The sequence below is a fragment of the Rattus norvegicus genome, chromosome 3 (genome assembly GCF_021556685.1).
Source record: "Rattus norvegicus strain SHRSP/BbbUtx chromosome 3, alternate assembly SHRSP_T2T, whole genome shotgun sequence".
Classification (NCBI taxonomy): Eukaryota; Metazoa; Chordata; class Mammalia; order Rodentia; family Muridae; genus Rattus; species Rattus norvegicus.
Window position 1 is genome coordinate 58,610,797 of NC_141536.1, and position 144,179 is coordinate 58,754,975.

At 39.6% G+C, this 144,179-nt stretch overlaps 1 protein-coding gene, 1 non-coding gene and 4 pseudogenes across 24 annotated transcripts; 4 read left to right on the plus strand and 2 right to left on the minus strand.

Moving 5' to 3' along the window:
- The first annotated feature begins 10,855 nt into the window (after positions 1 to 10,855).
- LOC120102032 (small nucleolar RNA SNORA48) lies at positions 10,856 to 10,999 on the plus strand. The gene has a single exon (XR_015685144.1). It is a non-coding gene; the product is annotated as a small nucleolar RNA SNORA48 (small nucleolar RNA).
- An 8,878-nt stretch (positions 11,000 to 19,877) lies between these two features.
- Positions 19,878 to 21,568, plus strand: Rps7-ps11 (ribosomal protein S7, pseudogene 11; annotated as a pseudogene).
- Positions 21,569 to 21,701: 133 nt separating this feature from the next.
- Positions 21,702 to 89,796, minus strand: Lnpk (lunapark, ER junction formation factor). Of its 23 annotated transcripts, NM_001434308.1 has the most exon segments (16): positions 21,702 to 26,875; positions 26,910 to 29,103; positions 35,172 to 35,254; positions 36,708 to 36,878; positions 37,591 to 37,661; positions 38,997 to 39,102; positions 44,379 to 44,576; positions 59,122 to 59,173; positions 59,260 to 59,343; positions 62,209 to 62,249; positions 64,738 to 64,796; positions 79,556 to 79,743; positions 81,249 to 81,290; positions 83,806 to 83,894; positions 86,304 to 86,324; positions 89,166 to 89,292. In NM_001434308.1, coding segments are annotated over 13 exon segments (1,131 nt in total). In that variant the 5' UTR covers positions 83,833 to 83,894; positions 86,304 to 86,324; positions 89,166 to 89,292; the 3' UTR covers positions 21,702 to 26,875; positions 26,910 to 29,094.
- A 3,918-nt stretch (positions 89,797 to 93,714) lies between these two features.
- On the minus strand, positions 93,715 to 93,815 carry LOC120101944 (U6 spliceosomal RNA; annotated as a pseudogene).
- Positions 93,816 to 124,640: 30,825 nt separating this feature from the next.
- Positions 124,641 to 124,741, plus strand: LOC120101965 (U6 spliceosomal RNA; annotated as a pseudogene).
- A 16,070-nt stretch (positions 124,742 to 140,811) lies between these two features.
- LOC148006486 (small ribosomal subunit protein eS26 pseudogene) lies at positions 140,812 to 141,157 on the plus strand (annotated as a pseudogene).
- Positions 141,158 to 144,179: the final 3,022 nt, after the last annotated feature.

Here is a 144,179-nt window from a genome sequence, read left to right on the forward strand (position 1 = left end):
CAGCAGAGTATGACATCCAAGCAGGCACCCAAGCTTATGCAACAGCACGACATTTTCCCCTGTAGACCTTATTCTTATAATTATGTAATTACCAAAAGAATGAGAAAAGTGTAAGTAAAGTCCTTAGCTTTTCATCAGGTAATAATGTTGGCCTCTCATCAAATCTCCAGATTTCCCCCGAAGTAGGAATTATATCCACGTAATACGGGATGGAAATGAGGCACAATGGGTTAGGCACTTGCCCAAGATGACACAGAGGACAGATTTCAACTCTGGAAGGCTGGATCTATTCACATGTTGTTAACTGAAACATCACCACAGATATTTTAGTGGATGAGATGAAGGAAATGTGGAGGACGAACTCCACCAATATTACAGTTTGGAGAACATTTGGATTACATTTGGAGGACCCTTCAAAGTCATCAGGAAGGTAGTCATTCTCAAATATATGTTGTTGTGTACAGTGCAGCCTCTGGGACACTACTGGTTATACCAGGGAAGCTGAATTTCTGTTTGGAAATTGTAGTGTTGTTGTGTTTTCCGCTCAAAATTTCCATTCTCTTGAGAACACTACCCCTAAGTTCCTTCTGAGTTATGTGTTCAGTATAGGGACAGCCAGGTTTATACAAGACCCCCTCGGTATCTGGCATTTGGGTACTAGAACTGAAGTGGTAATCAATGAATTTCACTGTGTTGTAGGTTGGCTTGGTTGACATTATTGACTGTTTCCTCCACCACGTAGACAGCACTGCCTATAACTGTTGGTATAACTCTTGTTGAGAGTTGAGAGAAATACAGCTGGAAACTGAAGAGAGCAGTTCTGAGGGCATTTGGATGCCTAGATACTATTGGCCCCGAGTTCTAGTCACATGCCTCTTCTGCTTGAATTAAGGCAAATGAGGCAACGCTGGACTTCAGAAATAGCCTTGTTTACCTTGAACTAATTTAACTTCTGCCACTTAGAGTAAAAACAAATGCTCTAACATGAACATAAAACAGTCATACATAAAAAAATACTCAAACTTTATTAAAAAGTTGCTGTGTCATTGGATGATTGGGTAGATAGGTAGATAGGTAGATAGGTAGATAGGTAGGTAGGTAGGTAGGTATACAGACAGACCAATGGATGGACAAATGCCAGATTGATAGACAGATGACATATATATATATATATATGACATATATATATATATATGAGAGAGAGAGAGAGAGAGAGAGAGAGAGAGAGAGAGATGCAGATAACTAACTGATTAGGAAACTCTTTTATGAAAGTGATTAGCCACTGAAAATTCAATTATTTTTGTCAAACTTCATCTGAAACTCTTAAGGTTTCTTTGCTGCCAGGACTTTTGAGTCAGGAAATTCTATGAACTAAAAACCATAGCCACTTCCTCAATAGCCTGAGTTCTTAAGAATCTGGGAAAGATACATTCCGAATCCAAATGGTATATGAGCTCCAATTCCACAGTAAAGAAACTGACTTTTAACTAATCATGGCCGAGTATAAACCCCACGTGTGTATTCTTTCCCTTCAGAGTTATTAGTCTACAGCAGTGCCCTTAGTCTTCAGAGGCTATGATTTCTCAAAGCAATACGAGAACTCTATTTCGAGGTAGTCTTCCTGGATTACTACCTATTTCCCTGAGCATTCATGATGGCACCCAGTTTTTACCACGGAAGCGAGTCTGGAATGAGCCAAGCGCTGGGAGCCAGCATTGCTGATGAAGCCGAGTGATTGAGCTTAAAAACCATTTGGCATTAAAACGGTTTTGGATATAAAAATGAAGATAGGTTTTTCTTTCATTATTTATGAAACTGCCTTTGACAGGTACTTTTACTAAGTTATATGCTGTTTAAATTTTATATATAATTTACCTACAAAGTAAAACTTCAAAATATGGGGGCTGGAGAGATGGTTCAGTGGTTAAGAGTACTGGCTGCTCTTCCCACATGGCAGCTCACGACAGCCCATAACTCTTGATCTAGAGGATCTAACGCCCTTACATCAACATACATGTAACCAAAGCACCAATGTACATAAAATAAAAATAAATATTTTTAAAACTTCCAAATATTATTTGTGTGATTTGGCTAATTTGACTAATAGATTCATAAATGTAAGTATAAAAGACCACTTTCCTAAGTCTAAGGTCTGATAATAACACCAGTATCACATGCTTTTGTATATATTATGAACCTGATTTTTTAAATCAAAATTTTAACCTAAAAAACAACCATCACTTAGCCAGGTAGCATTTTATTAGGAAGAAGAGGGAACAATATGCAGAGATTCTTTAAACTAAATGCAATTATTTCTTCTTTGAAAAATAGAGCGGGGTTGGGGATTTAGCTCAGTGGTAGAGCGCTTGCCTAGCAAGCGCAAGGCCCTGGGTTCGGTCCCCAGCTCCGAAAAAAAGAAAAAAGAAAAAAAAATAGAGCTGTTGTGGCGTTAATAATGTTGGAGGGTTGTCTTTTAAAACATTTGCTCCCTTTTCAAGACACTCACTGGAGGACTGTACATGGCAGGAGTTCAGGCGCTCCTCATGCCTTCAGAAAGGCTGTCGTGACGGAGCGCTTCCAAAACTCCTTTCCTTGTGTTCTGTGAAGTCATCCACACAAAGGTTTCAAAGCAATCTCCCAGGTTCCCCAGAAAATACATAGATCAGATTTGAAATTTCTCCTATCGACAAAACTGTACCAGTATTATCTTTACTAGTGATTTCATAAATTAATAAGTAAATAATAAACAAATAATCCCAAATCTTTTTAAAGCACCACTTCCAGCCCCCCCAGACAGAAATGTCACATGCGTGGCCCAGATGGCTGTGGCGTTTGTACTGTTTCCCTGTCTCACATTCTGAGCAAACACACAGGCTATTTTCCCCAAAGGGTTCAGAGGGCATACGATTTCATTTCTTCAGAAAATTGTTTCTCAGAATTTCAATCTTCTTAGCTGAGGATGAGAAAACATAATATCAGAAACACTTATTCCTCTTATCTACCATATTTTCAAGCATAAATAAAAGCTCAGTGTACATTGAAGACAGGTGGACTCCAACTCGGGGGCAAAAACAGATATGCTGCAAAAAGAAGTTTGATAATGGGTGAACATTTAATTGCGAAAGGTTTAAGGGAAGATCGATGCGAAAGCCAAACCCTTTAAAAGTATTTTTTGAATTGTCAGTCTCATTTTATTCAAATGGCATTTGATTTCTCTAAATCTGGGGTTAATGAGACAAGCGACAAAAAAATTAAATTGGATTTTTTTAGCAATGGGGATTCAAATGAACGCCGTTTGGCCGAAGCGTCTTCTTTTTCTAGTTCTGAGCACAGTGGTGAGCTCTCCTTTGGTCTCCAGCCTCATTACACTCTTATTCATAAGACATGGTATAAAAACGTTAAACCTCAAATGTTTTTAGAATAAAACAAACCATGCATCTATGAAAAGATGAACGTAATGGCTTTCTGTAACACGCCTGCTGCACTTCGCAACTGGCCTTGCACGGCCCTGGCTGAGCAATCCCCATTAACATTGATATGTTCTTAAGCTTCTACTGTTCTATCATTTAGGCAATAATTTGAGGATCAATTTAATTTCATGGGAATGTCACTATTCCAGGCTGACTTTGTGACTCTGTCATATAGAAAAAAAAAATTTAGTTCAGATCACCTAAGATTTCCTGGTGACTCTTTTCCAGAGTAAGGGACCACGGCCACACTCGCGCATCCATTGCGTGTCCGTCACCCCTCACGTCATCGTGGACGAAAGTAGATGTAAAATAGGATTGCTTCTGGGGTATCGATACCATCTGTCTTGTCTCTGCCTCCAGCTGATTTGCAAAAATCAAAACAAACTCAGCCATCTAGAATAGTGCAGCTGGTCCCTGAAGGAGCTCCAAGGTACTTAAGAGCTACAGCTACACTGTTCCATTATGGCTGCCATCCTGGGTTAAGGCACTGCCCTAGTAGGTCTCTTACAATGCATTGATTTTTAAAATCAGGAATGTTAGCAAAGTGTGTCCCACGTGGGGTTACCTTTAGATATCAGGCATTTCATCTGTATTGAGGTAAGATCACACTCATAGGATCACGTGAGTACAATCGCTCCAGGCTCTTAATTATGAAAGCAGCAGCAGCCAGAGGGAGAGTCTTGAGTGCTAGGACAGCAGCCTGTGGAGAAGGAACAAAACTAAGATTCGATTTCAGAATTATATTTCATAGGTCTGGGCAACTAACTATATTCTTAGCACCAAGAAGTGCTTGTAATGGTTGCAAGAAAATTCTACTCCTACACTTTACACATTCTCATTCACGGGCAAGGGGAAGGCGAAGTAGGAGCATTATACTAAGACTCAAGCTTCGTGAAACTTCTCGACTTTGATGAGATGCATGGGGAGGGTATAACACATGCACCAAACAGACACAAATGCACATGAAACTCAGCTAGGATCTGATATAATGACAGTGGGTGGTGCTCTCAACTCTAGACAGGTCCTCTAAAATAAAAGCCAAGGAAGTCTCCGAGTTAAACCACACCACAGAGGAAATCCCTTAATGGAAACGTAAAGGATATTACATGGAAATGCTACAGAAAACACCCTCTTCTCAATAGCCCATGCACTGTCTCTAAAATAGACCACATTTTAAATCACAGATCACCAGAAATTGAATTTTATCAGATTATACTGCAATAAAACTAGGCTTCAATAGCATAAAAAACTACATGCAGGTTGAACAATATACTCTTGAAACAGCCAGTAGATTGTTGAAGAAACCGTGGAAGTGTAACTTGCCACAGCCTGTGAGACACAGCCAAGAACAGCTAAAGCAGCGGTAAGAGTGTGTAACTGGGGGTGCCTGCATTAAGAAGGCAGAGGGATCACAGATAAACAGATTCACGTTGGGCCCAGGAGTCTGAGAAAAACAAAGCAGTAAGTGTCAAGAAATACAGAGCAGAAGCTACCATCACAAAGACACACACACACACACACACACACACACACACACACACACACACACACAGAATCCATAGAATTATCCATTTTATCCCCTTCCCCCACCTCATTCTCTTCCCCTTCTCCCTGCTTCTATGAAGATGCTTCCATTCCCACCCACCCGTTCCCACCTCAATGCCCTGGCATTCCTCTACAGTGGGGAAACGAGCCTTCACAGGACCAAAGGATTCCTTATTACAAATGCTTAAGCTTTGGAAGTTTTATGTTTTCAAGTCTCCCCACCCCCCAGATTAATTTATTTATTTAATTTACATCTGGATCACAGCTCCCCATCTCCTCCCAGTCCCCCTTCTCACACAGCCCCTCCACCTTCCCCTTCTATGCCTCCTCTGAGAGGGGGAGGAGCCCCCCACCGGGTACCAACCCACTCTGGAACCTCAAATCACTGTGACACTGTGTACATCTCCCAATGAGGCTAGACAAGGCAGTCCAGTTAGGGGAACAGAATTCAGAGGCAGGCAGCAGACTCAGGCAGTCCCTGCTCTAATTATGGATAAATAAAATTATCCATAGAATCCAAGAGTTCATTCTGCAACAATAAATTCAGAGACAGAAATGAGGGGTTATCACAGATTTTCGTGAAATGCAAATGACCTTTGGATTTTGAAATTTTGAAAGTTTTTTTGCAATAGCAAGGAAACGTCACTGTCCTAAATGCCCACCCACAGAGGAGTGGATAAGGAAAATGTTGTGCTTATATACAGTCCTAATTTACATAGCTATAAAGAAAAATGAAACCATGACATCTGTAGGACTATAGCTAGACTGTACCAAGTGAAGTAAGCCCCAGGCAAGAACCCGTTCCTGGCACTATTAATGATACTCTATTATGCTTGCAGACAGGAGCCAAGCATAAACTGTCCTCTGGGAGGCTTCACCCAACAGCTGACTGAAACAGATGCAGAGACCCCAGCCATTAGACAGAGCTCAGGGAGTCTTATGGAAGAGTTGGGGAAGGATTGAGGGGCCTGAATAGGATAGGGACTCCACAGGAAGACCAACAGAGTTAACTAACCTGGACCCTTGCGGGCGCTCAGAGACTGAACCACCAACCAAAGAACATTCACAGGCTGGACCTAGGCTCACCCACACATGTATAGCAGATGTACAGGTTCTTCATGAGGATCCCCCAACTACAGCAGGGCTGCCCTGAGTCTGTTGCCTGCCTCTGGATTCCGTTCCCCTAACTGGGCTGCCTTGTCTAGCCTCATTGGGAGATGTACACAGTGCCACAGTGATTTGAGGTTCCAGAGTGGGTTGGTACCCAAGGGGGTTCTCCCCCTTCTCAGACGTGTAGTAGAAGGGGAAGGATGTAGTGGAGAGGCTGTGTGAGAAGGGGACTGGGAGGAGATGGGGAGTTGTGATCCAGATATAAACTGAATAAATAAATTAACCGGGGGAAAAAGGGAAGAAACTTGAAAACATAAAACTTCCAAAGCTTAAGCATTTGTGGTAAGGAATCCCTTGGTCCTGTGAAGGCTCGTTTCCCCAGTATAGAGGAATGCCAGGGTTTTGAGGTGGGAGTGGGTGGGTGGCAGTGGGAGCATCTTCCTAGAAGCAGGGAGAGGGAGAGGAGGATGAGAGGGAGGGAAGGGAATAACATTTGAAATGTAAATACAGAAAATATTCAACTAAAATAAAATTAAGAAAAAAGAAATGGGAAGGGAGAAGCAATGTAATTATATTTCAATTAAAAAGTATAAAAAATTTTAAAAAGAAAAATAAAAGAATGTAACTGAACTAGAAAAAAAAGAAATCGACAAAAAGTAGACCTATTAATCTATTCTCACAAAAGTCAGCATCCTGATTTAAAAGGTACTATAAAAATAATAATTTTTACTCTGAGGAAAAAGCAAGTACAGTACCACAGTAAGACAATAGGTAGGAGTAGGCAGTTTGAATGAAGGGCTAAAAAGGGAGAATTGGGACTGATTTGTAGAAACAAGAGGACGTGCCTAAAGGGTACAAAGAACCACAGAGCAAGTCCGTCTGAGAGTAAGCACAGGGCTGCTATTCTCTTAATCGTTAGCTAGAAGACCTAAACTCTGTGTTCTTGTGAAACCCGCTACAGGAGATATCTAAGCGTCCTATGTGCATTAGTTTTTTTGACAATCTAAAAATGAAAGAACCCTAAACAAAATAGCCTCCAATATTAACTAGCTTTTCTATTTTAGAAATGCTTCATTCTAGATACTCCAATGCAGCTGAATATTTTTTACACGTCTTTGTGTGTGCACACGCATTCATGTACACACCACTGCACACATGTGGAGGTCGGAGGTTAACTCTTCATAACTGGTTCTGTCCTTCTAGCATCTGAGTCCCAAGGATCAAACTCAGGCTTTCAGGCTTGGTAGGAAATGCCTTTACCCACTGAGCCAACGTGCCAGATTTAATTTAACTTTTGAATGATGAGTTAGTTGAAATAACTATAGATAGTATAGAAGACAGTAAATTTAAATAGTAATATGTGAGCGAATATTGCCCGTTGTCTCAATAAAAGAAGCATTCCCTGTTTTAAGATTCCATTATAAACCATAAAAACTTCCGAACAACCTGGGTTATTGCCGAGGCCACTGGTTGCTCTCCACAGACTGATGGTAAAGCCCCATTACTGAAGACAGCGCCTGTATGTCTCAATGAACACATCGAAATCTAGCTGGTGCTCATGAAGAGCCTTCACCCCTGCTGACCGGAGTTCATGTATTGGAAGGTACTTTGCACTCTAGCAGAGAAGAAAGAAAGACACCAGCCCTGCTACAAAGTTTCCAGTCTACAATGCCACAGAGACTGTGGCAGAATGCACCGGCACCGGGCCTGCGGGCCTGCACAGGTCTAAACCGGATCAGGTCCCAGCACTGATGGGGAAGTAGACACAAGCTCCGATTCCTGATTCTAAATCTATCTCCAATTAACAACAGCTCACAGAGGAAAACTTCGTTTCTCCAAGGAGTTTCACACGACAAATAAACCACGTAGAAGGGCAGGCCCATGCCCAGAAGTAAATGGCCAACACAAAATGAACTCAAAAGTATTTTTGAAGATTATTTCTTGTCTCATATTGCTGTCTGGACATTTTTTTAAACCTTACTGCTATTTTGCTTGTATATTGTGGTTTCTAATTCTGGATTTTATGGTGTGTGTGTGTGTGTGTGTGTGTGTGTGTGTGTGTGTGTGTGTGTGTGTGTGTTTATCATATTTTCTTTCTGTCTTTAGTTTGTTCTTTGCATTTTTATCCTGCTTTGCTTGTCTTTTTATTTGCCTTAAGAGAATGTGAGAGAAAGTGTGAAGTTGGAAGGGTGAAGAGGTGGGGAGGAGATGAGAAAGAAAAAAACTGTATTCAGAATATAGGGTATAAAAATAACTATTTTCAATTAAAAATTAAATTAAAAAAAAGAAACTCTAGCATAAGGCAAGGCATGGGAAACATGAAACTGTAATCAAGACATCTATTAGGGGATGACCATAATGTGGAGAAACGCACGCAAGAGGATGTCTTCATTTATAGCCCTTTAAAGATACATTCGTGAGCGTCAACCTTTCTACCTTTTTGAAATTGTTCAGTTAATGCATGAACAACAAACAGTCCATGTTCTAATCCATTGCTTTGAAGAAAGAAACTCTCCCCAGACCTCGTCTCGATTTAAGTAGCTGCCCTGATAATCTATTTTACTCAACACAAAATAAAAGCGGTGGTTGACTTCCATAACTGCCTTTGTTCTGCCTTGTTGGCCCCCTTTTGCCCTATTTGAACAGCACTGTATCTCCTTCAGAGTCCATCCTTAATGAGGTTATTTACCTTGCATACCCAATGAGATTGTACCTTATGTAATAAATTCTCTGCTTTCAGGTATGTCTGAGGGGCAGCCTATTCAGCTATTAAAAGGTATAACCTTTTAGGGGAGATTGGTCTTACAGCTGGACACAACTTCTATACTGAACTTCCAATTTTTTAAAGATGTCACCATAGCACGCAGAGGTGTTTACATTTACATACACTGGTGGATGGGCCTTGCAAACACCCACTAACTACAAAATGACTTTTAAAAGCTCATTTGCTACCACATGTATAAATGTTCTTACTTATGTATGTTAATGAAATACACGTGTGCTAATAATGCAAGCTGGGCATTAAAGAATAATCATTTTAGAACATTAGCATTGCTATCAATTATGTGTGCTAATGAAATGCATGCAGCTACAATCCATTTGGACTGTAAATTTCCTTTCTGTCAGTAATGGTCTTTCCCCCTCCACCCAGCTGTTTACCAAAAGTTGTAACATTGACGACTTTAATTTCAACTCCTATTATTACCACGGTGAGATATAGCAAGGTGAGAAAGATCTGAAAGTCTAGAAGCAAACAAAGGATAACACACCATTCTGACAATAAATTTAGCCTACCATCACTGATGGGGTGGTGATCAAGACTGTTAGTAGTTGAAGAGAAATGGGGGAGGGGTTCGGGTACTTCTTTGAGTCTATGTACCATTTGAATCATGTACCATGAGCCATACCATTTGAAGATATTATTTTAACATATTTTAAATAAATATATTAAAAAATTATTTTAATTAAAAATTGTAATACAAATTTTCCTCAAAATTCTGACTTTCTCACCTTTTGTCCTATTTTATTCTCTCTCTCTCTCTCTCTCTCTCTCTCTCTCTCTCTCTCTCTCTCTCTTCTGAAACAAGTTCTCACCCTATAGACCAGGCTGGTTTATAACTCATAATGAAGTCCAGGTTGGCCTCAAAACAATGCAAAACAACCTTAATTCAGCCTTAGACAATGAGACTATAGGTGTAATCCACCATATCCCTGGACTTTTGTACATCTTTCCCTCACACCCCCGGGGGGGGGGGGTGTGTGTGGATGCAATGCCCCTACTACTGTAAATTATGCAGTTGAATTTCCCACATTTGGGAAAACTGAAGAAGTCAGCACATCTTGGGTGCAATGGATAAATCGTGGCCTGGGTAAACCACCTTCCTGATTATGGTTTCTCCCCTGCCCTTCCAGAGAACCTGGGTTTCATTCCCAAGACCCACATGGCAACACTCTGTAGCTTCGGTTCTAGAGGAGTCAACAGCTTCTCCTTGCCTCTGCCAGCAATAGGCACCAGGCACGCACATGGTACACATGCAGTCACAATACCAGCATACATAAATAAAAAATTTAAAAGACCAACAATCAATAAATAGGACCTCATAAAACTAAAACAAAGGACACCATCACTCAAGTGAAGAGGCAGCTTACAGAATGTGGGGGGAGGGGGAATCGTTATCTCTGACAGAATAGCTAAAATATACAAACTCAAAAAATTAAAATCAAGAAACAACTCAGTTTTAAAACCAGTTGCATGGAACTAAGCAGCGAGTTATCAAAAGATGAAATACCAGTGGCTGAGAAACTTTTTTTCTTTAATGTTCAACATCCCAAGCCATCAGTAAAATGCAAATTAAAATTACTTTGAGATTATCCCAGCTTGGATAGATAAGATTTTTAAAAATAAATAAAAATTTTAAAAAGCCAGTATGGATGAGAGGCAGAGGAGCATTCATTTGTGGTTAATGGGAGTGCAAGCTGGTGCAGCCACTATGGAAATCAGTATAGAGATTCCCAAAGAAACTAAAATAGATCTACCACATGATCCAGCCATCCCACTCTTGGGCATACACCCCCAAAGACTAACATGTCTATCCATGTGCCTTGTTTCTCTAGACACAATAACCAGGAAATGCAAACAGCCCAGATGTCCATCAGTTAATGAATGAACAATGAAATTGGTATATTTACATAGTGGAATATTCTTCAGCAGTTAAGAAAAATAAAACTTGTCCCCGTGGCAATGAGCAAAGAGACACCTTGTTGGTGGTGTTATTCTTACGTCTGGCAAGGGCAGCACAAATGACTGTCCTTTGTTCATCCTAACTTGATGTCTGGCTTGGTGGCCGCAGCAGTCTTATGCCTAGGATTCATAAAAATCAAGTCAAATCAAATCCAAGCAGCACAGCACAGGAGGAGGAAGACAGACTAAGATATGCCCTGCAATGCCTAGCACATTCAGGCCATAGACAACCATTTGCCACCATGCCACACACACAGATGGAGGATGTCACCCAGGGACCCACTCGTGTGAGGCCAGCCTACAGTGGGAACCCCCACAATGTGCAAGTATGTGGTGGTCAGGTGGGAGAGACAGAAGCGGAACAACTTGAACATTACGAAGAGACATGGAACTGGAGACTCGAGGGTAGAGAATAGCTTGTTGTGAATGACCATTCCTGCCACACGCATGGTGAGGTCCCAGCCCGAGCTGCCACTGAAGGCCATGTCTGAGACCAAGGCAACAGAGCAGCAGGGGTCAGTGTCTATGTCCTTGGCTCATATTACCACTAGAGAACATGGGGATGTCCCTTATTAGGGTAGCCACCAGGGACCACATGGGCTGTACATAACTGGTCTTCCTTTTCCATGAGTGCAGTGCTCTGGAGAGCTAGCCCCATCTCTCACCAGCAGCAGAACTTGGAAAGCAGGTCCTGTGCTCCCCCAGGCAGGACACTGGGGTGTGGGAGAGCAGACCCTGCCACTCATCTGCTATGCGGTGGCACAGGCTCAGAGTGCCCCCACCACCACTCCCTCCAGCAGTCAAGAAAGCGGCTCACTGGGTCATGAGCTTGGGAGAGCTAGCCCTGCCCTTCACCAGCTGGCTCTGGTTGAGCAGGAATGAGTGAGCCAGCCTGGAGGACTGAGCATGGGAGAGTTGGCCCTGCCACTTGCAGGCTGCAGCAGATCAGAGACCTTGACTGGGCAGCACAGTGGAGCTGCCTCAGGAGGCACAGGTGCAGGTAAACTGGCCCTGAGGATATAAGAGCAGGAGAGGTGAGCCTGCCTCTTCCTGAGGGCTTCATTGGGTGGTCTAGCCAGAGCAGTGCTGAAGAGCTCACCTCGGTGGTGTGGGTGAAGGAGAGCGGGCAGACTGACCAGCTCAGATCCAGGGCTCTGAATTGGCCCACTCCAAAATCTGTATCATTTGTGAACAGGTTGGGACCAATGAAAGGAAAGGGCCAGTCCTGCTGATCCAAAGTTACAGGATCTCCACTACACCCGGCAAGAACGGGGTAACCAGGAGAAGTCCCGATGAGGATCCCATACTGAAGCCAGAGATCTTGAAACAGACTCTGACTCATTGCAATGAACCTTTGCAAGTGAGTATGAGTGGAAAGCCGGAATAATGTCTGCCCTGGCAAAACAAGAACCCTAGTGTAAAAGTGGTGTCACAGGAGTGACCAACCGCCTTCTAATTGGATTTAAATTCCACTCCCCAAGACAAAACCCATACCTAGGCACCACTGTCAAGTCAGTAATGTGCGGTTAGACAGGTCATAGGCTCTGGGGGAAGAACATACTATTATTCTAAGTGGACATAGCATCAAACCAACTCCTAATTACTCACCATTGTACCCATAGACTAATGTATGTCTCACCATTATAGAAATTGATTTGCCTCTGTTTTCACAAAAAGTACACAAAGTCGATAGGTTGGGAAGGGGGCATGGAGCTGAAAGAAGCTGGAGGAGGACTTTTTATTTCTGCAAGAAGTTTATATCAAGCACTGTTAATAAGTGAGCCGTCTCTCTAGCTTTACAGAATTTAAATAGGGTGAACAAGCACCTCTAAACAAAGGCAGAATGATTGTTGTGAGTCGACACTCAAGAACTGAGGTCCGAAAGGAGTCATAATCTTATAAAAGTCAAAAGTTAAGGTACAAATTTGGTCTTTGTTCACTCACATTTGTGGTATTAGGGATGGAATCCAGAGCTCCACACATGCTGGCAAGAGCTCTTTGCTCTGAGCTACATCTTGTGCTGTATCTTTTTAATAGTGTGAATGGTTGACACAAAACACAAGAAAGTTCTCAATATAGGTTTACTGGAAGGTGTTTTTAAGCATTTGTAATTTTAGCTTTCGATTAGGAGTCTCTTTAGCTTTATTTTACATTATAATTCTTATGTAATAGCTACCCTTAAACTATGAAAGATACAGTCCTCTTTGGGGGAAAAAATGGGCCAAATGTTTGAGAAATAATATATATCGAACCTGGTGATCCTATGAAGCCCAGCGTAAAATTAAAATAAGTTAAAAAAAAGTCCCTGACTTTTGGAAGAGATGCCATTCCCTGCAAAGACTGTCTGTCAGGTCCTAGGACTGCTCATGAGAATGTCAGTAGAGGTGGTTGGAAAAGGGTTATTCACTCCTCCTTGCTCTCCTGAAGTTCTTGGCAGAGCTAGAGTCTCATGCTTACCCATCTATCAAACATCTGGCAACAATCTGGTAAATACGAATTTGTACAAAGTATGTGCTTTGCAACTACCACAGTACAAGAACTACATTTAAATAGGAATTATGAAAAACACATGTAAGTGCATAAAGAACTAAAGGGAAGGTTGATCCTTGACCCCAATTCAACAGAACACACCAAGCACTGCAGATGAAAGTGGTGGTGACCACAATCTAGTAACCTGCAGATGGCATCCAAGAAAGTAAGGTGCAAGCGCCAGGCACTCAGACTATACAGATTCACAGATGACACCGAGAAGGCAACTGGCCATCACCTGTTCCTCTAAGTGAAGCTCTGGGGTTGAGGTTGGCAGCCATCTACACTCTTCCCTCCCTACTGTACCAAAGCAAAGGCCCGGTGGCACAAGAAAATCTAAAACTAAAATTTTACTGTTCTAGCAAAAAGTTTAAACTCTCAATGTGGTGAATATTGATATTGGGGCATGGTGTCATATCAAAAAAACAAAATTCACTTCAACCACAAAATGTGGAGAACCACATTTTGCTATGCACTGTGCTAAACAGACAGTTGAAACTACCTAAGGAACACTGGTTCCCTAGTGAACATCCAGACAGTATAGAAGTCTGCAGTTTTTGTAAAAAACAAAAAAGCAAACAAACCACACACACACACACACACACACACACACACACACACACACCAACAAAAAAATCAACAGTGTGGACTGAGAACATACATTTTGATGAGATAATGAGTGCATAATTCTTTTTATGCTTTCAGGGAATATCTTATTGAAAAGGTGTTCCCTTGTGACTGGTCAGTTGTTTGGTAGTTTGGTTGTTTGGTTGTTTGGTTGGTTGGTTGGCTGGTCAGTTGGTCAGTTGATTTGTTGGTTGGTTGGTTGGTTGGTCAGTTGGTTGGTTGGTTGGCTGGTTGGTCAGTTGGTTGGTTGGTCAGTTGGTTGGTTGGTTGGTTGGTCAGTTGATCGGTTGGTTGGTTGATTGGTTGGTTGGTCAGTCAGTTGATTGGTTGGTTGGTTGGTTGGTCAGTCGGTTGATTGGTTGGTCAGTTGGTTGGTTGGTTGGTTGGTTGGTCAGTTGGTTGGTTGGTTGGTCAGTTAGTTGGTTGGTTTGTTGGTCGGTTGGTTGGTCAGTTGGTCAGTTGGTTGGTTGGTTTGTTGGTCAGTTGGTTGGTTGGTCGGTCGGTCGGTCGGTCGGTCGGTCAGTCGGTCGGTTGGTTGGTTGGTCGGTCAGTTGATCGGTTGGTTGGTTGATTGGTTGGTTGGTCAGTCAGTTGATTGGTTGGTCAGTTGGTTGGCTGGTTGGTTGGTCAGTCGGTTGGTTGGTCAGTCAGTTGATTGGTTGGTCAGTTGGTTGGTTGGTTGGTTGGTTGGTCAGTTGGTTGGTTGGTTGGTCAGTCGGTTGGTTGGTTGGTTGGTTGGTTGGTTGGTTGGTTGGTCAGTCGGTTGGTTGGTTGGTCAGTTGGTTGGTTGGTTGGTTGATTGGTTGGTCAGTCAGTTGATTGGTTGGTTGGTCAGTTGGTTGGTTGGTTGGTCAGTTGGTTGGTTGGTTGGTCAGTCGGTTGGTTGGTTGGTCAGTCGGTTGGTTGGTTGATTGGTTGGTCGGTCAGTTGGTTGATTGGTTGGTTGATCAGTCGGTTTATTGGTTGGTTGGTCAGTTGGTTGGTTGGTTGGTTGATCAGTCGGTTTATTGGTTGGTTGATCAGTTGGTTGGTTGGTTGGTTGGTTGGTTGGTTGGTTTTTCAGACAGTTTTCTACTCTGTAGTCCATTCTAGCCTTGGAACTATAATCCAGACTGGCCTGTAACTTTCAATCCTCCTACCCCAGCCTCCCAAGTCCCAGGATTACAAGCTTACAACATCATGCTTAGCTGAAAGACGATTTATTAAATGACACAGAATCAAAGAATGTAAAGGTTTTAGAAATTTATTCAACATCAAGAATGGAGATGTAATTTATGTATTTGTGCACAGAGCAACTTCAATCATCTTTTGTGTTGTTACAAACTAATTCCATTCTGTGCTATCTTAGGAAAGTTATAGGGAATGCTGCGAGCAGAAAGAATACAGTACTTCTTACTACTAAGTAGAGAAGCCAATAGGCAGTAGACTACTCTTAAGTTTCTTAATCTCTGCAACGGAGCTTCAGAAACCCTAATCAGCAGATTCTTTGGCAAATGCTTTACTTCTTCAAATACTGAATAACATATTGCTATGAATCATTATCACAGAATATTTTAATCATTTTAAAGTACATTAGATAAAGGAAAATGTTAGTAAAAATCTATGCTTATCAAATGCTTAAGAGCAAAGGAGACATACTTACACAACAGATACCCAAGTTCAGATCTTGCCTCTGCCACTTACCGAGAGATCTTTCATGAGTTAGTTAACTTTGAACATCGGTTTCTTTATCTACAAGATGGAGATAAAAATTTATTCCAAAGAATCCTTCTAAGCTGAATGTAAAAAGTCTTACAACAGGCTGGATAAATATTAAGTACTCAATAACAGTTCTGCACCATAGGAAACTAACACAGCCAAGTGTACATAGTCAGACATTTAAAACAAGTGACTTAAGTATTACCCCTACAAAATCTCATATATACTATATATAAATCTATCTGCATGGTAATCTCCTAAGTAGTGAAATTAATTTTCAAATCTATTACAAATCGTTAAGAATTCTCAACTTGTGAGGTTTCTGCAGTAACTGTTCTTTGTTGCCTGAAAATTCTAAACTAGACTAGCATGTGTATTATAGCAGAATCGCTTCTAGATTTATATCCAAAGCCAGCTTTAGAAAACTATTCGAACACACTTAAGAAGCGGTCTCCATAGAGCTGAGTGGTGAGATGTCCAAAAAGTAGTTTAAGAAATCAAAGATTATGGTGTCATATTGAATATAAACATAAGTACTTATTAGAAGACAAAAGCTTTGGTTTATTTCTCTTAATTAGAAGAATTAATGAGCTGTGCATGTCTGTATATGAGCACATAAAGGAAGGCAGAGGAGATATGCAAATGTGGGGAGAGGACCTTCATAGTGCCAGACAAATGGAGAGTACTTGAAGCTACTAGAAGTGATCTGGGCTTCCTAATTCTTAACCCTGTGCTGTTCATAAAGCATTCCTTCCTCCTCTCCATTTCCTGGGTAACAAAGATCTCTAGACTTTATTGCTCACATAAACTCTTCTCCTCAGACTGATTCTCTCCCATGTTTAAAGCTGAATTAAAGATAACTCTTTCCCAAAAGACTTACTCATATAAAAATGTTCTGAATTTGAAACTCAAGAGTATTAATTGAGATCTTGTGATCTTTCTTTAACAGTGATTTGCTATAGGCCATTGCTCTCGATTTGGAATTTATTTTAAAATAGTAAATGTAGATAAAAATAATATTAGAAAAATTTGATAGTAAATTTAAAAAACAAGGAAAATGAATAAAAATATATTTCTTTCAAGTTCTTTACATGTGCAACATCATATGCATACACACAATTATCATAGATAAGATCAAACCATATGCACTATGTAGCATTGTATCCACTTTTCTCTTAATACTGAACCAGCATTCCTCACATTTTAAATTTTAAAAACATTTTTAAAGGTGTTACTCTCTCCTTCCATTCTAAACATTCTGGTATATTTTTTCACTATAATAAATACTTCAAACTAAAAAAAAATGCAGGAAATTAAGGAGGGGAAACTGGGGTAAGAATGGAGACTATGTGTCCTTGCACCCATGTCCTGAGCTGCCTATAATGGGATGAGAAAAGTCCTTACCATTGGCAGCTGCTCTGTGTCTGTAAGAAGTTGAAGGGCTGCCGTCTCTTGCTGGTGGCAGGTGTCTACAAGGCCCCAGACAACAGCAAGTGGACTATGATGGATTCTAGAAAGTGCTAACAGCAGTTTCCTGTGAAAATAGCTACTAGAAGCCAATTCTGCTCCCGCACAGAGAATTAGCTCAGACCCAGATTTGCTTTAAGAATATAGCTCCATATACAGCTGTTATGTAATTTATAAAGTGTACAAACTGAATGGATTAAAAACTAAAAAGGAATCCCATGGGAGAGAAAAATTCAATGTGTCAAAAAGAGAAAACTGTCAAATAGCTTTGCAGAAAGTTTCAGAGCTGGGGATGAGACTCAGTGGTAGAGCGCTCACATTAGGGATGAGACTCAGTGGTAGAGCGCTCACACTAGGGATGAGGCTCAGTGGTAGAGCGCTCACACTAGGGATAAGGCTCAGTGGTAGAGCGCTCACACTAGGGATGAGGCTCAGTGGCAGAGCACTCACACTAGGGATGAGGCTCAGAGGTAGAGCGCTCACAGCTCACACTAGGGATGAGGTTCAGTGGTAGAGCGCTCACACTAGGGATGAGGCTCAATGGTAGAGCGCTCACACTAGGGATGAGGCTCAGTGGTAGAGCGTTCACACTAGGGATGAGACTCAGTGGTAGAGCACTCACACTAGGGATGAGACTCAGTGGTAGAGCGCTCACACTAGGGATGAGACTCAGTGGTAGAGCGCTCACACTAGGGATGAGACTCAGTGGTAGAGCGCTCACACTAGGGATGAGGCTCAGTGGTAGAGCACTCACACTAGGGATGAGACTCAGTGGTAGAGCGCTCACACTAGGGATGAGACTCAGTGGTAGAGCGCTCACACTAGGGATGAGGCTCAGTGGTAGAGCGCTCACATTAGGGATGAGGCTCAGTGGTAGAGCGCTCATACTAGGGATGAGGCTCAGTGGTAGAGCGCTCACACTTGGGATGAGGCTCAGTGGTAGAGCGCTCACACTAGGGATGAGGCTCAGTGGTAGAGCGCTCACAGCTCACACTAGGGATGAGGTTCAGTGGTAGAGCGCTCACACTAGGGATGAGGCTCAATGGTAGAGCGCTCACACTAGGGATGAGGCTCAGTGGTAGAGCGTTCACACTAGGGATGAGACTCAGTGGTAGAGCGCTCACACTAGGGATGAGGCTCAGTGGTAGAGTGCTCACACTAGGGATGAGACTCAATGGTAGAGCGCTCACACTAGGGATGAGGCTCAGTGGTAGAGCGCTCACACTAGGGATGAGACTCAATGGTAGAGCGCTCACACTAGGGATGAGGCTCAGTGGTAGAGCGCTCACATTAGGAATGAGGCTCAGTGGTAGAGCGCTCATACTAGGGATGAGGCTCAGTGGTAGAGCGCTCACACTAGGGATGAGGCTCAGTGGTAGAGCGTTCACACTAGGCCCTGGGTTTAACCTCCAGTACTGAAAGGCAAAATCAAAACAGAAAAAGACATGGATGAGAAAAAATTAATTTTATGATATGATTACAGAAGCAGAAGATTCCTAGGAAGGGAAGAACTAGACACAACTAAAGAATAAAATAGAATAGAATGAGTAGAAATACAGTATTTGCCACCAAATGTATTATGCTTCCTCACAGTACTCTTCAAAACTTAACTGACACACTTGAAGGTGTTCTTCCAAACAAAAGTAGTCACCAATAAAGCCATCATGAGTCCAAAAACACACTGAACACACTTTTACATCCATTGTACCACTTAATACAGCATTACTTCTTTTGGGCCTAGCAGAGTGGCTTCATCCATGAGGAAAGTTTACAGAATTCCCTATTGTGTGAAGAAAGATCCACCCAATTTTAAACGATACTAAGTAATCGTTCGGTAGTTAGCATTCTCCGTGGCACAATGACCTCCCTCTTTTGATTTCTGGTCCTCTTAGGAAATTAGATGAGATCTGTGTTCTCTTCCCAGAACAATGTGTGCACACATATAAAACTGTGCAGAAGCATTTCCAGAGGCCTCTGGGCTCCTTGAGTCCCTGTACCAGGGAGTGGGGGTTGAAGAGAACTAGTGAAGTGGCGGTCATGGAGCAATAAAGACAGGATGGGAACTACTGCCAAGAGCTTTACCATTCGGGCCACACTGGCCTAGCTTTTAAGTCTGATATGTGAGTACTAAAGGAGGCCTTCTCTCTTTCCATTGTCTCTCAATGAATGAGCCTTCTGAGAAGTCACATAATTTCCTCACATCATTCTGTTGCATAGTCTCATTTCTTTCTCCCATGCCTGGCTCATAGGTAGCATTCATTAAAGGGGAAATGAATGACTAATTGCACACGCTAGGACAGAAGTCCTACGGATGGCAGAACCTGTATGCAGCCTGTATTACCACAAACAGATTCTTATTACCACTAAATACTCTTTGAGCCAATCACTGACATGTATTTAAAAAAAAAATTGGTAAAACTTCTTTGAGTTGTGTCTTAAAACTTATTCCTAAAACACAAAGTAGTATATTAATAGTAGTATATTAATCTGTTACCAGAGCAATAATTAACAATTTTTATTAGTGAACAAGTAGATCTTATGGAGACTAAGCTTGTGCTGGTACTAAATCATAAACTATTTGTTTATTGTATAAATTACAACTATTTCCAAAAATACTAAACTTCACAAATTTCACAAATGGAAATTTAATGCTTTAAAAAAACATTTTTTTTGCAATAATTACACGGAAGATGGCAACTAAAGCACTATTCCAATACACTAAAGGTAATGGCTGCCTCTTCTGCTCATGTCATGTTGATGTATGACTGTGAAACAAAGGTCACCCTTCCACACTCATGCATTATCAAATTTGAAAGCACAATATTTGATTCTGACCAACCTTTAAACTGCCCACAATATGTGTAAAAAAGAGATGGAGTTTTACCTTGGTTTTCAAAAAGAAAAAAATGAATCCATGTTTTGGAAGCAGAAGGGTCAAGAAGTCAGTGGCAAGGTTAGATGTCAACACCATGAATCTCACAGTGTCTTAGCTTATCAACGAGGTCCAGTACAATGATTACAAGCAAAAATTGTCATACTAATGAAGACAAAGACCTAAAAAATTAAATAGTCCAGGCCCTCTGACAGAGGGCAGTACTTGGTGGGCAATAAGGGAAAATTGAGGACATAAATCACTCTTTAGAGCTCGTAAAACTTCACAGTGCACAAACGGTCTGCACACCTGGGGAACGGACTGTTGGGGGCAGAAGTGGCAGCTGCCAGACCTCTCACTACTCATCAGGAGTGCAGCAGCCTGAAACTGAGCATCTTGATCAGAAGTCGAGTCATCACTTTTCATGCTTCTCTTCCAACTCTGCACATACTACGATCCTGCTGACGGACAATTTAGTAGTCGTGTGGCATATTGGATTCTAAACTTGTGTTTGTTGGGTGGACAAATTGTCTTATCAGAATCTACCGAAACCTGAACCACTTCTGCTCTCTCCGTCAGTGGCCAGGACGCAGCAGGAGGGGGAGGGCAGAGAACAGCGGAAAGAAAATCTCTGCTTTTAGTAGACTATGGTTTGTTGTTATTTATTTGGGGTGGGAGCACATGTGTGAAGTTCATGTGTGGAGGACAGAGGAAAATGTGAGCTGAACTCAAAGTCAGGCAATGGCAGCAACTGGCTTTACCCACTGAGCCATCCTGCCTGGCTGTTGTTTTGAAAAAAGCTGAACTATAGGAGATTACCATAATTAAGGGGAGAAAGGTTGGGATATGAACTGTTCTCATGAGAGCTGTCTCTCTCTAAGCCAACCCTCCCATAAGGACGAAGCCACGTTCAGCTCGAGCACCAGATTGTGAAGCCCGATGGCGAGGAGCCACACGAGTTCGAGTCTGGCATCTCTCGGGGGCTGCTCGAGCTGGAGATGGACTCAGATCTCAAGGCGCAGCTGCGGGAATTCAACGTCACTACGGCCAAGGAAATCGAAGTCGGTGGTGGTCGGAAAGCTATCATGATTTTTGTACCGGTTCCTCAGCTGAAATCTTTCCAGAAAAATCCAAGTCCAGCTAGTTTGTGAATTGGAGAAAAAGTTCACTGGGAAGGAAGCACGTAGTCTTCATTGTTCAGAGGAGGATTCTGCCCAAGCCAACTGGAAAAGCCTTACGAAAAATTAGCAAAGGCGCCCCAGAAGCTGCACCCTGACAGCAGTGCACGACACCATCCCTGAGGACTTGGTCTTCCCAAGTAAAATTGTGGGTCAGAGGATCTGTGTGAAACTGGATGGCAGCCGGCTCATAAAAGTTCATTTAGACAAAGCACAGCAGAACAACATGGAGCACAAGGTCAAAACATTTTCTGGTGTATACAAGAAGCTCACAGGCAAGGATGTTAATTTTGAATTCCCAGAGTTTCAGTTGTAAAGAAAATGACTGAATAAAGTGCCATTCATACTTTAAAAGGGGGGGGGTTGGTTCATGAACAATCAAAAAGAATTCAGATTTTCAAAAACTAAAAGGGAAATGTGCTGAAAATGTGCAGCAAGAATCCATACACAATATTCAACCAAAATAGGTCTCAAGAATATCAATTTTATTCCAGTTCATACTCAATTTCAATTACAGGACTCAAAGTATTCTACTCTGAAAAACCATACACTGTAGCTATATGAATACAGAGCTGAGAATAACTTTATTCCAAGTATATTCGATTTCTTTTGAAAGATTGTTTTTATAAAGCAAACCATTTCAACTTTTAAAAAAATGCTCCCCTTATTAGAAGGTGAGCAAAGCCTTTGGAAGTCTTGCTAATGGACAGTAAAACATGAATAGCCAGTTTCAGTTTTAGGAAACAGCTTATAATTCATAAAACACACATTGGAACATCTTAATAAAAGCACAGGAACCATTCCTTTCCTGTTTTGCTTTGAGGTAAGAACCCAAGTTTAAAATCTATATACTAGCCTATATATAGAAAAAGAAATACCCTTAAATTATCCTGCGTAAAAGTGTGTGTGTATCTGGGCCCCACTAGGTCCAGATGTCAAAAGGTAGAAATGTCTAAGTTCTAAGACAACATCAGTCAGTGTCAAATGTTAGAAACAGGGAAGTGAAAGTCAGTAAGTCAGTACAGGTGACTCTAGGGGCAGGCTGAGCACTGTAAGTTTAAAGGCCAGTGTGGTCTGCACTGCAACTCAAGACTAGCAAGAAATACATAGTGAAACTGAGTGTATATGTATGTGTGTGTATGTGTGTACACTCTTACATACGGATCTTTACATATCTCCTAAGAAGTAGGAAAAGGATTACCGAACTCAAATGATCTTACCGCAATTCTTAAACCCAACCCAACTAGCAGGCTCTTCTAAGCACTGGGCAATTCTCCCACCGCATCACATGGGTTTAGATCATCTTAGTTCACTCATGTCACTGAGGTTCTCCTATGTCAGGCACCAAGAGAACAAAAACAATATATCCTAGCCCTCAACTAGTGCTTTGGGCAGTTCTCCCTCTCTAGTCTCAAATCTATCATTCATAGGAATTTCAGAGAGAAACAGCACACCAACCTCTTGTGTTAGCAAAGGCAAGTCCACCACTTAGTAACAGGAATCTAACTTTCTGATTATTTACATAATGTGTCTGTGCCAAGTTCTGGTTTACTTTGGTTTGAGGTCAAGAGGGAGACGAGAACCCAGAAACATAGTCTATGTCCACTATTCCATGAAAACTGAGAAGCAGACCTATCAAGCCACCAGGTATCTCCTGTACAAATGATGTGAGATACCACACGACCATGAGAAACTCAGGGCTTTAGCCTAAGTCTTTCAGCTACCGAAGGAGCGCACACAGGTAGTAAAGAAAGCAATTTTAGTCGCCATGTTTAAAACCTATTTGCAGCTCTATAAACCAGCTTGAGGAAATGAATTCCATCTCCATGTGACCCTTGTCTCCCTGAAGTCACTGGAAGGTACCTAGATCATAAGCCTGACCTACAGGTGGGCATTATGTGCACCAAATGCCCCGCCTGCGACACCCTTCAAAGCAGATGAAGAAATATTTATTCCCATGAAAATTATTTTTTTCTCAGTTTTACTAAAGCAAGCGCCAGGGATCTGGTAAAAACCTTCAGTAGCTAAAAATTTGGCCTCTTTTCACAGAATTCTGGACTGAGGGAAGTTTTCAAGAATACTTTTTAATCTTCTCAGAGTGCTTCCAACATTTATCAGTTTTGAAGCCAAAGGAAAAAGGCAAGGATGGCCAGCGTGTGCCTGAACCCAGCTGTCACCACCCCTTGATGATGGGTGACAGCGGCAGTCAGCCATATCCAGACCTTACGCAGGTGCTGCAGACCCGAACTCAGTTCCTCCTGCTTACACACTTCTCTCAGCTCCACTGCAATAATTTTAGAGAGTATCTTATTTTCACATTGATTTCATTAGTGTGTGTGGGCACACATGTGCCACAGCAGGCACACAGAGGTCAGAAGACAGCCTGAGGAGGTCGGTCCTCCCCTTCCTCCGTGTGGACCTCGGTCATCAGACTCGGCAATGGTCCCCTTACCTGGTGAGCCATCTCTTGGGCCCTAAGAAAGTTAAAGGTAGTAGTGTTTTTTTGTTTTTTGTTTTTTGTTTTTTTTTAAGTTGAAAATGCCCTAAAAAGGTGAAAGGTAGTAGTTTACAAAAAGGTAGTAAGGAAGCTGAAACACATCAATTGCCTATGGATTGGTACAATTCAATAAGGTTTTAATTCTGCACTCGTTTTAGTTGTTCTTGTTTCAAAGACACTTTTCCATATTTATAACTGTCTGTCTAAATTCGGAATATTTTTATCTGTTGGCCAGAAATTTAATAAACTTGAAATAAGTCAAATTCTAAAAGGTCTCAATTCCTGACCATTTCTGTACTGATTATTACTTGGTACTTGAATTATTTTTGATAGTTCATTTGTGAACTGTATCTAATGTCTTCTACAATTTTTATGCCACATAGAAACTCGCTAAATTTTTTTCTGTTAACTTCCTAGAGCAGTTCCATTGCCCACAACCACTCAAAACTGCTGTCCTCTTCAGTCTACCCTTCAAGTGATACTTCTAAAAAGCTAACATGTAATATACTAATTAAGGTAGGTACTGTCAGTTGGAAACAGAAATAAAGTTGTTAAAGAAATCATAAACATCAATATTGAATCAGTGAAAAATTTGAGCTTCAATATAAATAGTCCTTCATTAAATCTGACTTGGCTCAGATGCCCACTATCCCTGACCTAAACCTGACAATCATTTAACATTCTGGAACTCAGCATATATTACCTAATGACAATCATTACATAATTAAAATCAATCTCTTCTCCTCCACCCACCTCTCTCTCTCTCTCTCTCTCTCTCTCTCTCTCTCTCTCTCACACACACACACACACACACACACACACACACACACACAGAGCTACAGACTTGATTCTACTGTGAAGGTGTGTATGTACAATGAGTACATGCTGAAAAACTCATAGTTTAATAAATAAAATTTCCAACCTTGGGTTCTAAAGGATATTCCAATTCAACAGCTCTATATTGAGCTCCTTCGGTATCTACAGAAACAGGAGGTATTTCAGGAGGAAGAGCTTGAGAAATGTAGGCAACTGGAAGAAACCTACATATATGCAGCACTGAAAATAATAGCCTATGTATACTAAGTATGCGTGTGGTAGAGGGGAAGTAGCAGTGACAGTAGTTGTAATGCGAAAACTTGCTGTGAGAGACAACTGGGGAGAAACTGCACCGAACTTTGTCAGTCAATAGACATTCAGCTTTCCTCTCAAACACAGAAGACTGCAGACAGTGCAGAGGTCTGAGGTCCCAGTGCACAGAATGGACAGGAAAGCAGCATGACTGAAAACAGACAGAGGGACTGATTAAAAGGTAGCTTTCATACCCTGAGGAGACGGAGGCAGGAATTAGAAGGCAATACAGTGATGATTAACAGTAAGGCTTTGGAAGCTGGAGAAACAGTTCAGCAGCAGAGCAACGCTAAGCACGTACAAGGCTGTGGGTTCAATGCCAAAGACAAGTGATCTGCTTGCATTCAGATCTCAGGTTTTCCACATGCTGATATGGACCTCTAAGAAAGCTGCTTATTCTCCCGACATCTTGTTTCATATCCATACTTAAGATACAAAATCCCCATAGAACTGCCCCCCCCAAACAAAATTGTGTATAAACATACATACAGCAGGCGCATGTAGTTTACTGAAACAACACAGATTTATGTGAATATAATCCAAACAAAATGGACAAATAATATAAACGTAAATGTTCAGAGGAGAGCAAGGCACAGCACTTCTTGGGAATGATTCCAGCACCCAGGAATCTGAGGCCTTAAGTCACAAAGTTAAGCCCAAGCTGGGCTACATTGCAATATTCTACTGGGATATAGGGGGAGAAAGTGGGAATGAACACTTTGAAGACAGAGGGAAAGAGGGACTATATTTTAAGTTCTGGCTTGAATACTTACACTATTTGGTAAAATGACAAACAAGTTTGAGCAAGTGTTCTTTTTAAAAAAATACTGACTTCACAACATCATGGCAGTAGATGGGTAAAATACACAGCTATGAAGCCAAAGAAACACCAAGCCAGAGATCTGAATTCATACAGACAGTGGTTACTAAGGCCCTGGGCACTGATGAGAGCTCCCAGAGAATGAATGTGTAGCATAAGAACTACAACAGGTGGAAGCCAGAGAACACCAACATTTAAACATGGCAGAGGAAGTCTTCAAGGGACACTGAAAACAAGAAGCCAGAGAAGATAACGGCAGTGCACATCCAGAACCTAAAGGATGAAGGTGTCTCAGAGAAAAAGAACACTCAGCCAAGCCACTCTGCCAAGCAAGAGCATGGCTAAGTACCGAGTAGTCACATGAGATATAAGCAGGGCACTGCTAGGCTCTCCACATACAGACAGAAGAAAAGCAAATCGTGAAGACAGTTGATGGGAAAACAAAATACCCTTGCAGTAAGAATTCAGAGCAAAGATAAAGTGACCCAAAACAGGACTAAAAGGCAGAGGGTTAGCTTCAGACAGGGAGAAGAAAAGGGTATCTGTCAGACAAAAAAAGTTAAGCTGACACTTGAGGTAGAACGGGCAAAGCATAGGCACATCCCTGAGACGAGAGTCCCAGAGCCACAGGAGAAGGATGTGGGTAGGAGAGACAGAAAGGGAAGCTAAGCTCTGTCTGCAGCCCACACTGAGGACATGACGACAAGCTGAGCATTTGTGGACAGGGCAGTCCCTTCAAATAATCTTAGTAGTCGGAAATGTGGGGTCTCATTCACTTCAGCCATTGTCTACTATAACATCAGAAGAGGAGTCTGTTTTAAATACACCGACAATTGCCTCTGTTGTGCTAATTTTACTGAGCTCCTTTTAAGATTTGGATTTTTTTATTTGTAGTTATGTGTATCCGTGGGGATGAGAATGCACATTAGGCTAGTGTCTTATAAGGAGGCCAGGTAGAAGGCATCAGATCTAGACCTGGAGCTACAGGAGGGAGGGAGCCCTCCAGCTGTCATTCTTAACACTGAGCCCCCTCTCTAGCTTCCTCCCCTGTTACATTTCTTTTGGGGGATGTTTTTATATCTTCTTGGTTTCATCATTAAATTCCATTTCTCTGAGGTATTCATTTTTGAGCAGTGCATATCAGGCATTTTTAACTCCTAACAAGGTCCTCTCTCTCTCTCTCTCTCTCTCTCTCTCTCTCTCTCTCTCTCACACACACACACACACACACACACACACACACACACACACACACCACACACACACACACCCCTAGTAAAATTTACAAACAGAAAGGTCACATGAAGCTGGAGAAGTGGCTTAGTGGCTAAGGGCCCTTCCTGCTCTTGTAGCCAAGTTTGATCTGTAATTATCATCTCAAACGACCCAGGTATCTGACCTCCAGATACCTGCAGACACACTGGAGACAGACATTTATGCAAAGGAAACATTTATACTCATAAAATGAAAATAAACACATCTCGTTTTTTAGAAGATTATATTCTAGTTTCAGTTCTCCATCTCTTTAATCTGTCATTGACACATGCATATGACATTAATGCAGAAATTTTCTGTTCAGAGCAACTGAATTGAATGTTCATAGTTTTCTTTCTTATCTACCAAAAAAAGGATCTATGGCCCTTCCATAATAATAGTAATAAATTCTACCATGAAACCTACTATCTATTAATTATCCAGCAAGAAAGCTAGGCACATCATATAAATTATTTTTAACTTCCCAGTACCTATGGAAAACATATTATTCTTTTCACTTTACAGATTAAATTAAATAAATGCAGAGAAGTTTGCCCAAGAGTGCAAAGCTGACATTCAAGTCCAGTTCCACATGCTTGAATTTATGGGCACCAAACTAAAATGCCTCAGAATAGTAACAAACAGGGTTCTTTTATATATGTCAGATGAAGTATTAAATTATAAATATAAACTTTTAAATGATAAGTATATTTAGTTTAAATAAACATTCAATAGCCAAAAGATTAGCCAGATACACTATCGTAACATGTCTCCCCTATGATGTAAATTCACATCAGCTGTTTCAATATAAGACACATAAAGGAAACTAGGACAAATTATCATATTATGTTTAAGAATAGTTACATCAAGAATCTTCCCACCTGATGATTGGTATACATATCTAGTGAGTTTCATTAAATTTAACTGCCTTGTCTTCAAAACTGTATCTATTTCTCTCAAAGTTAGAAACTACCTATGACATAATATGTTTCAAAATCAGAAAAATTTAACTTCTGATTAGAAACACTAAACCTCTTATGTCACCGATTTTGAAAGTCTAAATGAAAAGAAGAACATAATTTGTTATATATTTATCACACAGTGACTTCTCCCTACCAAGACTGTTTTTTCAGATAGCCAAGTTATCCATCAAGACACTATGTGAAGAAGTCTAGAGATTTAACAAAGAAAAGACGCTGCCAGGTCGTCTTTATTTTCCTTAACAAAACATACACACACACACATAAAAGCCATTTATATATCATCATTATATTACAAATATAAATAATACCAAGAATTCAAGTACAGTCAAGTGCAGACGTATTTCCTATTAATATGTAAACATAAACTAACTATATACATCATGTGCCTTTGGCCCAGTTGTAAAATAAAAGACATCAAAGAAATACTGCACTTGACTGTTGAGTTGCGTTCTTATTGAGAATTCGTACCAATGCATATGTAATTAAGGTTACAGCTTTCAGCATCACTTAATGTAAACACCTAAATAGATATTTCCTTCCCACTGGCAAATATCTCCAAAGTTAAAATTTACTGGTGAAGTATTCAAAATCTTAATTATGTTTCAATCCTTAAACACTATGGAAAAAATTATTCCTAGCCAAATTTGTTCCTATGTCAAAACCGGTATTATTTACAGGTTATACGTGTAGACAACAAGTTTCTTTTTAAACTTTAGAATGCACAAAGCATCTATCAGCCATGTCTCTGCACATTAACTGATACCATGTGCTTTTACTTTCAATACCTAATGGTAGGGCTGGGATACACTGAACTTGCAGGGCAATCTCATTATGAATATTAAAAGTATATCTAGAGAGCAAATTTTTCTTGAGTACCACAAAAAAAGCAGTAACTGAGGTCAACGTGACTACAAATATCCAGTTGAAGGCACAGGGAAGTATTTACTACTTTGTCACCACAGAGTCTTCACTCAGTTCAAGATTAGAAACAGAATCAGATCTGAGAACAGGTGACTTGGCTTCATTTGTCGATGTTTCCTCGTTCTCAGTCTCTTCTTGGTTCTCTTCTGACCCCTCTGGACCAGATGTTTCTTCAATCACTTGGTTTGTCTGCTCTGTAACTGGTATTTTGTCATCTTTCTGCTCAGTACTATTATCAAGATCATCTTGTTCTTCTAAAGAGTCTGAAAAGAGAGAAAGACATAAGACTGCAGGGATATTCAAATGTTGAAGCTGCTAAATGAGATAAGTCAAAGATAAACATGCAAACATACTAAAAACCTTAAGAGTGGTCTAACGTACCTTTTAAATTTTCTATGATAAGTACTTACTTATACTCACTCTGTAACGGCAGCGTACCACTCAGGAATGAATGTGAACTGAATAACTGAGGGAATAAACCCATGCTTTAATACTTTCATACACGATAAGGCTCTAAGGATACATCTACAAGCACAATGTCCAAAACCCAAGGCTTCGACAGGGTGAGATGCTCTTAGTGTACTGATTTGTGAGAACTTGACACAAACTTGAGCCACCTGGGAAGAGAGAACCCAACTAGCTCCCTGAGACTGGCCTGCGTGCCTAGGGCATTTCTTGATTAATGGTTGATGTGTGAGGTCCCAGCTCACTGTGGACAGTACCGCCCTTGGGCAAGTGAACTTGGGTTGTATAAAAAAAAGCAAGTTGAGGAAGTAATGGGGAACCAGTGAGCAGCACTCCTTTGTGGCCTCTACTTCAGTTCCTGCCTCTGACCTCTTGCCTTGAGTTCCTGACCCAACTTCCGTCAACGATGGACTGTGACCAGGGAGTCAGAGTTGTAAGAAGAAATAAACCCTTTCCTCTATGGTTTGGGTGTTTTGTCACAGCAAGAGAAAAACCTAACAAGAACAAGAGTTGAGAAAAAAATGAACATACAATCACCCAGGTTACTGAACAGAAAATCACTTTTCTTACACCTAAGCAAAACTGTAAGCAATGTATAAATGTATACTTTTGTGTGTATGCATATATGCACTAATACCTATATCTATGCATGTATGTAGTATGTATGTATATGTAGGTAGCACTCTCCCAATTCTACATGCATCTCTATTACTCAAGATGAAGGAAATCAAGATCCACATTTGCTATCTGTATGATTATCTCCCTTTATCCCTAAGTGCTCACCATTTAAACTTAGAGATCAGAATATGCTGCATACTTTGTGTGCTAAGACAAAGAAAAGGGTTTCTCTATAAACAGAAAGTCCTTACCTGAAAATCTACTCCCTTTAAATTCTATTTTTGAATTTTAACTTAAATCACTTAATAATTTAATAATAAATTTACTAATTAAACTTTCTTTAATTCTTTAAATTTTAAAAAATGAGACAGAAGAAGTGAGTGATAAAAGCAGCTACTTTGAGTCTCCCATTTTCAAGTCAAAGATAAAACTTAGCTTTAAAGTATTTTTTCGGGGCTGGGGATTTAGCTCAGTGGTAGAGCGCTTACCTAGGAAGCGCAAGGCCCTGGGTTCGGTCCCCAGCTCCGAAAAAAAGAACCAAAAAAAAAAAAAAAAAAGTATTTTTTCATAGTAAATCTAATATTCTTGTGAGCAAAAAAAACAATTAAAGCACATGAGCTCAGGAAGGGCAAATTTTCCTCATAATGTTCTTTATGGATTAACTGTGTGTTACTGATACAAACAAAACAAAACAAACCCTGGGGAAGGCCAGCCTGCTTAAGAAAAGATTCTAGTTAAATGCCTTGTAATATAGTCAAAATCTCACAAAGTAAACAGTTTTGCAAAGAAATTATGCATGTTATGCAATACTGTATAGAAGTATTAGAAATCCATGGTTTTAGCACAATACTTTAATAAACACAAATCTTGTTTTTGACAGAACTTGTAAAATATTTTGTAAGTATTATCTCCTTAAACAGCTATCCTAGTCTCCCCACCTACAGGAGCAGTTACGACTACTTTCTTCTTTTACAGAATAAAAGCCTGAGACTCCACAGTTAGGGGCAGCACATAATGATGTCTTACTGTATGACAATCCAAATAGCTGATCACAAAAAGCAGTGTGGAGCGCTCATAAATCATCCTGTGACACAGAGTATGGGAGCCCTGCCTTGTTATCATACGGAACTTAAATGGCACTGCTGTACTACTTGAAATCATCACAGAAAGGATGAAAAGTAGTAAGCTGCTCAGGTTTAGTTAAATAGGCAGGACAGAGAGGAAAAGAGAAAGGGCAAATAAAACTGAATATAGACAAACCATTTCTGCTATAAAAGCCAACAAGTTCTTCTGCAGGAAATTTACAAACTGCCAAACATTCGTAATACAAGCCTCACAGAACTCAGTCACAGAATTTTAAGAGTCATGGTTTTCTGGCCATGAAGCAATACTTACTTGGCAAGAACTTTGCAATTTGCTTAGTAAGCCTTCTGAAACCAACCTATTAAGTCATATAAAATGGAAAAAAAAATCCTAATAACAGGACACAACTCACAAACAACCACTAGCTAAACTATAAGAGATTGACACAACAGCAAAGGGGTCAAGGTTCAAAGTTTATTATATTAAACTTTATTAACTTCAAAACTTTTCCAAGTAAAAGACAATTTAAAAATTCTATTTGTATAAAAAAGCTAATACAAAAAAATGGAACCATACTACTAGAAATTTCAAACATCTGTAATACATGAACAAAGAAATAATGTGTATATCAATTATTAGAAAATATGAGTTTCCAGTCAAAATTATATTTTAGAAAATATATAAAAAAGTAAAACGTGGTGAAATGATGACTAGGGCTTGAAAATAACTGATATGTCTATCTATTTATAAGGACTTTCTTCCCTTGGGTTCATCTGTAGGAAAATAATCTTGATAAGAACAACACATACATAAACACACACACACACACACACACACACACACACCCTGACACGTGATAACCGATCAGGTGCATAGTATTAACAGATCTAAAACAATTTCACATCTAAACATTAGAGCATTATAATAAGACCATGTGTTAACCATCTACTATCTCAAAATATTTATTTCTATGGGACTAGTTTGATTAGTCTAACAAAAAAAAAAATTGGGGGAATTTGTTGTTGTTTGTTTGTTTTAAATATCACTACAATTTAAAATAGTTTAGAAATATAAAAAAAAAGTTTAAAAGATGTTAGTATTTGACCATAAGATACCAAAAGACTAAGACTCAAAATAGTAACCTGAATGACCTAATTATATATGCAAGAAAAAATAATTCAAATCAGGTTTAGCTTCAAAACAAACAAACAACAGCATACCATAACGTAATAAAACAAAAACAATACATCGCTCTGTTTCATTCCCCACTCCTATCCACTACCCTCCACTCCAGTATTACTGAGAGCAGCATTTTTCCACCTAATAAGAACAATTGGTAATTAACTGTTCAGGCTAAGCCTTAGACAATTTAACTCAAAACTTGTTTCATCTCTAAACATACACATGCAAAAACATATAAGATCCTTATCTTAGCTCTAGATTTTTCTCCTCGCTCTTAAGAGAATTACAATTTTAGTCTTTAAGTTCACAGGTAGCAAAGATGGCATTTTTCACAAGATTTGTCAATATTTTTAAGGAACAAAGGCATAAATTCCACCTCAATTCATAACAATGACTCAGTTAATAATTCCGCTAAATGATAACCAGTTTTTAAATCTGCGTGTGTGTGTGTGTGCATGTGGGTGTGTGTGTATACTAAAATTCAAAACACAGAGTACTATTTAGCTATTTATCATTGGTTAACAATTCAATTAAACATATAGCTTTATTACATGTCAATGAAATGATTCCCAGTGATATTCTGTTATATTATAGAATCAGTGTCTAGCCCAGTCGTCATCAGAGAAGCTTCGTCCAGTATCTGATGGGAACAGATACAGAGACCACAGCCAGACATTAGGCAGGGCTTGGGGGAACTCTACAGAAAATGGTGAGGAAGGATTGTAAGAGCCAGAGGGGTCAAGGATTCGAGGAGAACGTGGCCCACGAATCAACTCAGTGGGGCTCACAGAGCTCACGCAGACCGAAGCGTTCACGAGTCTCTGTGCAAGGCCCTCTGCCCACACGATGCAGTTGTTTAGCTCGAGGGTCTTGTGGGACTCCTAACAGTGAGAGTGAGGGTGTCTCTGACTTTTTTCCCTGTTCATGAGACCTTTCTCTTCCTGCTGAGTTCCCTCAGCCAGCCTTGATATGAGGGTATATGCCTAGTCTTACTACAACTTGCTATGCTGTGTTCAATCAATATCACTGGAAGGTCTGCTATTTTCTAAAGGGAATCAGAGGAGGAGCAGTGGGTCTGGGGAAAAGGGAGGTGCTGAGAGACTGGGAGGCTGTGATCGTGATGTATTATATGAGAGAAGAATAAATTTTAAAAAGTTTCATTGCAAAGCAATAAATGACCTAAAACTAAACCATTATTCGAAAATGTTTAAAAAATGAGTCAAAAGATAAAATTATATCTATCTAAAACAAACTACAACAATATACTATTCAGAGAATTCAACATAAATAAAGATTGAAGCTTTGATGAGAAGCCTGATACATACACAGGAGCCAATGACATTTTCATTATCAAATAGTATAGTTTCCTAGAGCATAAGAGAAATAATGAAAACAGAATTCTTATTCATCCAAAATAACCTAATAGTAACAGTACTCTGCATATAAGAAAAAGTAGATATCAGATTTCCAGAAAAATTTTATATTATATAAAGTTTATTTAACAATTTTTGCCAGTATTGAATAGAAGCCATGAATTTTCATATTATCCTGTGAATGCAAGCTATTTTTAACTAAAGCAATTACATGAGCTCTAAACAAACACAATTAACTGAGAAATGGAAACAATTTTCAAACATGGTAGCAAATGACAAATCACTAAACTTATGACTTAAGAATGCAGACCTCATCGCTCTGATTACCTCTATGAATAGAATGCTATTCGTTTGAATAGCACAGTACTTTGGAAAGCATTTTATTTATCATCATTATTAACAGTGCTGGGGTGATGCGTGCCTGTAAAAGCCAGAGGCCAACACTGGGGAGCAAGTTCCTCCTTCCCGCCTTTCTGTGGACTCAAGGGATTCAAACTCAGGTCATCAAACTTCCGTGGCAAGTCCTGTTACTGAGTCACGGAGTCATCTTGCTAAGCCCAGTTTTGAGTGGGGAAAAAACCAATCAACCACTTTAATATCAGTTAACAGGGTTAATTTTTACGCATTTATATATTATGTATTATTCACTATCACTCAATCATAAAAGGAAATAAAGATTTTAAAAGCAGGTCCTTTTGGCATACCATACCTAGTACAGATTTAGAAATAAAGCAATTAATGCCCCTCGTTTCTTGTGTTTTTGTTACATTATCAAAGTATCTGTATGTACAATTCTAGAATAAAAAAAAAATTCAAGGATTAACAGTAATTTCTTCTAAGTCGCTGATGAAAACTTGTCAAGATTCCGTATGCTTTTCTAAAACGTGATTCCGAAATTTTAAAAACCTTATCCTATATGCAAATTCTTCTACTATCAGAATCCAGACCAAACTTCAGTGCACAAACATGTAGGACAGAGTGGGAGGAGGAAGCCTCAGCACTAGCTCACCTATAAATGCTTGCTGACATCTGTTGAAATAAAAACTTCAGAAGGAAGCTACCTTTGCAGAGTACCTGTAAATCCAATGACATCATCTGTACAGTTTCTGCTATTAAGAAGCTATTTCAATATGTTTAAAGATACAAAACGAAAACAAAATTTTCTGACCAGTTCTCAATTTTCTACAATGCTGATGAATTTAGAAATCAGAATTTTAATCTCCCAGCTACATTGGCTATTCGCACAAAATAATGACTGAAAACACAGTCTTAATAGCTCAATTTAACTAACTACATGGTGCACCACCAGTGTTTAAAATAAATGCAGCTTCCTTTGTCCACCAGAAATACTTGGCGTTGTTTACAATAGGATCCAGCTTTAGACTGATATTGTGTCGTAGTGTAACAATAGGAGTCTTGGAAGAAAGTTTCTGTCTTCTGAAGAACCAAACAGAAAAAAGATGGCTAGCCACTCTGATGAATCCAAAAGAAGTGTGAAAAAATTACTACTTTAAAAACATCCTTAATGAAACAGAATTTCTGCTTCGGCTTTTAGTATTACGGAGTCATCAGACCCTGCTTCAAGTTTGGTCTTCACCTATTAACATTACCTTACTGGGGTTCACTTTGAGCCAGTTAGACTTCATTCCGGAGATTTCAGATAGAAAATGAGACATCTGAGGTATTGTTCCTCCTAGATTAGATGAGAAGGAAAGGTATAGCTGTATGTTGTTTGCTAACTATCCATCTTGACCTTAGTAGAAGAAATAAAAAATAGGACGCATTATCAAGATTTATATTTTGTTGGCTTTTTTTCCTCTTTGAAAAAAAAAAATCAAACCAAAAATACTATTGGTTTTCAAGCATTAACTTTGGCTTTCATAAGCAAGGTTACTCGTGGAACAGACTTCAGTTTTTCCTCTAGGCATCTTCAGTATAAAATCCTTTATTCTCAGTTCCAAGAGGCCGCAATGCCAAGGCAGATGGTTTGCATGTGTCAGCATGCAGCTCAGAGCATGACTTAAGCAAAAAAGAAAAAGGTTGACACTGTGCTTGGAGTTGATGCTGCAGACTTCCAGATGAAGACGCATTCACTCAGCGGTGGAAGTGCACAGGCTCAGTCACAGCTGTCTGTGCTCGCGTTCACACTGATACTTGTTAGTAAGCCAAAAGCCAAGCCCCAATTCCACACCTACTTTGGGGTCATTCTTCAAAGTTAAAAGAAAAACTTGAATCTCATACTAACCTTGTGATACCTAAAATATTCATTGTTTCACATAATCCAGCTAAAGCAATTTAAATTCTTTTATGAAAATAAATCAAACATATGTAAATGATAAACATATGTAAATGCTATTAAATTTGTGAATTTCCAGTATGTTTTTATATAATAGGCACAGCACCAAAATATTATAGTCTATTTCATAATTTTAGCCATCTTCATAATTTAGAACTGAGTAACAAAAAAATTGAGTGATACTAGTAATAAGATACAGTTAGCAGTTTTCTACTTCACCTTGTCCATTTTTTCATGAAACTTCTTTAAGAATTTTTAAGATAGAGTTGCAAAATGAATTCTAAAATACAAGTTCTGATCATCTTATGTCTGTACCACAAAGTGACTCCTTTATCACAGGCAACGTTAAAGCTCATGGGCCTCTAATAATAAACTGTCCAAATGAAACCCAGTATCACTAACCCAGTTGTCCACAACATGCAAAGATGACTTTCCAACTCCTAACTTTGCTGATTTCTGGCCACTTCTCCCAGTTTGAGTGGTAGACACACATGTACGCTACACACACATATTCTAAATATCTTGTCCTTACAGCAGCTGTTTCAAAATGCTTGAGTTAGGTACATCCAAACGACCCCAGAAAAGCATCACTGGCCACTCTCTCACGCTTCACAAGGGCTCATTCCAATGGCGATGCTTAACCAACTGGTCTAAGCACAGCTGATCCAAACGGGGTCTGCATTTGGAAATTGACACATCATAGCAATCACAAAGGAAGCCATCAGAGCATCAGCGGACATGTGCATGCTTAAGACTCTCATAAATTAATCCACTGTCATCTTTAATAAATACTGTGCTTATATCATAAGGCTACACACATTACCAAAACAAACAGCTAACATATTTATACCTTCAGTGAGCTGGTTTTCTGGTGAGGGCACACTTTCTAGTAACATGGGACCAGTTGAACTTGAGCCTTCTACTGCCTGCCTCTTCTCAAAACTAAACTCTGGAAGCCGTGGGGCTTGAGGTCTTGTTTTTCTTGCAGGATTCAAGAAAAAACAGTAGGCACATCGAAAAGCTGCACAGAAAATTTTTTAAAAGAAAAGAAAAATCAATCGACCAAATTACAAAAATTTATCAGACAACTCACAAGATTACGTTTATAAATAGCCAGACTCAAGTAATAAATTTATAACATGAATTTTTTACCTTATTATATAATAGGTGTTCAAATCAACATTAATTTTAAAGTATATTGCATAATGACTATGAGAATGTAAGTATTAATTTTAAAGTAGAAAAGGTATAAAAGTTAAATAGCGGTATAATAACAAAATTATATAAATAATAATTATTTAAGTACTTGAACTTGTATTTCTAGTCAATAAAATAATTATATATTTTGAAATCCAAAATTGTGTCCAAGATATCATGTGTCAAATTTCTGAAGCATAATTTATCATGTGAGCATTTACTAACAACTGCATGTGAAAATAATTGATGACCTTAACTGTCTTAACTAACCTTAACGCTTAGATCCCACCCCCAATAATTAATTCAGACTCCCTGGAGATAGAAGAACATCTGAGAATAGCTGGCCTAGAGGATGTACAGTACAAGAGAGAGCCTGCGCTGTTCTCTGCTTTGTTTTTAGTATTAAATAAGAAGTCAGTGTAGTTGGTCCATATGTATAGGCAGCACCTAAAATAAAGTGGCATTACATGGGCTTGTTCAAGAATGATAGAGTTCAGAGCAAAATGTTTACACCTAACTATCCACAAAATCCTTACCAATATATTCAAATTCTTCCTTCAAAGCCATACCATTGTGAGAAAAACACTGCTGACATATGAGGGCGTACCTGTATCACAAGGGAAAATAACACTCCAGTTACAAATACAGATAAAAGCTTATAGGAGAGGCCGCTCAGCTGAGCCTTAATAGATGAATGTTACCAAATCATTAGCAATCAGTGTGGAAGGCAGTTTAAGAGTTGGGAGAATAGCTCGGTGATAGGGTGCTTGCTTAGCATGTGCAAAATTCTGAGTTCTTTCACCAGCACCTAATTAATTAAATACTTAAAAAATAAACACAGAGCATAAAGCATTTAAAAGTATACACACACATATGTATTATGTATGCATGTATACATATAGACATCTGTATATACATCCAATTATACATGATATTAAAAATAAACTACGGAATAGCTGAATATGCCCTAAGTTCACAGAAACAAGTTTAGTAGCCGAGGGCTTGAGTGATGGATGGCTCAGCAGTTAAGACCGCAGCACATGCTGCTCTTCAGAGGACTTGAGTGTGATTACAGCACCCACACCAAGCACCTCACAGCCACCTGTAACTACAGCTCCACTGGACTCATGCCTCTGGCTTCTATACGCACCTATATTCATATACATACAATATAAAATATTTTTTTAAAAATTTTTTTCAAGTTCAACAACAGTTTTTTCAATGTTTCATTCCTGGGGATAATGGCTTCCAAATTTGTGATTAGATAAGACTGGAACTGATGGGGCCTTCTTAGAGATTTATAACAAATGTTATAAAAAATTAAAAATGGGGAAAAAAACAAGCCCTAAAGAATCTTGAAAAAAATACATTTAATTCTACATAATCGGGGCCAACAGTTAAATTTTTATATGCTGTGGTTCCTGTGTGTTTCTCGCTTATCAGTAACACTTACATACTGCTCTCACTTTCTGTTCTCTAATCATTATAGAATCATTCATTCTGTTTTCAATAATACACAGCTTATAGAAACATTAAACTATAGTCCCTTTATGAAACTGATACCAGCTAGTAAAGCTGTCGAATGTGTCCTCATGGATTTTTTTGAAAGTCTGCATAATGGCGAATGCCCTGCACATTCATAACTATTGTCCTGGAGTTAGTAAGGACCAAGTAATATAATAACCTGAGAAACATTTGAAAAAAGTAAAAGCTAAATGGTGCAAATTGTTTTCACTACTAGTGCAAGGGTTTCCATCACTACTAACAACAGTGATTCGTATTCATATAAAAACCCACTGCGTATAAATAGTTTGAACAAAATAATTCAATTCTCTAATATAATAGCATAACTAAAAGTACAAACACAAGCCAAACATCACATGCACACATGCAGTGACCAATGTTTTTCATGTTTCTTAACTACCAGCGTAGCAAACATTACCTGTTCTGTGGGCCATCACCAACTAAATATTCAACAATTCTATCCAGAGCACCTCGTTCTCGGGGGAGAACGGGTCTTGCTAAAGGTGGGCCTGGAGGATGAAGGCCTAGCAAATAAATAAAAACACATGAAATTTGTATGTATAAGATATATAAGATTTAATTCAACTTCCAAAAGCAGTCTAAGTATGTTAGAGCATTTAAAAGATTTTAACAAAGCAACGAAATACTCTTATAAATCTCTGTACAGCATTAAGTATTCATTAACACTACCATACCATAAAAATCTACTACATATGTACTACATTGAAACTATCCACATAATTCATTAGGCTATGAGACCATGTTGGGCTCTAACTAAATTAACTAACTAACTAGATTTTAAAATAGCCTGCTCCTGAAAGCCTAGGACACTGATTTGAAGACTTCCACTTTGGACTCAGGTAACAGACCAGGTTTGTCTTCTTAGACTGAGAGAGAAATATATGAAGAATTTAACAACACGCGTGTCAAGCAGTACAGGTTACATCTCACTGACAAACTAAAAGCCAAGACAAGTCCTTGAAGCTGCCCCAGTCTTTTCTTTTGTTGGTTTGTATTGTTTTTGCTGGGTGTTTTCTCCATTAATTTTACATTGATTTCTTTTACATCCCAATCACTGCCCACCCCCCCAGCCTTTTCTTACAATTTGTAAGCAGAGGAACTAGAGCTGTCTCCAAGAGTTGAGAAGACAGCGCTGGAATTCTGGGGAAATCAATGCAGCTGACAGTCATGACAGTGCCAAAGAAGAGGGTTAACATGAAGGGGAAAAACACCTCCAGAGGGATTATGAAAACACTGAGCAGATCACAGATCAGCCCAAGCACCCAAGGAAACTATCTGAGAATAGAAAATTTTCCATCAAAAAATTAAAGGAAACTATTCACAGAATGATTGTCTATTTCCAAGAGTTAAAGAAGAAAAGCTTGAAGAAGAAGAAGAGGAGGGAGGAGGAAGAAGAGGAAGAAGAGGAGGAGGAGGAAGAGGGGAAGAGAAAGAGGAAGAGGAGGGAAGAAAAGGAAGGAGGGAGGAAGAAGAGGGGAAAGAAGCATACCTGTTAAATTTGCAATGTCTGGCATTCAAAAGATACTAGCCATGTAAACAAACAAAAATACAAAATATAATAAAAAATAGAAATTGTTTCAGATATGACTGAATTGGCAGGCAAAAGTACTAAAATACTTATTATATTTATATTCACGCTTGAGACTCTAGTGGAAAGGCTAGGTATATTAAGTAAAGACAGAAAAGAACTAAAATACCAAAACTAAACTTCAAACATAAAGCCTACAATATATAGTTAAAAAAACCAACTGATGGGATAAACAAGCATTTAGACCTTGAAGACACAGCAATAGAAAACATACAAAATAAAACAGAAAAAGACTGAAAACTAAGGGGCAGAGATCAGTAAATTGTAGAACAATATCAAATAGTCAAGTAAACAGTTCTCTGAAGAAAAATAATACATAACTAAGAAATACATATTTTTCCAAATTTGAAAGTTTTAAAACTACATATCAAAGAATCTTAACAAATCCCAAAGACATAGAATTTTGCACCCCACCCTCCCAAAATGAGCAAGCTGCTTAGAAGTAGGCCAAAGGGTACATTACAGAGGAGAGGAAATAAGAGTGGCAGCAGACTGTCATCAGGCACAAGCCCAAGGGAAACTTATCTTTAATATTTTGAAAATGAAACCTCTCAGACTAGAATATATATCCAGCATAAATATCTTTTTAAAATGAAGGCAATGCAAAATGAGGTCTTTTTCCAGATGTTCAAAACTCAAGAATTTATCATTGGTCAAACTACATTACGAAAAAGTCCTTGAGGCCAAAGAAAGTGACAACAGATTAAAAATATAATGATGTGGGCTGCACTGGAGCTTGGTGTCTGTTAGCTCTCCTATTAGCATGGGTGGTTCCTGCAGAGGCACTGGATTTGTTTACAAGGTCCCACACAAAGGCTCACAAGCATCTGTACCTCCAGGCTCTCTAATGCCTTCCTTCTGTCCTCCATGGGAGCTAGGGTCACAAACATAGGCAGAGCTTGGGGGTGAACACCTTTGATCCCAGCACTTGGGAGGCAGAAGCATGTTTAACTCTGGAACTCAGAGCGAGTTCCAAGCCAGTCAAATTTACATAGTGAGACTGTATAACTGATTAAAGAAAAAATAATAGGGATATTTATTATATGTGTAGAAATTAAACGTAAAAATAAAGCAAAAGGGAAATAAAAAGTAGCAGACTAACTGTAAAAAGTGAAAAATATAAAAGTAATATCCCCAATAATATCTGAACATCCAGTAAACTTTTTTAAAAATATTAAATAAATAGCACAAAGGTCAGGAGAGGAAAAACGTTAAGTATATACTGTCAGACCTTTAAAACTGTATGCTAGACGGCCTGCATCACTTGAACAACTGTGGCTGCAGGGCTTACTAAGTAAGCCTCAGTACAACCACTGAAATCACATGCCGAGACAGTGTTAGCAACAATGCGGCAGTAAGAAAAGGTTAAATGTAATCATAAAAACAGTCAATTCAAAGGAAAAGAGAAAATGAGGGACAGGGAAGCACACGCATAGGACAAATGAGTTTACTTCATATGGAACATTTAAACTCACACTCACACACAATCAGGGCATCAGCTCATGTGTTGCAGACAGTCCCATGATGAAACAGTCTGTCTGAATAAAAAGCACTGTTCACTGCATTATATGCTCTCTGTGACTTTTCAAATAAAAACAGGGAAAATAAATAAACTTAAGTAAAAAATTATAGAAAATATATAAATATGCTAACACTAAGTATAGGAAACCATGGATGACTATAAACTTCACAATGACAAAGGCATCAACTTATCAAAAACAAGGGCCCAGCAAGACAGCTCGGGGGACAGAGGTGCTTACCAGCAAACCTGCTGACCGGAACTCAACCTCTGGAACCCACATGGTAGAGAGAACCTATTACCCCAAGTTGTCCTTGAGCCTCCATACACATGCACACACCCATGCATGCCCACACATAAATGAATAATGTGACACTTTTCACTGAAGGACAACATATCAAACACGTAGGTGCATCCTAACAAAGCTTTACACACATAAAACAAAACTAACAAAACTTTAAGAAAACGACAAATATAAAATTATAGTTGATGGTTTTAACAATTTTTTATCAGTAATTCGATTAAATTAAATCTGTAAAAATTAGGAAAAAAGAGAAGACTTGAACACTACTACTACCCGCCTTACCTAGCAGACTTGTATACCTGCTCTGCCCAGCAGGAATAAATACATGTTTATTCGAGTAGACAGAAAGCAGTTACAAAGACATGACATAATGGGTCATAAAACAGGTCTCAATACATTTAATCAGTTCCAAACAGCACAGTACATTTTCTGACTACAGAAGAATTAGAATCAGCAACAGAAAACAGCTTAGAACTCAACAAAACATTTAGGACTAAGTTATATCTAAATAACTCAGTACGCAAAGCAAATCAAAACAGAAATTAGAAAATACTTAGCTAAATAAAAAGTAAATGCATAAAATATATTTTTAAAAATCTATGTACAGCTAACAGAGCACTGAAGCAAACGTTCTATCACTGACCTACATTCCCAGTTAAGACTTCAAGGCATTTACATAACCCTAACTTGCTGGAGTATTTTACTGTTTTACATATTTAAAGTGAACATGTCCACAAAGCAATGTGGGCACATAAAAGACTTTATTACAATATCTTAAGCTTTCTGCAGCCTGGTAATAACTTGGTTAAATAACATGGTAACTTTAAAAATAGTGTATCTTAATACTCATGCTGCATGAGCAACAGTAAACAAACATCAAAAGCAATTATTATAGGGATACTGAGCATTTTTACAGTTTGGCAAACCATCAAGTACCTGCTGGTTATTAATTTTCAAGCATATGGGAGCACTGTGATAATATAAATTAAATTGATTCTCTTGCAAATGGGTTAAGAAAATGAATTATTAACTTTCTCTATGATAAATTATTTAACCCCTTCACATCTTTTGGCAATGTGCAATACAAATAGTTCTTCCACAGAAGCCAATTACAAGCTTAGGCAAAGCAAGCTTTGTTTATACACACATGAAGTTTAAGCTACAGGTGCTTGTACAGCACTATGCTACAATGTGCAGTCCTTACAACTATGTGTGGTTAAGTTGATTGGGAGTTAAAGACTCTTACCAAAGTTCTTACATTAAACAACCAAAACTTGAATTTATAAGTTATGGGTATCTCAAATTAATTTTCAATCCACTTAACTTTCTCAATTTCACACAATATATGACTATTTTTATCATTATACCTAAAAATGAGGCATTATTAAAATCATCTTAAATGCTGTAAAATTTTTATGCATTTCATTTGTAGTCAGTTTTTTAATTTGTAAATCAATAGTTTCCTACTCTTCTATAATCTCAGTTGAGTTTATAAAGGAACATAAGCAAGAATCTACCATAAGTAACATTGTTTTTTTATATTTATATAAATCCTTTAATTACCTACCTGATTTTAGTAGTATCTAGTCTCAAATCATTATAAACTCTAGTTATATAGTAGTAATTAGTCATGAAATATTATAGTACCTGAATTAGAATTAAATACCACAAATATAGCTTATTCTTAGTTAATAACCTGACATTAAATCTGAAATGCACATGAAATAATGACACTGCTAAAGCAGAGAGTGAATTTCCACGACCCCTAATCACACAATAATAAAAACAAAGTATGCTATACCCCTGAATAAAATCTACAGGTCTATACACACCTAACAGAACTTAAAGGAACCCTGTCAGAGAATGCCTCAGTTCCATGACTTAGAAGGAAAAGAACCTACTAGCTCCTATTTACAAAAGTAACATCAGGCAACACAGTGCTTGGATATTTTTCCTGAAATATGGTAATTATCATGTTTTACTGTCTGTATGAGAAATTAGCAAGGAATATAAGTACTTTCTAAAGTGTTCCCCTCTATCCCTACCGTATATAAATCTGGAGCCATTCTAAGAATTGAATATAAAAAGATAATGCTACACTGTAGACTACAGAATGCTACAAAGTTTTATTGCCATTTAAACAAAGAAGCCATAACAGTTAAATGAGCTCAAGAAATAGGTTTTGGTATCACAAGGTGCCAGCTGTAAAGAGTTATAGCTAATTGAATATGGAACTCCTGCTTAATCAGATAACTGCTCTGCTATTTCCAAATGAAATGCCATTTCCATACGGTCTGAAAATGGCCCACTTTATTGGTAACCAGAGAAAACAATATAAACTGTAAATAACATTAAGTGCTCTGTTTACCCATTCCAGGAACTGAAGTAGCAGGGGATCCAAGGCGCCTGGGTAAGGCTGGAGCAACAGTCCTTTCTGGCGGTCCCCCAGGAGCTGAAGCGTCCTTTGATGGCCCAGGAGATACTGGAACTTGTGGAGGAGGACCCTGATTAGAGTTTGCTGGTGCTGGGGAAAGGTTTCTTTGAGCTGCAGTTCGCTGACGAATCTCTGAGAATAATAAACATATTTTAGACTTAATGTCCAATGTACCCTATTAGCCACAACCATAAATGATTTTGACTAAAATTTTGTGGCACTAAGAGACACTACATTTGGCCACTTATAATGTTAACACTACATAACACCAAAAGTAGAGGACTCTTTTTTTATGAACATGTAATTCAACTGTACATTTACACAACAAAATTTGATTTGCCTATCTACTGACATTTTAAAAATAAATTCAATAAAATCACCACTCGATTATTTGTCACATCTTTTTATAATAAGCCTTCCTCTGATAAAAAAAAAAAAAAGGAAAAAACATCAAAATTAGTGAAATTTCAAACAGTTGATTTGCTTCCAAAACTAAAAATAGTACTTTTAATAAGGGACTACATGACATATATTCTGGAATAATAAAATATTCCAAGTAGTCATAAAAATGCCATTAAAAAATTTACTTTACTATTTTGCTACCTATTTCTTCATACTGTGGTTATCTTTTTGTCATATTTATTTGTACTAATACATGCAGAGAAGGAAAACTTCCATTTTGAATATATAGTGCTTTGTCATACTGGAAACTTAGCTTTCAGCTCTAAAAATTACAAAATGCTCTGTAGTAGACTAGTCAAACGTGTTACATTTAAGTTGCTTCCTGGTTTTGTAGTTTTCTTGGATAACAGACGGCTGCACCCCGCCCCCCATATTGTCTATAGCTGCTTTCAAACAGTTACAAAGCTGCAAAAAGGACCATATGGCTCTCAGAGCCATTTACTAACTGGCTACACTGAATATTTCCTGATTGACATACTAGATGACATAAATGAAATTCTAACAGTCCCTTTTACATGTTAGTGGTAAATATCATATAAAGAAACCCTTTATAACTTTAATTCTGCATATCATATTAAACTGTCACGAGCCTAAATCACTTGGTTGAAACTACAGAAATTATATGGTTATTGGCTTAAACAGTAAAAGTGCATGAAACACTTTGGATGTGGATTCTACCTGACAGTTTTTTTAATTTTTCTTTGTTTAGACAGGGTTCATATATCACAGTCTGGCCTCAAGCTCCCTAAGTAACTGAGAATGACCTGGAACTTCTGATCACTCAGAGGCATGGGACATCAGGGCTAGCACTTCACACAGACTAGGCAAATGCTCTACCAGCTGAGCCTAGCCTTAGAGTAAAGTCTTGCCGGAAGGAAGACTTACTATTTTCACTAATAATCAGGCAACAAAATTCACCACCAAGTGGTAGCATTTGCATATTTATTCTGGTTTTAAATTCAAATTTTAAACCAACAGAATCAAACTACTATATTAGAATAAACAAAAGAAAAGAAAGTTTAAATGTAATTATAAAACATTTTATGAAAAGAAGACTATATTTGAACTTTTATCTCTTTTTTATTTCATATGCGTGCCACCTTTACTAAATCAATGACATCTCTTAATTTCACTTCCACATTATGTAGCCTAGGTTACATGGGAGACCCAGGATAAAAAGGAAGATCAAAGGCTGAGGCTATAGTTAAGTAGTGAAACATCTGCCAAGAACGTGCAAAGCCCTGAATTCAATCCCTAACAACAGAAAAATGAAAACTAAAAACTAACGTAAGCAGCCTTAAGCAATCTAGTTTCCACGGTGACTACTTTCCTCAGGGGATGGAAAGATGGCTTAGCAGTTCACACATTTGCTGCCCTTGCAGAGTACTTATGTTCAGTTCCCAGCACCCATATGGTAGCTTGCAACTGTCTGCAACCCCAACTCCACAGGCACCAGGAAGGCATGTAGCACACTTGCACAAAAAAAATGTGTGTGTATATATATGAACATACATATGAACATACATACATACCTACATACATAGGATGAAAATAATTTTAAATTACTTATTTTATATTTAAGTTTTGCCTCTGTGAATGTAGGTCCACTATGTGCAGCACGCCTGGTATCCTCATCAGATCCCCTGGAACTAGAGCTCCAAATGGTTGTGAGCCACCATGTAGGTGCTGGAAACAGAGCCTAGGTCCCCTGTGAGAACGAGCTTCTCACTACTAAGCCATCTCTTCAGACCTTAAACATTGCTTTAAAATAGATATTTGGGAGATGGCGAGATGGTGGTTTAGCCATAGGACCTGGGTTTAAGTTCCAGCACCCATGCTCACTCACATGCTCTGTAACTCCAGTTCCAGGGAATGCTCTCTTCTGACCTCCTTCACAGATAAACATGCAGGTGAAATTAAATAAAATTAAATAAAATAATAAAATACAAATATTAATATATATATTAAATATTTCACAAGTTATTTCTTAGTTTCTTTAGTGAAAATCTAACTGCAAAAAATAAAATCTACATCTATAGCATTCTGTTAATAATTCTTGAGATGTGGGTTGGGGATTTAGCTCAGTGGTAGAGCACTTGCCTAGCAAGCGCAAGGCCCTGGGTTCGGTCCCCAGCTCCGAAAAAAAAAAAAAAAGAAAGAAAAAAATTAATTCTTGAGATGAATATTCTATAATGAAAATAACTGTAACTTTATTTTTTGAAACCTACCTAGGCATTTTCAATAGTGACTTGAATATCAACTCCCAGCTTATGGAAGCTATGGCCTATTCACGGAATTATCTCCTTAGCAGTAAGAGATGAGACTGAGCACACGGTTGCTTGCAGACTCTCATGGAAAGGGTAGCATGTCTACAGCACTACACTACCAGGCACTGTTTACAATACCTCTCAAGAGTCTGGTAGATAATCTGGGTCATCTACTGATGACACATCCTGCCCTCTACCCTCTACTTTCCAAATTTAATCACCATCAAACTACATCAATCCACCCTTGAGTCTCAGTCTCAGTCTCAGTCAGAGTCTCTCTCTCTCTCTCTCTCTCTCTCTCTCTCTCTCTCTCTCTCTCTCTCTCTCTCTCTCTCTCTCTCTCTCTCTCTCTCTCTGTCCCAGTGGTTCTCATCTACCTAATGTGTGACTAACACATTTCCTCATGCTGTGGTAAACCCCAACCATAAAATTATTTTTATTTTGTTACTTTATAACCATAATCTTGCTACTTTGATGAACTGTAATGTAAATATCTTATAAGAAATATATCTAATCTGTGACTCCTGTAAAAGGGTCATTTGACCCCCATATGTTGAGAACCACTGCTCTCTTCTCCATCCTTACATTGCTGAAACTGTTAGTGCATGCCCTCCTCTCATATTTATACTAGATGATTTATAGTCGAAAGTCTCAGCTTTGTTCTCTGTTCCACCCAATCTCCAAGCTTAAAAAGCCATTTTCTTGAGTTAGATCTCATCTTACAGCCATCACAATGGCTAAGAGCAGCAAAACAAATTACAACTCAAGCAAGCAAGGATCTGAAGTAGGAGGAACACTTGTCCACTCCTGGTGAGACTGCAAACTTTACAGCCACTATAAAAAATCAGTGTGGCGAAGTTCCTCAGGAAGATGGGAACCTTAAGATCCAGCTATACCACTTTTGGCATACACAAAATACTCATCCTTCCAGAGACACTTGTTCAACCATGCTCACCGGTCCTCTGTTCATAATAACCAGAGATTGGAAACAACCTAGATGTCCCTCAACAGATGAATAGAGAAAATGTGGTACATTTATAATGTGGAATATTACTCAGCTGTTTTAAAGAATGAAATGATGAAATTCCCAGGTAAATGGGTAGAACTAGAAAAAAATTCTCCTGAGGTAACCCAAGAAAGACAAAACTGTTGAATCAATGATGGCCAAGCTATAATCTGCAGAACCACAGAGGTTAGGTATAGAGTAAGGGACAAAGGGGACAGATTTCTCCTAGGAAAAGGAAATAGAATAGTTATAGATGGATGGGAGACCTAGAACAAGAGGATCAAGTGTGGATGGGGGAGAAAAAGAAAGATGAACAAGGGAGGGAATATGAGGAGAGAAGCTAAAATTAAGGGCCATTATGAAGGTAATCGAAAGGGAATTGGCAAATAATGGAGGGAAAAAGCACCACTGGAAGCTTCTTTGCCAAATGGGTCCTATGGGAACCCCCAAAACCACAGGGTGCTGCCAACACTGTAAATTGTTCCTTACACACTCATGGCAAGGCCCTGCTGCTGAAGACAGTACCTACGTGACTCACTGTGTGTGGAAAGTCCCAGGCGGTGCCTACACAGGGTCTTCACCCCTACACACTATCACCTTTGGTACAGGAAGGAACTATACATGCTACCAAGTGAGAAATGTAAACACCAACCCAGCTTACAAACCCTTTGATTTACAACGGTCTCCTGCCTGCGAGATGGTAGTACCATGGTGGGGCAAAGCTTAAGGGAGTAACCAATCAAAATCTGATTTGACTCAAGGACCACTCCACAAGATGAAACCCATATCCAACACTGCGTGGTAACCAAGAATCTAAGACTAGATAGCTCACGGACCTAGAGAGAAACCAAATACTACTGGTCTACTAAAAGAACATAGCAATAAAATGACTTCAATTGATATTCTGCTATACCCAGTGCCTTGATCAGCCATCATCAGAGAAGCTTCCTTCTATAGAAAATGGGAACAAATACAGAAACCAACAGCCAGACAATATTCAGAAACCGAGAGACTTAAAACATTCAGCCCTAACCAGGCTCCTTCTATCAAATCCCTCCCCGTTAGGGATCAGGGAACCCCCACGGAGGAGGAGAGGATACAGAGGCAGAGGGTATAGAGTACACCAAGCAAGCAAGGCCTTCCAAATCAGCAAGACCGATGTGCATACGAACTCAGGGAGAAGAAGCAGTCCTTCAAGGCATCAAGTTTTTTACCTTCTATCACTGTCCATGGAACGATCCCTTTACTGAAGAATACACTCTCAAACCTGTTCTCATAAAAAAGTACTGTGCTTTGCTTCTACCTTCTACGGTGGGCCTAAGTATACCAACTATTTCTGTGAGCATACCATACCCCTCCGATGAAGAGCACGTAAGTAGGAGCTGCAACCTTATTCCCTCAAGATATGATGAGGTAACTGCAAAGAGCATAAGCCTAATAAAGACCTGCGAAGATGATCTACTCCCTCCTACATTTCCATTAAAATTCCAACTCCCCATTACTCAACCCACACAGCATGATAAACAGAATACCCACAACATCAACAACAGCATTCCCAAACCGTTTAAAACTGAAACTAAAATTACAAATCAGCTCAACTTTTGTTTGCTCACTACACTGAAAATCTTAGACTAACTAGGAGGCTCTCACCTCGTTGGCCCTTGTTCTGGCACTTCAAATTAAGCACGTGTCTTGTATGTTATTTCTTTATCTTAACATTTATTTTTTTTTCTCATGTTGATGTCTTATTTCTAGTCTGATTTGTTTTTTAAGTCAACTCTGTACAACTTACACCTTGTAATTGATCAATATCTCATTTGATAATTTTTAGGAAAAATTAAACAAAATTTGGAAATTCTAAAAAAAAAGAAGTTCCCATTTACTTTTATCAATTGACATACTAAAAGTAATTTAGTCTCTAAGACTAAGACTATATGATTAGCACTAGGAAAGAGATTCTGGATTGCACACAGTGGAAGCAAAAACAAGATAAACTACTACACATAATGTCATAAACACAAAGTTAATAGAGTGCAGTACAGAGTCTCAGACAACTGGGGTAAGCGAAGTGATGCACTGTAGACAGGACTCTTGCTACTGAAGGTGCTTGAGGCGAATACTGAAAACACATGGAGAAAGAACTCTCTGCTATCTATATTAAATGTATGTGGCAGTTTTAAAATAAAGACTTATAAATATAAAAATTAAGTAAACAAATCCCTAAATCTGCCTCCCCAAAAATGGGGTGGAGGTTATCTATATGCTTTTCTCTTGAATCTGCATTCTGTGACTGTTTGCCCAAGAGAGTACAAGTATGCAAATTCCAACAACTACTTGTCCCTGGGACTCTTGGCTTGAGATTCGAGCCATTACTGGAGGACATTTACATCTATGTGGACAAGAACCAACAGACAGCACCAATGTACCAGCCATGCAAGTAAACCATCTAGTCCCAACCAAATAGCCACAACTCAGGGTGGAGACCAACTTTAGTCTACTCGACAAAACCAAGGGCAAACTCAAAGTCTGTCTAAGTAAAATACATAAATGTTAAAACTAAGTTTTAGGACCAGTCGTTTATTATTGATAGTTATAATGGTACAAAATTAACAATTAAGAACTATCTTATTTTATTTCTTGGATATTTTGTGTATTTACATTTCAAATGTTATTCCCTGCCCCCCCTCTCCTAAACCTACTTCCCCCTTTCCCTGCTTCTATGAAGATGCTCCCACTCCCACCCATCCTCTCCAACCTCAACGCCCTGGCATTATGCTGCCAGGAAACAAGGAAGCAAGTCTTCACAGGACCAAGGGCTTTTCCTCCTATTGATACTGGACAATGTCATCCTCTGCTACATAGGTGGCTGGAGCCATGGGAGCTCTGGTGGGTCTGGTTGGTTGATATTATTCTTCCTATGGGTTGCAAACACCTCCAACTCCTTCAGTCTTTTCTCAAACTCCTCCATTGGGGTCCCCTTACTCAGTCTAATGGTTAGCTGCAAGCATCCTCATCTGTATCAGTAGGGCGCTAGCAGAGCCTCTCAGGAGACATCCATATCTGACTCTTGTCAGCAAGCACTTCTTGGCATTAGCAATAGTGACTGCATTTGGTGGCTGCATCTGGGATGGAACCCTAGGTAGGGCAGTCACTAGACAACCTTTCCTTCCATCCCTGTTTCACTTTGTCCCTGTATTTCCTCCCGTGAGTATTTTGCTCTCTCTTCTAAGAAGGAATGGAGCATCCACATTTTGGTCTTCCTTCTTCTTGGGCTTCATATGGTCTGTGAATTTTCTTAGGTATTCCAAGCTTTTGGGCTAATATCCACTTATCAGTGAGTGCATATCATGTGTGTTCTTTTGTGACTGGGTTATCACACTCAGAATATTTTCTAGTTCCATCCATTCACCTATGAATTTCATGAAGTCATTGTTTTTAATAGCTGAGTAATAATATTCCATTATGTAAATGTATCACATTTTCTGTATCCATTCCTCTGTTGAAGGGCATCTGGGTTCTTTCCAGATTCTGGCTATTATAAATAAGGCTGCTATGAACAGAGTGGACCATGTGTCCTTGTTATATGTTGGAGCATCTTTTGAATATATGCCCAAGAGAGGTATAGCTGGGTCCTCAGATAGTACTATGTCAATTTTCTGAGGAACTGCCAGATTGATTTCCAGAGTGATTGTTCCAGCCTGCAATCTCACCAACAATGGAGGAGTGTCCCTCTTTCTCCACATCCTCGCCAGCATCCACTGTCACCTGAGTTTTTGATCTTAGCCATTCTGACTGGTGTGAAGTAGGATTTCAGGGTTGTTTAAGGATGTTGAACATTTCTTTAGGTACTTCTCAGCCATTCTGTATTCCTCAGTTGAAAATTCTTTGCTTAGCTCTGTACCCCATTTTTAATAGGATTATTTGATTCTCTGGAGTCTAATTTCTTGAGTTCTTTGTATATATTAGATATTAGCCCTCTATCAGATGTAGGATTGGTAAAGAGCTTTTCTCAATCTGTTGGTTGCCACTTTGTCCTATTGACAATGTCCTTTGCCTTACAGAAGCTTTGCAATATTATGAGGTCCCATTTGTCGTTTCTTAGTCTTAGAGCATAAACCATTAGTGTTTGGTTCAGAAAACTGTCCCATGTGCCCAGGTGTTCAAGGTTCTTCCCCAAGTTTTCTTTTAATAATTTCAGTGTGTCTGGTTTTATGTGGAGGAACTTGATCCACTTGGACTTGAGCTTTGTACAAGGAAATAAGAATGGATCGATTTGCATTCTTCTACATGCTGACCTCCAGTTGAACCAGCACCAATTGTTGAAAATGCTGTCTTTTTCCACTGGATAGTTTTAGCTCCTTTGTCAAAAATCAAGTGACCATAGGTGTGTGGGTTAATTTCTAGGTCATCAATTCTATTCCATTCATCTACCTGCCTCTCTCTGTACTAATACCATATAGTTTTTAATCACTATTGCTCTGTAATACATCTTGAGGTCAAAGATGGTGATTCCCCCCAGAAGTTCTTTTATTATTGAGAATAGTTTTCACTATCCTGGATCTTTTTGCTTTTGGAAATGAATTTGCAAATTGCTCTTTCTAACTCTATGAAGAACTGAGTAGGAATTTTGATGGGGATTGCATTGAATCTATAATTGCTTTCAGCAAGATGGCCATCTTTACTATCTGAATCCTGCCAGTCCATGAGCACAGGAGATCTTTCATCTTCTGAGATCTGCAATTTCTTTCTTCAGAGACTTGAAGTTCTTGTCATACGGATCTTTCACTTGCTCAGTTAGAATCACACCAAGGTATGTTATATTATTTGTGGCTATTGTGAAGGGTATCATTTCCCTAATTTCTTTCTGAGCCTGTTTATCCTTTAAGTAGAGGAAGGTTACTGATCTGTTTGAGTTAATTTTATATTCAATCACTTTGCTGAAGTTGTTTATCAGGTTTAGGAGTTCTCTGGTGGAATTTTTGGAGTCACTTAAGTATACTAGCATATCTTCTGTAAACAATGATCTTTTGACTTCTTCCATTCCAATTTGTATTCCTTTGACCTTTTTTTGTTGTCTAATTGCTCTGCTAGGACTTCAAGTACTATATTGAATAAGTAGGAAAAGTGTGGGCAGCCTTGTCTAGTCCCTGATTTTAGTGGGATTGCTTCAAGTTTCTCTCCATTTACTGGCTTGCTGTATATTACTTTCACTATGTTTACTTATGGGCCTTGAATTCCTGATCTTTCCAAAACTTTTATCGTGAAGGGGTGTTGAATTTTGTCAAATGCATTCTCAGCATCCAATGAAATGATCATATGCTTTTTTTCCTTGAGTTTGTTTATTTAGTAGATTACATGGATGGATTTCCATATATTGACTCATCCTTGCGTCCCTGGGGTGATGCCTAGTAGATCATGGTGAATGATCGTTTTGATATGTTCTTGGATTTGGTTTGCAAGAATTTTATTGAGTATTTTTACACAGGTATTAAACTGTCTTATTGGCACAAACCAGGTCGCATTAATCCTTTGCCTTAAAACAAAATTTAAAATAAAAAACAAACTGACAACAGAAGTCTTATAGTGATCTACATTCTAGAAGGCTCTATCAGAGATGGATAGAGCTGCTATTCTCCTGCTGTCTATTTCCCCCTCTCTCAGTCTAGCCCAGACCTACTGGGCTTGCTTTTTCTAGAGTATTGTAGGCATGTTCTCTTGTCTGTGTCTTTGTACTCACTGTTTCCTGGCTAGGATATCCTTCCTTCAGGTATCTACGTAACTCATACCCTCACTTCTTTCCTATCTCTAACACTCTCAGTGAGCTCTTCCCTAGTAACTCTACCTAATAATACTATCATCTGCCCTCCCGTAGGCTTATCCTATTCATCAACCTTTATTTAACTCTATCAATACTAACTTATTGTCTACCTCTGTACAACATGGAAAACAGAAAGGCTGTCCTTTTTGTTTACTATTGTATCCCTGTCAGCAGACGGACACTCAGTAAACACTTGGTGAAAGAGAAATAGATATTAGTACATATGCTGGACAGTTTTATGTCTACTTGATTTAAACTGAAGTCATTTTAAAGGGAACCTCGACTGGGAAAAACGCCTCTATAAGATCAAGCTGTGGGCTAACCTAGATTTTTTTTCTTCCCTTAATTGGTTACTGATGGTGGAGGGCCCAGCCCATTGTAGGTGGTGCTACTCCTGGGCTGGTGGTCCTGAGTTCTATAAGAAAGCAGGCTGAGAAAGCCATGATGGGCAAACCAAAAAAACAGCACTGCTCCATGGCCTCTGAATCAGCTTCTGCCTCCAGGCTCTGTCCCTGTTTGAGTTCCTGCTCTGACTTTGATGAACAGTGATGTGGAAGTATAAACCAAATAAAAATAAACACTTTCGGGATTGGGGATTTAGCTCAGTGGTAGAGCGATTGCCTAGCAAGCACAAGGCCCTGAGTTCGGTCCTCAGCTCCGGAAAAAATAAATAAATAAATAAAATAAACACTTTCCTTCTCAACTTGCTTTTGGTTATAGTGTTTTATCATAGTAATAGTAACCCCAACTAAGATAGTATATTAGAATTAAATCCAGTCCTGTATTTCGAGATCTTGAAAATGAAAAGGGTTAGTCCTTAAAAAAAAAGCTTAGTCCTGTATAATCAAAATCTTGAAAGAAATTTCATTTTTCATCATTCTCAAACACATATTTCTACATGATATAAGAGTTTGCAGGAATTTGAATAGTAACAAATTTCATTTTTCATTTCCATCCAAGCTTTATTGCTTTTTAATATGAGACAGAAATCTTTCCATCTTCTAGCCCATGACAACGCGAGCACCTAAGCAGCAGATAGCTCTGTTTAGTGTGCACACACACAGGTCCCGACTTTTTCACTCTTTATGCTTATTCCTTCCTATCAAATGATAATCATTTTTAAAAAAGATCAAACACTCAATAAAAATTCCTTGCCAAAAAATATTAGGGAAAGATATTTCAAGGTATCAAAAATAAAGAAACATCCAAAAGCCCTTCCAGTTAAAAGTCTAAGGAGAAAAGACAACTAACTAAACACAGCATAAAATTCCAATGGTGTCACAGAAGAGAAAGGGTAAAGAACAGCCTTTACCTCTCCATAATGGAGCAGAGGGCTATGAATATGCCTTCCTGTTATGGTAACAGGAGAAGCTTGGCACAGGAAAAAACAGGAACTCTACACTGTCTTTGCCATTTATCAATAGATCAAAACTGTTCTTTAAAAAAAGACATATACTTGAGAGGGATGGTTAATAATCCAGTAAGTATATTTTTAACTTATGTTAATGAGTGTTTGATCTTTAAAAAATGGTTATCATTTTATAGGAAGGAATAAGCATAAAAATAAAAAGTTGGGACCTGTGTGCACACAAATCAATACTACCCTCAAAATGTGTAACCAGTCTAAGCACAGTAAACATCATTAACCCAGTAACACAAAATTAAAATATCGATTATGCACACATCAGTTACAGCTCAGCAACTGCAAGAGAGATGGTGAATGAGAACAATTAAGTAAGGGATCTTTTGGAGGGTAGATCTTTCCAAGGGCCAAGGATGAGTGCTATGTATGTATTCAGTACTTATTCTTTCTGTTAACCATAAAGCAAACTAAAAGAGAGAGAAGGGAGGAAGAGAGGAAGGGAAGGCTAGCATGCAGTGCAGCAAAAACTAAAGACTCAGGACTAACAAACATAAAATCAACGGCTCTGTGACTATGTCACCTATAAAAACCACAGGAAGCAGGAAAGGTGGCACACACCTGCAAGTCTGAGGCAGGAGAACTGACAAGTTCCAGACTGGTCTGGGCTACAGAGCAAACCCGTCTCAAATAAACAAAAAAATAGGAAACTAAATATTAAGTAAGATTAAATAAATAGCACAAGTATAATTTTCAAAAAGTAAAATAAAATTATAACATAACTTAGAACTTTTAAAGGTAAGAAAAAATCCAAAACAGTAATTATATGCTAAGAATAAGACAACCTAGAATATACCCAAAGAAATACTATTTTTTATTTGAAGTTGTAAAATTTTTGAAGGGGATGGGACTGGGAAAACAGTTCGGTAGTAAAATGTGTGTAGTAATACCAGAATTCAATCCCCAGAACCCACCAAATGAAAACGGGGGCATGGAGCGCCAGGGCTAGGAAGCAGAGGCAGGCTCCCTGGAGCTCCTTAGACACCAACCTAGCCCATGTGGAGAAGCTGAGAGACCCTGCCTCAGAAACCAAGGTAAACAGCACCTGAAGAATGTGACAGCATGAGTGTCTTCTGGCCTCCACAGGCATGTGCATACACATGCATGCATAGTTGCACACACAATAGCATCCCACTACACATACACAGTTATTAATTTTTAAGGTTAAAAACTGATACATCACTAAAGTATCTGCCTATTAAGTATTCAGCACATTTTAAATGTCTACTAATTTGCAGTGATGGAATTTACACATGTATGTTATGGTGCATGTGTGGCAGTCAGAGGACAGCTCTCTCTTTCCACCGTGTGGATCCCAGGGATAGAACTTAGGTCATCGTGCTTGGCACCAGGTGCTTTTACCCACTGACTCGTCTTGCTTGTTCCTTCTATGTATGCTCTTAAATGACTGATCATAACAACTAAATATGAATTCTCTAAGACTAACCAAAAGCAAATGAAAACAGCGGCAGCTTTTCTATAATTATGATTCAGTGTCAGAAGAAAAATTTTATTTGGTTCTTGAAAGTTTTTAAGTAACACTTAAATTCTCAAAATAACTTACTTTAACTCAATGAAAAAATACCTAAGAAAGTTTTTTAAAGTAACAACCACAGCTTCCTGTAAAGTACATTAAAAAAGATATTTGCCATTTTTGTATTACTTATTCAAAAGATTTCTTTTTTTTTTTAAGATTTATTTATTTATTTTTTGTACAGCATTCTGCCTGCATATGTGACTGCAGGCCAGAAGAGGGCACCAGATCTCATTACAGGTGGTTGTGAGCCACCATGTGGTTGCTGGGAATTGAACTCATGACCTCTGGAAGAGCAGTCAGTGCTCTTAACCACTGAGCCATCTCTCCAGCCCTTCAAAAGATTTCTTACACACTATTAAATGATTCCTCCAGTCAAGCTAACCAGCCATATCCATCAGACCAGTTTTTCTCTATGTGGAGAGAACACATAAAATCCAGTCTTTCTAAATTTCAAGTAAACAATACAGCATTGCTAACTATAAGTATCCTGTACATTAGCTGTCTAGGCATATATTCACCTATATAACTAAAGTTCTATGTCCTTTGGCCAGTCTCTCCCTATTGCTCTCATCAGCTCTCTCTCTATCTTGGGAAACAATTTACACTCTGCTTCTATGAATTCAGGATTTTTTTAAGAAGTAGTACTGTATACACAAAATTGCTTGGGTCTGGAGAGATGGCTCAGGGGTTAAGAGCACACTGTCTGCTCTTCCAAAGGTCTTGAGTTCAATTCCCAGTAACCATATGATGGTTCACAACCATCAGTAATGGGATCTTATGCCCTCTTCAGGCATCGAGGTGCACATGTAAGTAGAACAGTCATATACATTAAATAAATAAATAAATCTTTTTAAAAATGCTTCAGATAAGGGTTGGGGATTTAGCTCAGTGGTAGAGTGCTTGCCTAGGAAGCGCAAGGCCCTGGGTTCGGTCCCCAGCTCCAGAAAAAAAAAAAAAAAGAAAAATGCTACAGATAAACAAACCTTTTTCTATGATTGCTTAACAGATGTACAAACTATACTGATTATAAAATGGGAATTTCACTAGAAACACATATATGTAGTTTATTTTAATGGTATATGAACTTTTACTTTTACCAAAAGAGCAGCCAAAAAATAAGAAAGAGCGAACTCAAAATCCTAGTTATCAAGGCCAAGAGAGTAAATCTTCCTACTCAGCAATATCAATTAGAAAACCTAAAAATGTAACTCATTTAATCTGCATGGTCCTTGTGGATATTTATAAAAGATTACCTTCGCAAAGTCATAAATGCTACTGTAACTTTAAAACCAGCATCCAATTCTACAAGGATGAGAATTGCAGTTTTCTATTTATTTAATATTCTTCAAGGCCACAAAATCTTAAAGACTTACCAGATTCTAGTGAAAACAAAAATATAAAAATTAAAAGCTGATGCAACTTTTATCCTTCACATTCTACTTTAGGAGACTTTTTACGTAAGCATTTAAAATGACTTCTGGGGGCTGATGAAGTAGTTCAATAGGTAAGGCACTTAATTCCTAAGTCTGAGAACCTGAGTTCAATCCCTGTAGCCCACACAAAAGCAGAAGGACTAAGTCAACTCCACAGAGCTGCCCTCTGACCTCTACATGAAAGCCTTGGCACATGATACACACAATAATAATAAAATGACTTGAAAATTTACATAATACGTAATGTAATGGTGATGATTTGTATGGTAGATAATACAACTTCAAAAATTTGTTGTTATATGAAATTCAATTTTCTTTTTTTTTCCTCATTTTTTAAATTATTTTACTTTTGTACTCTTTTAGAACAGACTTCAGCCTTGGCAAAAATCTTCATTCTCCAGAAGAAAATCATAAAAATGAAAAGATATTAATAAGATATTTCTTATTATTTACAAGGTGAAATGTAAAATATAGGTGAAATAGTTAAATTTTCAGATTGAAAGCAATTATATACTTTAATCTCAATATTCAATATTCTAATTTATCAACATATTCACACAACACAAAAACGAAATAAAATTAGTGTTATCTACCCAAAGTAATATGTCAGGTTACCAAGTATAAATTAAGATAAACATCTAACTTTTTACACACCACCAACACACACTTGTAAACTCACTTGGATAAATATGGATCTTTCCAACAGCAGCAGCAGTGTCTACAAAGTTATTTACCTTGTCCTGGCTTTGCAGTTGCAGCTGCTCCAGCAGATGGCGGCTCAAACTCCTGTCAATTACAATAATGTTTAAATTATACATTACCCTATTACAATGTATACATTGTAATGGAAAAATAAGTGTTATCAGTTTTACCTTTGCTTTCTTTGAGTCTGGATCAAACCTTTCAAGAATTAATTTTGCTGTCTTATAAGTTTCTTTTTCCATGACTTCTTCAAGCTACAAACAAAAATTTCCATTATTGTATTTTGAAACATGTACTATTTATTTTTTATAAATCTATTCAAATTGTATTAAAGTATCAATCAGGATTAAGGAAGATAAAGTCACCCCCTCCTTTTTGTACTTATATCTAGCAAATGTATCTAAATTGATAGATTTTCCTGCAACCAAATAATAAAAATCCAAGCTTTTAAAATAGTGTCTAACCTCTAGTATGTTACTTGTATTTTAACAGCTTTACTGCAAGGAAATACCAAATATTGCTAATTGTTTACATATAATGAGGAGAATAATTACATGCACCAACTTCAATAATGGAATGTGCAAAAATCTATCAGCCATCATTATTGGAAGTTATTAGACATGACAAGCAAATGACAGGCAATTCCTCAGATTTATTTCCTCACAGCACTTAATGCTATTAATTTAAGAAGGTCGTTAGCCAAGAGCTTTACAAAATAAAATCTCTGTGCCAATTAACTGCTGTCAGCATGGATTTTAGATTATTTATTAGCAGAAGCAATTAGCTCGCTGCAGACATGGTGGGAACTGTAACTGGGAGAACAGCCCTGGAATCTGCTCAAGTGGCTCAGAAGCTTCTCCCGCCTCTTCTCTCACATCCAAACACCTTTACAAGAAGTCAATCGCAGAATTTAAGTTTTTACTGACTTCTAGGCTCACACAAGGGAGGGACTGTAACTAAAAGCCTCACTGTTGTAGCACTTTATTTACAATGCTCTCAAGACACTTTATAAGCCTAATATGGGGGTTCAATTTTAAAAGTAAGTAATCACTAGTAAATATCATTTCAACAGTTATGGTCCAATATCAGAAAAAGTTAAATTTTAGTACAAGACAGTCAGTTATGACAAATAATTAGCGTGCAATTTAAAATGCTTTGGGAAAAATTGGAACATGACTTTCCTTCTTGGTGACCAATAACCACTTATATTCATTATATGTCCTGTTCATTCCAAGGACACTTATCTTCAAAAGTGACCCACACCACATTTACTTAGTTAAAGCATATGTTTCAAAGAAATGTCTTGCCACAATTATAGCTAATAGATTGCCCATTAAATGTTAAAATTTAAGAATCTCAGTTCTTAGAGGAATGATTTATAACTCTCAATTTAGTAAAACTAAAATATTTTACTAGTTATTTCAAAATTATAATAAATTCTCAAGATAAGCAATTTCAATTTTCTTATATAAAATTCATTTTGGACAAGTGAAAAATTAGTAATGGAGGTAAAGAAAGAGTATCATGAAATACATCCCCAAATCAACATCATCATGAAATATTAAAGAACTGATTCTCTCATTAGACTTTACACCTGTACTATCCAGTAGACCTCAGTACTGACAGATATGCTCCTACACTGGCACGATAAAGTCACGAAGATGAATATGGTAAATGGACACTTAAAATGTTGCTTTGTGACCTAGAAATTAAGTTTATAGGTTTATTTCACTATAAATAATGAAAATGTAACTAGTCAAATGTGACAAGTAGCTACTGATTTAGTCAGCATAGCTACAGATAAAATCTATTGCTAGGTTTATGATTAGCATAATACGAAAATGAAGTCAGTCTCTGAAAAACACTGTGGATTTTCTCCTACATGTGATTCCTAAATTTGACACCCACACAAAACCATGTCTATGTCCATGACATGAAGACAGAGTGACTGTCTATGGGAACGAAGGAGAGCAATGGAGGCAGGGCCACAGGGACTCTGAGAGGGCATGTGTTCAATGGACAGTACATACTTGCACCTAGTGACCTATATAACATAGTAAATATAACCAATCTATGTAGGGGAAGGCTTTAAAAGATGAAAAAGGTTTAAAGTTTTAAAAAGATTAGATACAATGATAATCTTTAACAGAGAACTCAAAGTCAAAATGCTATTTCAACAACGCTATTCCTAACAGATCAGTAAACGATCACTTGTGTGTCTGTGTTTCATTTACCTTAAATAAGATTAAATTTTAAACAGTAATAAACCAATCCCATTCTCCCCTTTATGATTTCAATTTTATCTAAAATTATTTTTATATAATATATATCCCTGTCATAAAATATGTGCCACCACAGGCAAGTGACCAAGGGCTCAAATCTCAAAAGCCAGAAACCAAAATAGATTGTCAGTTTGATTACCTCTGCTACTTGTCACATCAACAGAAAACTATATACAATATATTACACGCTATACAAAAATACATGAAACTGACCACATATACTTTAATTTCATTTTATGATTTTCTACATAATCATACAGTCAGCAACTATCACTATTTCCATATTTAATACTAAGAAAATAGGTAAAATCACTAAGATAAACACCAAGATTAATTCGCTTATTAAAGACTTTAGATGTCCGCCCCCCTTCTCTCTCTCTCTCTGAATCACAATACTAAGGAAACCTAAGAATTAACACGATCCATGTTTCTTCCATTTGGGGCTCTAACACAATCTAGGTACTAACCTTTATACCCTTTGTGCCTCATTTAGTTCTCTGTTGTGAATTATTTACCTACTTCCTATCTCCCAATTAACATATATTCTCATAATCTCAAAAATCCACACACCTAAACTACTTTTTTCAGTATATTAACTCTTAAATATTCATAATTTAATTTCAACATTAAAGTACTATCAAAAAGTATTCCTTGGAGAATCACTGTTATAATATATAAGCATTACTTACCCAATTCTTTTTTTTTTTTTTTTTTTTTTCTTTTTTTTTTTTCGGAGCTGAGGACCGAACCCAGGGCCTTGCGCCTGCTAGGCAAGCGCTTACTTACCCAATTCTTAACTGATTTACATAAATTAACTTTAAATAAAATTTAACTTACTATCTTTTTCTTCTGGGATTTTAAATCATCCAATGCTTCATCTAGAAAAGGAGATTTAAATCACATATTAAAGTGAAGAGATACAAGAATCATCATAAATACTATATGTGAAGCAAATGTAAAAAAAGTTCATGATTTCTCTAAATTTATGCCATAAGTAGAGATAAAAATTATCTTAATTTTTACTCATACATTTCATATTCTTCCTGTATTATATATTTTAAGATTCAGAAAAAATTTAAATGGACTTTATATAGACAAAATTCTTAATATTTTTCTCAGAAATGATTCTTATACTTCTCCTTGAACATTTAATTCTCCTTAATTTACAAATACCAAATCTCCTTTTACAGACTGATAATAAAAATATTCTTTGTTCATAAGAAGCATATTGCTTATTTCAATAGACTTTTGAAAATCTTTTATTATACCTGAAAATTTCCAAAGTAGTATCAGTAGCTTTTCAAAATTAAAGACTGCTAAAATTTACATGCTTATTTTAGTTAGCATAATGGAACATGTGCAATCATTTCAAAAGATATCCCTTAAGCCAGGTATGGTGCTGCATTTAATCCCAGGGAGAGTCATAACAAAAAGATTTCTGTGATTTCAAGTCCAACATGGTCTATAAAACAATTACTAGATGTCAGGGCTACAAACTGAAACTCTGTCACCAAAAATAAATTTTTAAATAAAAATAAATAATTTTGGAGAAAAAATAAGGACGGGTTAGAGAGATGGCTCAGAGATTAAGGGCACTCGCTACTCTTGCACAGGACTCAGCTTCAATTCCCAGCACCCACATGGTAGCTTACCGCCACCATCCGTTATCCTGGTTCCAGGGGATCTGATACCCTCTGACCTCCACAGGCACCAGATATTCATGGTGCACATGCATACATGAAGGCAAAACATTAAATAATTCCTTAACAAAAAGGATCCATTTACAAATGTATTGTTTCTATTTTTCTGTAGAAATTCTTAATTAGCAAAAATAAAAAGTAACTCCTGCAAAGTTGTTATCTCGCCTCCACATGTGCACTGGACCAGAGTTCGGTTCCCAGCTCCTACACTGAGCACATCACAACTACCTGTAACTCAAGTTCCAGTAATCCAATGACTTCTTCTAGCCTCTACAGACACCTGTACATACACGTGATGTATTAACACATATGGGCACAAACATATATGTATAATAAATAAAGCTGTTTCAAGTGAAAAAACAGTGTATTTAAGTAGTGTTTGTTAGAAATTAATTACATTTAAACAGAAATACATTTAAATAAGTAGAGAAAGAAAAAATGTGAAAGAATCAAAGATGTCTGCAAATAAGTGGTTATTTGGGCTAGAGCACATATCATACCCGAAACTAGACAGAAGTGAGATTATAGGCAAGGAGCATACAGCAAAGGCCATCGATTCATACAACTTACATACCGAAGCAAATATCTTCAAACCATGTAGTACTTATAAAACTACTAGAAATGTGATATTTTACATTAATACTTTATTCGTATATCTAGGTATGATAATATATTATATTTTTATTTTTATTTCTCTAAAATATACCTCAAAATAATAAGCAGTGAAGAAGGTGAAGGCAAAACAAAAGAAGAGAGAGCATGAGTTGATAACTAAGTCAATCACGGGTACAAGAGTTCAGTAGACTATACTTTTGTACAGTGGAAAAAAGAAACATACCATATAGAAAGTTCATTTCAGATAAACCATAGATATTTAAATCATATATGAGATAAATATATATCTCGTTGAACACAGAGAAGTCAAGCTGGTGCATAACTAGATAAAGGCTTCACCCCTAGTGTTCATGGTACTGGCCACTACAAAGAAGGGCAGACACCAGCCCCTGCCTCTGGCTCCCAAGTGCTGGAACTAAAGTCTCTACCACCCAGCAAATACTTTTTAAGACCTGAGAAATCTTTAAAACTTGCACATATATAAAACATACAGAAGCAAATTTTTGCATTTATATATTTCACTTAAGACAAAGCTAAAGGGTTGTGATGTTAATGAGAGTAATACAATTAAAAGAAAAAGCGAGAGAGATGGCTTGGTAGTTAAAAGCATGCGTTGCTCTTCTAGAGGACCCAGGTTTAGTTCCCAGTACCCACACAGCCACTTATAACCATCTGTAACTCGAGATCCATGGGGACGCAGTGACCTCGCCTGGACTCCACAGGTACCAGGAGTGCACATGCAAGTAGAGCCCCATGTACACAAGTGAGATGGATAAGAAACAAGCGCCTATGTACTATATTTTACTCTGTACCAATGTTGCCCACAAAAATTAATTTAACAAATACAATTTGCTTTTACTTAAAAAAAATGTTTGTATAGAAAAAACTAAGTAAAAATTGACACATATTAAAGACAGAACTTTCTTACACTCATGACCTTTGTTATGTAGGACAGCAAACAATCTGACACACCATACCATCATCTCTGGCTTATAAAACACCTCACTGTATGATGAGTTACTATAGATTTATAAAAAGTATTCAAACTTACTATTTCTCTCTGTTCTCTTGGAAAAGAAGAAAATAAGCACAGTTCTTAATGTCCAGATGCTAGAAAGGAAGCAAAATTCAAAATAAAATCCATCATTACAAGAGGTGAATCAGAATCTAAAGGCAAAAATTAACAGTTCCAATTAGTTAGGCATTTCTCCCTACGTATTGAGAATCAAAAATCACTGTTTTGTTAAGAAACACCAGAGGCTCACTAGATATTTCAATAGATGAGCTCTCAACTAAATTCCACGGACATTCATAGAGTTCCTCCTGGAATTATAAAACCACCTTTCTATGTGTGAATGCATTTCTCTAGAGAAACCATATCTTTTGTCAACTTCTATAAACCCCCCCAAAGCGTTAAGAACAGTATTATAGAATGCTTTCTTTTATTAATTCTATTCTATTTTTATTTATGTGTATGTGTCTGTGTGTTTATATGTACATATGTGTGGGGATGCCCAAAGAGGCCAGAAGGTGTGCAATCACCTGCAACTGAAGTCCCAGTTGTAAACTAACATAGATGCTGGGGACTGACCTCAAGAAGGAGCAGCACGGGGTTGGGGATTTGGCTCAGTGGTAGAGCGCTTGCCTAGCAAGCGCAAGGCCCTGGGTTCGATCCCCAGCTCCGGAAAAAAAAAAAAAAAAAAAAAAAAAAAGAATAGAAAAAAAAAAAAAAAAAAAGAAGGAGCAGCACAAGCTCTCAACCACTGAGCCATCTCTCCAATCTCAAGAATGCTGTTTAAGTAAATACTGGTTCCAAAAACGTTTCCTATCTGTCCCTTGTGTTAATAGGTAAGCATGTTTTGCTTTTTCAAACAAGAGTATTATTACATGATCCCTACCATTTAACACTGACGAGATTTTCATTATTCAATAGAATAAGCTATCCAGAAAAAGAAATTCAGAGGGGGAAAAAAACCTTACTTTCAAATAATAAAATTTAGCTAAATAACGCCTTTCTAAAAATTTCTAGTAGTAACTCTTTAGGCTTTGCACTATTAATATATCCAATAATATTAAAAGAATTGAGAGAAACTCAAAAAATAATCCTATCTCAAGGTTGTCAGAGTCATCGCTAATATAAAACCAGGAAACTCTAGGCCAGCCAGATGGCTGTGGGTCAATGTGATGTGACTACCTGACAACTTGATATCAACCACCAAAAGCCACATGTAATCAACCCCACAATTCTGTCCTCTGTCCCTTCCTAGGGTCTGCAATCACACACGCACGCACGCACACACACACGTACTACACACCACACACAAATGAAAAGATTAAAAATTTAATGAATCATAACAAGCAATGAAATTGTGTCAATAATACTAATAAAATCTCCCAAATCAAAGAGACCCAGATGGATTTACTACTAAATTCTACTTGACTTTTAAAGAACAAACATCAACGCTTCTTTTTTTTTTTTTTTTTTTTTTTTTTTGGTCCTTTTTTTCAGAGCTGGGGACCGAACCCAGGGCCTTGCGCTTCCTAGGTAAGCGCTCTACCACTGAGCTAAATCCCCAGCCCACATCAACGCTTCTTAAACTACTCCATAAAATAGAATGGGAAATAACATTACCAAAGATTTTATGAAAGCAGTATTATCTTGATACAAAAAGCAGAAAACAATTATAGGACAGTCTTCTTAATGACCACAGAAATATAAAAATTCAATGAAATATTTAAAAGCATCAAAAAGATCATCTGCCATGCCAGCTGGTTTTGTTCCATAAATATAGGGATGGTGCAAGAATATATACAATCAATAAATATAATGTACCACATTAATGGACTCCAAGACAGAAGTCATGTGATCATCTCAATAAACACAGGAAAAGCTTTTAACAAAATCTAATACCCTTTCATGGCAAGATTTTAAAAAGCTCTGAGGAAGTAGTAATAAAAGAAATAATAAAGCTATATAAAACGAGCCTATAGCCAATACTATACTAAGTAGGAAAAAACTCAAAGCATTACCTAAAATCAAGAACAAGAAAAGTTGTCTACTATCCTACTCTGATACAATCGAGTGCTGCTTAAAGTCAGCTACAGCACTCAACAAGAGAAGAAAACAAAAAGGGTACAAAAAGAAAAGGAAAAAACCAAAGTCTCCTTATTTGTATTTGATATCTCTATACATCAGAGATCCTAAAACCTCCCTTAATAAACTGGTAAACATTTTCAAAGAAGCAGGATACAAAATTAACATTAAATATCAGCCTTCCTAAGTACAAATAGGAACCGACTGACAAAGAGTTGGGAAAACAATCCATTTCCAATTGCTTCAAGAAAAAAATTAAATACTTAGAATAAACTTAGCCACAGAAATGTATGACCTCTACAGTAAAAACATAAAACTGAAGAAATTTAAGAAACTAAAAAGCATGATGATATCCCCCAGACCCATGCTCATGGACTAGAAGAATTAAGATTGTGAAAATGATTATATTACCAAAAGCAATTTATAGACTAAGTCAATGCAATCCCTACCAAAATTCCAATATCACTCCTCACAAAAATATATGGGTGTGTACATGTGCCTTTGTGTGCACATGCATGTGCACTACATGCGCATGTGTTCATGTGCGCATGTGCAGGCACCAGGGGTATCATCATACCTAATTCCAAATTATTCTACAGGGCTACAGTAATAAAAATATCATTAAAATGGGTACCAAAACAAAGCATATAAATCAGGGTGATAGAGAAGACCCAAATATAAACCCACACAGTGGCAATACCTACCTGACTTTTGACAAAAATGACAAAAATATACATTGGAGAAATATAGCCTTTTCAGCAAAAGACACTGAAAAAAGTTGAACATCCACAAATAGAATAGAAGCTATTAATTATTTCTCATATTGTAAAAAAAAAAAAAAAAAATGAAACCAACACCTGGAGAGGTGGCTTAGTAGCTAACAGCACTGGCCGATCTACCGGGAGGAAAGGAGTTCCAATCCTAGGGCCGTATCAGCAACTCATAAGCACCTATAACTCCAGGGCCCAGGAATGCAAATCTCTCTAACGTCTATAGGCACATGCGCAACCAAATATGCATGAGCGCATGCACACACACACTAAAACATCGATTCCAAGTGGGCCAAAGAACCTTTATAAGACCTAAAGCTCTGAAACTATTAAGAAAAAAAGACTTTCTGAATAGAAATCTGGTATAAGAAATCATGACAACAATTGACTAATGGGATCTCAGGAAACCAAAGTTTCTATTCATACAGCAAAGAAAAACAACTAAATGAAAAGACAAGCTACAGAATAGGAGGAAAATCTTTGCTAGCTATACATCTGACAGAAGATTAGCATTTACAATATACAAAGAACTCAAAAATGAAAACAGTAAGAAATCAAACCACAAAATCAATAAATGGGCTAGAATAAAATGAATAGACAATTCTCAAAAGATGATGTATAAAATGGTCAATAAACATATGAAAAATGTTCAACCTCACTAGCTATCTGAAAAATGCAAATTAAAACTACATAATTCCATTTTTCTTCCTAGTCAAACTGGCAGTCACTAAGAACGCAACAACAAATTCTCTGACAAGAATACAGATAAAAGGGAATCCTTAGACATACTGCTAGTGAAAATGTGAGCTAATCCAGCCATGTAAATCAGCACTACACTAGGAAACACTACAAATAGATCTATCCTAAGACCCAGGTCTCTCAATCCAAGGTTCTACACATCATAGAGATGCTGGCCTATAAGTACTTATTGTAACACCATTCATAACAACCAAGTTGTAGAATCAATACCTAAATGTCCATCAACAGAGAAGTTAGTAAAGTGTGGCATATATACATAATGGAAGTTTTCCGTCATAAAGAAGAACAAAGTATATGTAGCTTTCAGGAAAAATGAATGTAGCTGGAGATAATCATATCAAGGGATTAAGTCAGTGTCAAAACGACAAACACACTGTTTCATTTATTTTATATACATAACTACCAGCACCCTATACAACGAATATACACTCACAAAAATTAAAACACAAAAGATACATTGTGTCTGGATAAAAATTTAGAATGTAAGAAAGAAACTTAGTTCTTTACTCCAAAATATAGCATTGCTATTTAGAAACTTAAAAAAGTCCTCTCACTACCACAGCTGACGGAATGTGACAGAGGTGGTGGTAAAGATAAGGTCAGACAGAGCTCAGACTTGGGTCCCTCTCTCTGTTCTCTCTTGGATTACCGAGCCTGAAAAGTCAATGAGTCTGCAGGAAACAACTAATGAAGGGCTGAAACTTGCTAAACAATGTGTAAGCTTCAGAGCAGATTTGAAAAAATTACCCACAATGCCTAAAACTATATATACCAGATGTCCTCGGCTGTATTTAGGTTCAGAATCTACTTTCAAAGTGGCAAAACGACTAGCTCTGGCATGATTTATGACTGCAGCAAGGAAAATAAATCCACACATAAGCATAGATCTATAAGATATGGCCTAATAAAAAGACAAAGATTTCCAGGAAACAAGCAAACAAATAAAAAAAAACAGAATGAAGTCAGGCAAAGGTAAAAATAAATGAAGTAAGACAGAAACTGGAGGTCAGCAGGTATAAACTCTGCAACAACTTTGTCTGCTATGACTGAAGATTCAGTTAGGCCCTTAGATGACGAGCCCAAGCCAACAGCTTAACTGTAATTGATACAAGAAAAAGGACTTTGAAACAGAGTCACTCAACTAAGCTGCTCCCAACACTTCTTGTCCTTCAGGAACTGTAAGGGACTTTATTAAGCTACTAAATTCTGGGACAGTTTGCTACATAGCTATGGATACACACCTTTGAATTGTGATCATATAGTTTTATGATAGGAAAACAAATAACTAGCACTAGATTCCTACCTGGTTCTTACAGCAGCTACATAAGCAGTAAAAAGCTACTGAACATTTGTCTTTATCAAGGGAAAGGAGAGAAGGAGAAAAGTTAAATATAACACACTAGTAGCAAATCCCCACAATATATTCCCCTTATTTACAAGGAATATGCCCCCTCAAAGTTCTATCATCTCCTCCCCACTGAATCCCTGAAACATAGACAGACTGAATCCTTTACATCTAACGTTGGGACACTTCAATACAGTTCCTCTTGTGCTGACCCCCAATCACAAAATTACTTTGTTGCTTCTTCATAATTATAATTTTGCTACTGTTATGAATCATAATGTAAGTATCTCATATCAGGATATCTGATATGCAACACCCAAAGGGACTGTGACCCACAGATTGAGAACTACTGCTGTACATATGATTTTTCTTATGTCATACAGCATTGCTACACTGACCAGAGTTAGCTTGGCCTTCCATGTTTTAAGCCCTGTTGCTTTCTTTGCTTTACTACTGTTGTATTTTGGGCTCATTATTAGAGTAAAAATTAGAATTAGCTAGAAGACTGTTATACCTTGGACAACCAATCTGATAACTAAGAGGACCACTAAGTGACTGACAGGTCACATATTGTAGCATAGATACACTAAACAAAGGAATGACTGATATTCTGGACAGGGCAGTGTGGTATAAATACCATCACATTACTCAGATTTAAGTTGTGGCTCTTTTACTTCTAGAATTTTCATTTAGTAATTTTCAGATTGTGGTTGGCCACAGACAACTGAAACCATAGAAAGCAAAATCATAGATAAGAGTAACGACTGTACTCTGAGAAAGATTTAGAGAAAAAAAAAGTACAGAGAGGCATGAAATAGGAAAGGGATTGAAAGATTCTAAGTACGAGCAACCAGATATTTTTGTAAATGAGTATATAAGTTTTAAAATGTAGCTCTAAGAATTGAGATATAGTCTCCTCAAACCAAAGCTGCCCCCATTTCTGGACAGTAAATCCTTTCATTTCTTATCAGAACTGCTCCTGAGAAAAATCAGCAACCAAACAATGATTCTTGTGTCAACTTTCCAAGATTTACAAAGACCTTGCTCTTAAAACAGTTTTGTTGCCATTCTTTACTCAGACACAAATTCTTACTGTTTAGGGCTAATTTACATGGAATTATTTTTTATTTTATAATAGAATTTAGAAACATAATTGCAGGAATTCAGACATCTATGCTCTACTTATCCCAGCTAAGGCTTTCTAGAGAAATGAAACTTATGAAAAAACAGGGACACACACACACACACACACACACAGACACACACACACACACACATCACACCCTTCTGGGTTGAGAATAATAGCACATTCTCCATTCTCACCCAATTCCAGCCTGAGAAATCACTCAAACAAGATAAAAATAAAAATTTAATCTCCTTTTCTGGTAAAAATTGAGTTGTTGCTATAAAACCCAAACTTCAGAATATTCACAAAGATGCCAGCAAGATAAACCTTTCCAAGTGTAAAATCTACAAATCAAATCATGTCAGCAAAAATGGTAAGAAATATAACTAAAGAAAAGAGGTAAAAAATAAATTATTCAGAAATGATCTATTTATAAAGAGCAGTATTTTGATGACAAGGAAGGAGAAAAGAGATTCTGCCCCATGAGAAAATGCAGTTGCCTAACTTCACTGGCTAGGAAAAGATAAAATTTCCTACAAAAATCAAGATAAGGAAAACTCCAGTCAGTCTAAAACACAGATGAAGACATTCCATTAATAATAAATAAATCTCCCACAAATAACTGGCACAAAATAAATAAGTCTTTTTTATTATAAAACATTTTTAAAAAGTACATTATATTTCAAAACTAAAACTAACTCTTATCAAGAAAGTGAACTAAACTTAAAACTAGAAATTCAAAAGCAGACTGTCATACTGGATCATAAGGTAAAATCTAATCCTTAATATACACTAACTTTGAAACTGTTTTTTCAGACTTAAAATAATGGAGACATACCAGGGACAAATAAAATAGAAGGTGCTACGTTAACACCACAAAAAAAAAAAAAAGACTTAACTAGAGAAAGATCACTTATCTTTTTAATTTTATCACCACAGATTAGTTGTATAAAATAATGGGTTTCATTATAACATTTCCTTACATATGGTCATACTGTACTTTAAGAAGAGCTATTAAAATTGTTTCTAAAAGTACGCTCCTTCCTAATTAGTTAGCCACTAGGCAGCATCTGGGGTGAGAAAGACCAACCAACATGTCATCCCTATACAAAAATCAATTAAAATACATTAGAAACCTAAGTGTGAGGGGTTGGGGATTTAGCTCAGTGGTAGAGCGCTTGCCTAGGTAGTGAAAGGCCCTGGGTTCGGTCCCCAGCTCCGGAAAAAAAAAACCAAAAAAAAAGAAACCTAAGTGTGATGTGTTTCTTTTAAAACACTTAGAAAAGACATAAAAGGAAGCTTTGGAATACATAACTAAGCAAGAGGTTCCTAAACTTGCCAAGTAAAACAAGACCCATAAAAAGAAAAATGGCAAAACATGGAATAGAAAATTAACTAAGATCAAAATATTCTTAATAGCTTCCAATTAAAGTAGGGCTATATGAAAAGAAAGAGGAACGTGACTGACTACCTTTTCCAATTCCCTTGCTTAAATGTCTTCCCCCAAAGTCCCATTGTAAGAGAAAACAATAAAAAGTTAAAAATTAAAAATTAAAAAAACATGGAGGAAGCCCATGGTTAACTCCTCTGGGAAGATCAACTTTTATAGTAAATTAGTTTCTGAAATTATAGAGAATAAAATGTTTAGAAAGTTCCACTAAGAAAAAAAAAAAGAAAAGTGAAGGATGGCAGGAAGGAAGGGAGGGAAGGAGGGAGGGAAGGAGGAAGGAAGGAAGAAAAGAGACAAAGAATACATATGACTGTTTATAAATGATACAATAGTCTGGAAGTGTGACTAAGTGGAAGAGTGCTTTGTCTAGCCTGCAAGGTGCACTGGTTAAATCAACACACACACACACACACACACACACACACACACACACACTCTCTCTCTCTCTCTCTCTCTCTCTCTCTCTCTCTCTCTCTCTCTCTCTCTCTCTCTTAAAAGGAGAAGAACCAACTAGAGTTGAATTCACTTCAGTTGTCAACTACTTACCTAGCATGCATGAGGCCTTGAGTTGATCTTAAGTACCATATAAAATTAAAGGGGAGAGAAGGGGACATTCACACATGCTGTGAAGCAGGCCTTTAATCCAGCCACTCAGGAGACTGAAGTAGAAAAATCAAAAGTTCCAGGCTTTGTCCAAGCTAAAGGATGACTTCAAGGCCAGCCTGATTAACTTAGCAAGACCCTGTCTCAAAAAGGGTTGGGGACGTAGCTCAGAGATAGAATGATTACCTAACACATACACAGCACAACTGGAAAAAAGTGTGTGTGCGCGCGTGCGTGCGTGTATCTGTGTGTCTGTGTGTCTATGTAGTCAACTCAGGCAGGCATGTGACACACTCCTATATTCCCATCACTCAGGAGGATTACTAGTTGGAGGCCACCCTGGACTACATGTACTGAGACATTATTTCAAAGAAAACAAAAAAATAAATTCCTAAAGCAATGCATATCTGCCATAATATGACTACAAAAGTATAAGTCTATCCAAACCTTCCCTCCCTGTGACAAAGCCTAACGGTGTCTATGAACTAAACACTGCATTCTGATTATAATTTAGTGGGGCTAGAGGACGGCAGAGTACTTGCCTAGCGTATGTGAAACCCTAGGGGTTTGAGTTTTAGAATCAGGGGGTTAGGGGGGTGAAAACTCAACCTTATGCTAAGAAAATACCCTAGCAGTAGAGCATTTGTTTAGCATGTATAAGGTCTTAGGGATGATCCTCAGTACCAAAAAAGCAGTATTTAAATTTCAAAAAGAACTGAAAAAAATGACTATCTACTGAACCTCTATGTTCTAGAAAACAATAATGGAATCTGAAGTTTATCATTGTATATAACAATGAGAAGATGAATTAAATTCTCAAGACATCTTATATAAAGCATTGACATTCTACCACATAGGGTAATTTTGGGATAGCTAGGACTAGATTATGAGTGTTGATCTTTAGTATAGACCTCTTTAGTATAGGCATCCCCAAAAATGTGAATAAAGGTAATTATCACATTTTAGAGATTTTGAATATATCAGACAAATTTCTAAGTGGTCTAATAAATACAAAAATGTGAAGAATAAAATAACATTTTATTGTTCCTTCCACTTTCAATACTTTGAAATAAATCCTAGTCGATCCCTTAGAAATATTCCCAAGAAAAGAAGTCCAACTAAGCTTAAGCAACAGCTCACACTCCAAACAAAATGCTGTACTCATAGGATCTTACTTGCCACAATACCACTTTCACCCCTGTATTTCATTTCACACTGACTGTCACTGGGTGAAAAGACATCTATTCTTTGTTTCATAACTTGGCCTGCGCTCACTGAACTAGGAGCTGCAACAGTGGAGGTAACAAATGAGAATGAGACAAAGGGAGGGAGAGATGATTCTGCAACGTCTCCAATTACAAAGCACTAACTGCAATGACACACAGCAGTCCAAGACACATTGTAAGAGAAAACAAAAAGGTCTGTTTAATTAAAACAAAAACAAATGACCATGGAGGAAGCCCAGGATTAACTCCTCAAAGATCAACTTTTCATAGTAATTAATTTCTGAAATTATAGAGAATAAAATATCTATGAAGTTTTATTAAGAAAGGAAACACTACCAATTGGTGGTGGCACAAACCTTTGATTCCAGTGCTTGGAAGGCAGAGGCAGGAGGATCTCTGTGAGTGCAAGGCCAGCCTTACCTCAGACTGAATTCCAGAATTCACTGGGTTACAAAGAGAAACCTTGATACAAAAATCCAAAAAAGGAGGAAGAGGAGGAAGGAAGGGAGGGAAAGGAAGAAGAAAGGGAAGGAAAGGAAAGGAGAGGAAAGGAAAGGAGAGGGGAGGAAAGGGGAGGGAAGGGGAGGGAAGGGGATGGGAGGGGAGGGGAGGGGAGGGGAGGGGAGGGGAGGGGAGGGGAGGGGAGGGGAGGGAAGGGAAGGGAAGGAGAGGGAAGGAAAGGAAAGGAGAGGAAAGGAGAGGGAAGGGGAGGGAAGGGGAGGGGAGGGGAGGGGAGGGAAGGGGAGGGGAGGGAAGGAGAGGGGAGGGGTGGGGAGGGGAGGGGAGGAAAGGGAAGGGAAGGGAAGGAGAGGGAAGGGAAGGGAAGGAGAGGGAAGGGAAGGGAAGGAGAGGGAAGGGAAGGGAAGGAGAGGAAAGGGAAGGGGAGGGAAGGGAAGGGAAGGGAAGGGAAGGGAAGGGAAGGGAAGGGAAGGGAAGGGAAGGGAAGGGAAGGGAAGGGAAAAAGAAGTGAAAGATGGAGAGAGGCAAGAAGGGGGTAGGAAAGAAAGAGACGAAGAATACATTGATACTGCTTATAACTGATACAATAGGCTGGAGGTATGACTAAGTGAATAGTACTTGTCAAGCATGCATGGGGCACTGGGTTAAGTCACCACAAACACACACCCTCAAATGCTTCCTGGGCAGGGAAGATGATTCACTGGGCCAAGGCTCTTTACCATAGATCATGGCAGCACAAATTCAATCCTCAGGACCCACACAGTAGAAGAAAAGAATGGCCACCCATAAGAAGTCCTTTGACCTAAAACACACACACATATGATGCACACATGCGCACACACACAAACACATACGCACGTAACTGTTCTAGTTTCCTTTGGACAGCTGATAAAACACTCTAATCAAAAGCAACAGAAGACAGGACTGCTTTATTTAATTTATACTTAACACATCACAATCCATCATTAAGGGAAGTCAGGGAAGGAACTCAATGTAGAAACCATGGAGGAACTGTTACTGGCTTGCTCCTAGCCTAACATTTAGCAGCCTTCTGATACAGCCCAGAACCACCTGCCTAAGGAAGATACTCCCACAGTAGGCTGGGCCCTTTTAATCAATTAGCCATCAAGATAATCCCCAGAGACATGTACACAGGCCAATTGATCTAGACAACCCTTCAAATGAGACTTCTCGGATGATTCTAGGCTATGTCAAGTCAATACTTAAGTACACTTGAACATGTAATAAAGTTTTTCTAACTTTCAAAAATGATGCAGGCTAAGATAAGAGTACAGCTCAGTAAAAAATGTTTAAGACATGGTGCAGTGATTCTATCCCCAGTATCACAAATAATAAGTGATTTATTTGTCTCAAAAGTAATTCTTATGATTTAGTGACAGATCCAGCAAAGCACAATTTGGAACAGCAATTAGAACTAGCAGAGTTCTAATCAGACATTTATAAATTATCTTTTAAAATCAGAAATTCAACCTGCTATGTTGAACTGAATGTCACGTTAAATTATTTTTCCTACTTTTATTGAACTATTTAAATCAACTAAGTATCTCATACTTTTAATCTTATTTTCTCCCTGCTTCTTATGAAAAAAAATAGAAAAGAAGCAATGTAAAAGAGCTCAGCATTATAAAATCATTTCTATTTTGGAATTTAAAAAGACACAAAAGATTTATTTTAAAAAAAAAGGGGGGGGGGAAATAAAGAAGTTAAGAGCGAGGCTGACAGTACAGCTCAGAAGCAGAGCTCTTACCCAGCATATGAGGAGGCTCAGGGCCAACAACCAGAAAACTAACTGCAATGTTAGACATGAACTCAACTTCAGGTCTCAGAACTGAGCGTGCACATAAATGTGTTTACTCTATACATGCAAGTTGATTACGATTGTAAGTTTGGGAATTCAAACTAGGAAATACGCCTTGCACTAAAGATTAAACCAAAACCTAACCTAACACTCTTGATGCCTTCTTTTTCTATATACCATTTCTTCCTGTCATATCCTATCAGATTTAATTTTCAAAATATTTCTAAGTTATCTATTAACATCTGGTGCTACTAGGCAGTCCAATTTGCCTTTATCTTTAGATTAAATGTATTAAGCCAAGCATGGCAGTGCAAGCCTTTAATCCCAGCAATCAGGAAGCAGAAACAGGCAGATCTCTGCAGGTTTAAGGTCAGCCTAGTGTACACAGTGAGTCTCAGGCTGACCATTGCCACACAGTGAAACCCAGTCTCCAAAATGAAACAAAAGACCTTATATAGCAGTTTCCTAGGTATTTTACTTTTGTCTCCATAAAACATCGTATATGTGACCCTCTTAATGTACTCTCTATCTTGCTATTCTTCCTCTATAGAAGCTTCCCATTTCACCTACTTTGAAATAGGTTTGATTTTTTCCTTAATATAAACCTTGCCTGGTTCTCGAAGTTCATTTCACAGCATTTATCTCTCCATCATACATTACAAATATGCCTGTCATCTCGGCCCCTCACATAAGCTATATACTCAAGTTCTCAGTCTACATATTTTCTATTTTCTAGTTTTAGAAGCACAGTCCTTCAACAGTTAGACTTTGTTTTTAACAATGTAAAGCATACACTGATGTAAAAAATGCAAGCACTACCAGAAAACATATAGAATAAAAGAACTACTTAAAATCATACCATTAGAAAGAATGACCACTAACATTTTTTTAAATAATCCTTTATGTGGAACTTTGTGGGTATATGTGCCACTATGTGCTCCATATAATCTTCATAAACTTCAACTTTTTTCCATACTTGTTCATCACACTTAATACTCAATTCAAATACCACTTCCCAAAAAGAGGCCTTCCAGGACCCTTGTAAAGAAACTATTTTCAATCACATCACTTAACTTCCTTCATTGCACATATTTCTCTCTAAATTAACTGAACATCTTTGCTAACTTATCTCTATTTTTTATCTGCCCATTCACAGAGGAATGCAAGTTACATGGAGCAGAATCTTACCACTACTTAACACACTGCAGATGCCTAATACTTAATAAAGAGATGATGGCTTTGGTAACCTTGTGTGTGTGTGGTACTAGGAGCAAAACCAGAGCCTCACATATACTAGCAAATGTTCTACTAATAAGTTAGAACCCCTGTGCCTTCTGTATTTTCTACTTTTGAGACAGGGTCTCAGTAGGTTGCATAGCCTGAATCAACTCCCCTATAGTCAAAGCAGGCTTCAATCTTGTGATCCTTCTGCATCAGTTTTTCAAGTAGCTGGGATTACAGGCCTGACTTCAGTTAACTATTATAAGCTACAAAATCCTAAATTTTTATCTTCTATTGAATTTTCTCTAAACCTCACACTCATACTTAGCCATCCGTCGACAGTTCCAATAGAAAATACAATGGATACCCAAACTTCCTCCTACTCGTGTTACTCACTATTTTGATGAATGATTGCGCTCAACCAAATATCCCATACTAAACCTGAATTTTACCCTTGACGTGATTCCTCCTCTTCATCCCAAATCCAATTACCAAGTCTCTCAATTCTACTTCCTAAATCTCCAATCCATCAATTTCATTCAATCCATCTGCTCTTCTCCCACCCATCAAATACAAATCATTCATCATTTCCCTTATCAACTATAATATCCTTCTAGCTTCCTACTCCAGATCCACTCTTACTTCCTCCTAATTTATTACAAGCTACACTCTCAGTGGCTATAATAACATGATGGTTAATCTTGTCAATTTAGCTAGATTTAGAATCTCTTAGAAGACAGACAGCTGGACATGTGTAAGAGGCTCAACTAAACGTGAACAGACCCATACTCTGGGCTGGATCCCGAACTTAATAAAAAGGTAAACACAAGTGTAGCAATAGCATTCACCTTATTCTGTATCCCAACCATGAGTGTAATGTGACTACACACTCCTACTGCCACAGCTACCACTATTCTTGCTGCCATGTCATACCACTTCACACACAACCCATTCTGCAAGTCTCAAATTCAGACATCAATTCTTTAAAAGTCTGTAGTAAACAATCCCACTGATATCCTTCTTCTCAACGCAGCCTTTGGTTATATAACCAATCACACAGTAATCTAGACAACTGCTGTGAAGGACTGTTCAGCTATAACCAAAGTTACTGATGTTAAGGTGGGAGATTCTTGTGGAATACCCAGGTAAATCACAGAGTCAGACGTTGACCAATAATCTAGTCTGTATTTCCTCCCTCCAGAGATTCTAAATCTGTCTCATCCCTACAGACTCTGGCCTATGAGAGTCTAAACAAAGACCCAGTTAAGCTGCCTGAATTTTGAACTTCAGAGCGCTGATATAATGAATGAGTGTTGCTTTAAGCTGCTTAACTTGAGACCAATTGAAAACTTACAACCAAGACTCTTTTTAGACCCCCACACTAAGCCTGAATTGGGGCCCCTGTTCTCATAGCACTTGCATTCCTGTCCTAACATTAATCATATTTATTACTTTATATGTAGCCTAAGATCTACAGCCAATGATTTTTCAATTTTGTTCGCCATATACAATAATGATCCTATGTCTACACAACTGCTATCCACATTTTGCTAAATAAATGAAAAAACTGTTCCCAAAAATTTCCAGTTGAGATACACTTCCTATAGAGTACCAGGTTATGAAATACTTAAGAAATTATTGTTTATAGCAATAATTAAAAAGAGAGGAGTCAGGGTGAAAGATACCTCTGTAGAGTCATCTGGACACTTATTTCAGTTTTACAATCCTTCCCCACTCGTTACCTTCCCCCACTCCATGTCCAATGCCTATAGGAGTCATGGCGCTCTATCAGAAACCTATATATTACTAGTAACAATGGTGATATCCCTCAGGTATACCTTTGGTTTATAAAGTAGAAATTATCCTACAATTTAAAAAATAACAATTATCCAACTGCAAAAATAATCCAAATTTATTCAACCTGAGACATTAATATTTTATAATAAAAAATTAAAATTATCTGGTCAGAAAAGAAAAGATCAACAAAAAATACTTACATCAAAGGAAAAGCAAAGAATGGGAGTGTCATGACAAGTCTTGCTATAAATTCATCAGGAAGATACCACAAGTACACAATTAAACATGTAAACAGATAAAGAATTGAAGAATAGATAATTAATCTTCCAACCCATAATTTTTGCAATCTCTGATTTTTTTCTCTAAATTCTTCCAATGCTTGAATTTCCTGTTAAGAGAAAAGTATTCATATTATGAAATCTCATAAATTATTTAAAAATTAAAATTGAAAGAATTAACATAATGATTGCATAAGGTTCCTAAAATTCAATGAAATACAATATTCTAATATTTTAAAGCAAAACATATGGAATAGTAAACTAAAAATGAAGTTAAAAACTAAGTCTGTCCCAACTTTTGAACTGAAATATATTAAATACTATTTTTAATCTATCAAATTGGCAAAGACTGGAGAAATTAAATTGGCATCAGCAAACACTTATGGAGTCAAGAAAATAATAATTCTTCACATACAGCCTTTAAAAATCTGACAAAAAAATAATAATAAAAATAGTAGGGCCAAGTATGGTGGCATACACCTTTAATCCTGACACACATAGTCAGAAGCAGGTAGATTTCTCCAAGTTTGAGGCCAGCCTGATATAAACAGACAGACAGTTCTAGGCCAGAAGACATAATAAAGTGAGATTATCTCAAAAAAAAAAAAAAAAGTGATTGAAATTACATCATTTCACAATCTATCATCTATTTCTCTGAGGGGGAAAAAACATGATAGATAAGAGAAAAATGTTAAAGCTATATATAGGAGTATTGCACAGTAGCCTGCAATCTTTATTATGCTGTTACATTGATTTACACCATGCTTGCTCTACTGCACTCTAACAGGTTCTATTACTACTTAACACAGGCTTCTTAAGTCACTGAGAGACTTTAGTTTTTTTTTTTTTTTTTTTTTGAGATCATGTAACACTAGAGTTCTCAGGATGTCTCTGTAGCAGTAGTTCTCAACCTGTGGATCACAACCCCTTTCAGTGTCACATATCAGACATTCTATATATCAGATTATATATATAAATTCATAACAGTAGCAGAGTTGCAGTTATGAAGTAGCAACAAAATAATTTGATATTGCCGGCTCTTAGGGTCCTGCGCGGGTTTTAATAAAGTCTAAGGCTGTCTGCTGGGGATGTCCCTCAGCTAGACCATCAACCTCCTTGCTGCTGCTCCCCTCCCCGCTTCAGCTAGTCTCCCCTGCCAGGGCCACCAGCTCTTTATTATGCAAAAAGTCACACCAATCTGCAGCAGGATGTCACCTGTTACCTGAGCCTCCTCTCCTCTCAGCACTGCCCCTTTGGCTCTGAGGACCAGGTGACCTCCTTGACTGTTTGCCATTTCTTTTTGGGCAGGTAAGGGAACAACAGACATTTACTCATTCTGCTTGCCCAGCACCTGAGGAACGGCCATTAACAACTGAGAATACAGACACAGCTTCACAGCCAGTGCATACAGTAGTGTGGGTTATCCCAACAATTGTATGGTTGGTGACACCACAACATGAGGAACTGTATTAGAGTCACAGCATTAGGAAGGCTGAGAAGCACTGTTCTACATCATGTTTAAGTTCTCACGTCTCTTCTCTAATATAAAATTATTAGAGAAATATTTATTTAACATCTAAAATAAATTAAAGTACATTAGAGCCAAAGAACATACCTTATCTATATTTTCTAGAACTTCTACTGTTGAAGGTTTTGCCTGTTTTAGAAACAGAAATAAGACATGGCATTAAAAATTATTACCACAAACATTTTGTTAAAAACACAGGTTTATATAGTCATTAATGAACATTTTAATTCACAAATAGGTTTCTCAATGTTCCAAGCTATAGGTCTACCTGTTCATAACTATAATGGAAAATTATAATTACCAAACTATGTAAGATTCTTAAAATAACTTTTCCTGAAACTTGACTTTGATAGCTCTACTTTTACCATTCTTAACCTCAAGAGAATAGATTTTTCTAGAGAAACATATTATATACCAAAAGATTCATGAGCTAAAGACAGTCTAATTCAGTAATACTCAGGCTCAGTGCCAGCAGCACACTTACTGATTTCAGTATTGAAACCCCCAGAGCTCCGGAGATTAAAAGAAAAAAAAAAAAGACTACCTTCACTGTGATACCTAAAGTTTCAGAAGTGATTTTGTTTGCTTGATTGTTTTAAATGATTATAGATGTGTGCCTGCCTGTATCTGTATACCATGTGCATCCATGTGCCAAAGAGGCCAGAAGAAGGCACTGAATCTCCTGAAGTTGAAGTTAGCGTCAGTTGTGAGCCACCAACTAGGAGCTGGAAATTGAGCAAGGGTCCTCCACAAGAACAATCAGTGCTCTATCCTCTGAGCCATCTCTCCAGCCCTAAGTACACGGCTTTTGAAAAAATGAAATTTTTAAAGAATATAAAAGGATACTTTATAGTAGCAGAAATTATTTGCCAAAGGTATTTCTATATAAGCCACAATAGTTTAAATGGCAATTGAGAAAATATTTACCAAGACAGTAATGAATACCAGTATTTATATCCCTAGAAGAGTTGATAACATAAGATTGAATCATGTAAAGTTGCCATGTCTCTATGTCAAAGTAGAATATCAGCAATTTCATATAATTCAACCAAATAAGAAAACAAAATAATGATAATTTGATTCTCAGCCTGTCATAATTTTTTGTTGTTATCGTTGTTTTTATCTTTGCTTTATTTTGTTCTTTGAGACAGGATTTCTCTGTGTGACAGTGCTAGCTGTCCTAAAACTCACTTTGTAGACCAGGCTGACCTCAAACTCAGAGATTCACCTACCTCTGTCTCGAAAGTGCTGAGACTAAACGCATGAGTCCCCATGCCTGGCTCTGTCAAAGATTTGTAAAGAGGAGTCATTTCATTCATCTGTGGAATGAAATAGGGGGATCCCATAGAAGTAGAAAGTAAAAACTCTAAGGAAACTGTAGGTACAGAGTTGAGGACTTGAAAGCTTTGGGGGTCAAAGGATACAAAATATGTGGAGTAAGTTCTACAAATGGTACAGCATTGTGACTAGAGCTTATAATGATAACTGTCTTCTTTTTATGAGTTTATTTCATTTTAAAGTTTGCATATACATGTGTTTCTGTGTATAGTTACATGAGTTCAGCTATCATGAGAAGCTAGAGGTACCAAATCCATGAAACTGGAGCTCCATGCAGTTGTGAAAAAACTGATATGGGCACTGGGAACTGAACTCCAGTCCTTTGCAAGAACACCAAGTCAGATACTCTTAACCACTTAACCATCTCTTTAGCCCTGATATACTATATTCTTGAAAAATACTAACAGACAGAATGTTAGATTTCTCATCACAAAAAATGTAATTATGTGAGCTAATGCATATGTTAATTCACTATCCCTAAACGATGTAATGTATACACTTTAAAACATCATGTTGCATACAGTAAATATGCTATTTTACCTATGGATTTTTTTAAAAAGAAAGTCAATATAACACAAATCTAAAACATGAATTTAATCGAACAAGTCAAGAGCTAAATTATATACTAAGTACTACTGGACTCTTATTATAAGGAATAAGGAAAATTAGTTTGTCTTAGACTACATTATCTCTTCTTATAGTACAATTTATCAATATAATTTATATTTTATATCTCTAAATTTGAGATACTTTCTCTAAAGGCTTATCTTATAAAATCTGCATTTTTATTTTGTTCAACCAATAACTCTTAAAGGCATATTTCACGTGGTATCAGTAAATTTATGTGACATGCTAATAAGAGAGCAAAACAAAACAAACAAAAATTCCTTTAATAACAGAAAAGACAGGAAAAGAGCCTTGTGAGTTCAAGGCTGCACAGTGAAACCCATCTCCAAGATAGACAGATGGACAGATTAGATAGATGGTACAGTACAACCTTAAGTATGGTATAAAATTTTTAATTTCAACTACTTTTAGAATAAACTTGGAACTTGGGCAGTATGAGAAGAAAAGTACTTGCATAAAATACACAAATAAAAATAAATTACTAGACATATTTGATACCCATAAAATAGAGCTACCAAAATAATATCCAAAAAAGTAATTCTAATGGAGTTAAATGAAATTAAATATATAATATCAAACACATTAAAGAGCACACTCCAAAGGATAACTTTGTGAAAAATCTCTATAATACTTTTATGTCAGATTTTAAAAACTAGCAATAAAAAAAACTTTTTCTTACCCTCCATCGAGAAAATAATCCACCCATCTTTTATCTGTAGAAACTTGGCACAATAATAAATATCATGAGTTGTCCAAAAGAAGTCACAGCTAAAACAAAGTAAAATATTTAAAAATTTTAAGTTAAATACACAGCACATTCTCTCTAAATTTTTAATGTTGCAATATTACATTAAAATACTGTAAATTATTTGTTGGCCTTCAATTACATAAAACTTGAATCCAGATAGCCATTAGAATATTCAAAGTGAGGACATACTTAAAAGTAAAAACAGAGTTGGAAATGTTTTTAATGATAAATCATTTTTAAAAGTATACACATACTTACAAATTTCCTGTTTTTTTAAAAATAGTTCCTCTATGTTGTTCTTGTTATAAAAAAAAATAAATAAATCCTTCAATAAGGTGAGCCTTAACTGTTTTGTAAATTAAAGTGAATAAGGTCAACAGTTTGTCACAGAACAACCTTTTAGTGTAAACACCTTGGAAATAGAAAAAAAAAGGGGTTGGGGATTTAGCTCAGTGGTAGAGCGCTTGCCTAGCAAGCGCAAGGCCCTGGGTTCGGTCCCCAGCTCCGAAAAAAAAAAAAAAGAAAGAAAGGAAATAGAAAAAAAAATTAAAGAACAAGAAAGTTAGTGATTTGCCCCACAGCACATAAGAAATAAGTCCTAAAGTCTCTCTATCTTCAGACGACTGCTGCTCAACACCCAGTTAAGCATGTGCTACTAAACTTATGACCCTCAAGTAGTGAGTTTAGTTCAGCTAGCTGTGTACTCTTTGTTTATCTATGATTCGTGAATGTTATATACAGACTCAGAAATAGTATATCAAATCAATTTAACAGATAATCATTTTATAATTTCTTATTCTTTTAAGTTGAAATGGTAAAATTATACCCTCCAATTGATATGTTATCAGGCTACAAGTATATGATTATCAGTGTGTGAAACTACACTTAATACACACATACATTTATTTTCATAGGTATATCTCCCATGTCTTAACATAAATATAATCACAGGATAATTACCAGCACCCAGTAAGAACTGCAATACTATTTATATGTCCAAATTAACTCAAGGCATACCTATTTTAAGAGTTTCTTTTTTTAGAAAAGTAATGAATGACTAATTATAAAGTACTTTCATTTACAGAGAGATTCTTATGGGCAAAATATTATCTGTTCTAAAACACTCTGAAGCATACTAACTTAATTTTATACGCTGCAATTAAGTTGCAAACTAAATATTAATCTGGTGGTTATATATACTCCTGCTCAGTATTTTAAACTCTAAAATGTAATTATGAGATATTCTGGAACTCTAATGAGCAAAAGTATAAATTCTGAGTCAAGATTAAACAAAAAAATCTAAAGTTTCTAAAAATAATCACAAAGAATGATAGAAGTAAAGAAATTCAGATGATCACTTAATTTTTACTTGTCTGTCATCCCCCTATTTTGGAAATGGCTTGTGATAACTGACAATGTTTCCTGCACAATTAGATTACATATTTCTATTTCTAAAAGAAATAAATGTATCCTTCCAAGCTTGTAGCCACCACACCTTGAGACCAAATTCTCTGTTTTGGTTGGATTTTTTTTTTTTTGAGCCAAGATTTTCCTATATAGTCTAACCTACCCTCAACTACTTTTCTGCTTCAGCCTCTTGAGTACTGACTAGCATTATAAACTTGTACCATCATGCCCCACCTGGCTTAGACTGACCTTTTACTGTTTGAAATTAATAACAACATCAGTTACACACTTGGCACAAGATCTCTAAGAGGCCCTAAAACAAATGATTCCCAAGAATATTATCATTTATATTCTATCCCCTTCCACTTCACAAATTAAGACCCTGAGGCCAGAGAAGTAATATGCTAAGTCCCAAAGTACTAAGTAGTAAAGCCAAACACATTATTTAGGTTTTGCTTTTTTTTCTAATGCAACCAATCATTCCCAAAATGATAAAATCTGAAATGGAAGATATTTATATAGAAACGTAGGCAGGAATCTATCTATATAGGCTAGAATGTCTATGTACAAGATCTAGATAGCTGGGGATACTGGTCAGAAATAGAACGCTTGCCTAGTACTGAGGATCCCTGAGCCCCATCCTCAGCACCATAAAACAGAAAAATAAATACAAAGTTCAATAAAATATAAGAAAGCACCTTGAACTTCCTCAAACAGTTGGTAAGCAAAGCTACTAAGCTGGAAAGTGAGTGATAACAATAGTGTTTATGGCAATGTGTCAGGTAGCCCAATCTTTTATCTGATTAAATCTGAGTGCTTAAATTTGCATTAGAGAGAAACTAAATGGCTTGCTAAATTTTTAGGGTTCCAGTTAGAACTTTATATCAACTAGCCTAATATTTTTAAATGAGTATATGAAATATACTCATAATTAATAACAAATACCTATTTTATGTCAGTTATTTGTTTAGAGAATGTTTTGCTGTTTAAAAAAACAAAAACAAACAAACAAAAAAACCCACCTGATTTAGCCTCCAGGCTCCCTGAAACGAGAAGTTGTGCTTTTAAATTTACCCTCTGAGATATTAGTAATAGTCATTAAATCCATGCTTTCACATTCATAAGCAACAATCAATTCTTGTTGTTCCAGAAATGTTTCTATCATATTCTAGTATTATTAAAGCTGATTTCTTCAATGCACATATGGCAGTATTTTTAACAGACATGAATCACAGTAAGATTAGATATTTATTGTCCAGCATTAAGTTCATTTCCCTACCACACCCACTGCTTCTGTCCATTCCACCTTAACTCCAATTCTGACTGACCATCACTTACTGTAAAACAATGAGCAAAAAAAATTAAACACTCTTATTTCTCAATTTCCTCATTTGCAAAAGACAGATAGTTAGAATTCTCAGATGTTGAAAGGCTTGCCTGTGTCCTAATTTACCCTAGTTATAGACATGAGACATTATTACCCGTAATAAGTTGTTCCTCTTGCTGTAGTTACTGCCACTTTCTAATCCATCTCAACTCTCTGGCCCAGTAACTCTAGCATTTCTTTCTGGAGCATAAATCACTCACTTCCCTTTAAGTGGACCTCAAGCAGCTTGTCCCCAACAGGTGCTGTCTCTTTCCAACTCTGATATCACAATGGGACTTAGCATGTGTGACCTTAAGGGCTGAGTGCACCTAAATGTGTTTTTTTTTTAAGTTTTATTTATTTTTTTGTGTATGAGTATTCTGCTTGTGTCTATATGTGCACCATGTGTGCCTTGTGCCCAGAGAAGTCAGAAGTGGATGTTAGATACCAGAAAACTAGAGTTACAGATGGTTGTGACCCACCATATGGATCATCTGAGTGCTCCTAACCTCTCCAGCCCTCTACCATACTATATGGTATTTTCTACTGTTATTCACACTCAGATTTAAGTGTCTTTCTTGAATTCTCAACTCATTTTAAAACAATGGGATAAGGATTGAAAATATGGTTCAGCCATTTACTAGCTATATGATACTAAACTTAGAGAGTTCTTAGATTCTCTAAGCCTTGGCTAACAAAGCAGTTAAAATAGTTACATTCCTTGGAATTGTATAAATTAAGGGAAATTACCACTTGGCACGGTGTTTAGCACATAGTATTTAGTTAATTTTAGCCATTACTATTGCTATTACCAAGAAAATGTGTAATATCTAAATAAAACATGTGCCTAACTTTTCATTAAATTAGGACATATTTTAATCATTTCATAATTTAAATGTTTGAAAATAAAATAAACTTGTGTTTTTACTCAAAGTATTTTTCTCATTTACCCTAGCATGGAAATAAAGCAGAATACTCTTCAAGCACATCCCATAATAAAAAGCTTGTAAGCCTTCATAGAAAACAACAAAAGAAATGGAGTTTTGTGTTTTTACCTTAGATTCCAAACTTAAATATAGGGGTTGGGGATTTAGCTCAGTGGTAGAGCGCTTGCCTAGCAAGCACAAGGCCCTGGGTTCGGTCCCCAGCTCCGAAAAAAAGAAAAAAGAAAAAAAAAATATAAACTAGTCACCTTTACCAGCACTTCCACATTATACTACACAATTTGGATTTAAATGTGATTTGTTCGAAATCGCTTCCAAATGTCCAAATAGACAACTCTGGAATATCTTACACCAGGTCTATTACCAAAATAATAAATGATTAGCACACCTCAAAAAGCACTTTTAATATGAGAAGACCACCACAAAATATAAAAAACTAAAAAAAAAAAAACCTGACAGATTGCTATATGAAATCATACCTCTGTGAGTCACCTGTCCTTGCATTCTTCCAATATATAAACACCATAAACATTTATTAACATTATTACTATGGTGACCCCAATAGATGTCAAGGAACTTTTTAAAACTCTACTTTTAAATGAACCACTCTGGCTTAAGAAAATGTAATCAAAATCAACTCTGTTCCCCAAAGAAGGCACTATGATGACCTTTGGGGACTTGGTATTAGTCCTGCCTTCCAGCTTGAACATATGCTTGAAACTAAATTTACTCACATCCATCACACCTTTAGACAATGTTGTCTAAGCTAAGACCGAGGCCACGGAGACAGAAAACAATAGGCTCTAGGCACCACAAAACCAGAAGCCAAAGGGCTGAAGAACACAACACGGAAAACTCAGTGAGTCACAGGTGTTGCTTAAAACTGCACGCAAAAAATAAATTGACCAATCCGAACTCTACGTCCGCAAACACATCATCAAAGAATTAAACCTACTGATGTCCCTTGAAGTTGTTTTTCCCGGGTTGCTCCTGACACCTCGTATCTTCGTCCTACCCACTCCACCCCTCAGACCGGCCGCTGTCCCTGCTATTGGAGGGACAATGGTTGTGGAGCTGCTCCTATAAGTCGCTCACAATCCACGCCCACACGCGGACGGAGCTGCATGACACTGACAGTTTTCAGACCTGCTGGTCCTGCCAGCTCAGGTGGACGCGGAGGTGATCGGACCACTCCGGGTGGATAATTCAGCTAGGGGTGTGCTTTCTGGGACCTTCTGACACTTCTCAACACAAGTGGGCCCAAGGGCTCGAGCTCTAAACAGCCACTGCGCGGAATCCCTGAGAACATACCCGGGGAGAACACCGGCCTTGGGGGAGACAGAGCCGAGTCTCGTGCACTCCGGAGCAGCTCGGGCCACTGTGCAGGGCGATCCACGAGAGAAGGCGGCAACAGCGTACAGAGGGCAGCCCCGCGGCACGTCCCCAGCCGCCGCCAAGCTCTAGGCCACTAGGCATGGGCGGAGGCACCGGGGCCGGCGCGCGGAGGAACCCGGCGACTGGTTCCCGCAGTTCCGAGCGCCTCTGTCTACGCGGCCCTCCCTTCACCGTCCTACCTGAGGAAAGCGGGCGCCGCTTGGCCCCGGCGTCCACTCGGGGAAGCCTGAGTCGCCACCGCGTAGAGCTTATGCAGCAGGCAGCAGCACCCACTGATACAGCACTGGGCCCGGCCAATGCCTTCCCATCAAACCCCGCGCTCCCGCCGCCAGCCAATGGGCGCTGCAGCCGGCGCGCGCCGCTCCCCCATCACGTGATCCGGCCGGCCCAGCCGTTGGTGCCTCAGAGCGGAGGGTGTGGCCCGAGGATTTAGGCTGTGAATCCTCTGCGGCTAGTATAGGCTGTCCGTCCTCGGGGCACCACAGGGTAGGGCCGTTCGGACTGACCCTTACTAGTAGTTGTTATTCTTCCTCTGCCTTCTTTTCTCCTGAACATCTCCCACGCCCCCGTCTCGCCGTGAAAAGAAATTGATCTTGATTGTCCCAGAGCTTCTGAGCGAGAGAAGAGTGGGGAGGACAAAGGGGAGGGGCGTTGAAGGAGGAGACCGGTGTGTCTGGAAAAGAGCAGGTACCTGAGATCCCAGAACAGCTGTCATGCAGAAGGCAGCAAAAAAGGTTTACATTGCATAGCTCAGAAGAGTCCAATCCCAGCCAAGCCAGTGAAAACATACATACATCACCTGGCCATACCCCATGAGGGCTTTTAGGCTTGCTTTTGTTGCTCTTGGACGTCAAAAAGGGTGCTTTCATGACTACGCGCTTACCTCACCAGTATGAGAAGAACTTTAAATGTTAAGGCTGGTCTTTTCAGGCTATGGGTAGCAACAAAGGCTGAGCCTTCCATCTTTATACTCTTAACCTCAAGAACAATCCCCCAAAGCTCTAAATAACTGGGCCTGCGTAAAGCCATAGTGCTGTTATTTCCCTAAGATTTGAAAACGACACAAAGAATGTTGTTTTCTAATCAACTGCAAGTATCAATAACAATTCACACTTGAAAGAGGAGGAAGGGAAACTAGAGCTCCGTAGGCATAAGAAGAAGGGAAACCAACAAAGGCTTTTGCATTCTATCCTGTGTTCAATCATTTTTATGAGTTTTTCTACTTTAGTTACTGGAAAAAAATGTTTCCGATTTTCAAAGTGCAATAGGTATAATGATGGTATGGTTACACTGAAGACACCTGCAGAGAAGGAGAAGACATAGTATCTAGTTTGTAAATGGGGGGAGAGAGTTAAACTTTAGTGTGCAGTGTATCGCCTCACCAATGTGGAAGACAATAAAACAGACATTTCACCAGTTTTTATTTGGAAAATTAACCACTTTATTTCCCAGCCTTGATAGTTTCTAAGAACATAAAACTTGTGCTACTGCCTCTTGTCGCAGATCTTTCCTAAAGGGAACAGGAAAGATCATTTTTGACTCTTGCTAATACTTTGTCCTAGGGTTTTTCATTGAGCTATCAAGGTCTGTCATAAAGGGAGTTTAAAAATAAAACAGGGGGGTTGGGGATTTAGCTCAGTGGTAGAGCGCTTGCCTAGGAAGCGCAAGGCCCTGGATTCGGTCCCCAGCTCCGAAAAAAAGAACCAAAAAATAAAATAAAATAAAATAAAATAAAATAAAATAAAACAGGACAGCAAGACAGAAAAGAACTAGCTGGGGCCAAGAGATTCTAAAAAATCTAATCCTGGGTGAAAATTTTCTAGGGACATTATATTAGAAAAAAATGTAGTCTAGCCAGGTTTGAAAGGGAAACAGCCTAAATCATCTCCCAAATTTTTCAAATGAGGACACGTAAAGTAGAAAGATATGTATACTATAAAGATTGCACTATTCCATTTTGTCTTATAAATGGAGAGGTAAGACATGCACCGAGGATATGGCTTAGTGATAGTATACTTTTATCTAGTGTATGCAAGGCTCAGGGTTCAGTCCGAGACAATGCAGGAAAGACAGCTATACAAGGGATAAATTGCTAAACTACAGACTACAGGATGACTTTGAGCATTTATGGACAAGGCCCTTTGTTAAGTACAAAGGAAACACAAGAGCATCCAACAGCAGTGGGAGAAAACCTACAAGTTAAATAAGTGTTCACGGTGTTAAAATGTATCATAGCAGCCAGGGATGATGGGAAAGCAGGTGAAGCCGCTGTTCTAACAAGTCCAAATCTCAAGAATGGCTCCCTACTAAGCCTAAACTGTAACAAGACTGCATCTAGAGAATACTTTGAGAGAGGAAACAAATGATTCAAGCTGAGAGGATTTTAAGTGGTCTAATTTAGGGAGGGAGGATTCAATTTTCTTAGGTGTTACAAAAACGTACAGGAGGGGGATTTGTCAATCTAGCCAGAGGTGTTAGAGTAAGCTTTCTTAAGGAAGTCACATTCAAATTAGATCCAAAAGATAAACACAACCGTGGAAAAACACAGGGAATGCCCTATATAAAGGCCTTTTGTTAGAAGCAGGCCTTGCAAGCCTAAGAGACTAAAAGGAGGCCATTGTGACTGGACAGGGAGACAGCAATACAAGGTGAAACTGGGCACCACACTAAAGATCAGTTTTGGCCTTGTTTTATCAAAAAACAAAACTTAATCCTTTTCTTGAGAAAACGGGAGTTTGATAAGATCAGAGCAGAATCATTCCAGCTACAGCGAGGGAGAACAAGCCTGGCCAACACTGGACCAATTAGGATGTCCTCATGATGGGAAAAGTTAGACACAGTGTAATTGAAATGAGAGCAAGGAAATGGAAATAAGTAGGGCAAATGGAACAAATTAGGAAGAAAAATGAGAGGCCTTGGTGACAGATTCCGATCAAGATTTAAGGAAAGAAACCTTTTTAAAAACTGGAGGTTTCTGGTGGGCCCGCTACTGAGGCCATCACTGAGATATAACGAACACTGGAAAAGAGCCAAGGTTATAGGGAAATTATTCTGACTTGAAGAAAGAGTTTAGGATGTTTTTATGACTTCAAAAGGAAGTGTAAACACTTGGATTTATGGGTCTGAAGCACCGAAAAGTCTGAGCCAGACAAAAATGTGTTACTTTATAATCTGCCCTTTTTTCTACAGGGTAGGCACTTTCTTTCAAATGAAGCCGCTCTTACTCTAAGTCAGGTATTTCGTCTTTACACTTAGAACAGAAAATTAAAAGTGGAAGTCACCATAACAGTGTCCAGGTTTCTCTGAGAATCGCCAGGGGCCCTTGTTAAAAATGCAAATTCTCAGTCTTCCCTTTGGGATACTTGTCTGATAGGGAGCCTGAAACTTGGATTTTTAATAATAAGTAGCACTGTTGATTCTTTTTATTACTAAGTTTGTTCAAGCTGTGGTCCTCGGTGCCACAGACTAAGTGCATGGGAAGTGAGGTATTTCACCGAGGTGCTTACTAAACACAGACTCTCCTCACTGGGAACAAACTGCTGGAGCAGGCTGCACTCCCAGCACATGCCTCTGGAGGATCTTCAAGATTCCTTCCCTCATACTGTCTTGTCAGGGGCCTTCCTTTCCTTTTCTTTTTTTCTATGATTTTTTTTCTCCTTTCACCCAGCAGGTCCTATCTGTATCTATTACAGCTTCATGGTATGTGTTTTTATGAGATTCCTGATTATACCAACGAGTAGGTCTCTGTGTCTATATCTGCTTCTTCTGCCTTTGCTTGGGGTCTTTTCCTGCTGGATTTTGGTTTTTGGTTTTGTTTTCTTTTGTTTTTGTCCTACTCCAATGGATTTGTTTTGTTAGATCTTATATATTATTTTATCACCCCTTAGATGCATGTTTTTTTTCCATCTTTATTAAATTGGGAATTCTTATTTACATTTCAATGTTATTCCCTTTCCTGATTTCCAGGCCAACATTCCCTCTAACCCTTCCCCCTCCCCTTCTATGGCTGTTCCCCTCCCCATCCTCCCCCCATTACTGCCCTTCCCCCAACAATCCCGTTCACTGAGGGTTCAGCCTTGGCAGGACCAAGGGCTTCCCCTTCCACTGGTGCCCCTACTAGGCTATTCATTGCTACCTATGAATTTGGAGCCCAGGGTCAGTCCATGTATAGTCTTTGGGTAGTGGCTTAGTCCCTGGAAGCTTTGGTTGGTTGGCATTGTTGTTCATATGGGGTCTCAAGCCCCTTCAAGCTCTTTCAGTCCTTTCTCTGATTCCTTCAACGGGGGTCCCATTCTCAATTTAGTGGTTTGCTGCTGGCATTCGCCTATGTATTTGCCATATTCTGGCTGTGTTTCTCAGGAGAGATCTACATCCGGTTCCTGTCAGCCTGCACTTCTTTGCTTCATCCATCTTACCTAGTTTGATGGCTATATATGTATGGGCCACATGTGGGGCAGGCTCTGAATGCCCATTCCTTCAGTCTCTGTTCTAAACTTTGCCTCCCTATCCCCTCCCAAGGGTATTCTTGTTCCCCTTTTAAAGAAGGAGTGAAGCATCCGCATTTTGGTCATCCTTGAGTTTCATGTGGTCTGTGCATTTAGGGTAATTCGAGCATTTGGGCTAATATCCACTTATCAATGAGTACATACCATGTGTGTTTTTCTGTGATTGGGTTATCTCACTCAGGATGATATTTTCTAGTTCCATCCATTTGCCTGTGAATTTCATAAAAATATAGAACGCTTCACGAATTTGCGCACCATCCTTGTGCAGGGGCCATGCTAATCTTCTCTATCGTTCCAATTTTACTATGTGCTGCCGAAGCGAGCATTAGATGCTTGTTTTTAATGATTTGTTTTTATGTGATGTGTGTTTTGTCTCCATGTATATGTGTGAAGGTGTCAGAGCCCTTGGAACTGGAGTTACAGGTAGTTGTGGAGTCCCCTAGAAGTGCATTCAATGCTTTTTTAACCACTGAGCCATCTCTTTAGGGCCAACCAGTTTGTTTTCTAATCAGAGACAAGGGGAGGGAGATGGATCCAGATAGGATGAGAAGTAGGGGGATTCGGGGAGGAAGGGGAAATAGTAATCAATATATACCATTCTAGAAAATCTATTGAGATACTGGGAATGTAGCTCGTTGGTCAATCACTCGCCTTGCATGTACTAGGACCTAGGTTACATCCATTACATGTTAAAATAACTAAATAGACAAAAAAATATAATAAAGAATTTACAACCATTTCTCCTTTTTTGGATTCTTTTTCTTTTGTTTATTAATTTGTTTTGCATTGTTGAAGATACTAAGCCTCAAACATGATAATATGCAATCTACCTCGGAATTATATTACCAATTCCTGTACATTTTCTCCATAAAATTGAAGAAACGTTTTTGTTTTGGTTTTCTTTTTCTTTTTCCTTTTTTTTTTTCCTTTTTTTCGGAGCTGGGGACCGAACCCAGGGCCTTGCGCTTGCTAGGCAAGCGCTCTACCACTGAGCTAAATCCCCAACCCCTGATTTGGTTTTCTTTTAAATAATTATTCTGTTTTGTCAGTATTTCCTATGTGTTTTTACCTGATTACATGATTTTCCTCATTATTCTTCATATAACAGATTACTTAGAGTTTTTTTTTTTTTGAGGAATGAAACAGACTTGCACTGTGAGAATAAATCTCACTGACTTAGCTATGTGCTTTTTTTTAACATATTTGATATGATTTGGTAATAATTTGTTTGGAATTTACAAATTTAAATTCATAAAGAATGTTGATCTGGGGTTGGGAATTTAGCTCAGTGGTAGAGCGCTTGCCTAGCAAGCGCAAGGCCCTGGGCTCGGTCCACAGCTCCGGAAAAAAAGAAAAAGAAAAAAAAAATGTTGATCTTTATCCTTTCCTTTGTTATAATAATGACTTCCTCTGGCCTGAGCACTTAGACTGCCAGGTAGTCTTGATTTCATAGAAATAACAAACATTATCTCTGCTTATATATTATACATTATATACTATAAACAACTGGCATGTTTACCTCATGGGTGGTGTTTGTGCCATGAAAGCTCTACCCTTCAGAATAACTTAAAATTATTTTTAAAATTAATTAATTAAAAATATAGATTCTTGGACCCTACAAACAAGAATCATTAGGACTTAGAAAAGCAAGGGAAAGAAATGTGACAGGAAGATGGTGTTTTGTCTACCTACATATCTGTGTGAAGGAGTCTGATCCCTTAGAACTGGGATTACCCACAGTTGTATGTAAGCTTAGATGTTTTTCAAAACCTACTTTAGGGTTCTTAAATACTTCAACCTCCCTTTTAACCCACAGTCCAGAAGTAGGGAGAAAAGAAGGTTAATAGGAAAAGTAGTTTCTTGAGGCGACTCCACTCTTTGTTGTCCAGAGAAGACACCAGCAGTTCAATTCAATAGCACACACAAAACATGACTCAGTAGCAGTGGCAGGATTCAGCAGAAACAGCAAGGCTTTACCAAATCAGCACAAGTCAGCAAAGTGTGGCCAGAGTCAGCTGGATTAACACGAGAAGTTGTTGGCAAATTTCTCTCTACAAGAGAATAATAAGACCAGCAAAGACCAGTGAAGCTGTCTCAAGTGCCTGTTTTCAGAAAAACATCACATGCCCTCTCACAAGGAAGCTTCCAGAAAACATCACATGACATAACTGAGCTGTTAAAGAAACCAGAAATGTCCACCTCAATGAGCCACATTGTGTGGTGCTGTGAATTGAACCCGAGTCCTCTGGAAAAGCAACCAGTGTTCTAAACCATTGAGCCATCTCTCCAGCCCACCTAGACATTTTTTTTCTTTGCAGTTTCACTGCCTAATAACTCAGCCTTAAATGATAGAGCTTAATCTCTGGTTTTTAGTTTTAAGTAAATATAAGCAAAATGAGTTTGTTTAGTATGTCTTGGAAGTCTTGCTGAACCTGTGCTGATATGGCTATAGTTTATTGACGTCCATTGCGGATTACCATATCCCATGAACGTACTATAGCATCTTATACTATTAATGAGTATATAAGCTAGTCCTTGATCTAGGCTATTTATCAGCAGTTGTTGTAAAGGATTATTGTGTCCATACACTTAAGTATACCCTAGAATGGACCTTAAACTTTTTCTCCTTATGATCTCTCTGTACTTTAATGCAACTTCGTGTATATAGCTGTGTAGAATAGGTATACAAATCACTGATAATAAGCTATAAAGTATTTCATCTTAAAATACATGCTAAGCAATTACTAAAAGAAAATTTACAGACTAAATGAGATAAATGTTGTGTTTATTTTTAAATCTCGGCTAAACATTTTATACTATGGAATGTAGAATAACCTCAACATTTTTCAGAGTTTATTATAATTTTTATAATCACAAACAGGTCTATGATAATTAGTACAAAGTGACAAAGGTGTACTTAGGCTCTTCCCATATTGTTTGAAATTTTGTCCTAATTCCAAGACAATTTATCTAATAGTCTTTGAGGCTTAAGCCAGCAATTCAAACAATAATTTTGAAAATCAAGCATTATAACATAATGCAATCTAAAAGCAACACTAATTTGATACAAGCTGAGCAATGATGGTATGAAAATATTATAAACACTACTGCTTTGTGTAGTTAAAATATAGCATACTCTCTGGTTTTTGGTTTTTTTGTAAATGGAATCAAAGTAAGTTTGTTTTCCAAAAGACCAGAAAATGTTATATGTAGATTCAAAAGTACAACTGCCAGCGACCTGCCCTCAGCAGTACTCAGATATTTCAATCTTCACCCATCTAACGGCATATTATACCAAACGTTCTGTCTTGCATCTCTTTGTAATGAAAAGCCCATCAACCACATCATTATTTAGTGCTTTCCCATTCGTACAGTGTGTTGTTGGTGTCTTCCATAATTATTTGTGTTAGTATATTTCACACTGAGGAAATCTTATGCTGCTTATATGTTATCAGTGGTTTTCCACTTTAATGGCTCATCTCTTCACTCTCCTAATACCTAGATGAGAAAAAAATGGGGGGGAGGGGGGGCGTGTGCGTACCTGTACTGTTTTTTGAGACAGGGTTTCTCAGTGTAGCACTGGCTGTCCTGGAACTTGCTCCATAGAGCAGGCTGGACTTGATCTGCCTGACTCTGCCTCCCGAGTGCTGGGATTAAAGGTGTGTGCCACCTCTGCCCAACTGGGAAGAAGTTCTTAATGAAGTCAATGTATCAGTATTTTCCTTTATGATTAGTAATACCTTTTTCTATTTCTTGCCTTTCTATGTTAAGACTTGTTATTATTAATTATTATTATTATCATCATATTTATTATTTTGCTCTGGGATTATTTTAAGATTAAAGAGAAGGTGACAACTGTAGTTCTACTCGAGGACCCTAGTTCTTACTGAAATGTAAGAGCTATTAAGAGGCTTGGCCTGGTAGAAAGTAGGTAGTTTATGGGGTTCCTGTGAAGGGCCCCAGGAGCTTCTGCCAACTTTACATCCCCCACCACAGATCAAGATTAGGCCAAGTACCAGCTTCCTGCTTCCGGTCAAGGCTAAGCCAAATTCCATTCTCCACCCACAGCTCTTGGGAGAAGCAGGGACATTCCTGAAAAACTGCAGAATGTACTGATACCACCTGCTCTCTGGTCCCAGCTCGAATGCATGTCATATGCTTGCTAGCCAATAGATTCAAAGGTCGATATGCTTAGCCATAGAGTTTAAACTGTAACCTTGCTGATGTAACCTGTACCCCTAAAAAGTATAAAAACTGCTTGTTATAGCCATTCGGGATCTCCTTCTAGTCACTCGCCATGAGGAACTGCTTGAAGGTCGACCCCGATGTGCTGGAAAATAAACCCCTTGCATTTGCAAGTGAGACTCCATTCTCGTGTCTCACTTGGGGAGGGTCTCCCAGTAGTTAAGACTCATTTCAAGCCTTATACTACACTCCTCTCCATAGGGAAATGAACGCTTGTGAGAGATGATGTGCTCCACTCTGCAGAAATATCTTGGTGTATTATTTTGAACCTATGACAAGAGGGTACATCATAGTGAGAGTGTTTGGTAGAAGAATCTGCTTACCTTGCCTCAAGCAAATGAGAGGAAAAGACAGTGTTGGGTCCCCAGAGCCATCACGTGCACAGTCCAAGAGACCCAACTTCCTGCCACTGGCACTCCAGAAAGGCTCCAGTGCCACCCAACAGCAACTCAGTCTGGCAAGCAAGCCTTTCCGGGACGCTTACAAACACAGATAACATTTGCTTGTAAATCAGAAGTCATATGCGTGAAATACTTCTGACTTTGGTTTTCTGTTGATCTATTACTCTTTATATATTGCAGAATTTGGAATGCTATTTGGCTTCGAATGTAGAGAACTCTCACAAATGGTATAGACTTGTAACTATTTTTCTGTTAAGGTCTCTCTAACTTTTAGGATCAAGGGTAGCCTAGCTAGGCTCACAAAATGAGTTGCAGAATACATTTGCTTTCCAAGGTCAACTCTCATTATTTTTGCCTTTTGTCTTATCTTTGGAATCAGAGTTCAAGAACCCCACCACAAAAGGGCTTGGATCAACTTCCTGTGTGTATATGCACTTCCTGTCATAGAAGCCGTTCTTTCTGCAATGCTGTATATGTCTACATTGTTCCAATACAAGCCTCTTGTTCTCCAAGCTTGTTCTCATTTTCATTATATTCCGATACCTTATAATAGGATTCTAAGACATTCTTGTAAGATTCTCACCTCTGGTTATTTCATAAAATAATAAAGTACTGCTATCAAGGAGATCTTCAGAAGAATTGAAACTATAGACCGTTTAAAGGGGGAAATTCTAGACAACCTGCATGGAGCCAATTGACAGGGAGTATCAGAGGTGATCACATTCTAAGGAGGATTTGGTGCATCGTTGATGGCTTTGGAGCCAAAGGGAAAAGGCAAGCCCCAGGGAATGCAGTTAGCCATTAGACGCTCACCTGGCCAACAGCTGGCAGATGAGAACACAGCCCTGGGTGTGGAACGTAAACTCAACAAACTGAGTAAACGTGGAAACACGTTCTTCTCAGTCAACAGAAAGGAGTGCACCCTACTAATATTTAAGTAGCCGTAACCTAAAACAGAGAACCAGCTAAGCCACATTCTGTCTGGATTTCTGACCAACAGAACAATGTAATAATTATAGATGTTACTTCTAGGCAATAAACTTAGGGTTGGGGTTGGTTGATGGCTCAGAAAGTAAAGACACCCAATACCAAGCCTGGGTACCTGAGTGTGATCAAGTAACCCACATGGTGGAGGGAGAGAGCCAACCACACGTGCCATGACACAGAAGTGCATAGACACGTATGCACGCACACACACACACACACACACACACACACACACACACACACACACACACACAGATAGTATATTTTTATAACTTTAAAACATGGTAATATGTTAATTGCAGAAAAAGGAAAAAATCTTTCTTAAGGCAGATAGGTTTTTACATAGGATGATATTGGCAAGGTGCCACTGTGTGCATTGTTTGCTCATTGCCAATTTGGATGCATTCATCCCACTCCACTGAAGTAAATACAGTAGTTCTGGGTGAGTAAAGTGTTCATGCACCTTTGAAAAGAATGCCTGTGCACTAACGCTGAGTGGACTGTGGAGCTGTGACTGGGGCAGGATACACCACTAAAGGCTGAGTGATAGAGGCTGCAGCAGAAGGGTGTCAGGAACCTGGAGCTGAGGTTCTCCAAGCAGCCCAGGGAAGCCACCACTCCCAGTGCTGCCACGGGAAGCAACAGGATAGGAACATAAGTATGCTGGACTTGTGTAGAAAGAAGCCAAAGTTCAGCAGGCAGTGAACACCCAGTAATCAAGATAAACAAGTGTGGACAAGTCTGCCACACCCTCCTGGTCTCAGCCACAAAAGCCCAGGGTTGAGAGTATGATTCCCAGCACACCATCATACCAGAGATAAAGCTGTAAATGGCAGGCTAGACTCTGGGGAAGTACTGCAAAAAGTGGAGTTCCTCGTAAGCAGGAAAAGCATTCTGACTTGAACAACTGAGGCTAACAGCCTTCTTCCTTTGGGCAGAGCCTTCTACAAACAAGATGGGAGAAACCACATTCACCTCAACTATAAAAAAACATGGATACTAAAATCTCAGTTTCATTATTTGATTCTCCTCCCTGCATGTACACACGTCACTTCCATACACACCTCCTACCCATTCCGCCGCCATCTCTGCTATAACTTCCTCCCAGGATCCCTCTTCCACTTTAGGATCACATGTGTGCTGTTATCCCACACACACACCTACTGCCTTAAAGCCTCTTTCCCCACCCCACTTTCTAGTTTCCTGCCCACTACCCCCACTGATTCCATACCAAAATATACATACTAACACATTTTGACTTTGTCTTGTCTTAGTTTGTAACTCATCCGAAAAGGCTTTCACAACCCCTTTCCCTGTTTATACAGTATTTCCCCCTTGTTCCCTTTTGTTCCCAACCACTCACTTTCTGTACTGTTTTATGGCCCTTCCCCTATACCTAAACTATTTTCTTGCATAGTTCTCTTGCCTCTTACCATCCACTTTCTGTGTCATTCAATTCCTTGCTCCTTCATTTCCGATCCTCCTGCCCCTTTTTACTTCTTAACCATTCCCATAGTTTTCAAAACACTGAACTAAATTTCACCCATTCCGTTCCCTGGGGTCGCTGTCTCTGAAACGTCTCTGGGAGTGAAGTAAGTGCCTCCTTTTGCAGGTCAGCATTGGTTCGGCTACCAAATCATTGTATGTGTTACTGTGCTAAGCTTCCTTCCTAAAACAGTGAGGGCCATAAATTCAGTTGACAGCTCACCAGGAAGAATTGCGTAATACAAAACCAATAGAGTGGACAGTGATCAGAGGGGAAAGTGAAACTTGGAGGATGCATTCATCCCAACACAGTGGCAAAAGACAACAAGAAACAGCATCAGAAAACAAGATGCTGTCCCACCTTTACAAGGCAGCTCTTCAGCACTAGAGACTAAGGCTAATGAGCTGGAATTCCAAAACAAAAAAAGTTTTCAAATCCTACTTTTTAAAAGTGTCAGTGACCACATAGAGAACTCGACAAGCAAATGAATAAGTAAATCAACTGGGAGCCTCGCCAAAATGTTAAGCACGAGTGAATAAACACGGAGGTGAAGTTCAAAGTCACAGAGGAAATTTTCAGGAAGAAAACAGACTCTGTAAAAGAACCAGACAGACGGGATGTAAATGCAAGAGCCAATAAAAATAACACAATCGATAGTGTCAAATTAGAAGGGATGATGAAAAAGGAACGTGTAGGCTTAGATTTTTCAAAACCTACGTTTAATAAGGGCTCTTAAATGCTTTAACCTCCCTTCTAGTCTGCTACCAACCAGAGGCAATGGAGAGGAAAGGTTAATAGAACAAAGGAGGACAAGGACCTGTTTAGAAATATTTCTTTGGAGCAAATCCAATCTGCCTTGCCATCGTATCAGCAGTTCAGTTCACATGAATGGGCGGGGGTAGCTCGATCCACTCTCAAACATCATCCATGAACCAGCAACAGCAGGTCCAGGTAGATCCAGAAGAAACTGCAAGGCTCTGCCCATTGGCCCAAGTCTGTGGAAGGAGCAAGAAGCTGCCAGACCACCAGCAGGTTTTTGGTGCATTCCTCTCTATGAAGTCACAACAAATGATGACCAACAGAGAATGGTAAGGCGTACCGATACCACCTACCGTCATTGTCAGTGAAAACCAGTGTCAGCCAAGCCCAAAGAGGAGTGGCAAGTACACAATGGCAAGGTGAACCAATGCGGTCCAGCACCATCCTCTGCCTGATGGGCTGTAGTTATAGCTTCCCCAAACATCACAAATTCTCGTAAACATCTGCTCTAGCAAAACATCACATGACCTTTTTCCAGGCTGTCTCCAGAGAAACACCACGTGTCTGTCCTTAGCAAAACATCCTCCCACATGTCTGCTTCAGCAACACTGTCTACATAAGAAGACAGTTTCCAGAAAAACATCACATGACAACAACCGAGTCTCCAAAGAAACCAGAAATTTCCACCTCAAGAATGGATATTGGAGGTGGAGGACAACATTGAGGTAACAATGCATCTATAAAAACCAGAATAATTAAGCATGATCAAACCTTCCAAGAACTTAAATACATTCAGAGACCAAACCTAAGGAATCTACAAGATGGGAAAAGGAGCTGAGGTAAACAAAAGCATGAGCAATTTAGGTATAAAATTATAGCAGAAAATTCCCAAGTCTAGAGAAATAAATGAACATACAAACACAAGAAGCATTCAGAATCAAAGGTACAAGAGGCTGGAGAGATGGCTCAGAGGTTAAGAGCACTGGCTGCTCTTCCAGAGGTGCAGGTTCAATACTCAGCACCCACTCGGCAGCAAACAGCCATCTGGAACTCCAGTTCCAAAGGATCAGATGCAGTCCCCTATCCTCCCTGGACACCAGGCAAGAGAAGGTAACCAAATACAGGTAACACAGAGCAAAGGAGGGGCTACTTGTAGAAAGATGGCACAGAACTGGGAAGGCAGTGGAGAGAAAGATAAATAGGAACAAGTTATTTGGCTGGATAGTGGTGGCAAATTCCATTAATCCCAGCACTCAGTAGGCAGAGGCAGGCGATCTCTGAGTTTGAGGCCAACCAGGATGGCCAGGGTTACACAGAGAAATCCTGTCTTGAAAAAAAGATATGAAAATACTATAATAAAACACATTACTTTGGGGGTTGGGGATTTAGCTCAGTGGTAGAGCACTTGCCTAGCAAGCGCAAGACCCTGGTTTCAGTCCCCAGCTCCGAAAAGAAAAAGGGAGGGGGGGAACCACATTACTTTGTTTGCTAACATTATGCATATATAATATATATAATAATATATATGTATAGATATACATATATATATACACTGTCTCTGTACCCTCCCCCCCCTCTGTGTGTTTTAGCTGGAAATGGAGCTAGAAATGATAGAGTAATCACCATGCAGAAATCTTGAATTTGCTACTGAACGATGCAAATTATGATGCTACTGTTGCTGCTGCTAATGATGGTGGTGGTGACAATGACGATTCTGATGCAGCAGCTAGGCATGGCAGTTCACACTAGAAAGGCTGAGACAGGCAAACTGCCACAAATTCAAGACCAATGTAGGCTACAGAGAGTTTGAGCCAGTCTGAGCAACTGAAACCCTGTCTCAAAAAAAAAAAAAAGAAAAGAAAAGAAAAAGAAAAAAGAAAAAAAAAGAGCTGGAGAGGAGGCTCTAAGGTCAGAGGTTTTAAGAGTTGTTCCTGGAGAGAACCAGAGTTAAGTTTCCAGCACTCAACTGGCAGCTCACCACCGCAACTCCAGCTCCAGGTGATCCTACAGAGGATCCTGGCTTCAAAAGGAACCTGGCACACATGTGGTGCACAGATACATACGTGCAGACAAAACACCTATGCACATAAAAATTTTATTTTTTAAAAAAAGGATTATCAGAAAATGACAAAGAACTCATGAAGTTAGACTCCAGAGAGTCAAATAAACCTATTAAAAAATGGGAGACAGAGCTAAACAAAAGAATTCTCATCTGAGGAATATCAAATGGCTGAGAAGCACCTAAAGAAATGTTCAACATCCCTAGTCATCAGGGAAATGCAAATCAAAACAACCCTGAGATTCCACCTCACACCAGTCAGAGTCACTAAGATCAAAAACTCAGGTGACAACAGATGCTGGTGAGGATGCAGAGAAAGAGGAACACTCCTCCGTTGTTGGTGAGATTGCAAACTGGTACAACCACTCTGGAAATCAGTCTGGAGGTTCCTAAGAAAATTGGACATTGAACTACCCAAAAGATGCTCTAACATACAACAAGGACACATGCTCCACTGTGTTCATAGAAGCCTTATTTATAATAGCTAGAAGCTGGAAAGAACCCAGATGTCCCTCAACAGAGGACTGGATACAGAAAATGTGGTAGCTTTACACAGTGGAGTATTACTCAGCTATTAAAACCAATGGCTTCATGGAATTCATAGGCAAATGGATGGAACTGGAAAATATCATTCTGAGTGAGGTAACCCAATCACTAAAATCATGCACATGGTATGCACTCACTGATAAGTGGATATTAGCCCAAAAGCTCAGAATACCCAAGATACAATCCATAGACTACATGAAGCTCAAGAAGAAGGATGACCAAAGTGCAGATGCTTCAGTCCTTCTTAGAAGGGGGAACAAAAATATTCATAGGAGGAAATACAGAGACAAAATTTGGAGCAGAGTCTGAAGGAAAGGCCATTCAGAGCCTGCCCCATCTGGGGTTCCAGCCCATATACATACAGCCACCAAACCCAGACAATATTGCTGATGCCAAGGAGTGCATGCTGACAGGAGTCTGATTTAATTGTCTCCTGAGAGGCTCTGCTAGAGCATGAATAATACAGAGGCAGATGTTCACAGCCAACCATCGAACTGAGAACAGGATCCCCATTGGAGTAGTTAGGGAAAGGATTGAAGGAGCTGAAGGAGTTTGCAACCCCATGAGAACAATACCAGGGACTAAACCACTATCCAAAGAGTACACATAGACAGGCCTATGGCTCCAGCTGCATATAGAGCAAAGGACGGCCTTGTTGGGCACCAATGGGAGGAGAAGCCCTTGGTCCTGCCAAGGTTGGACCCTCCCAGTGTAGGGGAATGTCAAGGTGGGGAGGTGGGAAGAAGGGGTGGTTTGGTGGGGGAGCACCCTCACAGAAGAAGCGGGGGATGGGATAGGAGGGTTATGGATGAGAAACCCAGAAGGGGGATAACATTTGAAATATAAATAAATAAAAAAAAATTTAAAGAAAAGATAAAAAGTGTTTATAACATGTACTAGTTGGTATTTTTTGTGGACTTGACCCAAAATTAGAGTTATCTGAGGAGAGGTAACCCAGTTGAGGAAAGACTGGCTTGTAAGCAAGTCTCTGGGACATTTTCTTAATTAGTGATTGACGTAGGTAGTACCAAGCCTAGGCAGGTGATCCTGGGATGTACAAAAGAGCAGGCTCAGCAAATTACGAGGAGCAAGCCAGGAAGCAGCATTTCTCTAGAGCCTCTTAGTCAGTTCCTGCCCTAACCTTCCTGAGGGTAAGATGAAAGATACCCTTTTCTCCCCCAATTACTATTGGTCACGGTGTTTTATCACAGAAACAGAAACCCAGACTAAGACATAGCATAAACCCAACAACCTGGGTTTGATTCTTGGATATCACCATAGAGAGAGAACTGACTGCAAAAGTTGTCCTCTGAACTATACACATGTCATACATACATGCATATGCATATTTTAGACTTCACACTCACGCACATACATGCACATACTCACGCTTACACACACACACACACACACACACACACACACACACACACACACACACTAAATAAAGCCCTCAAAAGAATGATAGTTCAACATCTAGACACCAAAGCTCCAGGGAGCTTCCCAGATTTCCGCACTTAACAGAGATTGTCACAGGCTGACAGGCAAAGGATAAGAACCTAAAAGAAACTAAGAACCTAATAGAATCTTCATTTAGAACTCTCCCAGACTCTGCTCTGTGCATGTATAAAAGATGTATATACTGTATATATAAAAGATGTTCAACTGGTTTTAATTTGTAATCTGTCCCCATAATCAACCATAACCACTCTTTCAGCATGATTTCTGTTAATCTTTCCAGTGAATTATAAAGCAAAGCATGATTATTTGGGGGCGGGGAGGGACCCTGATGCGACTGTAGAATTCCAAAGCTTGGATGGAGTTGGCAGTCTAGAGGACTAGGTCTCAAAGGTCAAGGATTGGCTGGTTCCTCATAGGTTGGTCCAGTAGCATGTATCAGAACACAGATCTCATCTCTCCTGTAGGTAGTCGTTCAGCGTTGGGGGTGGGGGTCTGCTCTGTTCTGTTTTGTCTGGCTGAGCTGTTGTGTTTGTCTGGGTTACCACCTAACGTTTAGTCTGACTTTAGAGATTTATAGTCGGCCGTCAAAGCCGTTGCTATGTAGCTTTGGGTCTGCTCCGCACGTGTGCAGCTCAGAAGTGAGAGCAAGTATTATATTGGCTTACAGACAGAACTGGAGAATCACCCTCAAGCCTTTATCTTCCAAGATTTTCCCCTGATACCTTGCAGCCCCCAGGGGTCCTTTGCCTAATCTTCTGGCTAGAAAGAGGATCCCTCTTCCTCTCCTACCTGCCACTGGTTCTCACAGTTGGGGCCACCCACAAAGGAACAGAAAGAGATAAAAGAATAGTTTTCAGAACTATGAACTCTATAAGAGCTAATGCACCCGTTTCTCAACTCCTCTGACCAGAGAACAAGGAAGAACACAGACACGCCTCTGCTGTCTGCCTTTGATTAGCCAAGAAAATACAATTACCCCACGCAATCTGTCCTGTAAGCATTCCTTTCTCCAGCCTTCCGGACAGAAATTAGAATCTCAGGATTGTAACTGTCTGCAGCACGATTCCTGGTGCTCTCAGGAGCCTCTGGCTTAAGACCGTGAGTAAAAATAGGAAGGACATGAGAAACTCACCCCTGAATAGCTCACCTCTCCAGTGTCTCCCACCTGCCTGCTTTACTCTTTATAAAGTCTCCAGATAGCTGTTTTATGGGCTTTGTTTAGAGTATTTAGTGCTAATTATCAAACAGATATCCAGTATCAGACATCAGGAGCTTGCCTGCCTCTTTTTTCTGTGGTGGGGAAACGCTGAAGATCAGCCTAAAGGCCTCACGTGATGAGTGTGCACTCCAGGCTGTGCTCTACTGCTGCTCCTGAAAGACCCCAGCTTAGCAGCAGTAACGCCATTTTGCAAGGCTGTACTTAAGATGACTGGTTCAGGGAAAGGTTAGAACACTGAGTACACAGCGGCTGCCAAGCAAGATGTGTTTGGTTGAAGGCCTGGCAACAGGAGGACTGCCGTTGAGCACCTGACAATGAGAAAAGCCCCGGGAGAGGTCCCACACCCTGGTGGGGGGCCGAGTCAGCCGTTATGTTCCAAGAAGGTAGCTAAGAAACTTGCCCCCGGGCTGAACCCTTGGGGGGCCGAGTCAGCCGTTATGTTTCAGGAAGGTAGCTAGGAAACTTGCCCCCGGGCTAAACCCTTGCCATATTAGAATCCACCAATTATATCCCTGTAACCATGCATCTGCTTTTGTATGCTTGCTTCTGCTCCCCAAAATCCTATAAAAGCCCATCCTTGGTTCCGTGGGGCGCGCCAGTCCCCCGAGTGACTGAAGCGCCCGCAGGTGCCTGTGCCTGTGTATCCCGACAATAAACCAAATCCTCTTGCTGATGGCCGCCTGTGGTGTCTCGGTCTGGTCTTTGGAGTTAGAGGGTCTCCATCCCGAGGGAAAGTTCTCCCTGAGAGCTTTTCACTCCGAGCTCGAAGTCTTTGTTAATCGTCCTTTTTAAAACTTAGTATACATACAGTATTAGGTTTCATCATGGCCTTTTCAACAAAATTTGTTTTCATTAATTCCCCATCCCTCAGCCTGTACACTCTTTGATAACCTCTTGATTTGACAGTGATTTTTAAAATCTCCTCTAAAGAAAAGCATTCTTTTCTTTCGTGTTTCAGCTTTGCATTCATAATGGATAAATGTTTAGGAAATGTTTAGGAAAGGGGAGTGCTTTTGAGATCTTGTATCTGAACTACAATATTTCTGGTCTTGGGCTGGCAAGGTGGATTAGTACGTAAAGTTGCTTCGGGTGCAAGCCTAAAGGCCTAAGCTTGATTCCTGGACCACATGTAATGGTGAAAGGAGAAAACGAGCTTCACAGAGTTGTCCTCTGAGTGTACGTACGTACACACACACACACACACACACACACACACACACACACACAGAGGCACACACACACACACAGGCACACACGCATGCACATACACACAGGCACACACAGGCACAGACACAGGCACACACACACACACACACACACACACACACACGGTTTTATTTTTAATTCAGGGCTTTAGCATTTCGTACAATAATTCAACAGTAACAGTATTTAAATCCGTGACCATTACTGTCCATCCTTAATGTTTTTGCTGCAGTAACGCAAGTTTTATTATTTTTGCTCTGCTAGATTATACCAAACGGCATAGAACGTTCAATCCTTTTCCAGTGCGTATGTCTATGATCTGCTCTTCTCATTAATTGGATTACCACACAAGCAGAGAGCCTCCTGCACGGGTCTCTGTGAAAAGCCTCTCTTCCAGCTCTGGTTTCATTTCGATTTGAAATCTTCCGTTTTCCTAATTTACTCTCAAGGTTGGAGTGATTTCTGCCAATGCCTTGTTTGCCTTTGTAATTTTTGTCCCATGTTCGACTTTCTGTAACTTTTTCTTAGTTTTTTATAAGTATTTTAAAGACATAAAAGAAGGTTCCCTTCATGCAGTAATGCAAACAGCAATTCCAGTTTCCTAAGCGACTTGCTGCAATGTTCCAAAGTGTCCCTCTCAGTCACCGTCCAAGTGCATGTCAGGTCTTTATTAACTTTTGGAGTAAGTTTTTATTGTTGCTGTTTTGTTCTGGTTTTGTACTGGGGGTTTTCCTTCCAAACCTTTGAAAAATAAAAATTTGAATCTTAAAATGTACAAATGGACCTGACCTTTGTGCTGCAAGACTTGAATGACTTTAATGGGTGGCTCCTTACATTAGACTTCATTTAAAAATAAAACGAAACACAACGAAAGAAAGGAATCATCTTGGTGTGTATGTTTAACATACCCCATATGAGGGAGCCTGCAGAGCAAAAGAAGCCCATGGTGGTTAACAACTGTGAAGGTGGGTTTTCTTCCCGGCAGACTGAAGGACGGAGCCCCATGTGGTGTGCATCTTGCATGCTTATTAACATCTTTAAGGAGTGCTGGGAGCTTTCCCCCCACATATCACAGATGCTGTGCTGTCAGATGACGCTCCGTGAATGTTTTCATCCATGGGTCAATATTGTCCTAACTGTGTTCCACGGTCTTTTACTCTTGTTGGGTTTATTTGGTCGTTTGTTCATTTGTTTGTTTTGAGACAGTGTTTATGAAGCCCTGGCCGTCTTGCAACCCGATATGTAGACCAGACTGGCCTTGAACTCACAAGGATCAGCTGCCTCTGCGTCTCCAGTGCTGGGATTAAAGGTGTATGCAACCAGACCCCACCCATGCTCCACATCCTTGAATAAAGCTGGAGGCCAGTTTTTCATTGGTGACAAAATGAAAATGACTCATAAGCTTTTTAATCCCAGCAGTAAAGCCTAATGATGCTCCTCATGACAGACAGAATCTATAGTTTAGGAGCAATAGTTGGTATTTGTTTATTTGCTGAGCCTTTCATTTTGTGTATGTGTGTGCATGTGTGTACATATGTATCTGTGGGTGTTTCACATTAGTTCAGTTAATTCTTCATAAATCACTATTGTTTCCATTTGGAACATCTTTCCTTCACATTTTATGCAAATTATTAACTGAATTCAATAACTAGCTCTAGGATTTGCATTGAATTTTAATTATTTGAATCATGTCTTATTGTCATAACTTCTGACAGTTCTCTGTAAGACATAATAACTTCAACTGTCCTCAGCTCTTCAAAATAAAAGGGAAAGTTAACATCTGTTCTTTGATATATCTATGACTTTTTGTGCTGTCAAAGACTTTGAGGGTCTTCCGTGTACCCTTTCTATCTGAAAACCTACCCAATATAAATAATGTCTTTCATGAAAATAATTTATAATAAGACAGTATTAGTCTGGGAGTCATGGCCCATGCCTATAATGTCAAAAGTTGAGAGTTTAAGGCAGGGGGATTGCATTGAGTGCAGCGACAGCCTGGGTGCAGAATTAGACCCTTTTCGACAACAACAACAAAAAAAGATTTTCTAAAAGTATGGACGTGTGATGGAAATGCTGGGGTGCGATGCGGTAGGGATGCTGGGGTTGGGGAGATGATCCAATGCATACAGCACCTGCCTTGCACTCATGAGAACCAGTTTGGATTCCCAGTACACCCATACATGCTGGCTGGGCCTGGAAGCCCATCTATAATCCCAATGCGGAGGGAAGCACAGGAAATCTAGGGCTGAACTGGCTTGCTAGACTAGCTATAGAAGCCAGCTCTGGGCTCAGAGGAGAGACTTGTCTCAATATATAGAGAGGACAATAATCAAGGAAGCCATTTGTGTCAGCCACTGGCCTCCATATCCATGCACACAGATACACCTACGCATACCCACTCACACAACACAACAAGACACACAAAAGTAAAGATGTTAAGTGAGAGTAAGGATCCTGAGAAACTATTTTGCATAATTCCTATCAAAAACAAAAACCATCATTGTGAATGCTGTATGAGCAAGTACTCTTGATAATAACAAATTTTCAATTTCACTACATGCCAGTGAAAACAGAATCTACAATTTACAACTTTACTTGTCCGATGACTGAAAGAATTTTCCAGACTAGTTTCTGGCTCCCTACGGTGCAAAGACGGTCTCTATTCCATCCACTATCAACCTATCCTAATCATAACATCTTACCAGAGGCAGGTGTAGTGACCCACGCCTTTAATCCCAGCCCTCGGGAGGCAAAGGCAGATGGATATCTGAGTTCAAGGCCAGCCTCACCTACAGAGTTTGTTCCAGGATATCCAGGACTACATAGGAAAATTCTGTTTCAAAAAGGGGTTGGGGTGGAGAAAAATAAAAACCAAATGAATAAATACCACAACAGTAAGCAAGCTGACACACTGTGGAGCTGGAACATCATTAGAAGTTATTCTTCCTCTGAAGAGGCAATAATTATCAATGTGAATACAAACCATGGCAATACAATCCCACTGCATTATAATGTCACAGCCTATTCCTATCCATCTCTTACCTGGATCCCCACAGCACCCCCACGGTTCCAGACTCACACCAGCAATGCCAACTGTGCCCAAGAAAAAGCCAGAAACCAAAGATACAACAATCTTCAATGGACCATATTGAAAATTCCTTACCACGGGCAAATTTTGCAAACAGATTCCTAGGACCGAAGGGATGGCTTAAATGTTAAGGACACTTGCTGCTCTTCCAGAGGACCCGGATTCAGGTTTCTAGCACCCACCTAGCAACAGCTCACAACTGGAACTCTAGTTCCAAGGGATCCAATGCCCTCTTCTAACTTCTGTGGATGTTAGACACACACGGTGCACATATAGATATGCAGGAAAAAACTTAAACGTTTTAAGTATAGAATTGTTGTTTCCCCCACAGAAGTTTATGTTGCTTTTTTTAAGGGGTCCTAAATTTAAAATTTTTACTTTAGGGTGAAACTACCCATAGATTTTAGGTGTTTATCAGGTTCTCTTGCTGCTCAGAGTATCCTATTTCTTTTTCTCTTTTTGGTGAATCCATACATCACTTTCACAGAGTGGCTCAGATATCTAATTCCCAAGGAAGGGCCTGGTACATTTAGAGTCTTTAGTAAAAGACTAAGAAGTATCAATATGTGATGTGCTATTTGTGAATCAGAAGCAAGTTCTTTGACTACTTTGTCTCAATTTTTATTTATAAACTGTAGATAAGAATATGCACTTTCCTGAGTGATCAGACGATTTTAGACAATATTCGGTCAAGTCATTCTTTGTCATTTTAATTTGTCTTCTTCGTATCCTTTGAATGTTGTCCAAAGAGTACTTGAGAGAGCCTTTATTCAGGCTGGAGAAATGGCTAAATGATTAAGACTACCTATTGCTGGGGTTGGGGATTTAGCTCAGTGGTAGAGCGCTTGCCTAGCAAGCACAAGGCCCTGGGTTCGGTCCCCAGCTCCGAAAAAAAGAAAAAAAAAAAAAGACTACCTATTGCTTTCACAGTAAACCTAGGTTGAGTTCACAGCACCCACATCTGGTGGGAACTTAGTTCCAGGGCAATAAATGCCCTCTGGTACCACGACCTGCACGACTTTGTCAATGACCTGACTGAGCTGATGGAAGAATAAAGAAACAGGAAATACATATACAGAAAAGGTGGTATTAAGTGTGCCACGTGCTCTCACAGAGAGACAGCAGCAGCCTAGAGTTTTCATAGACAGCATGAAGGAGGAGGCAGAGGGTTATCTAACTTCCACAGAAGGTCTCTGTAAGGAAACCTACTCAGGCAGCTGTCATGCTGGAGAAGGAAGCTGTGGTTGATACATCCAACCACATTGATACATTGTCAACATCCAGAAGGAGGAAGCAGCAGTCATTACTTTTTACACATTGTGTCAACATCCATACTCCACCAACTCCAACTCGCCTTTGGCGGGGCTTGGCTAATAATGTCTTTGTGTTTTCAGAAGGATTGTTGAAGGACTTTGAACTGTCTGGCTAGTCAAGCCATTGAGTGTCACAAGTAGCTTAGAAGATGGAGGCCTGGTTTGTAAAGTTTCAGAAGAAAATTTAAAGATGCCATTGGGGCTATTTGCTATTTTTAATTGAGAGCAGCTGAGGATTGACACTGTGAGAGGTCAGGGAAGGCCCAGGACTGAAAGGGACAGGCAAAGAAGTTGAGGTTTGGCGCCATGAAGAGAGCCTATGAGACGCTATCAGTGTAAGTACGACCAGAGGCAACAGAAGATCCCGTGTTTTGGAGATGCCAGCAAAACAAACCCTAAAACAAGTTACTTAGAGGAAAGAGGTCAGTAGAGGACATGCCCTAGAAAAAGATGCCTTGTGTCAATCCGTCCGTCTCTATTTGCTACCTGACCTCCATGAGGTAAGCCACTTTGTCTCAGCACACGAACTTGCCTCCACGGTTTTCTGCCTCACTGCAGGTCCACGGAAATGGCGCAAACTGATCGTGAACTAAAAGCTTTGACACTGTGAGCTAAAATAGATCGTTCCTCCTTCAAGCTGTTCTCCCAAGTGTTTGTTGCAGTGATGGAAAGTCTGCTATAATGATTATTCATGAGAAACATTAACACAACAAAATTATTTTGAGACAGGATCTCAGTATGTACCAACCCTGGTTGGTCTGGAAGTTGCTCTGTAGATCAAGCTGGCTTTGAATTCACAGAGATCTGCCTACCTCTGCCTCCCGAGTGCTGGGATTTAAGGTATGCACTGTTGTGCCCAGCATAATATTAAAATACCGTAAACTTAATAAATAGCATTATTAGTTCATTTTACAGATCCACCACCAGTGTGGATAAATCTTATAAATAAACACAAACAGTTTTATTTTCTCCTGTGGCATTTTCCTGTCAACAGTAAAGCATTATACTTATATAATTGTTATTAAATTTAATCTTACTAAAAAAGTGTAGCCTAAATTGTATCAAAAGATTTAGGACTTCTATGGTCATTTTTATTGTGTGGAAGTCTTAGAAGTATCTTAGAAGTGTGAGATTGGAAAAAACATTTTTTACTATTATTTGGTCAGCTAATCTTTCATTTCCCTATACTCCAGCTCAAGACATAACTCTCTCCAGTTATAGACAAGAAATACCAGTTAATCAGAGGTCAATGCAAGGAACTGTGTACTTCCCTAGCCCCTCCTTGCCCTACATAATGACATAGGCATCTAAAATAGAAAAGAAGCTAGCTCAAGGCATCACTTAATCCAGACCTCTCTCTTCTTGCAAGGTTCTGCCTAAAATGTCTAAGACAGATGGTTTGTCCTTAAAATTCACCTGAGACAGAGATTCTAGCACATTACCCTGGAGCCTTTTCTAATGTTTAATCACTATTACTGTCAGGTCAGTTTAAGCTCCTTCCTGCTGATTTTTCCTCTGAAGACATGGGAAACAATTGGTCAGCAGCCCCTTTATAATCATCTTCCCAGTACAGCATGGCAGTTACCAAGGTGCCCTGCCGCCTTAGCTGTTTTTTTTTTCTTTCTATAGTATGTAATTTATCTTCTTCCCGTTTTAAATATATTACTACTTCATCTTATTATCTAGGTTATTTTTTATTGAACTTTTTTCATTTGTTCCGTATCACTCATAAGTGGCTTTGCAGTAAGTTCTTCTACTGTGAACTATTTTATGTGCGCTTTTGCGGAGCAGGGGAGAACCATAAATTTCGTGGTTCTGGTTTTCTGTGGTGTTTGGGGGTACAATTTGAACGCTATACTTTCAATTATTCACTAAATAAATACTGATCTGGAGCTAGTGAAAACGGCAAGTCTCCTGCTCTCATATAGCATGTTCTAGTAGAAGAAAATAGCAAGAGGATTCTATAAAGTGTACCAATTTTTAGTAACGAGAATATGTCTCATAGTCACTGGCAAAGTTCAGAGTTGCTGTGATAAAGATGCAGGGACAGCACAGTGGCTTGAAAATGGCCTATCTCCCTGACGTCCTATCTCCCTGACATCCTATCTCCCTGACGTCATATTGCAAGGTGAATATCCTACATCAAGACACTCAGCTCCTTGGCATCATCCAGGGACCCTACGGTCCCTGTCACTTTGTATCAGCATTCTTTCGGTCCTTGTTGTTATCTCTCCAATCACCCTGAGCTCCAGCCATCATAGTGGAGAAACACAGTTCCTATAGGGCAACCTAGGCTCAGAAGTGCCACTTACTAACTTGCCTTTGCAATGGCTTTTCCCTCCTTGCCTGCTTCTGCTTCCAACAGCAAACATCAGACTGTCTGTCAGAAGGCGTCCTTGGCACACTGCATTCCATTCTGTCAGCCCTGGAAGGTGACTGGAATTTACTTTCTCCCACTTCACATTGCCTCAAGGTGGATGAAGGATCAGGCTCTTCTCTAACCAGGACCATTCTGGACCCAACTAACATTCCAGAAACGGGCCCCACTGGGGGAGGCTGAAGACACGTATGAAGGAATCAGTCTGGATTCATCCTACTTTTCTGTCTCCTCTTCCTGTCTTACTTTCCACATTCTCTGACTGGTCCCCCCCCTCCCCCGGAAAATGTTTTTGTTCTCTAAATGCTGAGACTTGAATCTGAAACCTTGGACATATGGAGCAAGTACTTTGCCACCGAGGCACCCATGATCCCAGGAGGACTTCTTTTTTAAGTTATGAGTGTGTTGCCTGCATGTATGTATTTGCATCATGTGTGTGCCTGCTACCTGATGACTGCATTGTCCAGAAATAGGTACCAAATCCTCAGAAATGGAGTTACAGGCAGCAGTGATGGAGGTACAGGCTGCTGTGAGCTGCCGTGTGGGTGCTGGGAACCAAACTCAGGTCCTCTGCAAGAGCAGCCAGTGCTCTTAACCACTGAGCCATCTCACAAGCCCTCTTATTAATTTTTTTTATTTTACTTTTAATTATATGCATGTGTGTATGTCTCTGCATGTATATGTACATGGATTTGAGTGCCCACAGAGGCCAGAAGAGGGTGCCAGATATCCTGAAATCCCAGCAAATTCAGATCCCAGTATTTACAGGGCAACGGTCATTCTTTTTTTGTTTTGGTTTGGTTTTTTTTGTTGTTTTGTTTTTTGTTTTGTTTTTTTTCCAGAGCTGGGGACCAAACCCAGGGCCTTGCACTTGCTAGGCAAGTGCTCTACCACTGAGCTAAATCCCCAACCTAGCAACGGTCATTCTTAATTACAGCACCAGACACCAGTTACTTCTTCTGAGCAGCAGAAGTAACCAGGCACACTTATGTTGGGCAGACATGCATGCAGGCAAAACATACACATAAAATAATCTAAAAATTATTTGTAAAGAACTTTACCGTCTTAAGAATACCATTAAGGGGCTGGAGAGATGGCTCAGAAGTTAAGAGCACTGACTGCTCTTCCAGAGGTCATGAGTTCAATTCCCAGCAACCACACGGTGGCTCGCAACCATCTGTAATGGGATCCGATGCCTTTTTCTGGTGTGTCTGAAGACAGCTACAGTGTACTCATATAAATAAAATAAATCTTAAAAAAAAAAGAATATCATTAAAACACCTTGATAATGCTAATAGGTTATCATACTTATGTACACAGAAGTACATTGAGCATGAACTATAAGAACAACACGAAGCTATGTCTGAATATAATAAACAGCCATGTGAAGGAGTCTAAGATCCAAACCCAAGCACAGGTTCTGAATGTCTTCATACTATGTCTACACAGCAGCCAGGCTGCAGGGGATTATGAAAAGGATTGTTCACGGATGGCTTTTTATTGCCATTATCAGTTCAGGCAACCCCAAAATCCCAGCACTCCCAGGCACCAGCGCCTGCCTCAGCTTTCTGGAACTCACACACAGGGGAATTTCATCCAGTCCAGAATGTGAATATTTCAGAATGTTCCAGTTTTCAGTTAAATCTATACTTTCGTTTTCTGGGGGTGAGTTTGCTGGTCAGTTTGTCTGTCAGACTGTCTGTTCTGTTATATATATATATATATATACATATATATGAATATATATTAATATATCTATGAATATATATATTCCTTCTTCCTACCTTATAAGGTATTTTAAAAAGATATTCCAGCACTGAATCTCAACTTTTTATATTTGTCTCAACAAATGCAAAAGCCTATAGTTCAGGGACGCACTAAATTTACTTAAGACTTTTTCACACAAATGCCAAGAACTGTATCTGCTAATAAGCTTGACCCAGCTTGGAGTCCATACCCAACCACCTAGCATGAGAACACCAGATATACGACAATAAATATTTTTGGCACGGTTTCAAAGCTACATAATGCCAGACATAGACATGTAAAAGTAAATGGCAAGAGCTACAAAGATTATAAAAGGAATAAAGTCACAGTTCGTAATTCATGCAATTATGATCAATAGTAAGTTTAGACAGCCATTCACGTAATAGGAGCCACATGTCGGAGTATCAGAGATCTTACCCTGAAAAAGATAACAAATACTGAAATCGATTTTGAAAGTAGAATTTTGTTTAAAGCTTGTCAGTGTGTTTTTGCAGACTGAAGGAAAGTCACCTCAACATATTTTACTCTTTTCTATTGAGGTACACAAATTCTTCTGTCACAGACAAATAGTAACAAACAGAAAGCTCAGACTAGAACATCTTTTAAACACTGTCACTGTACATTCTGTTGAAATTGGGTTGGGGGAGGAATATTATTCCCCTATATAGATTGTGGGGCTCAGAGACAAAGTGAACAAAATCCACAGCGAGCTCACCATCGTCTTAAGTAGAAGGTGATTGTATAGGGCTGGCTTTGAGGGACGAAGATTCTAGCGTTGTTCTGTACTAGTCAGAATATTTCATTTTAAATCCAGGAACATAAAATTAAATCACATCTGCAATGGATTTGATTTTGCAGAGATAAAAGACATGCACTTTTTGTGTTTAACCTGGGCTTGGTTTATGGATTAGAAGTGGTCAGCCATCAGGGCGGGCTAATGAGAGCAAGACTAAGGGAGAAAGCTAGGGAAAGGGAGATAAATGAAAGTGTAGGAGCTGAGATAAACTGTCAGTCCCTTAGGCAAGGGAAGCCAGAACACCCGTGAGCAGTGAACCTGAGCTCAACTCTCAGTCATGGCTAGAACTGAAAATCGTTCATTTTCTGGAAGGAATTTTAGCAAGATTGAAAAGGATAGTTCAGTGGGTGGGTGGGAAACAACCATGTTTTAAGATGCTCTGTTCAATACTCTACAGGACTGAATATGTGGAATTTTTATTTTGTTATGTAAAGTTTTACAAATGCTTCTCCTTCCTCTTAAAGACAGTGTAAATGGATAAGGTGCATAACAGCTCTTATTTCTTACTTCCAGCTTTTGCCAGAATCTTTAAGAGCACTTTCCAGCAGGGCACTGTGGTGAGCGCTTGAGCAAGCCATCGGTAGTGATCTGTACTTTTTCCTCGATGCAGCTACAATGCCGGATAGCAAAAGACACTTTCCCATTGAGTCCAATTCTCATTTACACATGGATCCTTTTAATGGGTGGTGAGAGTCTTGATGTAGGACTTTTAATGGGCCCGTTTACATTTTGCAAATCTCTACCTTTGAAATAAAATGCAGTGGCCCTCGCATCTGTTGACAATTAAGAGCAGCAGCCAAGTATAAAAGAGTGGACAACTTTTAATGGGTGTTTATAGATTGGAAGCACCGACCCCCTTTTAAATGAAAGAGGCCTAAGAAGAAATAGTAAGTGTTAAGGATAACCATGAAATTCATTTAACCCCCCAAGCAGAAGATCTGTTATCAAAGAATTGACTGGATTCGATATTTTTTAATCTGAAATCCTCAACTTTGGAAAAGGACTTAGGAAGAAATTCCGCATTTTGAAATGTCTTGATTATAATTTCATAGCTACTGAAAGGTCAAAACACAAGCCAGCAGGAAGACCAACCGTGAGGTATGTGATATAAAAACAAATATTTCCATAAAATCTTTGCCCTAGCAGAAAGACAAACTCTTAGTAGGTTCGGGGTGGGAATTTGGGGAATAGTATGTTTTTTACAGGAAATACTGGTTAGGCTTTTTATATAGGGGGTTCTGCATTTGTGAAAGGATAATTTGCTCTAAAATATGTGGGCAAGCAGCCTAAATTCTCTAATTGAGTAGTTTGCTCATAACCCCAGGCCATTAGGTGAATGTAAACTGTTACAGGCTTAGTAAGAAAATAGTCCCTTTAGGATTTTGTATTTGTATGCGATTGTAAGCTAGGAGTGACTGTTTCCAAAATCATGCATTAAGGAAAAGCACCCCACCCCCTTTTTTTCTGAGTTTGCAAATACCAGCTTTGAATGCTCAAACTAAAATCAAGCTAAAGATTTCTCTCTCTCTCTCTCTCTCTCTCTCTCTCTCTCTCTCTCTCTCACACACACACACACTCACACACACACACACACACACACACACACAAGTAACTATTTCCAAGACCAAGTCTCCATGATAAATTTTGTGTCAGTCATCCAAGACAAATAGGGGCATTTAATCGGCTAGCTGTTGGTAATAAAGGGATATGGCCATGTTCTCTTTGATACTACCATTCAACATGGCTCCTGTTTTAAAACTCCCTGTCTTGGCAACCGCCAAGGACTTTAATATTTAGACAATGAGTACCGGATTTAGGAAGATTCACGAAGAAACTCAAAAGAGCTTTGCCTGTGTTTCGTTTGGCAAAGCTCTCCGATGGCACACACGCTGTTTATCCTTGCCTTCCTATAAAGCAGAGCAGACCTTCCTGGGCTGCTGTTAGCTGTCAGCCCTGGACTCCTCTCGCAGTGGGTCTGAGCTTCAACCATCTCCTTCCCTTCTGGTCTCAGACCCTTGCTAGCATTCCATACATTCACTCTTGTACATGGCAGGGCAAAGAGGTCTCATGACATAGACAACATAATAACCCCATGAGCTATAAATGTAGAAGAAATGCAATCAGGGGAGGGAGATATCTGACCACGTATTACATTTAACAGACAGACTCACCATTGAAATAATCCACATCTTTTTTGAGACTCTTGTTTTTCAATGAAGCTAAGTCTAGGTAAGGTTGTGAGTATTAGTAGTATATTGTCTTCTAAAAATTGAAGAACATAAAATTCTTCTTAGTAGTTAAATTCTAAAAAGAAAATTCAGAGCTGGAAAGATGTTTCACGCTTAAGAGCACTGGCTTCTCTTCCAGAGGACCCAGGTTCAATTCCCAGTGACAGCTCTGTAATTCCAGTCCCAGGATCACAACCTCCACACAGGCACACTTGCAAACAAAACACCAATGCACGCAAAAAATAAGATGAAAAAAAGATTAAAGAGGACAGACAGACAGCGTCAGAATTAGAGCCTGATGTCTGTCTCTTCCTCCTGGACAGTGCTGAGTGTGTAACATCGGCTGACTAACTTTTTACTCGGCCACTCTCCCTGGTTTTCATTTGTGTGCTTTGTCTCCCCCCCCCCCCCCTGGAGCTGGGGACCGACCCCAGGGCCTTGTGCTTGCTAGGCAAGCGCTCTACACTGAGCTAAATCCCCAACCCCCGTGCTTTGTCTTAAAAGGGTCTTGTTTCAAAACATTACAGCAGACCTGAATTACTGTTACTAACTTGTTTGACTGGGAGTTTGGAGGAGAAACTCACAACGATGTCACGTGGGGTTAATGCCTCAAAAATAAGAACACTTTAAAAATACAAAAGCAAAATTATTCTAAAATAACTTTCTAGAAGCGGGGAGTCACAAATCACACACATGTGAGTGTGCTAAGCAGGAGGAGGCTCACACACATCCACGCCTGCAGGGCGCGGTGGTGCACACCTTTGATTCTAGCACCAGGGAGGCAGAGTCCTATGGGTCTCTGTGAGTTTGAGGCCAGCCTGGCATGTATATGTGTGGTGATTTACACGCAAGCCAGGGCTACACACGAAGACCCTGTTTCAAAACAAAAACATCTTTGCTCTACCAGGAGGCTATGTCTAAGTTCTTTAAAGTGTGGGTTCCAACTCCAGCAAGGTAAAGCTGCAAAATAAATAAACTAACAGAAGACCTTAAAAGAATTTACAAAAAAAAAATTTTTTTCGAGGACAGCTTTATAAAGTATTTTTTTTTCTGAAGAACCTGCCAAAGATAACATGGTTACCCTCTTTTTTGGGGTTGAGACTGAAGCTAGAATACTTATTGGAGTTCTTGAGAAATTAAATGTGCTGGGATCGGATGCTGGAGGAGACACAACTTGACTTAAGTAACAATCAAATAGAAAAAAATAATTCATAGCTAAAATTCTTTCCTTACACTCTCATTTTCAGAAACAACAAAACAAGTGAGGCTGAGTTACTGCCCGTTCACTGCCCACTACGCTGCAAAAAAAAAACAAAAACAAAACTACTGCTCTATGCTGTCCAATTTTGTGTCAACTGAACACAAGCTAGAGACATTTGGGAAGAGGGAACCTCAATTGAGAGAATCTTCTGAAAGGTTGGCCTGTGGGCGAGCTAGTGGGGTATTTTGTTGATTGATAATAGATTGGGAAGTCAGCCCATTGTGGGTGGTGCCGTCCCCCGGCAGGTGGTTCTGGATGTAACTGTCTAAGAAACTGCGCTTTGGTCAGCCTGGTCTACAGAGCGAGTTTCAGGACAGTCGAAGGCTACACAGAGAAACACTGTCTCCAAAAACAAAAACGAAATTAAAACCAGGCAGATAGTGGTGTACGCCTTTAATCCCAGCATCCAGGAAAAAGAGGCAGGCAGATCTCTATGGGTTCAAGGCCAGCCTAGTCTACAGAGCAAATTCCAGGACGGACAAGGCTACACAGAGACACTGTGTGTAGGGGATTTGGGGAAAGGGGGAAGAAAGCAGGCTGAGCAAGCTGTGAAAAGCAAGCCAATGAGCAGAACACGGCCTCTTCCACACGGCCTCTGCTTCCGCCCCTGCTTCCGCTCCTGCCCGACTGCTCTTCCTGCAGCGTCCGTCGTGATCAGAATGTGACTGAACCAAAGCTTTCCTCTCCAAGTCGCTTTTGGTCGTGGTATTTTATCACAACACTAGAAACCGTCACTAAGGCATCGTTCTTTTCCAATCTAAAGAGAATTGGCTCATCGCACCAGTTTCTTCCCCATTACCAACTGGCCAACCCACGGCATTTTCTTTCATCCATGACAGAATTTAGTATGTGATGAGTCTTATTCAACACTTTCTCATGATAGCAATAATAAAAGTAAACACATCTATCGAGGAAGGCCATCCTTAGATTCTGTCACACACCAGTTTGCCGATATTTTATGCCAGCCTCTGAACACTATCAAGAGCAGAACAGGAAAGATGGCTTTCCACTAAGAACCAGCACACTCGGAGTGACTGAAGACAAAATTTTTTTTTTTTTTTTTTTGAGCTGGGGACCGAACCCAGGGCTTTGCGCTTCCTAGGTAAGCGCTCTACCACTGAGCTAAATTCCCAGCCCCGACAAAATTTTAACAAGAAAAGAAATTAAATCTAGACGAACAAACAAAAACTTAGAAACTTGCAGAGAAAAGAGGCTTTCAGAGGGTGCTTTAAACTCCTAGAAGAGATGGTGTTAAGTCCTATTTCGTGCCTGGGCACGTTCTACATCTGTTGTTTCCTGGTGGGAGGGTTCGAACCCAAGGCCTTGTGCATGTTACACAAATGCCCTACCGACTGAGCCGTGACTCAAGCTCAGTAAATATTTCCCAGTGAACAAAGACAAAAGGAAGAAAAGTCAGTATCTTTGCGGTGCAGTGTCTAACTTGCAAAAAACAAACATCTCAGGAATCTGAGTATTTGTCTTTGGATAGTTACTGAAATACATCTTAAAACGAGTCTCTGGAAGACGACTGTTGGAATCAGGGGGGAGGATTTCATCACACTACCCTGTCTTGGGTAAGTTTGGATTTTCTGTAAGGATACACTTAAGAGACATAAAATAAGATTCCTGTGGGTTTGGAAAGTGGATAGGTTGACATTTGCAGAATTCATAGTTAATTTAGAGAATCATTGTAGAATCTCTTCAGTGGAGATGATCCGTGGGCAAAGGGACAACAGCATGGCATCTGCTCTGTCAGGTGAGAACAAAGTAAAAAGGTGAAATGACCAAGAAGGGGATGCAGGAGGGAGGGGCAGGGTGGCATTTTAAGCGAGGTGGCTATTTTAATGTTACAAGCCTTTGTTTTTCTGACGCTTAGCCACCTCATTAACCTCCGTGTCACTCTGAAGTATTTTGCCATGCTCTGATGATTAGATACTCACTTGCTAACAACACAACGTTTTAAATGCAGGCTCTTCCCTGGAGTCATGGTGAATTAATTTTCAATTAGTTTTCATTAATGAGCTTCACGTTCATGAGCCTAATTGCCAGCCCAGCTTCAGGAAAGGGAACAAGTGCTTTGGTCAGGTGTAGGCTGGAGGACTATTAGAAGACAGGAGAATATCCTGGGCTCTCTAGACTCCAGTCAGTGTCTAGAAGCTCAGAGTCGGAAGTTACAGCCATGTAACACACACACACACACACACACACACACACACACACACACACACACACACACACACACACGGAGCCCAGGAATCGTCTCTTTTTATCATTAGCTGTATCTCCTGATTCTCTTAAGGGAAAGAATTCCATTTAAGCAGAGAAAGGGAATAACTGAAGAGCCCAGAGAAGTTAACAATGAGAAACAATGAGAAGGAATTATTTTCTTTCTCTTTCTGGGGGGGGGGGTGGAGAGAGAGAGAGAAAGAGAGAGAGAGAGAGAGAGAGAGAGAAAGAGAGAGAGAGAGAGAGAGAGAGAGAGAGAGAGAGAGAGAGGAGAGAGAAGTCGCCTATGACGTCTAACTATAAGGTGAATGCCTACATTTCCAGAGAGCAAATGAGATTCTGGAAACTAGGTCATTTCAATGTCTTTCTTCTGTGAGAAGAGGGAATTCCGCTGTCCTCAGAAGCTTCATGCTTCTACAGAGAAACCCATCAGCCCCTCCTTCCCTGTAAACATCACTGCTAAGCTTGGGGGAGACAATCTCTACCTGTTTAGAAGCATCGAGTGATAATTACACATTGTTTAAAACAACTCCCTCCACCTGTTGGCATGTTTTCTCTCTGCCATGAATGTGGCATTCATTCTATCCCAAATGGCTTTTGTGTGGAAATAATACTAAAGTTCTTCCTACCTGGATGGTTATAAACTATTAAACTAATACCATAGGACAGAACATAGCTTAGCTGCTTTACACGCACATGTAAATAGTACCAAGAATAAGTGCGATCTGAAGCAGAGGCTCCCTGTTTTTACAGCTCGGGAGAGCCATTTGCTCCTTCTGCTCCTTCGAGTTTTCTCACGTAGGAAGGGTTAGTACAGATTTTTCTAGACTCGAGTTATACCAGTCTAAAATCATTTTTCAAATAGTCACAAATAGACACACCCATTAAAACAAAGCGCATGGCAAAGCGCTGCCCTCCATGTGCACACCCACAAACCCACACTGTGGCCACTTCCCAGGAAGCCAGGGCAGTGCCTTGAGCCACGAGGCATGACAAGAAACTGCCTGTGTTCTCTCTAGTCCCAGCTAAAATTTCTCCATCTACGAATTACCACATAGCCTGGGAACCTCAACTTTCTTATGTTTTAATTTTATTTATTTATTGACTGATACATAGGAAAATCATGCAAACTATGGACCTCTGCCGAGCATAGGGTGATGTGCACTTGTCTATGTTGTGTGATTTGTATATCTAAGGGAATATAGCTATCTCCTCAAACAGTCATTTCTTATAGTAAAAACACTCAAAATCCTTTCCTCTGGCTTTTTAGAAATTGTGTTTATTGTGAGTTTACTGTCTGGACAGTGGAATATTAGAAAGAGCTCTGGTCTAAAGCCAGCCAGACCTGATTAAATCCCACTGCTGAGCTTACAAACGGCTCCTTGGGAAGGTTTCAGTTCTCTGACTGTTTTCTTGTTGGTAACATAGAGATATCAATGCTTACATTATAAAGCTTTTATGGGGATGGACTGAAGATAACTCATGCTTACCACAATTTTTTTTAGGCAGGGCCTCATTATGTAGCCCTGACTGGTCTTGGAACTCACTGTGTGGACTAGGCTTGCCTCAAAGTCAAAGATGTTTGCCTGCCTCTGCCTGCCTCTCCAGCACTTGGAATTAAAGTGTGTACCACTATGTTCAGATACCGGAACTTTTGTAATTTTTTTAATGTTGAAAAATAGCTAGCAAAAGAGCAATCAAGCTAGACCACTAAGAGAAGATCCAGGGCTCGCTTCAGCAGTGCATTTACTAAAATTGGAACGACACAGAGATTAGCAGGACCCTGCACAGGGATGACGTGCTAAGTCAGGAAGCATTCCACTTGCTTTTAATTAAAAAAAGAGAGGACCTGAATAATTTCACCGAAGTCACTGTAAATATATGAAATCCAAAGTAGAATTGGGACAAATAACATTAGCTTCTGTCTAACAAGGACCAAATAATCAGAATTGTTTTTATTTTGAGATCCTAATATAATTACACCATTTTCCCTTCTGTTTTCTCCCTCTAAGCCCATCCATATACTCCTCCCTGCTCTCCTCCAAATTCATTGTAGTTTTTGAGTTATTATTATTTCTTGTATACATATACATACACATACACATATACATGTATATATTCCTAACTGTAGCTGGTGCAGTCCATATAACTTGTATGTTCGTTTTCAGGGCTAACCATTTGGCACTGTACAAACCAATTGTGTTCTCTTACTGAGGGAAGGCCCACCTCTCTTTCTCCCAACTTTCCTTAGTTGCCTACACTTCTTTGTGTTGCATTCAGACTTCATTGGTGTCTTAGTTAGAGTTTTACTGCTGTGAGCAGATACCATGACCAAGGCGACTCTTATAAAGGACGACATTCAATTGAGACTGGCTCACAGGTTCAGAGGTTCAGTCCATTATCATTATGGTAGAAAGCATGGCATTGTGCAGGCAGACGTGATGGTGATGGAGGAGCCAAGAGTTCTATATCTTGATCCTAAGGCAGCCAGGAAGAACTACTTCCACACTAGGCAGAGCCTGAACATAGAGACCTGGAAGCCCACCACACAGTGACGCACTTCCTCCAACAAGGTCACACCTCTTCCAATAATGCCACACCTCCTAATAGTGCCACTCCAAATGCGCCGAGCAAATTCAAACCACTACAGCGTGCCTACCCCAACTCCCATGCAGTTTGGCAACAACCAGAATTTTCTAATCATAAACAATGGTAATTTATGTTTCTACAGAGGGCCTCTCAGATTATGGGCCTCTGGTGGCTCAGGCCTGTAAGCCCAGCACTTGGGAGATTAAAGCAAGAGGAGGGTTGGAGAGTCAGGTCAGCTTTCTCCATAAAAAAAAAGAAAAAAAGGGAAGAAAGGGAGGAACAAAGAAAAAACGAATAAGAAAGGAAAGAGGGGAGGATGGAGGGAGGGAGGAAGGGAGGGAGGCATAGCAGGAAGAAGGGAGAGAGGGAAGGAGGGAGGACTTTTGAATCATGAAGCAGGACAGTTATGTTTGATTTACTAGTTATAGTTTAATAGTTATCTCATTATGGTCTACTATCTTGACATACATGACCCATTATGTAGAAATATTTGCCGATCCAAGTTAACAATGTTATCATTGCCCTCTGGTTCTTAAATACTTTCCTTGTGTTGAGCATGAAGACGAGAGTACCTGTGAAGAAGGCTGGTCTTTGTCTTCCAGGACTCATCAGGACAGATGTTTGCTTTCTTTGTCCTCATTCTCAAGTCATCTAATAATCACTGGCTTAAAGGATGAGCGGCTGTATCATTTTTTTCAGGCTTTTAATAATTAAAAAACTTTGTATATAATCAACGATTTAGTCAGCTCTCAAAAGATTCTGATTCCATAAACCTAATACCTTAACTAATTTTAGGTGATTGTAGTTACTTAGATATTTTACAATCGGAAGAGTGCTCTGCAGTGAGTGTAGGCTGTCCTGACACACTATCAAATGGACACTGGGTGCCTCGACTGTTATTTGATGAGCAGACGGTGCACCGAGTTGTTCTCCATGCAATGTTCTTCAACTTCAGTTCTAATCTCTTCAAAGCTCTCCCGATCTTTACTCCATTTCAGTAAGCGACAGACACCTGCACACAGTTTGAACGCCCACATTAAAACCTTCTTCTCTGAATCTAATCTGGAAGATACATTGATCCAGAACTCTGGATGTTCCTATTGATAATTTGAAAAGCATGAGTGTGGTTAGAGAGAGGGCTCGGCGGTTAAGAACACCAACTGCTCTTCCAGAGGTCCTGAGTTCAATTCCCAGCAACCACATGGTGACTCACAACCATCTGTAAAGAGATCCGATGCCCTCTTCTGGTGTGTCTGAAGACAGCTACAGTGTACTTATATATAATAAATGAATAAATCTTTTTTAAAAAAAAGAAAAGAAAAGCATGTATGTATGCTTTGTTGGAACTTTTAAAAATATTTCATTACGCAGGTGGCTCAACGGCAGGAAGTGTGCCTGGTTGTGTGCAAGGCCCTGGTTCCTAGCATTACAAAACTTAAAAATAAAATAAAAGCAAAAATATTTCTAGCATGTGGAAATGTTCCATCGTTAAGTATTTTTATATTCGTAGGCACCAGTGTAAAAAGCGTTTGTGTTTTGACGGACAGAATCCAAAGGAAGCAAGGAAATGCACAATTAAACCAGCAAGGTACTGTGCCATCCGATGCTCAGCCAACTCAGGCTGTGATAAGAGAGCCATTAACACACATTCTTTTGTGTTATGATGACATATGGAAGGCTTCCAAAATTAACACAGTATTTTGCTGCTTACTGGCTTGTGTCACAGGCTTAATACATTTTGTTTTCTGTTTCGTTCTTTGAAAGACAGGGGGAGAGAGTGTTTTTAATGGCTTATGTATTCTGATAAGTTCTTCGAGTGTTTATAAGGCATTAAATATATTAAACAGATAATTTTAGGTACGTAAGCCACGAGAAATCACCATCACACCCCCTCGTTTCCTTTGCAGTTGTCTACTTTGTAGCTCCCCCCTCATTCACTGATAGATTGTCTCTCTCTCTCTCAGGCAATCTGCATCTCTTAAGAGGATACCTAAGACCTAGTCTGGGGAGCTGGAGAAATGCCTCAGAAGTTAAAGAGTATTTGCTGCTTTCCCAGAAGACGGGATCCCCAGCACCTGCATGAACGCTCGCGACTTTCTGTAACTGCAGCTCCTTGGGCCCTGATGCCTCTTCTGACCTCTGTGGGTTCCTGCTTCCACATGGTGCACATACATACATACGTACTCTTGGAGGGTCATGGACTTGCCTTCTGAACCTGCCCACAAAGCCCCCAATTAGATGATTTCTAAATAAACTGCTTTGGTCATGGTGTCTCTTCACAGCAATAGAAAAGTAACTAAGACAGATTATAGAATTACTCTACAGGTAATGAAGACGTTTTGAAATAGATGTTTGAACAACTATCAATGTAATTAACGCCACTGAACTGAAACCTAAAAAGTAGCAAAAATGGTAAAGTCTATGTAAATATGTAGTGCTTTGTCACACAATAAAAATCAATTCGAGAAGAAATTGGCAAGTCATACCACACATTTAAAAAAAAAAAAAAAGAAAAGAAACCTTAATACCCTGAGTCCAGCACACTGGGTCACATACTGGTCCCGCGGCCAGTCTTAATTATGTTTTTAATCATTTTTGAAACAAGATTTCTCTGTGTAGCCCTGGCTGTCCTAGAACTCATCCTGTAGACCAGGGTGGCCTTGAACTCAGAGACCCACCTGCCTCTCCTTCCCAAGTGCTGGGAGCCTGGCTTTGGTAGACAGCCTTAAGGGCCCTGTGCTCAGTCTCTCCCCCAACCGCCAGACCTGGAAGGAGCTGTATTAGATTCTCCAGAGCAGCCCAGCTTCTGTCTGACTACCCTAAGAGGCTTCACATGATGTCACCTAGACTGCGGATCAACAATTTAGCCAAGCGTACTCCTCAAAGCTGTGAGATGTCATAAAGTATCTCTGGCTTGGGAATAATCTGTCACGCTGCAACGGACAGCCTTGTCTCTCCTGCCTTCCGTCGGTTGGCCTGGTAAGCCTGGTGCCTGGGTAACAGCCTGGGCTAAGAGTGCTCAGAGGAATATTTGGATAATGAAAAGTGCCGGTCTCCCTCACCTACATAGCCACAACCGCAAACTGTTTGAAGCAGGTACCTGAATCCCTGGTGAGTATTCTTGACTTGTGAAGGCCAATTCAATCAAGTATCAAGAGTTTAAAAACAGCACTTATTTTTCACTCATAAAGGATAAAATTATTCTCTTTACCAAAATGGCACACAGGAACATGATTCTATTTTCACACACGCACGCACGTGCACACACACACACACACACACACACACACACACACACACACACACACATATATATATGGCCTGTGTCCAGGGAGAAGGTAGCCACTTGAAGCAATGACAAAGATTAGCTCCACAAAGAGCCCTTAGGCAGGTGTCAGGAGGCCTGAGCCCATCGATTGGCTCCACCCACCGTGCATAGGGAGGACATCGTTCTCTCTGGAACTCAGCGGCCTTCTCCATAGAAAGCAGTCTTTCTGGTCGCACAGTGGACTCCGCACTCTCAGACACGATCAGCCAGTCTGTATCCCAGAACAGTTACGTCAGAATCATTGTGTGTAGAACACAGGCCTTAGGAGTTCAAAAAGAAATTCCCCAACCGTGTGTGTGTCTACATGGTGGAACATGTGCTTAGTACGCACGGGGCCTTGGAATTAGTCCCCAGTACCAAAAGAAAGACTGGCCCCAGTGCTACCACGTGAAAGTGTCAGGAGCACCGGGAAGCAAGAGAAAGAAGGAAATGGGAGACGGTGAAGTAAACGCAGAGAGGTCAGAGGTCTAAGTCAAAGACGGACTTAAAACCTCAAAAGGGCAGTGGAAACGTCTGCTGCTCTTCCTTTCTAACACTCTGACCCCACCAGCTTCAGTGGGACGATGTTTGCTTAGGATTTCTATTAGTGTGAAGAGACACTGTAACCAAAGGAACTTGTCCCGGAAAGAGTTTATTTACCTCCCACTTCCACATCATAGTCCACCAGTGAAGGAAGCCAGGAGAGGAACTCAAACAGGGCAGGACACTAGAGGCAGGAGCTGTTGCAGAGGCCGTGGGGGAGGGCCGTTTACTGGCTTCTTCCCCATGGCTTGCTCAGCCTGCTTTCTTATAGAGCCCAGGACCCTTGTCCAGGGATAGCCCCACCCACAATGGACTGGGCCTTCCCACATCAATCACTAATTGAGAAAATGCCCCACAGGCTTGCCTACAGCCCAATCTTATGGCAGTATTTTTCTCCTCTGAGGCAGCTTCCTCTCTAGAAACAGTAGTTTGTGCCACACTGACATGTCACGTGACTAGCCGGCACATTTGAATACTGGTTTAAACTACTTCGAGTGAGTTGAATTATATTTATCATTGCCTTTTATTTTTGTCGCCGAAAGAAGCATTAGGAATGTGTAGGTGGGGATGAAGAGAGATAAGAATTAAAGAGTGTGCGCTGTTCTTGCAGAGAACCCAAGTTGAGCTCCAAATATCCATGTTGGGTGTCTCGCAACCCTACAACTCCAGCTGCAGAAAGATAGGACATCTTTGACTTCCACATGAACCTGCGTTCAGTGCACAGGCACCAGGCAGATACACTTAACTAAAAATAATTTAAAAAGTAAATCTTTTACAAAGAGCCTGCAGTTTGGTGCCAGGAGAGATGCACCCATAGGCAACACTGGCACAGCCGTTACAGGAATAACCAACTTCTCTCTCCTTGGGTTTGAGACCTACTCCACAAGGACTGCTTGGAACTGTCCGCCCACTAGAATTCCATGGTGGAGAATGTCACAGGACTGAAGAAAAACCCAGTGCTGCTGTTGAGCTGCATATACCCCCCTAGACAGTTGTCACTCTCACCCTTAGCTCCAGATGTTTCTCCCCACAAAGGCAGAGACTTGTGGCTTTTTCAGGGGCTGAGAATAAGTGGCAGTTGATGGGTCAGCACTAAATAAGGCTCCTAGGCTCAGAGAACGCTGCAGAAGAGAGGTTGTGTAAGAGCTAGAAGACAGAGAAAACTGAAAAAAGTTTTCCTCTGGGAGGCACACGGCCACTGCGGTCACACACTCTAAACAGCTATCCATGACTATGCTATATCTGCGCAAGAACGAAGCCATCGATAGCCAGGTGAGGGTGGAGGGGGAGTCGGGAGGCCCTACCCCTCACTGCGGAACTATTTTCTGCAGAGAAATTTAATGAAAGGAGGAAATATTACCTTCAGTTTTGTTCACTGCGGATCCTGCCAGCAACCAATAGATAGCCCCAGTGGTCATGCAAACGGTTAAACTAAGTGGGTAACACAGCAAAACCAAAGTGATGCATCCGAGAAAGAGAAAGGTCAGGATCAGGGAGGAGTTATAGGAGCGGAGGATACAGGAGACAGGAGAGAGAGTGAGAGTAACCAAAATGCATTTCACATCTGAGAAACTGCCAAAGAATAAACAATAAAAACTCATGTTTTAAAGGGTATGTAGGCTGGAAATGGGGGAGGCAGTTCAGTGGATAAAGTGCTTGCAATGCAGGTGTAAGGACCTGTGTTCGGATCCCCCACACCTGTGAAAGCCAGTGTGGTGGCCTGCATAGGTAACCCTAGCACTGAGGGAGAAACTAGTGGATCCCCGGCACTGCTGGCCGTCAAGCTAGTACGATGGGTGTGTTTTGGGTTCCATGAGAGACATTTCTCAAGCAAAAGAAAGGTGGAAAGTTTCAAAGGAAGATATCTAGTGTCCACCTCTGGCCTCTTATCTATACTCTGTCTGAGTTCCTGCTCTACTGCTGCATAGAGACGCCATAACTAAGGCAACCTCCTAAAGAAAACATTTGATAGGTGGCTTGCTTATGGTTTCAGAGAATCAGTCCATTATCACTGTGGCAGAAGGTAGACAGGCATGTTGCTGGAGTTAATAAACTTAGAGCCTTAGATCGTGATGCACAGGTGGTAAGCAGAGAGACAGAGATAGAGATAGATAGAGAGATAGAGAGACAGAGAGATAGATAGGTAGAGAGATAGAGAGATAGGTAGGTAAAGACAGATAGACAGATTGACTGACTGACTGACTGACTGACTGACTGACTGGGCCTGGCATGGGCTTTTGAAACTTCAAAACCAATCCTCAGTGACACACCTTCTCCAACAAGTCCACACCTTCTAATCCTCCCAAACAGTTCCACTGCTAGAGACCAAGCATTCAAACAAATGAGCCTAAGGGGGCCATTCTCATTCAAACCACCACACCCTTACACATGTGCACACATGTGTAAGGACAATGAGGAGAATGAAAAGAAAAACCCCAGAAGGATAGATAAATCTCCCAACATCCTTCTTGCTTATTCTTCCAATATAATACACATCCAGGCTTATCTTACTACACCCAAACTGACACCACCTTTGTAACTCTTCCATTAAACCCAAACTGGACTGGATGCAAGACACGGCATGCCACTTTCTTTGGGTCAACTATTTCCTTTGTGTAACTGATTGTATAGAATGGCTGGAATTGAGAAACTGGGGCAGAAGGATCAAGTGTCTGTCAGAACCACCAAGAATCACAGATCAGAGGGAATTCCCAAACATACGCGAAGGGTCTTGTGAAGATGGCTGCTTAGCACAGGGTAGTCCAGTGCCAATGGTGCGTCACAGCCACTGTTGACCCACACCTCAAAATCATGCTGAAGAACCCTGCAGTTTCTAGCATGTGCATTTCTGACCGGGGACACTGATGAGTCAATACCAGATGGTTATGGAGTCTATTCTAATTCAGTTTTTAAGACTTACATTATTTCTTTCTGTGTGTATGCACATGTGTAATGGGTGCCTGCAGAGGCCAGAAGAGGATATCAGATCCCTGGAGCTAGAATTACAAGCAATTGAAAGCTGCCAGACATGGACGCTAAGAACTGAATCCAAGTCACCTACAAGAACAGTGAGTGCTCCTAACCTCTGTCCGATCCATCTCTCCAGGACCCCGCCCTGACAAGTTTAAATTCTTGTAAAATAGTGTTTCTGCTCTATTTCAACCAGCTTTTCCTATTGTCAATCCATGAAGTACCCTGCAATATGAATTCTTGTTCCATTTGCCTGTTTGCTCCATTGCGAACAGAGTGTAGTTAAATCCACCCACCCTTTTGATACTCCTTTGGATGATGTTTGTGACGTTTCAAAATGTACTACACCTGGTAGCACACGGCTGTAGACCCAGCACTCCAGAGCTTTCCAATCTGCGAGGCACTACCATGGGCCAGTGTTGTATGAAGCACACAGTATCCACAAGTTCTGTGATTTCCGATCACACAACCAGACTGCCTTGGAAGAGTCAAAGGTCATTAATGGGCAGGCAATTAAAACTTGTTCTATGTGCCCAGGGCTAAAGCTAGAATCAACAACTCCCAGAATGGCTGGATTCAACTCAACTTTGGGGAAAACAACCAAAGAGTATTTGCCATGGTGCATCAGAATGCCTCTGGACAAAGTTAAAATTTTCCACTTTTCAACGCAGCCACACCTTACTTTGTAATGGACAGACCTGACCCCAAGAGTTCCCAAAACTCGGTGACCAATATAGTACTTGAAGTTGGCAATGCAATACAATTGGCTCAAAGTTCATAGTCTGTTTTTCCATTCATCAGCAAGAGGGTGCCCAAACTGCTGGTTCTAGCTGGCAGCCACTTGTAGGGTGGGTTCTCGGCCCCTACCTTCCTCTATGTAATCTATCAATTCCTTTTCTTTTGCTTAGAGCCCCTTCTTTGGAAGATGGTTTTAACTTCAAATTACAAATAATTTTCTCTCAGGGTACTGTCTCAGTCCCCGGCTAACACCTAACACTTTAGATAAGTGCTTGCGTTCATCATCTTAAGCCATTTGCAAATTTAAACTTACAGCATGGGGTGGGTTACATGTGCATCTGTATGTAAACACATGTGTGCCAATTCAAGTAACCCTGCTGCATCATTCCCACGCATCCTGAACTGGAAGAAAGAGGACATGATAGGCTCTCCAGACAGTTAGAGAGTCCCTGTTTTCTATCACCATTGGTGTACACTTTTCCACAGCTTCTCAACTCGGAGAAATATTGAAAGGTCTCCAACTGTCATGCGGCTAGTTAAATTGGATTACCTGTAATTGTTTCCCAAGCCTGAGAATTTTTGGCTCTGATAATTAACTTGAATGGAAATCAGCCCTCAAATGGGACTATTTCCCATATTCGTCTTTCAGCCACACATTATAAATCATCCTGCCTGGTCCACTGAGATCAGTGATGGGGAGGAAAATGAAAAAAAATAATCAAAATACAAATGAATTTGTTGATTATTTGATTGCAGCCAAGATGTCAAAATGAGTAAGACTTAATTCCATGCTCAGGAATGCCATTGTCCAGTAGGGGACCGGAGCCATTTCAGAGCATTTAATAGCATTGTGACAAAGCAGTAGAAGATATGTTCAGAGTATCATGAGTCCACAGAGGATAGACACTCAGTTATAGGCTTAGTTTTTCAAAACCTACTCTAATAAGGGTTCTCAAAGGCATTGATCCCACTTCTCACCCACCATCCAAAGGTAGGGGAGAAAAGATGGTAATAAGACAAGGGGATGTGGACCTGTTCAGAAGTAGTTCTTTAGGGTGATTCCGATCTCTGTTGTCAGGATACCAGCAGTCCAGTTCAGCAGTGTCAGGATCTGAACAGACCAGGTCAAAAGTGTCACCAAACATAAGTCAGCAACAGTGGTACGATCCAGCAGAAACTGCCAGGCCTCTACCAAATCAGCAAGAGTCAGCAGGAGCGACCAAGAACCAGCCGAAAAGGCAGGAGAAGTTCTCTGCCATGCCTTTCCTAGCAAAGGCTGAGGCTAACAAAGTGTTGCACAGCTAGCTATGCATGCATATTGTCACTGTCTGTTGGGTCCTACTCATAGTCTATCCAAACATCACGTGTCCTCTCAGGATCTTCTTCAGCAAAACATCACATGACACAATCAAAATCGCCACTTCACTCAGCCTATTTGAGGTGGACATAAGATACCGGGCTTGAAAATTATCCAGAGGAAATGGTTACTAAGATGGCCCTTAAACTAATAACCTTGAACAAGGAAGATGGCTTGGTGGGTAAAAATGCTTTCCATACAAGCCTAAAGATCTGAATTCAATTATCCAAGTTCAATACCCAGGACCCACAGTGGAGGTAGAGAACTGACTTCCAAAACTTGTCCTTTGACCTCCCTTTGAACCATGTCATATATATTTGCACACACACATGCAAACATTATACATACCGATGATGATTGATGATGATGATGATGACGATGATGATGATGATGATGATGATGATGATGATGATGATGATGATAAGAAGAAGAAGAAACTAAATTATAAGATAAAAATAATAGGACCTGCACTGGCATTGACAAAGACATATGAGCATCATGAATGGGGTTGTACATCAGGGAAATTATGCTCGGAAACAAGACATCAGGGCCAGCATGGCTACAAACATTCTTGTTGAAATCTGCTTTAAGGGCAGGACTGCGAATGTAGCTGCACGGTCAAATACATGTTCTCTCAATTCACTTCCCAGCAGAACAAAGAGCAAACATCTTGGTGGTAGGACAGACATATGCTCAGCACTGTAAGAGTTTCCCAAGTGATATGTGACTTTATATGGCCATTGGCAGCGAACAAGATTTATAGTGGCTTTATAACCTCAGCAATGTAAATGTTGTCAGCCTTTTTCCTTTTAGCTTAATGAAAAGTTAAACAAAAACATGTTTTGTATCTGCCAACATTTTCTGAAACACTCATTACTAGAGGGAATTTCAGAAATGTAAGTAATAGGTTAGGTGAACTAATCATCTAGATCTTTTTTTAAAGTGTGAGTGTTTTGCCTGTCTGTAGGTCTGTTCACCAAATATGTGCCGTGCCAGAAGAAACCAGAAGAGGGCATCATACCTCTGGGAATGGAGTTACAGAGAACTCTGAGTTTACAAGTAAGTGCTGGGAATATAACCCAGGTCCTCTAGAACAGACAGCACTCATAAACACTAAGCCATCTCTCCATCCCCAGTATTTTATCTTTTTAATCAGAGACTCTCAATTTTCACTTATTCTTTGCAATATTTTTTGTTAAGTCAAACAAATTTTGGTAAGTGAGATGGTTCAACTGGTAGGGGGTGCTTCCTGTCAGGACCATCCATTGGAGATCAAGTCCCATGACCCACAGTGTTGAAGGAGAGAACAGACTCCTGCACGATGTGCTCTGACCTTGACACATGTGGTAAGGTATGTCCCCTCCCACAATATACATAGACACATACATACACTCACAAATAAATGTAATTTTAAAGAAAAAATTAATTAGATTGTCTCTAAAGTTTCCCACCAACTAGATTTTGCTGGTAAATATCTTTAAACAGTCCTCTGTATTTTCTGTAAATTATACTCCTTTGAATTTTTAAGCATGGCTATACTCAAGTTCAGTTTTCGTGAGAGCACAGCAGGACACTCTGTGCTGTGCTCTTCCACCAAGAAGTGTTCAATGTGCTGCTTCCCTCTCCTGGGTCAGTATTGTTGATGCCCAATCATCCTAGGCTGCAAAACAAGAATATTGTTTTCACTCATTTCTATGTTGAAATATAATGCTAAGGAGACACTATCAGTTCCATGATGTGCATGGTGCCACTTTCATAAGGAGACAGAGAGAAAGACACAGTGAAGGACTGGAGAGATGGCTCAGTGGTTAAGAGCACTGACTGCACTTCCAGAAGTCCTCAGTTCAATCCCCAGGAACCACATGGTGGCTCACAACCATCTGAGTTGGATCCTATGCCCTCTTCTGGTGTGTCTAAAGAGAGCTACAGTGTACTCATATACAGAAAATAAATGATTTTTTTAAAAAAGAGAGAGACCCTGTCTCAAAAAATTATAAAAAGAGAAAAATATAAAATTCTTTAGCAATTATGGAAAATAGAATGCAAATTAAGTTTAAAAATTAAAAATAGAGCTACTATATGAGTTGCTGTTGACTACATGTTCATAAGAATGCAGGTCAGTACATGCTCAAAGTGATGTCTAAGCAACCATGTAGCATTGTTCACAGTAGACATCATACAGAGGAGAACACTGAGAAATGAATGGACACAGAAAGTGTCCATACACTGGACTGCTTTTCAGGCTTCAGAAACAAAGACAGAAACCCTTCCATTTGCAACAATGTGGAAGATTTTTACACTAAGTGAAAATTTTAGTGTAAATAAGCTATTCTATACTGCTGCATGTGTCCACCTATATGACATAGTTATAATACTCAAATGCATGGAATTACTGAATAGGAATAGTGGCCAGACACTCAGAGGGTGGAGGGAATGATGGGTTCTGTGGGTTTAAACCATTAGGTATGCTAAATGCTGCTTCTTTGGATAACAATACAGTATGTATACCTCATATTGGGATAGAAGGGGCACTGTGGACACAGCTCAGTGGTAGAGCAGTTGTCATTTGTAGAGCATGTGTAAAGGCTCATCCATAGGACGTGTGTAGAGGCTCTGCGCTGAAAGTCCAGGACCATTAAAAAATATCTAAATGTGTTAAATACTTTAGCTACATACAAAGGATTAAAAGGAAACCCTGGTTGCTAATCAAAGTTTCTTAGCTTAGTTGTAATTACAGCTATTTGCATGTGTCAAACCTCACAAATTCATACACATTAGGCATGTGTAGAGCTTTGTATGTTAATCATACTTTCTGCGACCTGCATGGATTTGGGATTGAGCTGCCTTGGAGGATGAGGGAGGGAACAAATGACAGACATGGAAAACCTGTGAGTGACTGAGCAGCACACTCTGATGGGGAGGTACAACAGCAATCGGGTAGCTCAGGACCTTTGTTATGTCCAGGGTAAGCCAGAAGGAGGAGGGTTATCTACAATCCACAGGTAGCGAGCAGTCTTCGACACGGTCATTCAGAGGAACAAAGATGGAATTGATAGTTTCTACAGACACCAGATTTAGCTAAAGGCCAGACACTCATAAATATCCAAACTTGGACCAAAGGTAGGCCTTGCAGATCCTCTGACCCTGACCCGGGGAAGGCCTCGCTATTTCCAGGGGTCTGAGGCATTAGGACCTTGGCATGGCTGTACCCATGTCAGTTACACCTTCACTTGTCATCTGCACTCTGCAGTATCACAATAAGGTTGTAAAGGCAATATAGGGTAGGTAAGTGGTCTCTGCTGGTAAAAGCACTAGCCACACAAGCCTAAGGACTAAGTTCTATCCTTAACCCATGCCCGGAACCCACAGTAGACAAAGGGAACCATCTCCCAGAAGTTGTCCTCTACGCACACACACACAGTGAGACTTATGCTCTCTCTCTCTCTTTCTCTCTTTGTGATAGAGAAAGAGAGAGAGAGAGAGAGAGAGAGAGAGAGAGAGAGAGAGAAAGAGAGCAACAATAACAGTAATAAATAAAATTTTAATTTAGAAGGTAATGTAAGTTTTTAATACTTATTTTATTTGTATGCGTGTGTGTCTGACTAGATGTGTATGCCCACAGAGGTCAAAGTTCCGTCCCCTGGAACTAGAGTTACATATGGTTGTAAGCTATGTTAGAGGGACTGGGAACCAAAACTAAGTCTGCTGGAGCCTCTAGTGGGTCTTCACTGCTGAGCCATCTCTCCACCCCTAAATTCTTGACTTTCTCCTTTTATTTACCAATTTTTAAAGTTGGAGTTTGATAACACGCTTCAAGGAATGTGGATCAACTGTATCATTAGGAAAACTCACATTTAAATATTTTATGTGATCCAGTGCAGTTATTAACATTTTTGTTACATTTATTTTGTGTGACGGTATGGGTACACAGGAGCCAGAGTGCTAGTGGATGTTAGAGGACAAGTTGTGGGAGTCAGTTCTCTCCTACGACCAAGTGGGCCCAGGATTCAAACTCATAGCATGAGACTTGATGGCAGGTGCTTTCCCCCTGACCCCATTGATCAACAGGTTTAAAATATTGATATGCTTCGAAATTTAAATTTTTATCAATAGCGTATGTGACTGCCTTGTGATTCATATAAGTGTGAGGTATAAGGCAGTGCTGGGGAGGGACACAATCTTTAAAGCCTATAGCAAAGCCAAACAACACCCAGAGGCATCCGAGTACCCATGCTGGCCCAGCCTCTGGTGTATGTTCACCAGAAAGACCCATATGGCTGTGGATTTGACTGTGGTATTCTATACTACAGCAAGGATTCATAGGAAGCTACTCTACCCTGGGCAGCATAACAGAGTAGTTGTTTTATCAGAGTTTTAAAATAATAGCTTAAGTTCAAATCCTGGCCCCACCAGCCAAACTCAGAATAGGTTCCTACCTCTTTCTGCCTCATTTTCCCCTCCAGCAAAATACGCTCAAAGGTGTTTTGATGTTGTGATGATAACCATGCAAACACCATTTGTGTGGCATACAGTGAGCCCTCAATAGTGTAAGATGTTGGCTTAGCTTTTTCTCCAAAACTACTTTATTTAGACTTCTTAGGCGCTTTAACCTCCCTTAGAAGCCCACCAACCAGAAGTAGGGGAGAAAGAAGATTAATAGAAGAAAGGGGGTGTAGACCTGTTCAGTAGTAGTTCTTTGGAGCAGTTCTCCTCTTTGTTGTCAGGATGCCACCAGTCCAGTTCAATAGCCAAGACACAAATCAGTAGAGGAGGCTCGATCCAGCAGAAACCACAAGGCTCAGCTGAATTAGCAGAATCAGTCAGAATACCACGAGAAGTTCTTGGCTATGTTTTCCTCTACCAAGTGAAGACCGACCAGCGGAGAACCAGCAGACCAGTGAAGTGTCACATGGTGTCACAAGGCAAGAGGGACCTCTCCTGTTTGTGGGATTCCATTTATACTCTTTCCAAACATCACACGCCCTTTCAAGTGTCCGATCCAGCAAAGCAGCACATGCCCTCTCAAGAGTGAGCTCCAGCAAAACATCCTCTCACAAGACAGCTTCCAGAAAAGCATCACATGATGATATGACCTAGTTAAAAAAAAAAAAAAACAAAAACAAAAACCCAGAAATCTCCACTTCACCAACGAGTGGCGATGTGAGACCTCAGATGCATGTATGAGTCCCTAACCTCTAGTCTCAGACGGGAAGCAAAGCACACCTATTGGGTGCAAGAGCAAAAGGCAGTTTAAGCATGGCACACACTCGGTTTCATAGTTCACAGGAGAAAAAATAAAAAGAGTTCTGGCCTTTGTAGTACACACCTGACTCGTTTTATCTCCTTAACTCATTTTTCTGAGGGCTTCTTTGGTGCCTTGGAAAAGGTGTTTTAACTCTGGAGAGCGTCTTCCTTGTATCAACTTGGTCCATCCCCACATGGTCCTGAATGGAAGCCTATTCTATTGTCCTCACCTGACAAACAATGGAGTTGGTGGCAACCTGCCCAAGGTCAGGGGATCTTCTGACTTCCATGGCAATTTTCTCCCATTATACATAGTGTGGTCTCCTTTCCCAGCCAATTAATGCATTTGTCAATAACCACTTATCTAGCATCTGTTCGTTTGTGAGCCCTGTGCTGTGATTCACAAAGTGTTCCTATGCCAGTGTATTCGGTAGTGAGGCAACGGAAATTTCTGCTTCATGGGGTTTACAGTCTAGTGAAAGGAGACCTGAACCAAAGAAGTAATAGAAAATATCACATCATATACCCAGAAGTGCTGAGGAAAAACAAGGAAGGAATAGGTTGTATAAGTTAGCAAAAGCAAGGAGCCGTGGATTTTGACAGGTCAATGAAGGTCTTTCTGAGAAAAAGTGACATTTGGTTGAGTAAAGAAGGGAAGAGAAAAGTTGGAGAAATAGCTCTGTGGTTAATGGCACTGACTGCTCTCCCAGATGTCTTGAGTTCGATTCCCAGCAACCACATGGTGGCTCACAACTATCTGGATGCAGGTATACAAGTAGATAGAGCACTCATATACATTAAGTAAATATTTTTAAAGGGGCAGGGTATGGAGGGACTTCATATATTCTCCTGAGGAGCTACCATCAAGTAAGTGAGGTGGCAAGGACCAAGGTCTCAGGGAGAGGCAGTCCTGGTATGTTCAAGGAACAGCAAGATGGATTTATAGACAGAGGGAAATGTAGAGAGACTATCTTATAAGCATCACCTGTCAATAAAACAGCTGATGGCCAATGAACTGGCACAGGAAATAGAAGGTGGGACGCTGGCAGGAAGAGAGCAGATTCTGGGAAATAGTAAGCGATAAAAGAGAAATGGAGAACTCTTCCGAGTCTTGGCTCCAATATAACCAAAAAAAAAAAAAAAAAAAAAAAAAAAGGAGAAATCCGGTCGTGCCAAAAAGGGCCGCAGCCATGTGCAGCGAATTCACTGCAGGAACTGCGCCCTGTCCGTGCCCAAGGATAAGGCCATTAAGAAGTTTGTCATTCGGAACATTGTAGAAGCCGCTGCTGTCAGGGACATATCTGAAGCAATCATCTTTGACCTGTATGTGCTTCCCAAGCTCTATGTCAAGCTGCATTACTGCATGAGCTGGCCATTCATAGCAAGGCCGTCAGGAATCGATCTTCTGAAGCCTAGAAGGATCGAACACTCCCACCAGGATTCAGACCTGCTGGCACTGCACCACGACCTCCACCAAAGCCCATGTAAAGAGGTGATTTCATGAAGGCAGAAAGAAAAATACTTTGGAAAAATAAAACAGAAGTTAAACTTTAAGGGGGTTTGGGGGAGAGAAGACAGATGTAAACCAGCAGGGTGACTCTGAGGAGATGCTAAACTTCTAAGAAAGGAGCAGGCCCGGGACAGAAGGAGAGGTAACTAACCACATGGTAGACATAGAGTCATTTAAATGGGTTAAATAAGTTACGAGCTAGTCAGGGAATAAGCCAAAACCTATGGCCAAGACATTTAATAACATCTAATTAGTCTCAGAGATGTTATTGATGGGAACTAAGGGATTGGAAGTAAAAACGGATTTGAAAATTATCTTTACAGAGAAAGCAGCAAGAAACATTTCACCAAGACCAAATTGTTTAATCTTTAGCAATTGGAAGGTGCTAGTTTTTATTCGGAGTTATATGGGATGCCATCAGATGATGCGCAGGAACAAAAATGAGTAAAAATAATAAACTAAGACAACAGCAATTTTTGTTCTTTGCTTTTGTTTTGTTTTGTTTTGTTTTGCTTGAGGCAGGGTCTCACTATGTAACTCTGGCTGTCCTGGAATTCACTATGTAGAACCAGAATGGCCTCAGACTCACAGAGATCTGTCTGCCTCTGCCTCTGCCTCTGCCTCTGCCTCTGCCTCTGCCTCTGCCTCTGCCTCTGCCTCTGCCTCTGCCTCTGCCTCTGCCTCTGCCTCTGCCTCTGCCTCTGCCTCTGCCTCTGCCTCTGCCTCTGCCTCTGCCTCTGCCTCTGCCTCTGCCTCTGCCTCTGCCTCTGCCTCTGCCTCTGCCTCTGCCTCTGCCTCTGCCTCTGCCTCTGCCTCTGCCTCCTGAGTGCTGGGATTAAAGGTGTGCACCACCACGTCCAGCTAACCTAGCAATGAGCATGGAAAAGCCTTAACAGATACATCGCTTCTTCAGTGCTGGATGATGTGTCAAACTTACTCAAGCTCTTTTTTTTTTTCAAGAATTATTTATTTATATATATGAATACACTGTCACTGTCTTCAGACACACCAGAAGAAGGCATCAGATCCCATTACAGATGGTTGTGAGCCACCATGCGGGTGCTGGGATTTGAACTCAGGACCTCTGGAAGAGCAGTCAGTGCCCTTAACCGCTGAGTCATCTCTCCAGCCCCTTACCCAAGCTCTTAACAAATGCCTGCAAATTACATCATTATCAAAAAATATAATCAACAAGAATAGAAGATATACAACACACACACACACACACACACACACACACACACACACACACACATATGCACTCAATGCCAAGAATTTTCAGTTCTACTTAATTGGAAGAAAAAAAAAACTTCACACCTTCTCAACTGTCTAATCTAAAGTCTAACATCTGTGCCCTTTAAAAGACTAGCGATTCCACCTGACATTTAGACCTATGGCATGAGCAAAGCAAACTGACATGGTGGGTCTCTTGTACTCTTGTACTCTAGAAGCTACAGAGCAACTCACGACAGCCACGCCCATTGAAACCAGAGTGCCCTGAAGCTGGCTTACCTTAAATACTGTGCTTGACTGTTATGGTCAGCATCTCTTTCATATGGATATTTTCAGAGGTTCAAAAGGTACGTACTATAGTGTCCAGAGCGTTTATTCCTGGATCCAAGGAGAGTTCCAAGGCCAAAATGGGATCAGTGCTCAAGTGAGTGGGAGAGAAAACCAGAACTGATTCTGCTAAATACTTGGGGAAATAAGACATCCAGAGCTGAAAGCAAACCATAAGCCACAGCTTTCTAATTCCGAGATGATGGTGGGGAACATCTGTTTGCCAGTTAAACGCACCGTCATTTGCATGAGGGACTACATTTAATGGTCAAAGCACTAAGCTCACTGAAGGGTGACGTGTTTTGTTTGCAGTAATGTACGACAGCACGGCCTTTCTATCCAGTGCTCTTGTCCAACATAAGGGAGTGGCTCTGTTAAACTCTCACTGCTGAAGCCTGTGCCTAGCAAGGGAAGTTAAGGTGCTCTGTGTCCAGCATTCACCACTGGAAATTCCCGGATAGCAAGGCAAGAAGATTGTCCTTACAGAAACCCAGTGCAGAAGATCTCAGAGCCTACGGCTGTGGAAACCAATAGTCTAATGGCTTTGGGGTTTTGTTGTTATTTCAGTCATGCTGTGAAAGAGTCGGAGCTAGAGAGAACTTTCCTAAATAGCTTACCTAATAAACTGTCAGTTTTTAAACAATTATGTTATGAAATGGAAATTAGCTGTTATGATCAAACCATATGGCTAATATAATTGATTGCTTCACACTTTTGAGAAGATGGAAATCACAATTCAAGGAATAATGGAATAGGTTTTTGCAAAATTAACTACAGGTGATAAGTTGGACAATTGGAGGGTTTATTTTTTTTCCTTTTTACTTATTATTCTCTCATATATTACATCCCAACTGCAGTTTCCCCTCCCTCCCCTCTCCCCAAGTCTCTCCCCTCACACACCTCCCCTTTCCTCCAGATCCACATCTCCTTCACCTCCCTTCAGAAAAGAGAAGGGCTTCCAGGGACATCAACCAAACACGGCATAGCAAGCTACCAGGCACAAACGATCACGTCAAGGCTAGGTGGTGCCACCCAGTAGGAGAAAAAGAGTCCCAAAGGCAGGCAAAAGTGTCAGATAGCCCCCATTCCCATATGCAAAGGACCTAGGTCAGACCCATCCCTGAGCTCTGTGAGCCTACATTATTAGTCCAGGCAGTTGATTCTATTGGCCATGTTCTTATGGTGTTCTTGGATTCCTCGGGTTCCTCCAGTCCTTCCCCTCCTCTGTAGGACTCCCTGAGCTCAGTCATACTGGCTCTGTGATTCTGCTTTTGCTCTCATCAGTTGCTGGATGAAGTCTGTCTGGTCTCTTATGAGGATTCTGCTAGGCCTCAATCCCAGCACCTCCAACAGGCATGGCAAACTGTAACTCAGTGTATCTGTGGCTGGGTTGGTGTCCCAATCCCTCCACTTGAGGACTTGCCTGATTTCAGAGGATGGCCTGTTCA

Excerpts from the sequence above, each read along its gene's own strand:
- Lnpk (XM_087653133.1), bottom strand. Across the intron at positions 37,662-38,996 it reads GGTGATGGCCCACAGAACAG|GTACGCCCTCATATGTCAGC; the intron begins GTAATGTTTGCT and ends CTTGTGATACAG. Across the intron at positions 36,879-37,590 it reads GGAAGAATTTGAATATATTG|CTTTTCGATGTGCCTACTGT; the intron begins GTAAGGATTTTG and ends TTTTCTGTGCAG.